Genomic DNA, 112,674 nt, shown 5'->3' with positions numbered 1-112,674 from the left:
GCTTTCTGCCCATTAACTCATTTAATTTTCCCTGTAGTTCTATGAAGTAGGGACTATTATTATCTCTATTTATACATGAAGACCCCGAGGCAGTGACAGCAGAAATAATTTGCCCTGGCTTCCTTCGCAGCTAGGAAATGGTAAAGCTCGGATTTGACCCCAGATAGCCTTGACAATGCAATACTGTTTCTCTAAAACTCTAACTTGAGAGTTGTCTTCTTATAAATGAATTTTGAATTCCTCCCCCCATGGTGATCAGTTTCAGCCTTTAGAAGACATCTCTCTTCCCACACTCTTTCCATACCCTCATTCTTCGTCTGTAGCAGGTGAGGTCATGAGCTTAGTGAGAGCAGCACACCACACTCAGCAGGTTCGCTCTGAGTCAGTGGACAGGATTCAAAGCCTAACTCCCAGCTGTGTATAATTGGGTGTGTCCCATAACCTCTCTCTTAGTTCTCCTGTCTATAAAATGGGGATGTTCAACCCTATCTCAAGTAATTGTTAGGAGGATTAAAAATGTATGTGTGTATGCACCCCAGTGTTCATAGCAGCACTATTTATAATAGCCAAGACATGGAAGCAACCTAAGTATCCATCAACAGAGGAATGGATAAAGAAGATATTGTACATATATACAATGGAATACTACTCAGCCATAAAAAAAGAATGAAATGATGCCATTTGCAGCAACACGGATGGACCTAGAGATTATCATACTGAGTGAAGTATGTCAGACAAAGACAAAAACCTGTGATATCACTTACATGTGGGATCTAAAAAGTAATACAGGGGCTTCCTAGGTGGCACAGTGGTTAAGAATCCACCTGACAACGCAGAGGTCACGGGTTCGATCCCAGCTCCAGGAAGATCCCACATGCCACGGAGCAACTAAGCCCGTGTGCCAAATAAATAAATAAAAAGTAATACAAATGAATTTATTTACAAAACAGAAACAGTCTCACAGACATAGAAAACAACCTTATGGTTACCAAAGGGGAAAGGGCAGGGCGGAGGGATAAATTAGGAGTATGGGATTAACAGAAACACACTACATACAAAATAGATAAGCAAAAAGGATTTACTGTATAGCACAGAGAACTATATTCAATATCTTTTAATAACCTATAATGGAAAATAATCTGAAAAATATATATATAATTAAATCAATTTGCTGTATATCTGAAACTAACACAACATTGTAAATCAACTATACTTCAATTAAAAAAAAAGAAAAGAAAAAATGTGTGTGTATAAATATTCTCAGCCCAGTGGCTGGCACCATGCAATAAATGGTAGCTATCATTATTATTAATCATAACTGTTGTGATTATATTACTGTGTTACTATTATTCCAGGAACAAAAATGATGATGAGATTGCTTGCCATTTTCAGTTACATATGTGTGTGCTGTTTCCAAAGGAAGGTACCCACATTTCCAATCCTGGGAAAGATGACATATTGTTCTTTCTTCAAAAACATTTGAAGCAAGGTAGTAAGAATTTGGAACAATAATGTGCTTTATGGAAAACACCATGTACCAAAGAATGACAGTTATTTCTCACAAGGGCAAAGTCAGAAACTTGAACCTAACTTTTTGCATTAAGCCACAGGGCAGGGATGACAGAGAGGCGGTAGTTATTAAGGAGTATCTCCTCCAACCCATTAGCAACAGTGACTCAGCACAGAGATCCTACCCACGCACGTCCACTGTTACGAAGCTTTCACTGTTACAAGCCTTTGGCATAGAACCCTGTATGACAGACACTGTGGATCCAAATGCCTTTCTTCCTTTCTCCATCACTGCTAGAATGCCAAACTCGTTCAAGCTTCTGGCAGCAAAATGCTCAGGGAAGGTCGATTCTGCCTTTCACTTCCCTTTATTTCATTGGCTTAAGGATAAAAGTGTGATACAATGGGGGTCGATTAACTATAAGGGAAAATCAGCTGAGGGTTATTTTAAAAATTCCCTGACAAAAGAGAGTCATATGAGAAGAAAATCCTTTCCTTTTGCTGGTGTTGCCTGATGAGAGTATAATGTTTAAAATGGTAGCAATTATCTTGTGACCGTAAGGAGAAAAACAAGAAAATTGCAGTCTAGCTGGCCAAGAGCTCAAGCATCATTAAACATTCTGGAACTTCCCACGTCTAGACGTCTTTTTATATAAGATAACTGACTCCCATTGTTTAGCCGCGTTCAGTCAGATATTCTGTTACTTGCAACCAAAAGCTTCCTAAGTAATTCAAACCATAATCCATTCATTTCTAAACCAAAATTGATGTGTGAAATTAGGGGAGTTCCTAAAGCTTTCTGTAAAAGGGATATATTATGGGGAAATAAGCAGTTCAGAATTCAACTTGGCTTATAGTAAATATTCCAAACATCCCTCATACATTAGGATGAAAAAAGAATGAAGAGAAAAGTTTTAGGATGAGACAGGTATGGACTTGAATCTTGGCTGTGCCACTTACCAGCAGTGTGATCTTTTTTTTTTAATGTGATCCTACTCTATTTAATTAATTAATTAATTTATTTATTTATTTATTTATTGGCTGTGTTGGGTCTTCATTGCTGCACACAGGCTTTCTCTAGTTGTGGCGAGTGGGGGTTACTCTTCGTTGTAGTGCTAGGGTTCCTCATTGCAGTCGCTTCTCTTGTTGCAGAGCACGGGCTCTAGGTGAATGGGCTTCAGTAGTTGCGGTACATGGGCCCAATAGTTGTGGCGCACGGGCTTAGTTGCTCCGTGTCCCCTGCATTAGCAGGCGGATTCTTAACCACTGTGCCACCAGGGAAGCCCCTAGCAGTGTGATCTTAACCAAATCATGGAACATCTCTGAGCCTCACTTTTGAGATTTGTCAAATGGGAAGAGCAAAGCTTACCTGACAGCATTTGGGGTAAGGCTCATATAGAAACACACAGAAAGCTTCGTCTTAGTCTCTCTTTTGACTCTGCAGATCCTGGCACATAGGAGGCCCTTAATTTGGTGATTGGATAATGTGTTCTTTAAACCGGGACAGATGCAGGCAACCAAGACATGTGGTTATCCCAGGCTTCATAAATGCACTCCCTTCCCTGCACCCAACCCTCCCTTCTCTCTCTCCCTCTCTCTCTCTCTCCCCCCACCCCCACTCTCCCTCCCTCCCTCCCTCACCAATTTAGGGATATCTTATTTAAATGCTTCATTTTAAATCTTGTCCATCCCCAACATCCAAGTCCTCAGCAGGACTTAGCTTCTCTCCCAGATGTGGCAGACAGACGCTCTAGGATTCCCCTCATGAATCCCACTTCCAGCATTCATGCCCTTGTATAATTCCCTCCTGTTGAGTGTGGACAAGACCTGTGGCATGCTTCTAATCAATAAAATGAGGCCAAGGTGATGGGATGTCACGTCTGTCATCATGTTACATTAGTAAGACCCTCGCTTGCTAGCACACTCCCTCTAGAGACTCTCCTTGCTGATTTGATGAAGTAAGCAGTCATATCAGGAGACCCACCAGGCAAGGAACTGTGGGCAGCTTCTATCAACTGCATGGTCTCTAGGAGTTGAGGACAGCCTCTAGTTGTAGCAAGAAGCTGGGACCCTCAGGCCTACCACTGCAAGGAAATGCATTCTTTTAACAATCCAAGTGAGCTTGGAAGTACTTCTTCCCCAGCCAGTCCTCCAGATGAGACCCCATCTTGTTTGTGGTTGGGTGAGACCCCAATCAAAGGACCCAGCTAAGCTGTGTCCAAACTCCTAACCCACAGAAATTGTGAGATAATAAATGTGTGTTATTTTAAGTGGCTAAGTTTGCAGTGATTTGCTACATAGCAACAGACAATACACCAATTATCTAGCCTGATGTTCTTCCAAGAGAAGATCATTCTCTCTTAAAGAGGAATTCTGCTTAAAACCTGTATAATACTAAAATTATAACAATTTCCCTACATTATGATTTGCAAATTGGGAAACAGGCTCAGAAAGATTTAGTGACTATATTAAGGAGAATTCAATAAAGGGTCTGTTTATAATAAGCCTGTGGCCAGAGCCAGAATCAGTGGAAAAGGTTGACCATCATGTCTGAAGGAGAGAGAAAGGGGAGCCGTTACTAAAATCAAGGGCTCCGTGTGGGAAGGGATCTGGGTAGCTGGGGGCTAGAGGAATAAATACCCTGACCTCACTGGCCTCCCTCCTATCTCCAGCCCGTGCACTGCTTCTGCTGAATTCAACCAAAGCCAGAAGGAAAAAGGTCCCGCTGATGCAGTTCCCCCAGGCTAGCCTCCCAGGGCAAGGAGAAAAGTGGAAGAGAGTAGAAAGTAAATCTGTAGATGACATTCAAAGAAATCCGGCTTACCCAAGATCTCACAGGGAGGTGGTGACAGAGATGGGACCAGGACCTATGTCTCTGACCTTCAGCCCCATCTTCTAAGGACCCAAATTAGGTTAGAGACAATGGGGATGATGGGGTGTCCAGAGGAAGAAAAACTTACTATTTGTAGGTGGTTCTCCTTTTCCTAAGCAGTGTCTGGTATACAGTCCAACCTCAATACAATTTTACCAAATGAAGAATGTAGGTAATTAATGAAAGAATTCTGACCAACTCACCTTCTACAAGAATTCAGCCAGGCACGCTCATAGACCCCTCTGCCCTCCACAGGCATGAGCTTCCCTAACACCGTTCTACCCACCCTGAGCAGGCCAAGCACCTTTGGGTGCAGCCAGGTCAGTAAGTCCCAGGTCAAGTTCTCTCTCTCCACCTGGCAGTGCTTGACAGATGACCCCAACATCTACCAGCCCCTGTTTGTCCTCATGTCCATCATGTATCATGGCCCTAAAACAATCTTCTGGTCACCAAAAGTGCAGAAGAACATTAACGGCTGCAGCCAGATCCTCTTCTATATAAATTCTATATAAGTTGTGTGTCCAGACACTGGTGAGCAGGAAGAACACTAAACTAGAAGTAGGCTGAGCTGGGTCCCAGTGCCTTCTCTGTCCCTAGTTTATACATTCATTTATTCATTCAACAAACCTCTACTGAGAACCTCTCCTGTATCAGGCACTGTGCCATGTGCTGAGATTACAATGATTTTTAAGACCCTGTATCTACCTTCCAGGAGCTTATACTAACCAGCTGGTCAATTCTGGACAACTCACTCTACTCTAGATTTCTCATCTGAAAAATATGTGTAATAACACCCACTATAATTCACTTCCTTTTATTTTTTTAAGTTTTTTTTTAATGTATATTTACTTATTTATTTATTGGCTGCCTTAGGTCTTCATTGCTGCACACGGGCTTTCTCTAGTTGTGGCAAGTGGGGGCTTCTCTTCATTGTGGTGCGTTGGCTTCTTGGTGGCTTCTCTTGTTGCAGAGCACAGGCTCTAGGCACATGGGCTTCAGTAGTTGTGGCACATGGGCTCAATAGTTGTGGCTCACAGGCTTACTTGCTCTGAGGCATGTGGGATCTTCCTGGATCAGGGATTGAACCCGTGTCCCCTGCATTAGCAGGCAGATTCTAAACCACTGTGCCACCTAGGAAGTCCCTTCACTTCCTTTTTAATAGCATCAGTTTAGATGGATTTCACATGATTGTTAAGGAGCAAAATAAAATGACTTATAGGAAAGTGTTCTGAAGAGAAGATAAAATTCTATGCAAACACACTCGTCCATGCAGAGAATTAGAAGACAGTCCTTTCCTTTGAGCACCTGCCTAAATGAGAAACATTCTTTGACTTGAGATAAAAGGCAAGAAATGTATACCTATATTACCATTATCTTTCCTATCCCCAGATGGCTATTATCATCCCCAAATACCAGCAGCTTAGAGCTGAATTATTTTTTGTTTGTTTTAAACATATGACCACTCCTGAGTACATCCAGAAAAAATAAAAACACTAATTTGAAAAGATACATGCACCCCCAAGGTTCATAGCAGCACTGCTTACAATAGCCAGGACATGGAAGCAACCCAAGTGTCCATCAACAGAAAAATGGATAAAGAAAATGTGGTGCATATATATACAATGGAATACTACTCAACCATAAAAAAAAGAATGAAATTCTGCCATTTGCAGCAACCTAGATGGACCTAGAGAATATTATGCTTAGTGAAATAAGTCAAAGAGTGTATGATATCACTTATACGTGCAATCTAGAAAATAAAAAAATGAATGTATATGTAGAACAGAAACAGACTCACAGATATAGAAAACAAACTTATGGTACCAAAGGGAAGCGGTAAGAGGGGAGGGACAAATTAGAAGTCTGGGATTAACGATATAAACTACTACATATAAAATAGGACTTCCTGGGTTACGCAGTGGTTAAGAACCCACCTGCCAATGCAGGGGACACAGGTTCAATCCCTGCTCCAGGAAGATCCCACATGCCTCAGAGCAACTGAACCCACGAGTCACAACTACTGAGCCTGCACTCTAGAGTCTGCAAGCCACAACTATTGAGCCCATGTGCCTAGAGCCTGTGCTCCACAACAACAGAAGCCACCAAAATTAGCCCGTGCACCACAATGAAGAGTAGCCCCCACTCACTGCAACTAGAGAAACCCTGTGTGCAGCAACAAAGACCCAACACAGCCAATAAATAAACAACTATATTAAATTTTTTAAAAAATAGATAAGTAACAAAGATATATAGTATAGCACAGGGAATATTACATATTTGCGTTATATATTCTCTATATAAGGAGGGTGTCTAGTGGTTCACTATATCACGTCCCCTTTAATATAAGTATTTCAACCCTTTCTGTAGTCTGTTTTAGAAAAAATATATAAAAATTTAAAATTGTAACTGGTGTATTGAATAATCCAGACTCCACAGGGGGCAAGTAGAAAACAACATAGTTTTTTCTCCCCACTATTCTTGCAAATCCTCTCTGATTATTCTTTTCTGTCCCTTGGATGAAATCTTTGGCAGACCTCATAGCTTTTCTTGCCATTCTCAGTTATAAAGCAATGTTCTCCTTGTTTTCAGGTCTTTAAATAATCCAGTTCAGTGAAATATCAAAACTCTAAACTCTCATCCAATTGAAAACGTCTCTCCTCCCTCCTTTCTGCTTGGATGAAATCAAGACCTGCGAGGGTGATGCCTCAGTCTCTTCTCTCTGTCTCATGTTATCCTTCCCTCCACCTGCTGGATGCAGTTTAGAACTCCTTACAGGTTTGGAGCAGGGGTGAAGGAGAAGCATAAGGAGCAGGAACTGTCCTTGACAGTTTTAATCTGGGTGTGCTACTTTCCAAATGCATCCTCTTTCCTTCTGGGGCACCATTTTGGGTTCTCTGATGAAACCCCACCCTTACACCCTCTGCACTCGCCCACCTCTGGGATCAGCTGTCTCCACTTCCTTTGATGTAGGTGATGCCCTCTCAGGCGACTGACCCTGCTTCCACATCTGAAGGTTCATCTATAGCTTCTTCCCACTGTGGTCCCCTCACCCTTATCAGGAGGCCCTCTTGGCCACGGCCAATTTCAAGACAACAACTTATGCCCAGGTTTAATCTACAGGATCCACTCTAGCCCAGGGGAAATATGCTTGTGTTCTTGATCTGCTGAAGCACTTTCTATCCTGTCAAATTCAGGTGAAATACCTCAACTTCAGAATTTTCAGGTGTGAGTCCAATGTAAATCTTTGTGTCCCCCTAACTCCAGGGATGTATGCCAAGTTTTCCAAGTGACTCCATTGAAACCTATGCACCTGGCTTCAGATGAAGGGTCAGTCTCTCCCTTCTGCATCCCTCCTTCTCAGAGGCAAGAAGAAGAAATGCACAGCACCCTGCCCTCCTTCCAAGACTTTCAAACTTGAATGCCCCTTATCTTCTGAGATAGTCTGGAAGTGGGTCATGGGTGATGGCAGCAGGATGGGGCCATACTGAGGTAGCCTCGCCTTCTCTTTAGGGTGTGAGAGCTATTAGCCCTTTTGTATTATTTTTGGCCTTTGAAACTGAAGGGATTCAGAACAAGCCTCCCCAGAATGTGCCAGTTTGGCCAATGGATTAGTTAACAGAGGCTTGAAAGACTTAGGAAGAGCTTTTTTCCTCCCCCTCAACCGCCTAAAAGAACTTATCAATAAATGAAGGGCCTGGTCTAGGAAGAAAGCTATCACCAGAGAAAACTACAAAGAACATGGGCTAAGTGTGATGAGCTGGGGGGAACTGGGCAGGGCCGTTGTTCAAAGTCCTCCGTGTCCCCACTGTCTCTGCATAGCGATGCAAATATTTGTTTACCAAACATTTGCTCTTGCCATCTTCCTGCGAATTGTTCCTTCCCTTAGAAGCCCCAGGACCCTACCCCCTTCTTCTTAGCTCAGAAAGGCATCTAAGCCTCAGTTGTCTAACTGTCAGGAGCCTCTCATTGACTTTGTGGGGCTCCCATATGTACATAATTAAGAGATTAACTTTATCTCCTGCTAAGCTCTTACATTAATGTGACTAATAGACCAGCCAAAAGGACCTCGAAATGTAGAGGAAAACTTTTCCTCCCTTGCAAACCTTCTGCTGAGACTTTGAGATAACAGGAAAAGTTCATCTAATACCCAGTTTCCAAGGTGTGTTAAAATATTAAATAAACTTTAAAAAATGAATATCTTGGGACTTCCCTGGCAGTCCAGCAGTTGAGACTTCACCTTCCAAGGCAGACGGTGCGGGTTCCATCCCTGGTCAGGGAGCTAAAATCCCACATGCCTCTCGGCCAAAAAACCAAAACATAAAACAGAATGAATGTTGTAACAAATTCAATAAAGACTTTGAAAAATGGTCCACATAGGGACTTCCCTGGTTTCACAGTGGTTAAAAGTCTGCCTGCCAATGCAGGGGACATGGGTTTGAGCCCTGGTCCAGGAAGATCCCACATGCTGCGGAGCAACTAAGCCCATGCGCCACAACTGCTAAGCCTGTGCTCTAGAGCCCTCGAGCCACAACTATTGAGCCCACGTGCTACAACTACTGAAGTCCACGCACCTAGAGCCGGTGCTCTGCAACAAGAGAAGCCACCACAATGAGAAGACCTCTCACCACAATAAAGAGTAGCCTCTGCTCACCACAACTAGAGAAAGCCTGTGTATACCAACGAAGACCCAACACAGCCAATAAATAAATAAATTAATTAATATTTTCTCTCTGAGATTCTTAAATACCCCCTCCAGGGGTAGTGCCCAACCCCCATGTAGTTGGGAAAGATCACTGTTTTATAGGTAAAAAATATTTAATCTTCTTGAGATTTTTCTTGGGGCCCCAGGCATCTTTGAATCCACCTAAATTTGGTACCTGAGATCAAGGATCAGAAGGGATCTCTGCCCAGATATAATATCTAACTTTGGTGAGCTGTAACTGGTGGTTGAATTTGACAAGGTTTACAGCAAAAACTGAAAATGTGGAGACTCTTCGGCCATGCTACAGTTAGGGTCCCCTAGGTTGTTAGAACTGGAAAGGCTCTGTCTGTTTAAGGGATCAGTAAGACCTGAGATTTGAGACATCATTTCAGCCACTTGTTTGCTTTCCTTATGATCAGGAGCAGCTTGGGGTTGGGATGCATATATAAGGCCATCAAATAGAGTCAAAATGACTGCACCCTGGAGATCTGAAGACACAACTTTAGCTTCACTGGCCTGTGCTCATGGCAACTGAGCTCATGTTGCAGAGAGCAGTGAGTAATGCAGTAGCAGTCCCTAGGATGCTGTTTCTCCATTTGCCCAGAATGGTTCTAAAATATTTGCAGCTCTTCTCTTGACGAGATTATCAATCTAAGAGTCTGGCTTTTCCCATAAAGTCTATATCAATATGATTCTGAATTTTAAAAGGATTTTAAAGGCCCAAGGACATATATGAAGGAGAAAATTTTCTACCAAGAAGGCTGTAACTCTCAGAATATCACTCCACAGGACACAATGCTAACACAATGATAACAAAGTGTTTTGTTATCAAGGTATCTCTGCTAACCCCAGGTGCCAGCTTGGTAATAGAATAGACACAGTAGATGTGGTATTTCCTCATTGGAGGAATCAGTTCATTTCCCAGATCTTAGCAAGTCCTGAGGGAGTTGGGAATTGGTTTGAAATCTCCTCTAGGAGGTTCTGCAAAACTGTCCTCTGGACAGGAGTGTGTATGAAGTGGTTCCCATTTCTGAAAAGCCCTGAAGGGCAGGAGCAGCATTAACTCTATGAGTTATGACTCCTCTTAGAACAGTGCTTCTAGGGACTTCCCTGCTGGCGCAGCGGTTAAGAATCCACCTGCCAATGCAGGGGACATGGGTTCATGGGTTCGGTCCCTGGTCTCGGAAGATCCCAATGCCATGCCACGGAGCAACTAAGTCTGTGCGCCACACCTACTTAGCCCACGTGCCACAACTATTGAAGCCTGTGTGCCTAGAGCCTGTGCTCCACAACAAGAGAGGCCACCGCAATGAGAAGCACTGCAATGAAGATTAGCCCCTGCTTGCTGCACCTAGAGAAAGCCCATGCGCAGCAACAAAGGCCCAATATAACCAATAAATAAATAAATAATTTTATTAGGGAAAAAAAAAAAGAACAGGGCTTCTAATCTTCCCAGCTAGATGTCAACTAGGAGAAGGGGTAGTATCTCCTTCTGAGATGCTAAGCGCCACAGTGTAGCGACTCATTGTCCTAAAGATGTATATCCCACAGTCTGGCCACACAGGGGGGCACAGGAATCATGACAATGCAAATGAGACTTCTTTTGATCAGAGGTTAAGGGTGGGTGATAAATGAGAATGATTCCTATTGCCTAGCCTGTAATGAACAAGTAATTTGGAGATGACTCATCTATTTTTCTTTCCTATTCTTAGATGTCTCATCACTCCTGGCTGCCCCACCCCCCAAGTCCCCAACACACACACACACACACACACACATAAAGTTAATGGCTATTTACAAGCGAATGTCAACCTTCAGGAAGTGTATGTCCTAAATTGTGCCCTACCATGTTGCCTAAGACGATAATAGACCTAAGAGTGGAAACAAATCTGACTTTCTGAACTATTATTCAACTTGAGCCCTGACAAATATAAAGTGTCAGTGTAACAGCAGGTGAACTTTGAAAAATTCACATGTTTTTCTCTTTTGCTTTTCCTAGTCATGACCTTCTCTTTAAAGAGCTAAAAGCACCCATCTTTGGGGAAGGGTGGTAATTAGGAATGAAAGAAAGAACAGGCAGCTTCTGACGTGTAAACTAGGATTTTACAATGAGAAACAGTCAAGGTGAAGGAGAGTTATTTTCTACATCTCTTTGACTCCCACGTAACATGTTAGGAGCTAGACTTGGCAAACCAAATCATAGAGCTTTTCCTCTTCTGCTTAAACACTATGCCAAGAAACCTACAACTCTGTTGGTGGGTAGAAAGAAGATGTGATAGAGAAGTAAAAGAAAACCTTCCTCAGACTTTCCTGGTAGCGCAGTAGTTAAGAATCCACCTGCCAGTGCAGGGCACACGGGTTTGAGCCCTGGTCTGGGAAGATCCCACATGCCGCGGAGCAGCTAAGCCCATGCACCACAACTATTGAGCCTGTGCTCTAGAGCCCACAAGCTACAACTGTTGAGCCCACATGCCACCACTACTGAAGCCCACGAGCCTAGAGCCCATGCTCTGCAACAAGAAGCCAAGGCAATGAGAAGCCCCTGCGCTGCAAGGAATAGTAGCCCCCGCTCGCCACAGCTAGAGAAAGCCTGCGCACAGCAATGAAGACCCAGTGCAAAGCGGGGAGGGCTGGGGGGGAATGAATTGGGAGATTGGGATACCAAATAGTGCACTCTAAATATATGCAGTTTATTGTATGTTAACTGTATCTCAATAAAAGTTCTTTAAAAAAAACAACAGAAGTCCCAATGCAGCCAATAAATAAAGTAAAAAAAAAAAAAAAAAAAAGCAAACGTTCCTCTTGTGGTCTGGGGGATGGTGAGAAGGAAAAGAAGGGTCACAGGAAGGGAAAGTGGACAGTGAGAAACTCATGCTCCTAGGTGGGCATCTTGTCCATGTGGAATTCTAGGTGAGTTACTTCACCTCAATGTGTGATGCCCCAGTATGATTAGAAGACTGTGTGCTGAGGTCCCTCAGAGAGAGAGAGAAAACTTAATTTGCACTCCAAAGCCTACCTTGGTACGCATGTAATGTGGACACAGAGGTGGCAGCCAGAAGCTTGCCATGGGACCTGTTGAAGCAATGGGAGAGATGATCCCCCAGTGTTTTCAGGATGGACAGCCTGGCAGCGGGGCTGGATGGGGAAGAGACCTGGAGGGTCTTCAGCCAGAGAGGTCTGAAGGAGGGCCAAACAAACAAGGAAGGATGACCAAGCCCAACAAAACCAGGAAAAAATAAACAACTTTAGGAGTCACTGAAGTCTGTAGCCAAAACTTGGATGAACTGACCAGTACACAGTCAAGAACCAGGACAAGGCCACACAGACCCATCTCCCCGCCCCACACCATAAGAATACCATAAACTGTACCCTTCCCCCATGTACTTTCAGATAGGAGAGCAGTGAGAAATGAAGATGTGGGAAATCTGAAAACCTGAGAGTTATCTAATGAGGTTGTTTCAATTACTGGATCGGAATGCACTGAAACCAGATCAAATCAAGTTAGTTTTGTTTTGTTTTTACTTTCCTACTACCTACCAGGTCACAAGACTAGATCAGCTGTAGACAAAATAAAGAAACTAAATTTTTTCTAAATTTCTGTATCATGAGTAATTTTGCAATCCTGCCATGAAAACACTGAGATCAAATAATAAGCTCACATGATCCTGCGTTTGACCCCACAAGAATGGTTTTTTATTCCTCAGAGCTTTGTTATTGATAAAGTTTTTTTTAATTTTTTAAAAAATATTTACTTATTTAGGCTGTGCCAGGTCTTAGTTGCAGCACATGGAATCTTTAGTTGCAGCAGGCATGTGGGACCTAGTTGCCTTACCAGGGGTCAAACCCTGGCACCCTGCACTGGGAGCACAGAGTCTTAGCCACCGGGCCACGAGGGAAGTCCCAATAAAGGTTTTTCTTTGTGAGAGGCTTTTGTGCATGAAGAATGATCACTGCTATTTGTGCTTTGATTAATATCCAATATTTTAATCTCATAGATGTATTAAGCGTGGTAGACTACATTATTTCTCACGATTCTTCCTTCCCTCTCCTCTTTTGCCATAGTTCACTACAGGAAGAGCATTCTTCCTTACATCTTTGATGTTGGCCTTGGACATGTGACTTGATGTAGACAATGGGATGTAGGTAGAAAAGAGAGCCTGTCAGTTTTGAGCCAAGGAATTAAGGTAGTTAGCTGTTTCTACTCTCTTCTCTTCCACTTCTGCCATCTGCCTTGAAAAGGTCCTTGAGTAGCCACTGGTCCCGTAATAGAAACACAGGGAACATACCTAAACTCAATGCACAGTCTGAAGAAGAGCCTCACTCGCCCCCACCTACAGGCCGTGAACATGAAATAAGTGATTTGGGGGTTGTATTTTATATGTCAATATTGCAGCAGAAACCTGACTGATGCGTGAAGCAATTAGCATTTCTTTAAATACTAAACAATCAACATTATTCTAAATAGTCACACAACATTCATACTCCTGATAAATCAAATTACAGATTTAACATCAAAATTTCTCAGATATTCAAACATTGATTATAAACTTATTTAATTATAGTCTCTAAATAATGACATAAAATCATAAATTAACATATGAGGTTCTTATAAATGTTTTAAACAACTTATAATAAAGACAAAACACACATACAGTACTATACTGATTACTAGCTCTGAAGGGGTTGGGTAGACAAGTGATTGGTTCTCAACTGGATTTGGAATCCAATCACACACTTCTACCCCAACCACTTATTCTACCCCAAATCATTGGTTACTAAATTCAACCTCTATTATAGTCAATACTCACTTTTACCTTCAACTAATTGTCTTTTCTATAGATTTTAATTTTTCGATACATGGTTTCTCTCTACAGAATGATACGTTCTTTCATGTTTTCTATGTCTGGCAGTATATAACCAAATAGCTTACCACTCTGATTTAATGTCTAATCTGAAGGTTTAATTGGAGACTTCCATTTCTTGAGTATCTCTTTATAGTCACCAGAATATCTCAATCAGGGTTTTGCCAACTTTAAGGTACATGCAAATCACCTGTGCATCTTGTTAAACTACAGACTTGGGGCTTCCCTGGTGGCGCAGTGGTTAAGAATTCACCTGCCAATGTAGGGGACATGGGTTCCAACCCTGGTCCGGGAAGATCCCACATGCAGCGGAGCAACTAAGCCTGTGCGCCACAATTACTGAAGCCTGAATGCCTAGAGCCCATGCTCTACAACAAGAGAAGCCACTGCAACAAGAAGCCCGTGCACCACAACAAAGAGTAGCTCCCGCTCTCCACAGCTACAGAAAGCCCACATGCAGCAATGAAGACCCAATGCAGCCAATAAATAAAAAATAAAATAGGTAACTTTTTTTTAAAAACTACAGACTTTTGTTCAGTAGGTTTGGAATAGGACCTGAGACGCTGCATTTCTAACAAGCTCCAAAGTGATGCTGATGCTACCGGTCCTTGAACCATACTTTGCATTGCAAAGATATAGAGATATCTTCTCCTGGGTGGTGAGGGATTGAGTCAATGTGGCCAATTCTCTTCTCTGGGATAACTGACTCTTTTATTTTCTAGGAATATATCATCTTCTAGTGTACACTGAATAATTGTCAAGCCCCCATTCTATTGGTTACTTCATGTGGCTGCGGGTGTTGACCAGTTGTCTCCTTCTTGGAACAATATCTACTTCTTTGGTTGTTCCCCATGTCTATTCTTTCCTGTATACAAACATAAAAATAAGGATATTTATATCCTTTATAAACAGACTGAGGAACAATTGTTAAAGACTTTGAAGTTGGAAAAAAAATTAACTGTCCTGTCTAGCACAATTTTCAGGGTCCATTGATGGGGTTCAGGAAATGCTACTCTAAAATACAGTACCTTGGCATATTGAATACATTAAGCTGAAGCAGGAAGGACTTTACCTTACCCTGAGGCAGTTTATAAAACCCTCATGCGAGAGGTGCCCTCCCAATACTTCAAGGAAAGGAACATCTTTATCTCCAAGACTCCAAGAGGAATCTGAACAGACCTTGCTGTTTAGCCCAGGTTTCTATACTTAGCTCATGTTCTTTTTTTGTCCTATCACATTTTCCCACCACTCTCCACTCTTCATTAAACCTAGCATTAAAACACTCAGGTATAACAGCTTCCAATCTTCACTTTCTTATGAAGCATCCCGCATTACACAGAACTTATATTAAACAAATCTGTATGCTTTTCTCCTGTAAATCTGTCTTTTGTTACAGAGGTCCCAGCCAAAAACTTAGAAAGGTAGAATAAAACCATATTTTTCCTCCACTATAAACTATTTTACAACTCTGTAAGTTGTACTAATAATAGTACAAAGGATTCTCGTCCATAGAAGTGCAAATTAACAGTTGAATGCAATTTACTATTGCCTGTGGATATACCCATTTTCATCTATTTGTAAATTTATTTTGGCATTCCTTATTGCCTGTACATACACCTGGTTCTTTGGATTCTCTTTTGACCAAGTGGTAACATAGGGCTGGTTCGCTCGTTAATTAATGTCACATGAATTTATTTTATATCTACATAAGAATGTCATATTGAAATAATGCCCCCTTTTAAAAATTATCCTTTAGCAAGACATAGAAATGGAAAAGAAAAAAAACTACCTACTGTCTTATTTACCATTTCATATCATTAATAATTAAAAATTTAACAAATTTATTCATCTTCAGCATTCTTTTGTCTTATATCCACATTTTTTGCTTATATTTTATTATTTTAACTTTTTTCTTTTGAATATCATGAACTTAAGAAAAATCATTTGATTCTTAATTTTTCAAAATTTAGACAATGGGAACACCTTTAATTGCACTTATGCTCTTTCAGCACTTACACTAATGTATTTTTTTAAATATGTATTTTTTTAAATACATATATTTTTAAAAGATGTATTTTTAAAAATGTATTTTTTAAAAATCTAATGTGTTTTTATTTATTTTTTAAAGCTCTTTATTGGAATATAATTGCTTTACACTGTTGTGCCAGTTTTGCTGTAAAGCAAAGTGAATCAGCTGTATTTTATACATATATCCCCATATCCCCTCCCTCCCGTGACTCCTTCCCACCCTCCCTATCCCAGCCCTCTAAATCATTACCCATCATTGAGTTGATCTCCCTGTGTTATGCAACAACTTCCCACTAGCTATCTATTTTACATTTGATAGTGTATATATGTCAAATCTAATGTATATTTTAAAAATCTTTGTCTGGGAAGGGGGAAAAGGGGAAACTAGGATGAAGTGAGAGAGTAGCACTGATATATATACACTACCAAATGTAAAACAGATAGCTAGTGGGAAGCTGCTGCATAACACAGGGAGATCAACTGGATGATGGGTGATGCCTTAGAGGGCCAGGACAGGGAGGGAGGGAGGGAGTCGCAGGAGGGAGGGGATATGGGGATATATGTATAAATACAGCTGATTCACTTCGTTGCACAGCAAAAACTGGCACAACTGGAAAGCAATTATATTCCAATAAAGAGCTTGAAAAATAAATAAATAAAATAAAAAATCTTTTTCTTCTGTTAATAGAAGGATATTTTCTGACCCATTTCAATTTTTTTCCTGTCTCTAATCTTGGAAACTACTACAGTCCAAGTAGTCCAGGCTCCTTTTGGTGGAGAAAAGTATCAAAGACCCAAACATGGGCATTGTAAGTGCACAAGAGAATTGGTGGTGAGTGAATGCTCCTGCTGCTGGGGCACTGGGGAAGTCACAGAGTCAGAAAATATGTGTCTTTTTGAAGTTTTGGGTTCATACTCCTTTTCTCAAGTATATTAAGGTGCTGTGTCCTACTTTTCTTACAGGCTGGGGTTTTACTGACCTCTGAGAATTTTTACCATGCTTCTGCTAAAGAAAACATACTAAACCCATAGAAAAACACGGAGACATAGGTTTCTAAATGCAAAGAAGGCTTGGGGGAGAGCTGCAAAACAAAGGTCTGTATCTTAATTCTAACATATTTCTTTGCCCTAATCTTGTATGGATAGTTGTTTACCTATGATCAGAGAAGGGAAGAGGGTTGAAAACAACAAAGATTTGGGTAAATCACTTAGGGACAGAATGAGGACAAGATATGAACCATGAACAAGAAGTCAAATATTCTGTCTTAAACAATCTCCATTCCTCTGGGTTCGAACTAGGTTCCCAAATTGGATGAAGTAAAATACTCACTTTAACCTCCCCCTTGGTAGTGACAGAGAGTCAGTGTTCTCCAAGGACACTGTAAGTGTGGCTTATCATCCCATGGGGCTTCCTCTTAAGCAGGAAATACATCTTTTTTTCCACTGTGAGGTTTTTAAATTTGGCTATGGAAACCAAGTACCACTTGATTCTAAAGAGTTTTCCTCTTACCAGCTAATTCCCCACTGAGTTTCCGCCCCTTAGTTGCATTTTTCCATCAGAACAGATTGCATCCTGCCCCACCCAGAGAACTGCAACCATGACTAATGTCAGATTCTTGGATCTAAGCATTAAATACAGTCGCTTCTAAGTTACAGAGCTCAGGCATTCTCTCTGTTCCAGTGTGAGGCAGCCAGAGGGCGGAGAGAGAGTGCAGCTCCTGTCCCACAGACTGGCTGTGCCGTAGCACGGAGGTCATGTGACCTGGCACCAACCCCCCCCCCGCCCCACCCCTTAAAGTCTAAATTGTTTCTCAAAGACAAGCAAATCAACATTTAAGTGCCTCCCCCCCCCCCCCACACACACACTCAAATAGTTAAAAGCTGTTGTGTTACAATAAGATTCTTCCAAAAACTATATCACAGATTACCAGGTAAAGAATAGACTTGAATAATTTTTCTACAGTTTGTGGGAACACTGTCAACTAATATTATTATATTTTGATCTTGAAAATGACATCCTCTCTGCTCATCTGAAGCAAGTAGCAGTTAATGCCAAGTGAGTACAAAGCAACAAAGTGGTCTGATCATTTCTGAAGCTAATATTATCCCCAAAGAAGAGAAGTTATCTTTTAAGAGTCACAAATCAACCAAATTTGGGGACACACTGAAGTTACTATCTCTTTGAATCATTTGTAAGAGACAAAATTTGGGGTTCTTAGCCTTGCAAATTGAGGAGGATGAAGAAATGTATAAAAGATTTTCCATAATCAAAGACACCAGGGTGAGGTTAACAGGATACCTGATTGCCTCACTTTCTGAAAAGATACTGAAATTTGAACAGGCAATTCACAAACTCCATTTATCCAATTTTACCACATTCCACTACTAGGTAAAGTTTACGGACAAGAAGTGTTTACAGTCTAGTTAAATTTACTGAATGTCTACTATGTGCCAGGCCCTGTGTTAGGACTAAGGATACAAAGGTAAGGAGGGAAAACAAGTCCCTGACACCAGAAGTTCTTTCGGTCCTGATTTTACAAGCAGTTCTTTGACTCTTGCATTTAAAAGAAGCAGCGTTGGTCATGAAGGCAGCTAGAAAGAAACGGTCATTTTGCCTAAATATTGAACTCAGTGGGGAATTAGCTGGTGGGTAATAGACTTTTCTGAGCAGCCGAAATCAATTTCACACATTTGAAATACTGAAAGTCATAGGTTGAATCCCTAGGCATGCCTCCTGGAGCGTGTATTCCTATTTTATACACAATTCTAGCCATGGTGGTACAGGAAAATACTGGCTCCCTTACAAAGACACATTTTGAGAACTTTCAAAATTAATATTGGATGGAGTCTCCTCAGTGGAGAGGCAGAGTGAAACCATGTAGTCCTGGTTTACCATCATCTGATTCTAGTAGCTTTGTTTTCAAAGTATATTTGACCAACAACCCACAACTGATAAACGGGCAAATAGTGCCAGAGCCCTATAAAGTTGGAGGTTACCTTGAAAGATTTGATAAGATGTTACAGTCTTACAGCCTTTAGAGATATTAATCCAGAAGATGTTATGGTTCTGTTGTCCCGTAGAATGTTACCCAGTTTTGTATCTCAAATAGCAACATTTTCTTTTGCTAACTGTATACACATCTATGTGTGTGAAAGCATTCAAGGAAACCAGCTCTTTTGTCTAATTACCCAATTCCCGATTCCCTCACTAATAAGAATTAGATATATTCTAACAAATATCTTCGTTCAAGAATTTGCTTTTAAAGCTCTGTATTGTTCCACACATTATCTGAGATACTTACCTGCCTTCAAAGACTGACAGAAATTCACAGGCATCTCATCTGTGCCGCTTTCTTCTTAGCTACTACCCTGACTACCGAAGGAGGCAGTCATCTAAACATGCATCCTGGAGTGTGTTTTATTGATAGTTTTGATGGCTTTGTGGTTGGGACCAAGCTCACAGCAGCTCCCCAGACCTTTCCTTCCCAGCCTCTCATCAGCTGACTGCCACCATGTAGGACCTGACCTGGACCTTTTAGATACATCAGTGTAACCATCTGACTATAATAGACCACAGACCAAAGCTCTGTGCCAAGAGAAACATACCCAGGGGCCTTTTCTTAAAGAATTTTGCAGTATTTGTATCCCCCATATATTTGCTGTTTCTGTTACTCCTTATCTGTTTCCCTAAAATAAATGGTAAAACTTAAAATAAGAAGAGTCTATGTTGAGGGATTATGAGAATAAATTTTTCCTTTTTTATTTCTGTTCAAATCTCTATCATCCCCTATATATAAGCACTGTTAGCAATTTGGTTTATAATTTGGTTTCCAGAGAGTTTTTCTATGTATTTTCAATATGTTCTATCTTTCCATATCAAAGCCTGTCTTTTTGAACCATTTCCTCACAATTTGGAAAGGTTTTCCCAAAAGACTTTAAACATTGGTACAGCAATGGAATACTTGGAAATTGTGTTCAACCTATTTGGGGATTTAGAAAATAATTGTAATTTTTCTGTTTAGTCTATTGTTGGAAAGACTTGTGGAGTACGGGAAAAGGCAGGTGGAAATGTGGAGAAGATGATAGAAAAGAAGCTTAGAGAAGCTGGAAAGAATTATCTAGAAAGTATGGTCTCCCAGTGAGAAGGGAATGTGGGAGCAGAAGTCCCACTGACTTTACGGGGTCACTGTCATCTGTGTGTTTGTAAGACAGAGGAGAGGGCAGTGAAGAAGAATGAAGATAAATATTAGTGCAGGAGAACACAATTGTCCTTAAAAACGTGAGGGTGGGGAGGTGGCAGCTGGGGAACTGAGAGAAAGGGGTAGCAGATGGATATTCAAGATAAACTGCACAAAGATGTTTGTTACAAAACTCAGCTTTGGCTGCTCACTGCTCTAAAGTCAATAGTGGAGAGGAAAGTGTTGGTTGGAAAAGGAAAGTTTGCTTTATTCAGGAGGCCAGCAACCTGGGGAGAAGGTAGATTTGTATGCCGGAACCAACTCCAAAGATTCTGCTTGACCATGAAAGTTTTTTTGCTCAAAAGATCTGAACTTTCCAATGGCTTTCAGGGAAGTACCTGTGTGAATTACAAGCATTTAAAGGCTGTCAGGTTGAGGCACATTTGGTGCCAATCTTGTTACCATTTGTAGCAGAGAAAGAGTTTATTCGTGAAGCAACCACGTGAGGAGATGGGAGAACAAATCTCAGATCTGCCTTCCAGAAGGCAAGGGGCTTCAGATATTTATGGGATAAAAAAGCAGAGTGGTGTTAGGCTTGGGGAAAGGTGATTGGAGGTAGGGAAAAGGTGAGGTGATGGGTGTTCTGCAGGCGTATCCGGGTAACATGCTCAAAAATGGTGCAGTTTTTAGCCTTCTGATGTCTAAAGGTCATTCACGGGACACCTGGGCAGCCCCAGTTTGGGGGTCGGCAGTTCCAACCACTCTTGGCCAGTTTGAACTGGGCAAGAGTCCACTCCAGTTCCCCGGAAAACCACTTAAGCCCACCGGTTGCTATAGTGACCCACACATCAGAGGCCTCATCTAGAGGGTGGTTAAGGAGCCCTGTAATATATTATCTAGGCGACATGAAGCTTGGAGGGTAGGCAATTAAAGGAAACCAACAACTAAAGCAGGTTAATTAGGAAAGGCAGGTTACAAACAGGGTATTCACAAGCTGTTCCCTTATCTGCTGTTCTGTAAGACGCACTCAAGGATCTCTAAGACGCCAGCTTCTGTTGACCCTATGGTTTCAATCCCACATGACAACAAATTGTGCATTTCTTCTTCGTACAAGGAGGAACAACCCTAGCCTGAGCTGGGACCTGTGGCACAATTAGAGCCACAGCTGTTGGGGTTGGCCTGGGTCCGCAGACAGCAATCCTAAAGCTCCGTGTCAGCAACAGCAGTGACAGTGCGGATGGCCACCGGGCAACAGCAGCATGGGCTGGTGAGGGCATGCCTCCAGCCTGCTTGGGTTTCAGAAGGCAGCGTACCAGGCATCTTAGCCGACATTGCAACAGCGGCACATTCTGGAGTTACAGCATCAGGGCTGCTCTGTGGAATCCTCTGGCCTCAAGGGGGCACACCAAGTTTCGGGTTTGCAAAGAAAAAATAATAGCTAGAGGGACAAACATTTGGACATGAATCAGCACCCCTGGGTCTTCTTGGATATACAGTACTTGGGGAGGAAAACTCAAAAAAGACTGGCGTTCCTGCAGTCATGCTTGCCACACTAAATTGTATAATAAAAGGAAGCATGGCCGGTAAGGATCATAGGAGGATGCTTTTCCAGAGCACTCTGAATACTTCTTTTTCGTCTCCACTGGATCCTTTTCCTCCTTGAGCTCTAAATCAGTATTCTACGTTCCCTCATTTGTGTTCTTTTCTTGGTGGCCTCATCCTGTGTCATCAATGACTTACCGGATGTTTTACACATATACTATCTCACAATTTGCCTAAAACCCACCTTAACGAAGAATGCTCGTAGCTGAAATTCAGCCACTGTACCCTGGTATCAAATTGAATCTCAGAGACAGAGTGTTGGGTGAAGTAGAAAAGAATAGCATTATTGCTTTGCCAGGCAAAGGGGGCCACAGTGGACTAATACCATCAAAACTGAAACCGTGCACCTCAGATCAGGACTCGAACCCACGTGGCAAGGACTCGAACCCAGCCAAAACCCAAGATCTTCCAACTGAGATCGTACACCTGGTTTCAGGACTTCATGAAGCTCAGGTTCTTGATGTCTCATCACAGAAAGAATTCAGTGAGAGACAAAGCGATAGGTAAGAAGTTTATTTAGAGATTACACACTCCTGGGCCATCTCAGAAGGTGAGAAAGGCACCAGGGTCTGGGGGTTGTCAGTTTTTGTAAGAGTAGGTAATTTCATAGGCTAATGAGTGGGAGGAGCATTCCAGAATTGGGCCACCACCCACTTTTTGATCCTCGTGGTCAGCCTTGGAACTGTCATGGCGCCTGCAAGTTGACTTGTCCACCATCTTGGACCCATTCAGTTTATGTTCTGTCCTCGGGCTATGTCCTTCTTTCAAAGGTTGGGCCCTGCCCCCTTCCCTCCTGTTCCAAAACTATGTGTCCCCACTTGGAGGAGGTAACGATGAGTTTTATAGTAATGGTTCAAAGAGGAGGGCGTAACGGACATTCTTCTCCCTGGTTGGTGGTGAGGTAATTGGGAGTCAGCATCACCAACCTTCTGGCTCCAACTGGGTCTGCGTGTTTGTGGGTAGCACACCGTTAACATCTTCTACCTGGTAGGGGTGTCAGTATCTGCAAAACAGCTCAAAGATATTGTTATGTGTATTCCTTGAGGGGGAACCAGGACCCTGCCCCCAGGCTGCACTCTTGTCTCTTGCCTGCTGCTCTCTTGTCTCTGCATCCCCTCCCTTCCCTGATTAGCAACTGTTTCAACCTGCCCTTTGGGACTCAGGGAAGGTCATGGAGGCTAAATGAAACCTATTTCCTACAAACTGAGAAATGGGGGGACACTGAAAGACTTTTGTACCCAGAAGTCCCATAGGGTCCTGCTTGGTTTCATGCTTACAAATCAATAAGAAAAAAGTATCCAAAAGAAAAATGGACAAAGGACATAGACAATATAGAAAATGCATGAAAGAAAAAATGTAAATGGCCAATAAATATGAAAAATTGTTCGATGTCATTAGGAATTTTTTAAATAACACAAAAAATCATTTTTTGCCTGTCATATTGATAAAGGTTTCCAAAACCTAGGGTTCCACTGTCATAATTCAGATCCAAAGCCCAGATTAAAATGGTGATCCCAAGGTCTCCAAGCTTGCAGCCAGTTTCCTTATCTACTTGGGACTCTTCCCTCCAGGTGAATGACCCCTCCATTCATTAGTTATCCTTACAAAAGGATTAAAGGAGGTCTTCTGACATTTAGAGGAGCTAAAAAACCTCAAAAGGTAGTCTGCTACAGCAAAGTATACCTAATCAAGGTTCAAGCAATAGGTACAAGTCTTCTCCAAATGCTTAACCTGCAAATATATTTGAGATTTTCTCCAAGAATGACATGTTACCTTTTTCCCCAAAGTTGTGTTCCCAGGGATCCTATTTCAGGAGAGGGGAGAGGAGAGGGGGGTTGTTCATAGCACTAGCATTCTGAGGAACACATTTTGGGAAATGCTGGATTAAATAATTATAGTTAATATTATCAACTCAATAAAGTACTATAGTTTGTCTTGCTCTGGCACCAATCTAAGCATTTTTGGAAACCTTACAACTGTTCCATGGTAGGTTCTATCTTTACAGATAAGGAGACCGAGACAAGAGAAGTTAAGCAACTTGCCCAAAGTTGAACAACTAGAGGATGGTGTGCTTGACTTTGTATCCAGGCAAAGCCTGGTGCCTGACCTCTGTGCTATATAACCTTCATAGTCTCTGTAAGCTCTGAATCCTAAGGCGCTTCCATGACCTTTGATGTTCTATATCCTGCAGCGCGTTAAAGGACTGTTCCAGCATCTAGCAGAAAGGATGCTGTTCCTTGTTTCCTTTGCTGTGTTACAGAACAGCACTCCTTCTCATCACCTACATTTCTGCCTTTGAATCATGGAGCCTCCGTGTCTCCCAAGGCCGTAGAGTAAGACAGGTTTCCACTTCCTTTCAATTAAAAAATGTTTAAATACACTCAATCTTCAGTAGCCTAGGTCATTTAATAAAGTAAATGAAATTTTTGTAATTTCTAATTCTATTAGGTTCTAATAGGTTCCTATTGCCAGGGTCTACTCTAAAGCCTCAAATTACAGTTGACTCTTGAACAGCAGGCGTCTGAACCGCATAAGTCCACTTACACATGGCCTTTTTTCAATAAATACATGCAGTACTGATTGCGGAGAGGCAGCAGTGAGCGGTGGCATGAAGCGATATCTTAATTCCCAGCCCAGGAATTGAACCTGGGTAGCCTGGATGAAACCAGGAGGCCTAGCCACCAGACCAGCAAGGACTAGAGGCTAGAAGATATTTTTCCCTGGCTCTTGCTCCCGCTGAAAAATGCATTTCTCACAGAGGCTAAAACTGTAAAGGCAGGTACAAAGTTTATTATTAGAGACACAGCACAACAAGCAGGAGAGCACACAGAGAAGCAGGTTGTTTAGTTAAGATAGAAGCAAGGCAGAGATGCACACCCAGAGAGAAAGGGTGTGGGCATCCTCCCTAAGGAGAAGGAATGCAGTAAAGAGGCAGTTAAGTCATCTATATAGGGCAGTTCTTCTGGGTTTTTGCTTACCTTTGACCAATTATCTGGTTTCTTTCTCCACACCTGGCCTGCCCTAGGACCCTCTCCACCATATGTGCACAGCTTTTTTCCAAGATGGATTTCAGTCCAGAGGCCTATGGGAGGCCTTAGCCTCACATATTAGGGGGTGGTGCCCCCTCCTTTTTGACCCCCAAGGAGCCTTTCTGCGCATGTGCAATGTCTTCTTTGCTCCAAGGATGGGGAGTGTATGACCTCTTGATCTCTTTAACAGGGTTTAGCCCCACTCTGTCCCTGCCATAAAAGTGTCCAGCGTCCAGTTCTACCCTATTCCTGTTGCTGTTTCTTATATCCAAGTGCGGATATAGAAACAGACAGGAGTCCAGTCACATAAATGTGGAGTCCTGGAGCCTGTCTGTCTCTTGCCTCAGGATATGTAAACATGGAGCTGGTAATGAATGTCCGGCCTGGGGCTCATCTTCTCAACCCAGGAGGTGTGAACAGGAGGCCAGTTGTAAATAACCAGCCTGGAGCCCGTCTATCTCCTACCTCAGTACTACATGACCCATGGTTGTCTGAATCATTGGATACAGAACCATGGATGGGGGGGCGGGGGGGGGGGTGTCCCTGTGGGACTTTGAGCATTTACTGATTTTGGTATCCCTGACAGGTGCTGGAACCAAGGCCCTGCAAATACCCAGGGATGACTGTATCGACTAGTTAAAATAGAAGATCTGGGAACCTTTAGATTAAAGAAAAAAGATAAAGCACACAAAAATATAAATGTCTTAGTCTTCTGTAAAAACGGAGGCTTATATGCCACTTGCTCTTTCATCTGTTATACGATCTTATTTTGTCCTTATCAAGAGAAAGCATAATGCTTTGACAGTGTCAATTATTTTACTTAAAACACGTTTCTAAATATTCCCATACAGACCTAGGTAGAAAATTAAAGGGATATGTATGTTTTCAAAATGTAAAACAATGTACAATTTCCAATAATCTTGTATATTATCCTCTACTAGAAAGAATACATTATTATAGTTACAAAAAGCATGCTCCTGACTGCTATGACTAAGTTCCGCGTTCCTGTGGGACACCTGGGGGAGCCTAATTGAAAATTTATGGAGCTGACACCTGATCCTAGTCTCAAACATTGAGGAGTAAACCAGCCTAAACAAGTAAGGCATTCCACATCAAGCAGACACCAACGCGGGCTCTGTGCTCTTGCTTTATGAATCCCAAGCGAAGAAATCTTGTACTCCATGCAATAAGCCTTTAACTTTCAGTACTTGAGCGTCTTTCCTCATTTAATAAACATTCACTGAGCGCCTACAATAAGCCAGCCTCTGATACAGCAGGGAAGCAAACAGCAACCCTGCTCCTACAGAGCTCACACGAATGGGAGGCTCTGCCATGTGTTCTACCACTCACTTATCCAAAAAAAAGATAATCTCGCCACGTAATCCAAATCTGTGAAAATCTGCTTTGGGCAAAGGGAAGACCACGCGCAACCTCAACCCAGCCTGGAGTTCAAAACTCAACCTGCACGGGAAGGACCTAGAGTGCCAAACGCAAGAGGGCGCCCTTGCCTCGCCCCGCTCAGCGGGACGCTCCGCTGTGACGCGTCGGCCCCGCCCCCCGGCTCCCCCCCTTCCTCATAGCGCCCCGCCCCCTTGAGCGAAGTGCGCAGGCTCGGCGGCGGGGCACTGGTTCTGTGGGAGCCGCAGCAAGCCGGCGACGTTACCTCCCTGCGAGCCTCTGAGGGGGCCGCCGGGCCTTGTCCTACCGCAGTGGCCACGCCGCCGCCGTCCCGGCCCCGGTGTTTGGGACACCGAAGCCTCCCCGTGCCGGCAGCGCGCAGCCCCCTCGCCCGGCCCGGCGAGTCCCGGGCGTGAACCGCGCTGACGGAGGATGGCAGCCTCCGGGGTGGAGAAGAGCAGCAAGAAGAAGACCGAGAAGAAACTTGCCGCCCGCGAGGAAGCTAAACTGCTGGCAGGCTTCATGGGCGTCATGAATACCATGCGGAAACAGGTACCGCGTTTGCGGGAGCGCCCGCCGGCGGGGGTGGGGGCAGGGGTGGGGGTCCGGGACCCAGGCTCCTGCGCCCTGCGGATCGCGACCCCCTCCTCCTCCGTGCTCGCCCTGCCCGGCCTCTCCGCGCTCCCGCGAGGCCGCCCTGGGTGCAGGGTCGCGTCCGACGCATCTCGAGCAGAGGCGCCTCGTTGGCCGCCGATGCTGCGGTTCCCAAGTCCGACTCCTCGGGGACCCCTCGGGCTGGCGATCGGCGTCGGGCACCGGTTGTGTAACAGCTGTGCCCCAGTTATCTCTTTGTGAGGCGGGGATCCCTCCCCTGGCCGGCCGTTGTAAGGTGTCGTGAGATCTCGTGCCAAAGAATCCCATCGGCACGGCCCAAACCGAAGCCCCCCAAGGAAGGGAGCGGCGTGGCTGGCCTGCCATCAGCTCCTCTTAAATAAGGATCCCCGTTCCCCGCCCCCCCTCTTCTGTGTTACCAGGTGGAGCTAGTGGAAGACAGATCCTCCTGTACGTGTTAATTTAGAGCAGAAACAGTCGTGGATAAATACCGTGCCATCTATTAGGGGCACCGTGCGCCTCTTGTTCTTAAGACGAGTTCTTTGTTCTGTCTTTGATGTGTGGCGTGTTAGTGAAAGTCTTCAGCACGACGGCAAAAGGTGGGTTTTGAAAAGAACGGGTTTTAACGGTAGAGAATGCAGACTGGAGAATCTTTGTTTTTAAATTCCGCAGCATCTTATACCAGTAAGCTCAGAAAAGTCATTGGTTGTTTTCTCATCCTGGAAGCTTTATTACTAGAAATATGCATCCAGGGAGATTTGTGGGAATATTTCAGTTTTGTGACCGTGGTCCTGTTCTTTCATGACAAAAGCAGGACGTGAGTATAAGTCGCTGCAAAAACCTAGTTTTCTCCTCTGGTGGTGCTGAAACCGCACAACCCAGATTGGGACTTGAACCTACGGGCTGCGACGCGAACCCAGCCAGAATTCAGATTGGGACTTGAACCTAGGGTCTTTCGAGTTCACACACCTGGTCTCAGGACTTTAATGATTTTGGCTGTGCCATGTGGCTTGTGAGATGTTAGTTCCCCTGCCAGGGATTGAACCTGTGCCTTCGGCCGTGATATCAAGGAGTCCTAACCACTGAACCGCCAGGGAATTCCCAAAGCTCAGGTTCTTATGTCTCATGGCAGGAAGAATTCAGTGAGAGACAAGGTGATACGTAAGAAGTGGATTTATTTATAGAGATACATATTGCATAGACAGAATGCAGTCTGTCTCAAAAGACAAGAACGGCCTTGGGAGTAAACACACTCCATAGGCAGAGTATGGGCCATCTCAGAAGGCCAGAGGCCCCGAAATATGGGGTGGTTAGTTTTTACTGGCTGGGTAATTTCATAGGCTAATGAGTGGGAGGATTATTCCAACTACTTCAGGAAAGGGGCGGAGATTTCCAGGAATTGGCCACCACCCACTTTTTGGCCTTTTATGGTTAGCCTCGGAACAGTCGGGGTACGGTGGGTGTGTCATTTAGCATATGCTAATACATTACAGTCAGCGTGGAATGAGAGTCAGGTTGGCTCTTCCACCATCTTGGACCTAGTTGGTTCTGACCAGTTTCTGTCATGTCCCATGGCTCTGTCATTCTTTTAAAGGGTGTGCCCTGCCCCCTTCCCTCCTGTTACAGTTCTGATGGGAATATGGACAACAGTAGAGGGATTTAAGATTTTTATGAAGATATTAACTTCTGGGTTTTTTTAAGCAAACTTTACTGGGATCTTGTCTTTGTTCATCAGCTCCTGACATTGTGCGTGAATGCAATATTTGTAGGAGTGCTTTTAAATCTTCCCTGGTCTTTGGGCTGAAGTAGCTGTGAATGCCTGAATTCAATATTTGATGTAACTTACTTTTCATGTATCTATTTCCATGTATACATTCATGTTTCTTTCACGTGAACCTTTCTTACATTTATGACACCACTGGCTTTACATTACTGATGCACTTAACTAGTGTCTGTCTCTAAAAGGTAATTGAACCACAGTTCACCAGTGCCCAAATTTGTTTCCAACAACCCTCCCACTCCCCCAAATACGTGTTTTCATACGCAGCCTGTAGCATTGTAAAGCATTGCCTTATTCCTTACAATAGGGTGCAGTTGGGTTGTAGCATCAAATGTTGACTTGAGAAGGAGGGGATTGTCTGAAACTGTTTAGCTTTTGGGGTTTAAAAGTTGGTTCATATCCATTTCTTAGGCTTAGCTTAAAACAATATTGGCATCTGTTTATTTACAGTTAAAATAGAAACACAGTTACTGAAATACCAGGATTCTGTTACTGAGTAGGAAGGGGAAAATGGATGCTGGGTGAGCCATCAGGAATTTTTCTCCAGTAGCACTGGATAAACTTCATGGAATCCTGTCTTTTGCAAGATGTGCAGTTTCACTTTGCAGTTGATTTACATTATACGTGTATTGTTCTGTTTAACATGACACAGAAAAGACTCACCAAGGATGACTGACAAGAGCACTTGATGGAAAGTGGCAGAAATAGAAGCTGGTCTGAGCCAGAGGAGGAATGTTTGAGTGAGGACTAGTTTTAAGTGCTCTTGCTCCAGGGTGAATACTTTTGTGTTATTACTATTTTGCTTTCCCTTATGCCCTCATTAATTTGGGGATCAGGATAATGAGGACCTGGATGACAAGGGCCCCTCTATACACACCCGGAAACATCCCTACACAAATTTAAGAACACTGTGAAATTAGAATTACTGAATCCCTACCCCTGCTCTATCATTAATTAGTTTTGTGACCTTAGAAAATGACGTAGGTCATTTCATCTCTCTGTAGCATTGCAGCCAATCTGTACCTAGTGGCAGAAGGGGTTTCTGCTGAGCCAGCAGCCTCAGGGTTCCTGTGGAGCCTTTTCCTCCATCATCCTTTCAGTCATTTCTAGCCTTTTGTTTTTAAGTAAATTTTACAACCAAGTATAGGATTCACGAAAAGGTTCCAAATCATAAATGCGCAGCTCAGAGAATTATTGCAAAATGAACATACCCCCTCCAAGAAAAAGAACATGACTAGTACACCAGACGTCTCCACCTTATGTCCTTCTCAGTTGCTTCCTGCTCAAAGGTAACCACTCTTCTAATTTCTACTACCATAGGTTTGTTTTTCCTGTTTTTGAACTTGTATACGTGGAATCATACAGTGTATACTCGTGTATCTTGGTTTCTTGAAGCTAGCGTTTTGTTGGTGAGATTTATCTATATTGCGTGTCGCTCCAGTCAATCTTCATTGTACGTAGTATCCCATTATGTGAATACACCACAATTTGTCCATTCTATCATGCTGGGTATTTGGGACTGTTAAAAGTAGTACTATTTTGAATATTTTTGTGCGTTTTGTACGTCTTTTGGTGTGTACATGTATGCATTTCTGTTGGGAAATACCCCAAAGTGGAGTTGTTGAGTCAGATTAGGCTACAGTCAGCTTTAATAGGTACTGTGGTACAGTTTCCAAAGTTGTGCCAGTTCATACTTCGATCAGCTCTGTATGAGAGAGGCTTTTGTTCTACATCTTTGTCAACACTTGATATTGTCAGTCTTTATGACGTTAGCCATCCTAGTGGATGCATAGTGGCATCTTACTTAATTTGGTTGAGCAGCTTTTCATTCATTTAGTTTAGATTGATGTTATCTATTACCCTAGAAAGGGGCTCTACAAAGCAGGGCAGGGTCAGTCACTATCTCACTTAACCAGTGCTGTTGCTGTTGTGTTAAATGAAGTCCAGAAGACCCTTAACAGTTGAGAGATAGGTTTGGAGAACTTTCTGAGTACCACCATAGTTCACAGTTTCCTCAGGTTAAATGGATTAAAGCATAATTAGAATTTAAAAGCTTATGTTAAAGCCCCATTGAGTTAAGTGAGAGAACCACAAAGCTGATTTGAGGATTGGATGCTGGGCAGTCACCTGGGCTAAAATGACTCGGCTTCTGTACACCTCACCTCTCCAAGACTGCCAATTACTACATCATTAATCTTTAGGGTCTCTTGCGAATAATCTAAACTTTCTGTGTTAAATCCTCAGTAATAGAAATGCTTCTCAAGCACTTATTCTCTACCAGCCATTCTGCAAAGTGTTTTACATGCTTGTCTCATTTAATTTTCATAACAATTCCAAGTGACAACTCCCATTATCCAGACCTCCCTATTTTTTAAAAAATTTTATTTATTTATGTTATTTATTGGCTGTGCTGGGTCTTCATTGCTGCATGGGGGCTACCCTTCATTGCAGTGCACAGGCTTCTAATGGCGGTGGCCTCTCGTTGCAGAGCCCAGGCTCCAGGTGCGTGGGTTTAGTAGTTGTGGCACATGGGCTCAGTAGTTGTGGCTTGCGGGCTCTAGCACGCAGGCTCAGTAGTTGTGGCACACAGGCTTAGTTGCTCCGCAGCATGTGGGATCTTCCTGGACCAGGGCTCGAACCCATGCCCCCTGCATTGGCAGGCAGATTCTTAACCACTGCTCCGCCAGGGAGGCCCCAGACCTCCCTATTCTTAACTCTCTTCTGTTTTCTCTTTTTGTCTGTCCAGTTTAGGAGATATGTCTCTCTCTTTGCTCTCTTTTCAATGTCCCAAGCTTTCTTGGCCCTCTGTCCTTTTTTCACATCCTTTGGGCAAAAAGCATTGATGACCATTCACCTTCTTTGTGCAAGGCTTCTAAGCACAGCTGAAGAATATGCCGTTACTGGGCAGTCCTCTTCCAGGTGAGTCCTGACTTCAACTGAGCTGGCAGTACTACTGGTGAGCAATCCTGCTTGCTATTTATTTTACTATTTTCCTCTAACCTGAGCCCTTACTCTGTATCCTCACTGTCAGTAGATCATCCCTCTTTTGACATCACGAGTAAATAGAAGTCATTAGCCTGGAGCTATCTAACTTTTAACTTTCTACCACCAAATCTATAAACCTGTTTTGGCACTTCTTTGTTGTTGTTCTGCTACAGTGAATAAAGCCATTTAAAGCCAAAACTTTCACCTGGACTTTGACTTACACCGTTGGTTATTCTATCTTTGTTAGGCATCTTTTTATAAATATTTATTTATTTATTTATTTATTTATTTATTTATTTATTTATTTATGGGCTGCCTTGGGTCTTCGTTGCTGCACACGGGCTTTCTCTAGTTGCGGTGATCGGGGGCTACTCTTCATTGTGGTGCGCAGGCTCCTCATTGATGTGGCTTCCCTTTTGTTGCAGAGCAACGGGCTCTAGGCACATGGGCGCTCCGAGGCATGTGGGATCTTCCTGAAGCAGGTATCAAACCCGTGTCCCCTGCATTGGCAGGTGGATTCTTAACCACTGCGCCGCTTAGGAAGTCCCTGTTAGGCATCTTTAACTTCTCCTTTGCTGGATTGTAGCCATCAGCATTTAGGCATGTTTTAACCTCTCTAACATTTAAACCAACCAGCAAACCAATCCACTTATTCTTAGTCTCAATAGTTCCCTGCAAATAATACCTCTCTCCCCCTTGTTAAAACCAAAAGGTGGGAAGAGTCACCGCCTCTTTTGGCTCACTGTTTATCTCTTCCCTTATTTCAGTTTGGCTTTCTGACTCATCCGTTCAGATGAATACTTGTTGAGAACTCACTGTGTGAGACCTACTTCCCATAAAATGACAGGTACAAGAGACTGATAAAAGGCCAGTGTGACTGGAGCACAGAACATAGGGGGCGGATGGTGCAAGATGAAATTGGAGAAGTAGCTAGAGACCTGCCCATGTATAGCCTCATAAGTCTAGTTGGGGGTGGGGGTGGTTGCCTTTATTCAAAAACCCTTTCAAATGTACGTGTGTATATGTGAGAGAAGGAATAGGTATTTTCAGTTTTTCTTTTGAAAAAGCTGATGGACTGCTCTGTGGTGAATGAATTAGCTCTCAGAGTAGCTGCTGGCAGACCAAACAGGATGTTGTTACAGTAGGTCAGTGAGATGGTCCTTTGCACTAAGGTGATAGCAGCAACAGCAATATCAATAAAGGAAATATGATATATTCAAGAGATTTAGGAGGTAAGATCAACAGGACTCAGAGATGATAAGGATATGTGGTTGTGATGACTAAATTAGAAGACCAAATAAAGATTCCTATAAAACAGGACTGATAAGTTCTCAATAAGTGTTGGCTGTTTTTGTAGCTGTTGTGATGGTGGTGGTTTATTGGATGCTGAGGGGTTCTGTACAAGATGTCATTTACGACCTCCAGGGTTCTAAATGCATAACTAGGTGAATGCGGATGACACTCTTCACAGAGAGGAGATACTGGAAACAGATCAAGGATTTGAGGAAAGGGTTATAATTTGTGTTTTAGATAGTTTAGTTCACAGTGCCCCTGAGACATTGAGGTATCTGATGAGTTGACAAGCCTGGAGAGTTGTGGATTAAAAGTATAAATTTGTGAATTATCTGCAGGTAGAAGAAAAACTTCATTGAAGCTGTAGAGAGTTAAGAGTCTAGAAGAATAAAGGCTGGGTAGGGAATAAGCCTATAAAGAAGACAAAAAAGAAATGGCCAGAAGTATAGGAGGAAAATGAGAGTTTTGAGAATCAGAGAAGAAATTGTTTCAGAAGGAAGATGGCAAATTTTGAAGCCTATGAGAAGTTAGCATAAGATTAGAACTATTAATAAAAATGCTCATAGGATGTAGAAACAAAGAGGAGTTTATTGACTGTGATGAGAGTTGTTTTGATGGGGAGACAGATTGAAGTCAGATTAGTGTGTGTAGGGTATGAGAAAATTGAGGCAGTTCATTTGAAACATTTGGCCCTGAGGGGAGTGAAGGAATCAAATAAAGGCTTTAGGTTTTATTTGTTTAAATGGGAGATGTATGTGTATGTGTTAAAAAACTAGTAGGAAGAGGTTTAATATATGTGAGACAGAATGGGTAATTGATAGATGATTCCTGAGATGAAGTCCAAAGTAAAGGCGAGTAATCTCATATGGGAAGGAGGATGGTTCTTCTTGCACAGGAGCAGGAAGAAGAGCGTTGGTAGGTACCTAGGTGGGTGTGTTTGAAATCTAGAGAATGAAGGAGTTTCTATCTAGAGGCTTTTGTTTTCTCTGAAAAGTAGGAGATGAGATCATGTGCTAAAATGAAGGAGGAAGAAGATGAAGCTGGAGGATGGGGAAAGTTGTTTTTGTGAAGAATAGAAATGGTATGATGGCTGGCATTGTTGTTTTGTTACTGTTTTGGCTGTGCCACATGACATGCAGGATCTTAGTTCCCCCAGCAGGGATCAAACCCATGCCCCATGCCCACTGCAGGAATCCTAACCACTGGACTGCCAGGGAATTCCCAATATCTAAGTTGACTTGTGGGATCTTCATTCCCCGGCCAGGGATTGATGTCAGTGTTTTTTGAGGTTAAGTATCATGAACTTATAATGAATATTTATCCTTAACCTGGTCTTCAAAGCCCCATCTGATGTGATCCCAACCTTCTCCTCTAGTCAGATCTCGAACCATTTTTAGCCGTTTTTAGCTTGTCTTCCTTTCAGGGGATAAAAGGTTGTACCTGGTTCCATGACTCACTTTCCTTCCTACTCATGCTTCAGTTCTTACTGTAAACGCCGCTTCTTCCCTGAATGCCCTAGATTTTGTCAGGGCCCTCTGTTACATAAACTCTTACAGCACTCTATTCCTTTCATGCATTTATCAGCTCTATAAAGGCAACAAACACTAGTTTAATGCACATCTTTGCTACTAGGCTCTAAGCTCCATGAGGGCAGGGACTGTGTTTGGCTTGTTCAACTGTATTGCCAACATCTACCACATAGGTGCTCAAATATCTGTTAATAGTTGATACCATATGTGTGGTTGATAACACCTAGAGGGTGAGTGGGCAGAGGATGAAACTCTGGGTGGCATCAGTGTTTTAAAGAATAGGAAGAAAAGTGCATTGGCGATTAAGTGAGAGGAAGAAAGACAGCAGGGAATAACGTCACTGAAACCAAGATTAAGATCCAAAGAAGGAGAGATGGTTGGACATATGCAATGCTATAGGAAGGTCAAAAAAGATAACGTGTCCAGTGGATTTGAAAATTTGTGGTTTTAGCAAGTAAAGTTTTAATGGAATGGTGGGGGGGGGGAGCAAATTTTAGAGGACAAAGCAGGGACAGAGTGGTGAGTACACAGAGAGAAAACTGCCCCCTGTGTGGCCCAAGCTTTCCCAGATGGGATCACTGTTCTGCTGAACGCTGTGGTATCTAGTGCATACTGCCATCATGACACCACGTGTGTGCTGAAAGAATGAGTACAGAGCACATCTTAAGGGAGACACGGTCATATTAAAATTCCCTTCTGAGGAGGAGGAGGACAGTCAAGATTTGGGAAATGCAAGAACCAGGGTAGCCCCACAGGCCTCTAGCCTTTTTCTAGGAAACTGCTTTCATCACACCTCAGCTCTGACTACTTGCAGTCTGTTTCTCTTTCAGAATTTCAACTCCTGGAGAGAGAATCTGATGGACGTAGTTTGGGTTAAATGTTAATCCTGTGAATAAATTATCTGTGCTAAGCAGAATAGGGCCATGTAGCACAAACATGATCTTGAAAGGCCCACTGAGGCCTTTTCCTAAGAAGGAAGAATTGTAAGTCAGGTGGCTGCTCCAGTTGGCATCTACTACAAAGGTTCATGTTAGTGAAATTACTGATACATATTTTAGTAAATAATAATACAGCATATAATTTAGTTACATTCTCTTGAGCTGTCAAAAATGTGGTTGATTAACATTTGAGAGAGAGACTCTTAAGACTATGCCGTCTTATTTCAGGTTAGTTAACTGGAAAACGGTGTGCTGGGACTGAGTTCTTAGACCTCTTTGAATTGCAATTAAATTGAATTACAGTTTAATATACTGTGAGCTTTTATTGTGAAAAATTATTTTAAAGTGGTTTTGTGTCTTCTGTAAAACTTCTTTTAGTAATTTTGCCTTTAGTCACTCATTGCTTTAGGAAGCAGCATGCTGTACTGGAAATAACATGGACGTTGGATTCAAACAGATTTCTGGGTTTGATTTCTGAGTTTGAATTCTGCTCTGTCTTCTTGCTAATTGTGACATTGGGCAAGTTGCTTCTTCAGCCTTTTATGTTCTTATCTGCACAACAACAATCATGGTATCATACTAACCTACCTTACTAATGTTGGGACCGGTGAGAGAAGAATGAAAACGCTTGATAAATTATTCAGTGTTATACAAATATTATTGATATTGTTATTATCACAGTGAATCTGCTAGGATTCTGGGTTACCAGCCACAGAAACCTATTCTTTCTTAAGTAAAAGTAATTTATTGCAAGGATATCGGCAGCTTACAGCGTTCACCACAGGCCTAAAGATGAGCAGGCATGGCAGACAAGCTCAGGAATTTTCTGGTAGCTAGGCTGCAGAAACCCTGGAGTCAAGGTTACAATGCAGGAACAGTCCTGACCACTTGCTGGTGCCACCATAAAGACATTCCATTGTCCCACACACACTGCCCCATATTTCTGTCATTCACTCAAGATTCAAAACCCTGGAAGTAGGCATCTGATTGGCTGGCCTTTGATTGTTTGCCAGATTAGGAGTGAATAGAAGAATTATCTGACTTACCGATTCCATCACGAGAGGCGGGTTCTGAGAATTGCAGTCTCCCCGAGATAGTTCATAATGAGGATTTTTTCCCAGAAATGAGAGTTTGGGGTTCTAATAGGCAGGGGAGATTGGATGCTAGTTTGCCAGAATCCACAAATACCCAGTATGACCTATGCCTTAGGTTGTCCAATACAAACATGCATGCTTTTATTCTCCTTCCTGTAATTAAGTATATATATCTCACCAATTAATTTTTTTCACGTATTATATCTAACTCCAGGATCACTTGGTGATATCTATTCCTTCTGTAGGCATTTTAAGATCCTAAGGGTTACATGTAATAATAGATTCTTTATATGATCGTGGAGGGGAAAGGAAACTAGTTAAAACTTACGTGAATATAAAAGCAAAGATGAAAATAAAAGTAGAGGCCAGGACTTCCTAGGTTGCGCAGTGGTTAAGAATCCTCCTGCCAGTGCAGGGGACACAGTTTTGATCCCTGCTCCAGGAAGATCCCACATGCCGCAGAGCAGCTAAGCCTGTGGGCCACAACTGTTTGAGCCCATGTGCCACAACTACTGAAGCCCACGCACCTAGAGCCCATGCTCTGCAACAAGAGAAGCCACCTAAACGAGGAGTCTGTGCACCACAATGAAGAGTAGCCCTTGCTCACCGCAATGAGAGAAAGCCCGTGCGCAGCAACAGACCCAACGCAGCCAATTAAAAAAAAAGTACAGGCCACATTCATTGTTTATTACTACTTATTCATTGTTGTATTTGTGGCTTCTTCCTTCACTAGCTATTCCTATTCTTTGTCTTTAGCCAGCCCCTTAAGGTTCTTTATATGATGGGTGACCTGATCTTTTATTCCTAGGTATCTTGAACCTTTGATCTTCCTATATATAGGGTTACTTTAGTCTTATATTAACATTTACCACTACATTTGGCAGTACGAGTGTTGGGTCCGGGATTTGATTTTATGCTACTTAGAAGCTGATTAGTTAGCCTGTTGCCGTTTAATAGATGCCGGCAGGAAACATGAGACTCCTAGGTCAGAGACAACAGACTTGATTACTCACAGCACAGCCTCACCCACGTCAGCATGTGTGCATCCATTCCCCTCACCCCACAAGTACTATGCAGGTGACGTAGGGGGTCTAGATGGGTGTCGTACACACCGTGGGTTTGTGTTGCAGCTAAGGAACAGCTAAGGAGTGAACACTGAGGGTAAGAAATCTGCCACTTTCATAGCAAATGATAGGCAAGCTTGCTCTTTATCCTGTAAGGGAGACATTATCTCACCCTTAGGGTCGCTTTCTGCCAGCAAAACCCTGAGAAATGGTGGCCTGGGTAAAAAGTGGCAGGGCCTTGCATTCTTGGCATGTCCAGGAAGATATGCAGGAATTCAGAGACCCATAGAGGACTGTCTCTCCCAACAACCAGAAGGTATCCAGGGGGATCCCCCAAGTTCCAGTCATCTTCTGTCCCATAGAGAAGAGCAACATATTTTTTTCTGATGGCCAGAATCAGGCATACACCCAAATGTAATAACTTTTTATCCAGTGGCATAAGGAGGCTGAAATGGCCAGGTCCCAGTCTTAACTTTGAATTCTATGGAATTGTTGTTATATCACTTGATTAAATGATTCTTCTTTTGGGTCCTCAAATCTCTAAACTAGTACAGAACCTAGCTCAAAAAAGACTAATTGCTGAGATCAGAAAGAAAATTTTTGTAAATGAATCGTTAAGCATATTAGTGAGGGGAACCTCTTCCATACCTTGGTTGCCAGGCTGGTTCTGGCTAGAAACCATTCTGTCTATACAAATTAAGTGAAATCAGACCATTTGAAAATGGATTCAGCTGCTTGAAGAAAAAGGTTTGAAAACCACTGATCTGAGGCTTTTCCCTGAAAAGAGAATAAACTGTGTCTATCTGTCTGTCTGTCTGTCTGTCTGTCTGTGTCTAAGTGGTGTTGAAAACAGGGCAAAGGGGCTGAGAGAATTGGATGGGAGAATATTTCTGACTTTCACCTCTCCCAGTGGAAAGGCATGAGGTGTCTTGAGCTCACATCTCTCTTGCTAATTTTGCCCAATGAGAGAGAATTTAATTAAGTTAGAAGTTAAGACATTGCTGTTTTATTAATGATGAGATCGCTCACGTACTTCTGCTTATAAGGTCTCCATCTGCTAAACAGGACAGGTCAGGTGTGTCTTACAGTGGACTCTATGCTGGACTTGGGCCCAGCCATCTTTTTTTTTTTTCTGGCAGGACAAATGAATATGCAGATTTAGATTATTGGGATTTGCAGAGGTGGTCTCCTCAAGCAAAGCCTCACCTTCCAACTTTATTTTACTAGAGAGCACTTGCATGTGGGGGATTACCAGGTAGTTGCCCATCTGTCGGTAGGGTGTTCTATCATGTCTCATTTGGCTATTGATCTTTATATAAACTCCCTAGTTGAGAATCTCAGAGAGCTGAATGGTAGAATTCAGGCACCAGATCCCCTCACAGAAGTCAGCTGGACAAAGTCCTGTGAGTTCATGTTCCCAGGTTTGCTTTGTCTTTTAGGTGTTCTGTTTTCTTACTGGCACAGGGAGTGCTTTGTTCTATCTTAAATGCTGACAAGGCATCCTCTATCAACGACTGTTCCTTTGTGTAGCCTCTGAAGAACAGTTTAGAAGATTATTTAATTTTTACTCCAGAAAACTTTGGAATGGGTAGATATCTATTAAGTTAACTCTAGACTGGAAGATCACTTCCATTTCTCATCTCAGATTTTTCTCAATCAAGGTGTCATTCATAGCTCTCCGGATTGTCTGCAGTGAACGAAATGACAGCACTCCATCTGATTCCATACTAGCAACAGAAAAATCCCCAAACTTTTCCGTTATGAACCCTCTTATTATTAAATTCCCACATCTATAATCTCACTGTCAATTAAAATTAAAGCAGTTGAAATGCAAAAGTCTGCTCTCCCTGCTTTCTTACGCTGCTCAGTCTCAGCCAGAAGGCATTCACTTAAGTGTTTGGGTCAAATCAGGGTAACTTCTGTAGCAGCTTCAGTGTAGACTGTCTTCCATTGGAATAGATTAAGTTAGCACCTCTAAAGCTGAACATCTCCAATTTCATGGTAGTTTGTGTCACATGGTTTCAGTATGTCAAAGGGTCTCTAGGACTTTTAAGATTAGCACAGTGTCACCCCCATCCCCACAAACCTGAAAAGATATAAGCACACCTCCTATCTCTACATAAATAGTACAGATGTGGACACATTGTACAGTCCTAACCCACCTTACTGTTCCCAGCCAAAAACAGAACAGAAACTTTGTTTCTGAAGGAACAGGGTTTTCAGAGTAAACATAAGAAAATCTTGGCTTTTGGTTTTGACAGATTGCCAGTCTGTGTCAGCTGTCTGAAATTGATAGACCCTAAGACTAAACTCAGCTGGGAGGAATCACTTATCAAGAGGCTAATAGGGACACTGTTTACTGGAAAGGGAAGGAATTTCACCTATGCATAATAATGCTTTGTTGGCATAGGACACATTTTTTTCATGGGCAAAATGTTAGACATTTGCCAGGGGGATTTCTCAGCTGCTGAGTCCCTTAGCGTTTCTCTTTTCCCCTTGTTGCCCATACTGCACGTTTATTTTCATTTCTTTTTTGAACCCTGTGGTCCTGGCTGCTCCGTGCATAAATGATTGAATTTTGTCTAGTGACAATGTCTTCCCTCCCTTTTGGGAGGGGAGTAATCCTAACAGGCGGTTGTGCAGAACACTGTGGCCTTGAGATCTCTACGTTCTCATCCTCCTAGTTGTTCTGCACCTTTGTGTCCTCATTACAAGTCTCACCTCCTGTAAAATTCCTCATATATATACGTGTGTATATAATACGAAGTAGAGTTAATTTACAATGTTGTGATAGTTTCAGGTGTAGAGCAGTGATTCAGATTCCTTATGTATATTAATCCTATCTCTCAGAAGGGCCTTTTCTTTTCCCTGCCTCCATTTGTCTTAGCTGGAGTGTGACCTTTAACAGATTCCTCTAAGGCCTGTGGTCCTTTTACAGTGTGCTCTTCAAAACCTTGCCTTCATTTTTTGTTTTCCAGGCCTTGGAAACTTAGTAGCAGACATGTTCCTTTCTGTTAACTATTTGTGTCAAAATGGGCTGTGTCGTTGTGTCAGTTTTTTCCTTCCAGACAGCCCCAGCTGAGCTGTTAACCTGTTTAAGTTGAATACTTTGCTATCCTGTAGAGCTAACATTATTTAGGTCAAATGCCTCTTTTCCTTTTCATTTTGGGCACAGATGTTTTGCTAACCTACTTCTTCTACTAGTGCCTTTCAAAGTCTATAGACTTTGCTATGGTGGAAAATAAGAGGTCTGTGTGTTCAGAATTACTGCCAACCCTCACCACCCTCAGTCAGGTAATTTTAATTATGGGGAAGCCCAGCATCTAACTTAGGTCTAGACTGCATCTGAATTATTTGGCTTCCCTTAATGTGACCTGGTATTCTCCCTTTGTCTTACCTCCACCGACTTCCAGATACCTTCCGCTAGAGCATGCACCATTCCTATCTTTCCGGCAGATCACCTTGCAGATTACTTAATAATGCATGAAACACTCTGTTGCTGAGCTTCCTTTTCCCTTTTCAAATCAATCTGAACTTACAGTAATCACCTATTATAACTGCCCCAGTCTTTTGAGGACAGTCCTTTAATTATGTGTTTGATTTCTTACCTTTAGCTTCAAAAGAAATCTTATAAAAAATTCCTCGATCAAGCTTCTTTCTGAGAGAAATGATTTAGTCTGTTTCTGAATTCTTTCTCCCTTTATATCTCTTTGGTCCATATTGCCTTCATTTAATAAGTAACAACAAAAATAACTTGTTTTTTTTCCTAATCTCATCTTTTAAAGAACAAGTATATCAAAGTTTGTCTCCTTTCCCTTTCAAAACTGTTTGGCCCAGCTTGTCATATGTTTCCCTTAAGGAAGGAAATCCCCTTTTCCTTTATTAATCTAGGTGTGTTCCTTTGTTTTTCTTTTACTTTCCTACTTGCCTTATTGTGGTTATACATGTGTTTAAGCCCAGTGCTGTTTTACTTGCTTTTCTGAACAAACAGGATTTCTAAAAAGGCCTTTTAAATTTTTTCTCTTAACCTTTGGGTTTATTATGGCTTTGTTGAGGCTTTTCTAGTATCTCAATCCAAGATGATGATTTACCCCTATATAATAAGGGTTCCATTTTCGTTTATCCTTTCAGTGATTTAAATCCACCACCCAACTATAGTTGAATCTACAGTCCACCCAGGGATTTGTACCCAGGGTCAACTTGAAATCACGCTGAGAGGGACTGATTGCAAAACCTTGTTGACAAGCTACATAAATCCAAAGGTTAGTCATTCCTCAGTCCTCTCCTTGGGATACAATAAAGATTAGAACTTGGGACAGCTGCTTGCATGCCTCCTGCTAACGCCAGCACATATTGTTGAAAACTAGAACCTCATGCAATGCTGTGGAGCTTATAGGAACCTAAAGTGCCTTTTGCAGGCCTGTCTGGCAAACACATAAAGAGAACAAAAGTCATTCCACTAACACATACCTAAAATGCTTGCCTGTTTTGAGGTGAGTCTTTCTATACAAAGGACTCTTCCCACAAAAGCGCCTAATACTTGCAAACACTAAAGCAGCACCAAAGTTTCAGTTTGCCTCTGTTTGAGTGTCTATGCGTATGGATTTGAGCGGCCCTCTTCTGCTTTTGGTTCTAAATATTTGAGAAGTAGACATAGGAGACAGATAAATTAATGGTGATGACAGACTAGTGAACATGGCCTTGACTTGAGCATAAAATGGGCTTCCTCTTCTTTTTCCCCTTAACCCACCCAATCTGAGGCGGAGCAGCTGAGGAATGGGAACAGTCTTCTCCTGCCATAGATAGCAGCAAGCCTGTCCCACTGAACTGTGTGCCACTTTGGGGGCAGATTCGTGGAAGAAGAGAGAGCCAGGAGGCCCAGCCCTGTGTGGTCAGTGACCCTGACCATGCTCTTGCTCATCCTGTAGTCACTCTCCCACAAATGGTGGATGGAGAAGAGGACGGAAACTTCCTTCCCAGTACTTACCCTCCACAAGCGGAAGAAAGAGTACGTTATAAGAGTGAAATCTGTTGTTTCTCATAAATTGGTAATAGTTATCCCAATACCATTTTTTCAATTATCAAATCTCTCACCACATTTTTTAAATTAAACTTTTTTTTAAAGAGCGGTTTTAGGTTTAATAGAAGAGTTGAACAGAAAGTGCAGTTTCCACCCCCACCCCTTCCCCTATTGTTAAGTGTGAGGCATTTGTTACAGTGGTGGAGGCATGGTTACATTATTAACCATGCTGTGCCTTAGAGTTCACTCTTTGTGTTGTGCGTTCTGTGGGTTTTGACAGATGTAAAATGACATGTATCCACTGTTAGAGTATCATACAAAATAATTTCACTGCCTTCAACATTACCTGTGCTCCACCTTCTCACCACATTTTTGAAATGGTATCTTTATCATATGCCAAATTCTCATTAATGTACATCCCTGACTAGGGATCGAACCTGTGCCCCCTGCAGTAAAAGCACAGAGTCCTAACCACTGGACCGCCAAGGAATTCCCTGAGGTTTTTCTACATGAAAATTTTCTCTTTTAACCTGTCAGTATGATGAATTATATTAATAGAATTATTGTTCTTAAACCCTTCTTGCATTCCTAGAACAGTACCTGGTGGATTCAGTTTGCAAATACTTGGCAGATCTATAAATAAGACACCTAAAGGAGAAAAAAGTGCAAAGAAAATGTGATCAAAATAGCAACTACAGTTTAAAAAAAATGAAGACAGCCAGGAAACATAATAAATAGCATTTAAAAAGATGGCATATGTAAGATGAAGCATAAGTTATCAGTAATAAATAGGAGGGATTCAGCTAAGTCCTACTAAAATAATCTTAGATGGTGAGAACTTCAGACTGAGTTACACAAAAATCTATGCTGCTGTTTATAAGAGACTAAGGATTCAAAAGCTGAAAATAATAAATAAAAAGATATAACAAATATGGGAGAACATAAACGGAGAAATTGCAAGGTTTTTTAGTTTGAGTGAAGATGTATTGTTCAAAAGGTAGTTTTGTTTAACTTTCTGTTCACTTCATCTAGGACTTGTTATCTCTCATTCTCCAGCTCACCTGAGTCTCTGTTTCTTCCCGTTTCCTGTCTGTGCATACACCTCTTCTCCAGAGGATTGATAGCAGGGACCTCTCTCTTTAGGTCAGTCCCATTTCTTGTTGAATAGGACCTATTGATCTCTTGTAGTCCAGGCAAATAAGTGTACCATTTGGATATAAACGATTGCTCCCATCTCACTTCCTCCCACTTGCCACACACAACATTAATATCCAGCTAGGGATTAATCTTAGACTAAGACTAAATTGTTGTACAAAGATCCCTCTGACTTCTCTAACTTCGGTGCCTATAAATTCACGGCACTGACATTCCACATTCCCGAGCATGCCTTGGAAAGGTGTTTTGCTACATTCCAGCTTAGCTTTGTGTCTCGGAGAACTTCCCATCAGCAGCCGTGGGTCCCTCCCCCATCTAATTTGCTTGCTATCCTGTCAGTATTCTTTCTTCCCCTCCCTCCTTTTTTCCTTTCTTCCCTCCCTCCCTTCTCCCTTTTTTTTCTTTATTTCTCTTAAGCAGCTCCATTAGCTTGTTTTGGTAGTAACCAAATAATTGGCTTGGTTTTGCTACCTGGTACTTTTTGGTGTGGCAGAATCACCTGAGAGCTATGCCTATTCTGTACCCCCTCCCCAAATAAAAGGAAATAAAAATTTAAGACCCTATTAGAATAACAGTAGCTTTAACTATAATCTTCATGCAATTTCTCAGCGATAGTCTATAGGCCTTATAAAAAATCTTCAAGTAAGCTGTAAGTGAAATGTTCATCCCTTAGCCCGCTAATTAGGACCCATTTCTTTTCTCATTCTAAGCATTACCATCTTATTTGGGTTTTTATTCATGGAGTAATAAAGTAGGAAATAGCAGTGATTTATCTATCAGAAGCTATATCAGTAGTTTCAGTAAAATACTTAAAATTTGCAAAATGCCATATCCTCTGAGCTACTGAGCCATTATTTAGATTTGTGAGTGATATATTACTCTGAAAATATTCTTTGCCTTATATTCCCAGTGCCTAAGAGAGTGCTTTACATAACTTTTTCTGAGTCAAATCTATACATTATCTTTAACTTCGTTAAGAAATTGAAATTTTACTTGATAAAAAGAACATTTTTCCTTGAAATTCATCTTTAAGGGTTCCAGTAAATCTTAAACTTTTTCTTTAACGTTCCCCACTTTCCCAACATTTTAAGTATGTAATCTAGATCTGCCTTCTTTCAGTAACCTAGAGTGACATATTTTGGCCTTGGTCAGAAATCACAATTTAAAAATTTATCCAGGTCCTATCAGAAGCGCATTTTAGAGAACTGTTATTTAAGGAAAGAGTGCTGAACGGACATTTGGTTCGTCTACTCTGTATATTCTGAGTTGTTCTGTTTCAGGGTAGATCCATGAAGACAACTTTCTTGGAAAATGCAGTGTGCACTCTGCATTTTATCAAGGACAGTTGTTAAAAAGCAGATTGTTATGTTTGAAAAACCATCAAGGACATTGCCATTATGTCATTTAATGTCCCCGTAAAATCTCACCATGAGAAATATCTTAGATTTGTGTCAGAAAAAAAAAAAATTGGGCTTCCCGCAAAGATTAGTAGACCACCTTTTTTCTGATTATAAAGATCTTTTTTTTTTCCTGACTGTTGGGAAGCTTAGTGCCAAATTTTGAGACAGCAGACTCTGTAAGTCCTTCCCAAATAGGATTTACATTATAAACAAAATCTGTGCTGGAAAAGGACTGGATTTAAATAGAAAATAGAGATAAAGCATTTGGCAAGCACCTGTTTTATATCTTTGCTAAGCCATGCTCGTTGAACCCCTTTTAATTTTATTTATTTCTCTCTTGATTAGAAAACATTGTGCGATGTGATCCTTATGGTCCAGGAAAGAAAGATACCTGCTCATCGTGTTGTCCTTGCTGCAGCCAGTCATTTTTTTAACTTAATGTTCACAAGTAAGTGTCTTAAGATAAAACATATTTTTTCTATGAGAATTAGGTGGGGTCTAATTGAAAATATGCCTTTTCCCCCCATTTTAAAAGCACTTAAGTTAAGGGCATAGAACAGTGAAGAGATTGAAGAGTGGTCTTGGTGATGATTGATCAAAGCAAAACTGTCCTTTCGTTAGCCCTAAAGGCCCAAAGTCTTTGTTGATGGAGATATAGCTTCTACTTGAATACTGGATTTTTTCTTAACCTCAGGTGAAACAGCAAAGGAGCAGGTAAGACTTATGGCATTTTATCTAGGAAGTTCATTAAATAAAAATGAAAAGTGAAATATAGTAGAAAGAACCCTCATTCAGAGTTGAGAATTGGGTCCAAGTCCTGGTTCTTCTACTTAGTACTGCTTATGTGCTTGATCAGGTTATGTACTATATCTGTCTCAAGTTTTCTCTTTAGTTTTCTGGCTGTCTACCAGGGTTTTGGGGAAGAATGAGAGTTTTGCCAGTGAAAGCTGACTATATGTATACATAATTCTCATTGTTCTTGTAGGTTTGTTCCAGCTCTAGCGGAGGTATTTTGCCCATAGCAATTTAAGAGACTACTACCAAATTAATTTAGGAGTTGGGGAAATACTAAAGATTTAGTATTATTTAGTTTTATGTCTCTGTTCACTTGGGCTTTTTTTTTTTTTTCTTAAGTACACTAACTCAGAAATTTCTTAAATTATTTTAAGGCACATCTCAAGTATGGATAATTGATTTGCATTTATCATAGGAACATGTTGGGCTCTCTGGGGTGTTTTCTTTCAGAGAGGTCTCTGTCCTGTTATTTCCTCCAGCAGTTAGCATAGCCGAGAGTGATCTGGTTCTTCAGTTGAACTCGTGGCACTCATGCCGTTTATGTCTCTCCTCTTTGTGTTAGCTAACATGCTTGAATCAAAGTCCTTTGAAGTGGAGCTCAAAGACGCTGAGCCTGACATCATCGAACAGCTTGTGGAATTCGCTTACACCGCTAGGTGAGTGAAGGATCGTTCCTGCTGTGGAGGAGTAAGGTCGGGACCTGCCCTGGCAAAGCGTTGTTGTGACAAGTTGGTGTGCTCCAGATTCTTCAGAGTGAAAAGCCACGAGGCTGGGAGAGTGGGGTTTGAGGGTCCTGTGATATACTAACTCAAGGGTTGAAAAGCTTAATTTTTGGTTTAATTTCAGGACCTGGTAGGATACATTCAACAGTAGCATTATTTAAATAATAAATTGTAGGAAACTAATATTTACTTTAACTTATTTACAGAATTTCTGTGAATAGCAACAATGTTCAGTCTTTGTTAGATGCAGCAAACCAGTACCAGATTGAACCTGTGAAGAAAATGTGTGTTGATTTTTTGAAAGAACAAGTTGATGCTTCAAATTGTCTTGGTAAGAAATGAGATTCCTATTTTTTAAAAAACCAAGAAACACCTTTGATGTGTATTTTAATAAAGAAAAAAACATGGTTATAAGTATCATCATGTAATCTTTTTTTCCCTCATTTAATCTTAAAAATGTTGTCCACTACAAAATTTTACAGTAATATATTTTAAGAGGAGGTTAGGGAGATACGTATTAACCTGGACAGAAACAAGCCGTAAAATACTGTATCAACCTTTTCCAAAATAAAAAACAGCCTCAGTAATGAGTTTTTGTGTGTTTAGGAAAACGAGTAAGGATTTACTTCAGAAATGATAGAATGATTCAATGTTAAAAAAACAAGCATAATTTACTATACTAACATGCTATAGGAAAAAAATTCTTTAAATCATAGCAACAGATACTGAAGGCACTTTTGTATTTTTAGTACCCATTCCTAATGTTTAAAAAAAAACTTTTAAACTAGAAATAAAATACCTAGTTAACCTGTATGTGTCTGAAACCTAAAGCAAATATTCTTTGCATGGAAACATGCTACTGTTCAACTTTGTGCTGAAGATTTCCATTAACGCAGTCAATCAAGAAAATGAAAAAGGTAACAAAAAAAGTTCCTTAAGACAGATTGACAACTGAACACTAAAGTAACATGTTTACAGCAGATATAATCTTGTTTAACCACTCACTACTGTATGTGCCACAGATCACATACAGTAATCCGTGGTTTTATTTAGGAGGGGTTGGCAGACTTTTCCTGTGAGGGCCAAATAGCAAATATTTTAGGCTTTGTGGGCCACGTGTCACATGCAGTCCTTGTTGATGCTCTTCCTCCTTCTCCTCTCCTTCCTCTCCCCCTTTTCTCACAACCCTTTAAAAATATGAGAAATGTTCTTAGCTGCTGACCCTACAGCTAGATGTGGGATGAACTTAGCTTGTGGACAGTACTCTGCAGACTCCTGATACAGAACCTCCGTAATCAACTAAGGGGACCTTCCCTCCTAGAGAGAAAGTAAAACAGCTGAATGGCAAATGTATAGGGTTTCTATGAGGAAAACTGTTACTTACGTTGAAGGCCATTTAAAAAAATCTTAAGTGGAGATCTGTGTCATGTTCCTAAGTGGAGCTCCTCCATGTTGTAGAAACAGTCAACTGTCCCTAACAAAATCCAAAAATTCAGCAGTCCTAATTGAAGTCATATCAGGATTTTTAAAAAGTAAAACATTATAAGCTTATATTAAAATTTATTTGCAAGAGAAAATGTTTTACCAGTAGCCAAGAAAAGTTTGAAAAAAACACTGAAGGGGGCCTGTTCTACAAAGTACCACATTCAGCCACACGTAAGATGGTGTAGTATTGGCATAAAAATAGACAAATCAATGGAAAAGAAAAGGAATTATGAAATTTATTGTCTCATGTTCCTAGAGTCATACTTTATCTTCAATGTATATTTTTAAGGTATTTTTTATTCATTTATTTTCTTACTGTGTTCAGGTATAAGTGTGCTGGCAGAGTGTCTAGACTGTCCTGAATTGAAAGCAACTGCAGATGACTTCATTCATCAGCATTTTACTGAAGTTTATAAAACTGATGAATTTCTACAACTTGATGTCAAGCGAGTTACACATCTCCTCAACCAGGACACTCTGACTGTAAGGGCAGAGGATCAGGTAACTAAACAGGCTCTTCACATTTTAGTAAAAATGTCCCTACGGATTTCTTATGCGTCATTTTTGGATACATGACAAAAGAATCATATTAGGAGAGAACATGTTCTTTACATAAAATAGAGTATTCCAAATTCTGTTTCATAGGAAACGCAAGTTTTGGGTGCGAGTAGGGGCTAGCTATTTCAGAGATAGGCCACTTGCAGAGATGCTATTGGGTGTACAAAACAATGCCTCCCCCAGAGCTGTCCACATCCTAATCCCTGGAATCTGTGAATATGTTACCTTACATAGCAGTTGCAACTTTGTAGGTGTGGTTAAGGCTCTTAAGAGGAGGAGATTATTGGGTGGGTTGAATGTAATTGTAGTCACAGGGGTCCTTAAATATGGAAGAGGGACGCAGAAGAGTCCATGTCAGAGGGATGCGGCATGAGATAGACTTGGTTGGCCACTGCTGGCTTTAAAGATGGAGGAAGGACCACAAGCCAAGGAATGCAGGTGGCTGCTAGATGTTAGAAAAGACAAGGAAATGGTTTCTCCTCTAGGCCTTCAGGCAGCCCTGCTGACACCTTGATTTTTGCCCAGCGTGTGACTCATTTTGGACCCTGACCTCCAGAACTGTCAGATAAACTGTCAGAGGTGTCAGCTGGGTATAGGCATTGGGAGCTGGGTGGGGTAACACTTTAGTATGCAGACATTCACTTAAACCCTGTTTTCAGTTCCCCATCCTTCTCTGTATGTTAAGTCAATAAGTTTGTGATAATGTGTTACAGCAGCAATAGGAAACTAATAGAGGTACAGGAAGATCGTATGCTTTGAGTTACTCTTGTTCTAGAGATAAGAGGTTTGCACTGTCTTTCTTTCATGGCCCAGAGTATTAGTTTGCAGGTTGACAGGTTGGACCCAGAGACCCTGACTAGGCATAAAGAAAAAACTCATATGATCAAAATTGACTGACTTATATATAGAACAGAAAGAGAAGAATAAAGTAATTTTAGACTGAAGAAACCTGGCAAACTTGATGAACACTACCTACGGGTTAATATCATCAGTGATACCATGTTGATAGCACGTACCCTTGTGTACTGAGGATGGCATGTCACCTCTGTGTCTGCCTCCCAAAGAAACTATAACCCCTTCCTTATCAGGAGAAAAACAACAGACAAACCCAGACTGAGAGACAGTCTATAACATACCTGATCAGAACTCAAAACTGTCAAAAGTCATCAGAAACAAGGAGGGTTTGAAAAACTGTCATAGTCTACAAGAGCCTAAAGTGACATAATGACTAAATATAATGTTTCTTTTATGGGATTGTGAAAAAGAAAACATTAGACAAAAACTAAAGGATTTTTTTAAAAAAGTATGCCCCTTACTTAATAATAATGTATCAATATTGGTTCATTGGTTGTGACCAGAGTTTCATACTAATGTACCATTTTAACAGCTGAGTGCAGGGTGCATGGCAACTCTCTGCACCATCTTTGCAACTTTTCTGTAAATCAAAAACTATTCCAATAAGAAGTTTATTTTAAAAAACAGACCAATTGCCATAAAAAATTAACTTATAGGGAGATCAGCCTTACCAACACCAACCCAAAATAACTAATGTAACTAACTCAGACGTGTGTGGCAGATGTATGTGTATGTGAAATAATAGGTTTGTTTTCAGTGTGTTTAAACTAGTAATTTGTAAATCAAATTATGTTGATAAACTTGGACTTGTTTGGTACAGTTAAATGAATGCTATAATATTATTTTGGAAAGCAATTCTTATGTAAATATCCTGTAATTTATTTTTTACATATAGAATTTTTATATCAAAGTTTCTGGAAAGCAAATACACCTATCAATTCACAATTCAGGAATATTAGATTGAAATAAAATCACGATATGACCTTCATATCTCTTAGGATAGAAGGCTTGTGAGGAAGTTAACCTGTTTTCCTGGTACCATACGAACGTATATTGAAACTATCATTGACCAACAGATTGTTTTTCAGTGGGAATGTACATCATATCTCCTTCCAAAAAGGAAGCTATATTTTGCTGAAGAACAATTACAGATTCAACATCTTCCCTCTCATTACATTATCTAGTAGTAATTAGTTCTAAAAAACATATTACCTAGAAGAATCGCTAGAGCATTGTATAAACTATTCTGAAGTACAGGTGGGCGTTTGGGGATGAAAGCAAATACCTGCATAAAATATTGGGAGTAAGCGGTTGTGTCTTCATGAGATTCTTCCCCATTAATGTGAGAGTGAACATAGATAATGGGAGGTGCTGCTGTCATCTGAGAACTTTCCTATGCTGTTTTTCTCTCCTTAGGTTTATGACGCTGCCGTCAGGTGGTTGAAATACGATGAACCTAACCGCCAGCCATTTATGGTTGACATCCTTGCTAAAGTCAGGTTTCCTCTTATATCAAAGAATTTCTTAAGTAAAACAGTACAAGCAGAACCACTTATTCAAGACAATCCTGAATGCCTTAAGATGGTGATAAGTAAGTTGCCTTAATATCTGTTTATAACCTGATCGTGTAGCCAGTTTCTCATGGGCGTAACACCCTTTACAATGGATCAGACTTGGTAGCCAAGGAGAAACACTCGAGACTTTAATCTTCCGGGTAGTTAATCTATTGGGGTTCTCAACTGTCTATCTGGAGGGAACTTAGCCTCAGCCGTTATTTTATAGAAACGTGTGATAGAAGTTAAAAAATTACTTACACTTTGTCTCCTTTTGTGTACAATAATTTTCATGCACTTTGTGTTTCCTTTTTAAAATAATTTAGTCCAGTGTACTGTGATCACATTTTTTTTCTTAAAGAAAAAGTTTTGTTTGTTGTGCCTGCAGCACATTTTTTGCACATTTTCTTTTTCATTTACTTAATTTTTCTTGACTTGCAGGCTAAGTTCCAAACCCTGTGTAAAATGCCACTTAATAAAATTGTCTGTTCAATTAAACAATCTGTTGCTTTTATTTTTTGGAAACACCCTTCATAGAGCCTTCCTTCTGCCTATTCCAGTACAGAGGGTTTGCCCTTTAGGCTTAAGGCACAGTTCTGGTCCTGGGACTTCCCTTCCCTGCCCGTCTGAGATGTTCTTTCACTCCTTTCCTAAGTTAGACTATCTTCCTCAGCCCTTAATTCTATTTGATTGAACATATCCTGAAAAGGTTCCTGAGAAAAAGTATATGATCAGTAAATATTTGGATATTTGACAAAACTCATATCTTTATTTTATCATAAAATGTTGAAGGATAAACTGAGTATGAATTATGTTGAAAATCATTTTCAGTTAGAATTTTGGAGGCATTCTTCATTATTTACTAGCTTTCATTGTTACTTTTGAGAAATCTGATGCTAGTTTATTTATTATTCCTCCTTGTAAGCATTTAAAATATATATATATATATTTTTTTTTAATCCCTGGTGTTTTGAAAGTTTACCATAATGTACCCTGGTGTGCATCTTTTTTTTTTAAGTTATTATATTGGGTATTCTCTATTTTTTCAGCCACAGATTTCTCAGTTCTTTATTATTGATATTCTGATTCTTTAGGGATTGAGTCTGTAATATTTTCTTAAGTCTCTCTTGTATCCGTCTTTGCCTCTTTATCTTTTTGGAGATATCCTTAATTTTTCCTTCAGCACTTTTTTTTTCTTTTCTTTTTTTTTTTTTTTTTTTGGCCTCACCACTTGGCTTGTGGGATCTTCGTTCCCCGACAAGGGATTGAACCCGTGTCCCTTGTAGTGGAAGCATGGAGTCTTAACCACTGAACCACCAAGGAGGTCCCATTAAGTTAAATATAGTTATTTTATGTTCTGAATTTGATAATACCAATATCTGAAGTCTTTGAAGACCAAATGCTGCTATTTTTTCATTGACTTATTCCTGTTGGCTTGATTCTTTGTGTTTTATAATTTTGGATTGTGAACTTATATATATATGTATGTGTTTTGGGGGTTTTTTTTTTTAGTACTTATTTATTTGGCTGCTTCGGGTCTTTGTTGTGGCATGTGGGATTAGTTCCCTGACCAGGGTTCGAACCCAGGCCCCCTGCATTGGGAGTGCAGAGTCTTAGTCACTGGACCACTGGGAAAGTCCCGTGGGCTTATATTTGATTGACCTTAATCTCCAGGAATATTGGGAGGTGTGGGTTGCATTCCTCCTGGTTTTCCCTGTTTTCCTTAAGAGGAGAATAGTGTTTGCTTTTACCTTGTGCCCTGGGGCACAACAATCCAGGATTGCTTGGAATTTTCCTCAGCTTATAGGTTTCTAGACTTGTAGGTAGGTACATTCAACCTCAAACCTGCATGAGCTGTCGCTATAAATTGTCAGGAGACTTTCCCTCTACCTGGAGGTGAAATTGAAATAGGCAGATTACTATATTTCCCTGCTGCCATTAGGCCGTTTTCTTAGCCTCTCTTCATTAAAAAGTATAACCAACCCAAGTGATCCAGCTTTAGATGGAGCTCTCAGTTCCAGGACTTGTCTTGTGGAAATCCAAGACCTCATTTTATTTCCCTCACACAGCCAATAATACCAATTTCTAGGTTTCCAGTGTTATTGAAAGCCCTCAGAGTAGCTGCAGGGTCTCTTAATGCTCACCATTCTGGTGTTTAGTTCCCTCTCTATTTTTGGCCCTCTGGTATTAGCTATGCACTTAAAAGAATGTTTGTTTTATTCTTTCCAGCATTATAGTAATTTTGTAGCAGGAAGTTATCTCTGAAAGTCTCAACTGTCCTTCTGCTATAAGTAGAAGATTAGCATATTCTTTAAACAGGCATGAAATGTGTAGGGTAATGACTGTGGTATGCTAAGATAAGTACACTCCTGCTGACTCTCCCAGGCTCTTCTTGAGTTCCCATTCATCTTAATCAAACCAAAAACCACATGGACAGTATCCACACATGGGGTAGCAGTGTAGGTTTCAATTAATATGTGATGAGCAAAAAAGCCTCTCCTAGAAGGTGTTTAGAAACCTACTTTGAAACTTTAAGTTGTTTTTGGTACTTCATCTGCACTTTTCATTTAAGGTATAGCTGGTTTCAGGCACAAAATTAGGGAAAGAAATAAAAGAGAAATGAGAACTTTCATTCCTAAGATATCCTTCTCAAGAGTGGCAGTAAGTTTGTGTCCTGATTATTAAATAGTATCACTTGCCCTTTAATTTGGAAGTAAAATTTCTGTTAGAGTTATCACATAGCTACTACTTAATAATATTGTTGTGGTTTTAGGTAAGTTGACCCAATACTGTCCTCTAGTTTGGAAGAGTATTACAATATATCCATACAATGGAATGCTCTATATTTACTAAAAGTATTTTAGATGAGTATCTAATAATATAAAATTTTTTCATGAGTGGCAAAAGCATAAAACAGTGCATGGTGTAATACCTTTTGGTTCCAGTTAAGTTATCAAGAAAAAAAAAAGAGGGTATGAATCAAGGACATATCCTTGTGAATATCTACATTTAAGTAGTGGTAGGAAAAGAACCAGGAAAGGAGAGTTCACCAAGCTACTTGAACCACAGGTTGGTATCTTGAAAACCAAGGTTTGGGGAGTTTTAGGAAGTAGAGCATAGGTTGCCACTGGTTTCTTTAAGTACAGGGAGGTGAAAGAAAATCAGGACCAAGGTGACTTTAGATTAAGACTTTCATCTTTTGGATTTCATACTTGCTAATATCAGATTTTTTGCCTCTGTTTGCAAACTGTGTGTTACATTTCTCATTTTATTAGGTAGAGAGCTGCACCTGTTTCTTCATACATTGTGTAAGCTGTTGAAGATAAATTAGCCAGTCTCAATGAAGTATTTAGTTCTTATGTAGATTTTGAATTGATTTAGAAACAGGATACCAGGATTATTCCAGAAATCCAACCAAGTGTGGGGATTAGGCTCTTGAGCAGGAATCTTTATTTTTTTGTTACGTTTTTTCTTTTCTTTTTTTGTTTTATCTTGTTCTAAAAAAAGAACAGTGAGTTCTGAAATTCCTTGACAGGCTCTAGCAGCTGAGACTCTTCCAGGCTTTGGAGCCTGGGTAGAGCTTAGTGGAGGAAAGACGGCCTCCGGTCTTCAGATCATCAGTTACCTTCCTGCCATCTGACTTAGGGGCTGCCTTTTCAGAGTATAAGAAAAACAAAAAAGATGATAGGAATATAGAATGAAACTAAACTGAAAGAATTTACAACGAAAAAATGAGTCATAAAATCAAAATGAAGAACACAGTCAAAGCCACCACAAAGGTTCAGACCAAGTTCTTAAAACTTGCAAATAACAGTCCCTGACTCTCAAAGGGATAACTCCCAAAGGAATAAGCGTAAGGAGCAAGGTGCTTCTCGGGGAAAGGTGCCAGAGAGCTTGGCCCCACTGTCCTGGGGGAGAAACAGCCCATCAGCGAAGGAACCACAGTTTGTGCTTCTGACAGGGATCGACACAGCTGGCCCCAGTCAGCTACTTTTACCCAGTGGCCTGTTCCCTGGAGCAGTTCCTGTTTCTCTCCTTCCCTGTTCTCTGCTCTTGTTGGGAGTACTGTGTTCATAGATTCCACAGTATACCTCTGCCCTGTGTGGAGCCCTCCTAGAGCAGCGGCTCTCAAACCCCACATCTGTTGTGGTGTAGTGTTCAATAATTTGGATTTCTAACAAGTTTCCAAATGATGCTGCTGGTCAGGGAACTACGCTTTAAGAACTACAGTCTTAGACCTAGAGTGGGAGAGCAGGGGATGAGGAAAAGTGGTTTTTACAATTGTAAAGGATTGTAAAAAAAAAAAACAAAGAATATATGACAGAAACCATATGTGGCCTACAGAGCCTAAAATGTTTGCTCTCTGGCCCATGACAGAGAAAGTTTGCTCACTCCTGACCTAGAGCAGGCATCTGAGCCTTGGCTGCTGAGTGTTCCCACTGTTGTAATGCACAGTGCTTCTGCTCATGCTATGAAACGGAACGAAATGCTAGAAATGTTGATACTGATTTTCATTCCTTCACAACCTGTTCTCCGAACCTGTCTTCCTCTCTCTATCCCTCTCATAAAGGCCCAGCACAGCCTCACGAACAGAAGTGTTTTCTGCCTGTATTGAGAATTGCTTACTTTATTTTTGGATCAGTAATACTGCACATCATATACAATTCAAAAAGGTATAAAAGGGTATATAGTGAAAAGTAAGTCTCACTGTAGGTAACCATTATTATCTTGTATATCCTTCCAGAGGTAGTCTTGAGTCTCCACGTACACAGTAATTTACTGACATATACTGTATAAATTATGTATAAAAATATATATGAAGATATAAATTTTTATTTAAAAATTTTTGAGTAGCTATTTATTTTTAAATTTTATTTATTCAGGGAGCTGTATTGGGTGTTCGTTGCACATAGGCTTTCTCTAGTGGCAAGTGGGATTTACTCTTTGTTGCGGTATGCAGGCTTCTCATTGCAGTGGCTTCTCTTGTTGTGGAGCACGGGCTCTAGGCGTGTGGGCATCAGTAGTTGTGGCTCACAGGCTCAGTAGTTGTGGTGCACAGGCTTAGTTGCCCCACAGCATGTGGGATCTTCCCAGAGCAGGGATCAAACCCGTGTCGCCTGCATTGGCAAGCAGATTCTTAACCACTGCACCACCAGGGAAGTCCCAATATATATTTTTAAAACAAATGTTATCACACTCTGTGTACTCTTCTACATCTTGCTTTTATTCTTTCTTTTTTTCCTTTCTTTCTTTTTTCTTTTTTTTTGGGGGAGACTGCACCGCATGGCTTGTGGGATCTTAGTTCCCCAATCAGGGATGGAATCGTGGCCCTTGGCATTGAAATTGCAGAGTCCTAACCATTGGACAACCAGGGAATTTCCCATCTTGCTTTTTTTCATCCCACATTATTGGAAATCGTCCCATATGTACATATTACCTTTCCTCGTTCTTCTCAACAGCCACGTGCAGTATTCCATTGTGTGGGTATACCATAATTTTTAACCACTTCGCTGACAGTGAACTTCAGGTTGATAAAATCCTAACGGGGGAATTACTGTCTAAAAGGTGTATGCATTTGTGATTCTCACAGATCATGCTATGTTGCCCTCCAGATAATTTGTGCCCATCCACATCCCCACCGGCAGTGTGAGAGGGTGCTCTTCCAGATAGTTTGATCTTGCACAATCCGATGAGTGAGAAAGTATGATTTTAATTTGTTTCTCTAACTAGAGCACTTGAGCATTTTTTCATGTGTTTAAGAGTTATTTGTAATTAGTTCTTTTTCTGTGAACTTTGTTCAGATACTTAATCTAATTTTCTCTTAGTTGATGGTCTTAATATTAATAGAATATTTTTTATGTCTTTTATATGATTTATAAATACTTTCCTCACTTGTCATTGTCTTTTGATTTTGTTTTTTCTTTTTGCCATGCAATAGTTTAACTTAAAATTTTATGTAGTTTTGAATATTTTTTTTCATAGCTCCTGTGTTGTTTGTCTTAGGCTTCCTCATTCTGGGCCTTTTTTTTTTTTTTTTTTTTTAAACCATCCTGTTTTTCTTTTAGTTCACTTATGAGGTTTGTTATATTTTAAAATATTCTATTGATTTGGAATTTGCTTTAGAGTAAAATATGAGGTAGGGGTGCAAATATTTTCTCCATATCATTGTCTAACATCATTTATTGAACAATCTACCTTTCCCACACTGTTTTGAAATGATATCTTAAAACTTTTTAATTGTTGTGTGCCCCTTGACTTGACAAAATTAAGGAATTGCTGAAGGGTCATATTAGATCACAGTAGTTCTGAATCCTCATTGCATTTTAGAATCGTCTAAGCAGTAAGTACTTCTCAAAGTTTTATGTGCATCTGAGTTACCTTAGGATTTTGTTAAATATGCAGATTCAGTAGGTCTGGGATTCAGTATTTCTAACAAGTTTCCAAGTACTGAAGCTGTTGATCTTTTAACCACATTTAAGTGGCAATACCAGTGCCTCAGCTCTACCAGCAGAGACTTTGATTTAACTGGTCTGTGGTAGGATGTAGGTGTAGGTAGTTTCTGAGATTTTCTAGGTGATTCTCACGTACAGTGGAGACTGAGAACCGCTGGGTTAGGAGATCTGAGTTTCAGTAAGTAGTGTTATGGCAGCTGTCTCTTGGAAAGCCAGATAATTCACTGGTATTTAGTAAATGGGTGGAACAGTCTTAGCATTAATGGTGATTGCTGAGAATAATGAATTGATCAGGATTCAGATTATTATACATTTTTCCTGTCTCTTTCCACTCACTCTTTCCTTAAATGCTATAGAGGGGTGATAGGAAAACAGTTACGGAAGTAAAAACAGTTTTGTTTGGATATTTCCTTTTCAAAGTAATAAAGTGCCTGAAGTTCTTGAAGAGTTGCCATGTCTTTTTCTGCAGGTGGAATGAGGTATCATCTCCTATCTCCAGAGGATCGAGAAGAGCTGGTAGAGGGCACAAGGCCCAGAAGAAAGAAACATGACTACCGCATCGCCCTATTTGGAGGCTCCCAACCACAGTCTTGTAGATATTTTAACCCAAAGGTAACTAATTTTTATTCTTGTTTTTGTTTTTAAAAGCACTGAGCATGTAGACACACACCTACCACCAGTAGTAATAACTCATATTAGAGATGTTATAGTTTATGGTGTTCTTTCGTAGATCTTACAAGATACATAGTTATCACCTTCATTTTACAAATAAGGAAACTGAGGCTTAGATTTCAGATGTTCCCATGATTGCCCTGGAGTGCTGCATAGTAATCATCATCAAAGAAAACGGAGAACAGTTCTGTCTCACTTTGCTAGGAACTCCTTGCATTTGTTACAACTCCTTGCTTTCCTTACATGCCATTTTCAATGAAAATCTGCTTCTGCAGCTATATGGGTTTGTTTGTTTGTTTCCCCTTTAGTAGATATGTTTGAATATAAAATAACAGTCATTCCAGAAAATGTGGGAAATCTAGACCATCACGAACAAGAGAGATAAAATTACCTTTAATCCAACCATCTGGAGATTATTACCAATTTTAGTGTTTTCCATTTTATGTCATGCCAGTTGGGCAACAGAGCCTGAGTCATAGGTCTAGGAACACAATTTTTAAAAATAAATAATTAGGGACTTCCCTGGTGGCGCAGTGGTTAAGAAACCGCCTGCCAATGCAGAGAACATGGTTCGATCCCTGGACACGGAAGATCCCACGTGCTGCAGAGTAACTAAGCCCCGTGCTCTGCAACAAGAGAAGCCACTGCAATGAGAAGCCCACGCATCACAAAGAAGAGTAGCTCCCGCTCCCCACAACTAGAGAAAGCCCACACACAGCAATGAAGACCCAACGCAGCCAAAAATAAATTTTAAAAAGATTTTAAAAATAAAGATAAATAATTAGATTATGAGAACGTCTATTGATATTTCTACCCCTTGTTTCTTAGACCTGTGTTTTTTGGCTGTGGGAGAGATAATACCGTATTGTGTTGTTACATCATGTATTGCCCAAGCAAAGCACTTGCCGTAATCCTAAAAGCGCCCTGATCTTGCAAGGTGGTACTCATAATGAATGTTGAATCTCAGCACTTAATGGTCTCTTGCATCATCTTGTAGGCCCATTTTTTGTTGATGATCGATACCTGATGTGTCCAGAGCATCCTTTTTACATCAGAATACTTCTGGTACTTCTTTCTCTGAGAAGTGGGTCCTTGGAGGCTTTCTGTGTAATACCGTAGTGGTGATATACAGGCATTTATAAAAACATATGGTGGTGCTGCCAAGAGTGCAAAAGACAGCAAAGACCAATCCAAATCAGAATCGGTATCAATTCCAATGAGGACAGAGTTCTGTCCGTTCAACAATGGAAGGGTTCCAGTATAGTTAGCCTGGTATTAGGAGACTAACTGGTTCCCTCAAGGTGTGATAAATCAAGTGCTTAGAACCAGTCAATGTTGCCAGCAGAGTGGGCGCTGGCCAGTGGAGCGCCACATGGGCCTCAGGGAGGGAAAGTCCCTCAGCCTCTATAGCCACTGCCTTATGCGGTTACTGCACGCTCATCTGTCACTGCCACTGGAGTCACTCATAAGCCCATTGAGCAAGCAGCGGATGGGGGAGGAAAGAGAGAGATGCAAGCCTGTGCACATGATTATTAAGAGACTTTGCTGCAGCTGTGGGCACTCCACAATTCATGTGGGGCCCAAATTTGCTTCCTTTCTGGAGGCCCTTCTGCATTATCCTTCCTCAGATCTCTTTGACAGCAGTCTTTCATTCTCGCTAATTTCAGGTCTGTATCCATCTGGGTAAACCAGTAGTCAGCGTCCAGTAATTGATAAAAACTGACCTGAGGCTTTCTCTACTAAAAGGTGTAAAGGACACTAAAAGGAACTGCTTGAAAATCTGTTGTATCAGGATATGTCTCTTCTGTATTGTCCTTCAGTACCATTCCTGAAGGGACTAGAATGCTTAAGCAGTCCATCTTTGGCTAGTACTATCACAAATGAACCAAGCTTAGGTCTCTCAAATTTGTCAGCTCATCTGTGGGGACCACCTCCATGAAGGCATAACCCTGGGGGAGGGAGAAGGCCTCCTGAGTAAGGATTGTGATTATCCCATTGGGTATTCTGTGCCTTTGGAACCTCCATAAGCCCAGTTTTATGTTTAAATACTAGATCCTGGGTTGAAAGCATACTGTTTGAGATTTGGTAGGTCAGGTAAAACTGTTCAAAATAGGTTAATGATATGGTCACCTGGATTCCCTTGGTGTCAGACATTTGCTATCCATCAGACCCTAGTGGCCAGCCCGGAGCCATTTACTGAAAAAAATGATACCTGCTTAAAGTAGGCTGGCCTTGCTCCAGAATCCCAGGTGTGGGCTCGGTGGTCATACTGGGACATGTGTCGTTACATGCAGCATCCCAATGCCCTAGGATCACAGGAGAGCCTGAGCAGCTGAGCATTACTATTGTAGCCTGTCCCACTTAGAAAGCTGTTCCGTTGATAGGTTTTACTCGCAACTGGCCACTTCTTGGTTTACCCAGTAAAAGAATAAATGTAGGACACTCAAACACAGGGTATGTGTCATCTCTAAAATGTTAGAAGATGCTTGGGGCAGCAAGCCATCCTTCATTTCCAAGGGGTTATACCAACATGCTGTAGATCAGGCCTTGGCAAACTTTTTCTATAAAAGACCAAATAATAAATATTTTCAGCTTTACAGGCTACACATTCTCTGCCATAACTGCTCAACTCTGATGCTGTAACAGGAAAGCAGCATCATAAATGATACGTAAACAAATGGGCATGGCTGTATTCCAATCAGACTTTATTTACAGAAGCAGTCAGTGGGTGGGGTTAAGCCTGCAGGCCATAGGCATCAATACAGGAGACCTTTGGCAAGATGAGAGAGACCAGAGCTCCTCCAGGTGAGCTTTTAGCATAGAGTTAAGAGTCTAGAGATCTTGAGGTCAGACTATAAAATTATTTTATTTTCCCTGCCAGTTGAAAAGAAATTCCATCTAATGATCTGGGTAGACAGTAACAGAAATACACATTAGCCAGAGTGTTAGTGGTTGCTTCCATCTGGTCCAGTGAGGAGACCACACCTGGCCCTGCTGCAACAGTTCGAGTCACCAGTGTGAGTCCTATAACGCACAGAGTGTGCATGCTGTCAGGTATCAAAAATACCTCCCAGGAAGGAGCGTCAGATTAGATTGGTTAAGTATCATCACATTCAGACTGTCCCTGTGCGCTGCTCTAGGGTCATGTATCTATCTCTGGTCCATTCCTCCATCTCCAGATATAGGCTGATTTTTTTTTTTTTTTTTTTTTTTACTAAAGACATCTAGCTTCCTTTCTCAGTAGAAGACTGAATGACTGGCAGGTACCATGAGGCTTCATGGCCTGTGCAGTACAATCCAATAAGCACAATGTCAGTGTGCTTAACAGGTTGATACACCTACACATCTATTTCACACCAGGTAAGGTTAAGACTATTGACATTTCAGTGGCTATTTAATTTCATTGTTCTTTTAATTTTTCAGGATCCTTTTGAGTCAAGAGCAGGAAATTTATAAATTCTGTTTTCAAGGAAAATCTGAAGTCATAGGAGCTTAAATTGTAATTCTGTGAACAATGGCTTTCAGGTGTTGATATTAGTTACACCCGTCTTGTTTCCCAAAACCTCACTTTGGTGTTGATTTTGACAGTTCGAAAGCAATTAAAGTATGTTTTGGTAAGAAGATACTTTATCTTAAAGTAGCTGTCTGTTTTGATGTACAGAGGGACAAGGGAGATCCTAATTTATTTGGTTTTGGAGACAACATTGTTTTTAGAATGAGGCAAATGTGGAATGACTACTAGCACTTTGTTTTCGGTCTGTAGTTGTAATGCTTTCCTTGATTTTTTTTTTTAATTGGACAGTTGAAAAAAAGAGATGGATACCCTGCAGGAGCCTGGAAGTGAGACTGACTTCAGGATTCTCACTCATTTGGTGTCTGCCCTTTGTTGTTGTGAATGGCGCATACTGAGCGCTCCTTTGTGTCCTCAGTCACAGGTTTTTAGACTTCCGGTGGAAAATGTTAAATAACTGAGGGTATAACTACCAAGCAAAACATCCTCATTCCATCAATTGTTACTTATTCCCTACCACAATAGCATTAGAATTCCATTACAGTATTTATTAAATATTTCTATTAGAAGTACCAGCCTCTCCTTTCTTTCTGCTAAAAACTTCCTCTGGGAAATTCTCACCAGTTACCATTTTTTAAATATGATATTTTAACATAAGTTGGATGTCTTTATTGTTTCTAATGTTAAAACAATTGGGGAGGCTGATTTCATTATAAGTTATTATTATTTACCTTGAATCTCCCAAGGCGAACATTATTTCATTTTTCAGTCCAAGTAGACTGCTTAATAATAAGTACTGTATAGGAATTGTTTTAAAATTCTTGAACTTAATATTTTCAGAGATGTTAAATTGGTTTTAATTGCCATTAAATTGGAATCCATTGGTGAATTATTTTTACTGTATTGATCTCCTTCAAAGAGAGAGTTTAAGCAGGACTACTTAATTGAATTATTTAGAATTAAGCCAATATCCCTGTAAACTATGATCTTTAGATATTCCTTGGATATCACTTGTGAGAGGTGGCAAATATTTGTATTAATTGCTGACTGAAAAATAAGAAAGAAAATCTTAACATTTTTTTCTAGTGGATAAGTAGATAAAGTAGTATAGAAATCTTGGGTTGCTATACTGAATTGAAATGATATTGTTCTTGTCATGGTCCTCTCATGAAGCCTACTGAGTTTCCCCTTCCCCACCTGTACCTGTTTTTAAAGTTTTCAAGTGCTTATTGAGTACTAAAAGAGTTATTCGTCTGACTCCAGCGCTCTGTTCTTTTAGAATTGGTGTTCTCGAATTGTAGCATGGGAATGTTTTATGATATTGATGCCAAAATAAAAGTTGACTTAATTGACCAGATTATTCGAACTATTCCTGTCAGTGAAATGATGAGCTTTGAGGGCTTAAAACTTTGTAGGGGTCTTGGCTCACCGCTTTCATATGATTGAGAAATAGGAGACTGTGCCCTAGAGAAACAGGGATTCTGCATATTTCCTGCCAAAACCAAACAAGGAGTAAGACCAGCAGAGTGAGGCCCAGACCCTGTACATTGCAAAGGCAGGAAACCACACGCTGCCGCATTTCGCTGAACTCAGGCTCTCGGCAGTGAGAGCACAGGGTCCCAACCACTGGACCACCAGGGAATTCCCTCTGAGTACCTTTTCCTACCTAAAACTTCGAAGCAGACTCATCACTGAGCTTAGTGTCTGGCCCAACGTGGGTACTCAGGTTTGTGAGGATGAATGAATCAGTATAACTTCATATAATATTTCACAGGCTCTTTTGTCAGTTGGTTTTATAGAACTGGATTTAAATATAGGTGAGCCCTAAATCAAAAGAAATGAAGTTACTTTCAACACAAAACATACTTTTCTCTTGGAAATATTGCTTACTAAAGGTATCAAAGTGCCTTTTCTCACAATATCATAGCTACCTTCCCTCTTAAACAGGCATTCACTAAGGAGACAGTCCTACACTAATATCAGGGGGGAAATTGGCAGTTATACAATGCATATGATTTTAAAAGACATGTGTGTAAAAGAAGTATAAACTTTATAGGAAAATGTTGCATTACAAAATTAATGTTTTTGTAAGAGTGCATCAGTAGTGTTTGTCACTAGGAAAAGAATGTTGTAGAAGCAGTGAACTGAAGTCAGAGTGAGTGCTGCTAAAATGATCAGGAGCATCTGTAAGGACAAAATATCCAAAATGGACAGCAATCCTAGGTGGATTGGACCTATAGCTGTGTCCACCAGGAACTGATATTGCTGGAATGCAGGTGTGGTCAACATGGGTATCCCTTAAGCTTCCTTAGTTTTCAGTATAATAGGTGCCAGTGGTAAAAATCGGTGTTCTTTGCAGCTTATACACAGTAAGTATTTCTCATGCCTGATTGTTTGCAGGCAGTTTGGTTAGACAGGTGGTCCTCAAGTTCAGGTAGAAGAGAGTGGAGCACATGCTGAGGTAAATTCTCAATAGAGTGCCTTCCTAGAATGTCTTCCAATATAGGGATACTGAGAGCCTCTGGTGTGCGTTTGTTTGTTTGTTTTTTGTTCTTCTTTCCAAGCATCTCCATAACACTTTTGTAGTTTTGTTCTAAAGTCAACCTCATAGAAAAGGGAACGCTCTTGCACTGCTGGTGGGAATGTAAATTGATACAGCCACTATGGAGAACAGTTTGGAGGTTCCTTGCAAAACTAAAAACAGATCTACCATATGACCCAGCAATCCTACTGCTGGGCATATACCCTGAGAAAATCATAATTTCAAAAAGCCACATGGACTCCAATGTTCATTGCAGCACTATTTACAATAGCCAGGACATGGAAGCAACCTAAATGTCCATCAACAGATGAATGGATAAAGAAGATGTGGTACATATATACAATGGAATATGACTCAGCTGTAAAAAGCAATGAAACTGGGACATTTGTAGAGACATGGATGGACCTAGAGACTGTCATACAGAGTGAAGTGAGTCAGAAAGAGAAAAACAAATATCGTATATTAACACATATATGTGGAATGTAGAAAAATGGTACAAATTAACTGGTTTGCAAGGCAGAAATAGAGACCCAGATGTAGAGAACAAACATATGGACACCAAGTGGGGAAAGCATGGAGGGTTGAGGGGGGAATGAATTGGGAGACTGGGATACCAAATTGTACACTCTAAATATATGCAGTTTATTGTAAAAAATAAAAAATGGAAAAAAAAATAAAAATAGAAAAGTCATCCTCATAGTCTTCAGCAGCACCTGAAGTTCCTGCCTTCAGGGATCACTTTCCTTCCGTGTTTAGTGACTGTGTCTGCAAGAAACCCCAGTGAAAATACTAAGTAAATAAATAAATAAAATAAGTAATAAAAATAAGAATGGAATCTTTCCATTTGCAACAATAACAAAAATACAACTCCCCATGAGAGGGATGACTTCAGACTCCCTCTCTGTAAGCCACAGCCAGCCATAATTATTATAAATTAACAGATCAGTCCACTTAAAAGACAGAGGGCAGAAACAAAGCTGTAGGCATCTGACTGAGGGCTGTAAGTGGGAAGGAATAAGGCAACTAGGAGTGGTAAATCTGTGTTTTGAAGGACTCTAGTCATCCTGACATTAGCTGGAGGGTAGTGGGTACCTAAGTGCAGAGCTAGGAGGTAAGAGTCAGGCTGGGGGAAACCAACAGGGAGTGAAATAAATTATCACTATTTTTACTGTACCACGTCACTCAAAAACTACTGTCTTGATTGTTCATATGATGACCCAGAGGCACAGTAAGATCTGTTATCCTAGAAGCATTAAATCATGTTCAGATAGGTTTCTTGTGATGCTTTTCTTTGAAAATTATTAATCAGTATGAGATAACTAACCTCAGCTGTTATAAACATCAGCACATTGTACAACAGCATATTGTACAGTCAGCTGGTTATAAAGTGCAGTTTAAACAAGTAATACTTTGTCATATATTACCAGTATCACAGTTCATCTAGAATTCAAAAGTTTGGGGTTGGGCAGCAGCAGGGATTATATGATGTATGAAAGACGTATATCACAGACCCGTCCCTCAGACAGACTCAAAGTGTATGAGGTGTACGTACACAAGCTTGAAGCAGTTAGAGAACACAGAAGCTGAGGTTGGTGAAGCGGCCACTGAATATATCTTTTCCCGTGATACAGGATAGATAATGACAGCTTTGGTGGTCTGAAAAGAAGAGATTCCCCTGGGTTGGATTTGTCCATGGACGCCTCATGGAAGTTTTCTTGAGGGAAACTTATTGGTAGAGTTTAGATAGGAAGAAAGAGAAAGAAAAGAATATATTGAATCCTAAGTACGACTATATCTTTTTGGTTTGATAAGTATGGTTATTAAAATTTTTTATAAAAAGCATGCAAAGTGTTTAACTGAAGGGAATCTAACTTTTTGCTTTACAAAAAGAATTTAGATACAGGTAGAAGAATTGAAGGACTAGGCCATTGGTCTTTTTTTCTTTTGTGAGACCTTTTCTTCGTCCTTTGTCTTGTCTCCCTCCCTCCCTTCCTTCCTTTCTAAAGGAAAGCAGCTGTTTTGTAGAAAGAGCATTTCAAGTCTAGGTATAGGAGCTTAGGCAAGTCAGGCTTTCTAAACGTCAGTTTTCTGGTCTATTAACAAAAGGTTTAAATCTTAGGATTTGTGTGAGTATCAGTTATGTTCATTTGACTCTTTGATCTTCATTCACTCAGTCACTTTCTCCCTGCCATCCTTAAGTTTTTCTAATTTTCCCATGTTTAAATGTTAAAAAGTCTTACCATCTTCTCCGCTTTGTTTTTTTCTTCTCCCTTCCTTACTCTTCCAAACCTCTTGGCTGGCTGCATTATCTATACTCTACCCACCTGAGACAGAGTAGATATTTGTCCCACTGGTGAGAACATTTTATTAAATGAGTATGTTACTGCATTTTGAGATTTGAGATAATCATTTCAAGTATCATATGCCTTCCTGTGCCAAGATTAAAACTTACACATGTGCAGAGTTCATCTAAAGGCAAATCTTGTCTTTGAGATATGTGGCAGGGTGCTACCGCAGGGATACTTCTCTGCTATTTCTTTTCTACTTGAAAGGAAAAGAGCTGTTATTGAGCATAATATTCATATCAGGTTTCACTTTTGAACTGAGTTTCATCTCACTTAAATTTCTGAGTAGGTTTGAGTTGTGTGTTTTGGTGGTATGGTTTTAGTTTGAGAGTGAGGGGAAGAACATTTTGTGACTTTATAAAACAGCAGTGATTCTTAATTAGTGATTCCCTTTGAGCTGATCTCTGCCCTCACTTCAAACTGCTCGCTAATTTTAACTAATCAACAGCTGAGAACTGCCCATTTATATGTTCACTGTTCCTAAGTTTATCTAGCAGCTTACAGTAGTACAGTCATGCCCTGTCCACCCACCCCCCCAACTGTGGAAGCCTTTTTTCCTAGCTGTGATGCTATATTTTATGAAGAACTTAAGTTACAAGAGTATTTTCTCCTAATGGTTGATTATTAAATACCATTGTGGACTTTGGGAGATTAATATGTTTACAGAAATATCTGTGTGACCCTGTTGAAAATAAGTGCATTTCAAAATGGGTACAGCCTGTGAAATTACCTGGCACGATCAAGTGTTCACTTCTGAGAAACTAGAGTGCCCTAATAGTATGCTACTGGGAAGGAAGGCAGAGACTGTTTCTGATCCGTCCTGTAGTTGAACTCAGCCCCATAGTATAATAGCTATTTAAGTGTTTAAATTCTTAAAGCCTTAAATTAGTTTTAATTTCACATTTCCGTTAAAACATTTAGCACTATTATAAGCATCTGGTGTGAGAAGTTGTTTTCTTTGTACCATACTTTTCGTATCACTTGCTTGGTTGTTGTATTTACTTTTTTCTGTTTCAGAAAAATAATATATGCACATTGTAGAAAATTCAAACACAGCAAGATAAAAAGGAGAAAGCCAAAGTGCTCCCAGCAGAAAAGACAGTCATCAATAGCTAATGAACGTTATTCGAGTCCTCTCATTTTTTTTTAATTTAGAATTATTTACTTTTTAAATTTTAATTTCTTTTTTTTTCTTCGCCGCACCTGGCAGCAGGTGGAGCTTCCCCGACTAGGGATCAAACCTGCGCCCTCTACAGTGGAAACATGGAGTCTTAACCACTGGACCGCCAGGGAAGTCCTTAGTCCCCTCATTTTATGTATGTGAGGTCATGCCATACATGTTATTTTACAAAAAGTTTGTTTTACTTTCTCAGCATTTATACTATGAATGGCTGAGGAGTATTCCATCGTAAGGTTATATAATACTATCATTTAATGCTAAGGATATACCATAATTTGCTTAACGCCTGTCTTCTTCATGCACATTTGGTCTATTTCCTGTTTTTCCCTTTTACAGAACCCCTGCAGTGAAACAACCTTGTATATGCCAAGTTTGTACACTGTCCAATTTTTTCTTTAGGGTAAATTCCTAGGAGAAGAATTGTTCTAGCAAAAGATAAAAATGGAAGCTATTTAGGTAGAGCAAAAAGGTAGACAAAAGCCTCATCCCTAACCCCAGATGCTGTTTGTTGGTTGGTCACAGGTCTCCGTGTTCCCCTGTGGTGAAGCTGCCACAGGACCAGGAGCCTAGTGACCAGGTGCACACTGTAATTTAAGGACAGCACTGCAGTGAGGAGCTGGTCCAAACTAGGAGCCACGTGCAGCATCTACAGTCTTTGAGTTTTAAAAGGTCAGAAATGAAGGGGGCTCAGCTGGATGAGATATACTTTTCTATAAATGTGTCTCCCTTCAAATATACTAAGCCCTGGGCCCTAATACCACACAAAGATACGGGGGGAAACCCCTGTTTTCAGAGAAGCTGTGGTTTTAGTGGTTGAGCATCGTGGTTATAAGTGGTTAGACATAGAGGCTTAGCAGAGACCTCACTGGCCATCCTGCCAACACCCTGATTTTATAGCTGAGGCTATTGAGGTCCTCCAGTATCAAGTCAAGTGCTCCGAGTCACTTAGCTAGAAGCACAATAGGAACAAGAACCCAGATTACTTCACTTCCAATCCATTGTTCTTTCTAGAAGGCCACATAAGATTTTTTAAAAAGTGGGGCAGTGTAGAGTTTAAAAGCACAGTCTGATAGATTTAGACTTAAATCTTGGATTCACAAGACACTTAACATCTCTAAGATTTAGTTTTCTCACCTGTTAGAGGATGATATTACCTGATAGGGTTATTGAGGAAATTAAAGAAAATGTTTTAAGATGTTTCAGCATCCTGTAGAGGGAAGTGCTCGATAATGAATAAACAAATAGTAGTTCTTTGTTTAGTAGTATATTCTAAGTCATTTGGACTCTAAGATCATCGGATTTTAGGTCTGAAAGGGAGGGGCCCTAAGATCATCTACTTGTCTTTTTGATTTACGGATAAGGAATGTAATATCCTTGGGAAGTTCAGTGACTTACGTGAGACTCACAGCTCCTCCATACAGATAGCTCAGTGCTCTAGTTTCTCAGCTACTTAGAGCTATATTTTTTGTGACTTTGTGAAATGAATGAAGCCCCAAGTGGTGGTGGTGGTGGTGGTGGTGGTTTTTCTTAATTTTTATCGCAGTATAGTTGGTTTACAATGTTGTGTTAGTTTCAGGTGTGCAGCAAAGTGAAACAGTTATACATATATCCACTCTTTTTTTAGATTTCTTTCCCATATAGGCCATTAGAGTATTGAGTAGAGTTCCCTGTGCTCTGCAGTAGGTTCTTTTTAGTTATGTATTTTATATATAGTAGTGTGTATATGTTAATCACAGTCTCCCAGTTTATCCCTCCCCCAACCCCACCAGTAACCGTAAGTTTGTTTTCTATATCTGTGCCTCTGTTTCTGTTTTGTAGGTTCATTTGTACCATTTTTATGGATTCCACATATAAGCAATATGTAATATTTGTCTTTCTCTGTCTCACTTCACTCAGTATGAGAGTCTCTAGGTCCATCTATGTTGCTGCAAGTGGCATTATTTCATTCTTTTTTATAAGCCACAAGTGTTTTGGTGTACTTTTCATGAAACTTCTTATAGGAATGTTATGGCATCTGGCATAAACCTCCTCTCTCCTCTAGTTTTGCTTGATATTCTTCCAAATGGTGCAAAATAAAGTTCTCAAGTCTTAAAAATAAAAAGTTTTTCATTTTGCCTTTTGGTTGTCTTGATTATTATTCAAATATCTGTAGTGTTTCTCTTCATGTGTTTTCAGAATACAGAATATATAAAATCAGTCCTTACTCTCAAGGAAAGTAGCAGGCTGATGTTTTTGCCTAAGGCATTTAGAGAAAAATATTATAGCCCTTCAACTCAAGAAACCTTTCACTTCCTGTAGCAGTGTCCTACTGCCGAAAAATCACACAAGACAGATGTAATGGAGAACAGTTTCCAAAGTTGAAAGAAAGAAAGGAAGGAAGGGAGGAAGGAAGGGAAAAATAGATGATAGATACACAGATAGAGAGTGCTCAGTCATTAACTCCAGACTTCAGTGTGGTGGGGATTCAGAAAAAGGAAATTGGGGAAGCTTGCAAAAAGAAAAGGAGTCTTGAGTGTGAAAAAACTCTAGAATGTGATGTATCACAGCAGAGGCAAGAAGGCCGACTGGGGTCAGGAAAGATAGAACTCTATACGTGGGTATGTGTGGATGTATACATAGGTGATGTGTCAAAACATAGGACATCCTTCTACCCGTGTTTTACTTGGCGTTCCAGATTTCTCATTTTCATATCTTCTCAAGCATAGAACCTTGCCTGGAATAGATATTCAATAAAACTGAATTAAATTATATTTTTAGGATAACAATTTCCTGCCCACACACATACGCTGTGACTCTCGTGCTATTCATCCGTCTGTTGCCTACATGAAAGCTCCATGCCTGTCGAGCTTGCGCAGTAGCCTGTGAGTGCAGGGAGCCGTAAGTGATTCTTCACCTACAGGCCTCACGTTGGCAGTGGTCCCATCACTAGAATAAGACCTGCAGCTCATATACACTGAGCTGACAAGCCTGACTTCCCATCTAGTTTTTCCCCTCTCTGCTTGCTTCTTCAACTATGCACATCTCCTAGGCAGTATAACAAGTTATTAAAGGCAAACGTTAAATCACATTCTCAGTACTCTATTTTGGATGAGGGGTAGATTGAGGGAATTGGGTAGATTTCCAAGGGAGGTTGGCTCATATACACACAGAAAAAGAAAAGAAGAAGAAAAAAAAAAAAAAAGACCATAAGCTCCCCTGCATACAGCCAAAGCGAGATATGCTCAAACACAGGTGCATTTAACACCTGACAGGTATATTTAATGAGCCCAAATGTAAAATATTACATTTTATCTGAAATGAAGTCTATTTTGCATTCTAGGTAGAAATTCTTGCGAAGAAAGATCATTTATCTGCCTAGAAGATGAACTATCTGGCAGAATATTATATATAGCCAGTATTTATCAAGCATAGTGTTTAACATGTACAGTGACCAATGACAGTACTGGGAGAGTTGGAAAAGGTTTGAAAACTTGTGGACTTCTAGAGAAATCAGAGCCCACACTGCAAGTAGATAGAAGCATGTGCCTAGTCCTGTGTCGTGTGCACGTGCGTGTACACACACACAGCACATACACACAAGCTAATCAATTTTCCATTGGGCTTAGAAGTTCTAAGAAAGCAATTTATTTTAATTCTTAATTATGAAGCATAACCAAGCTCTATATGACTTATGATCACCCATTCCCTACTCAGACCCTCAAGTGATTTTGGAAAGTTAAAATTGTTCTGTTACCAAGCTCTTTGAAATTATTTCCATCTTTGGAACCTTATATCCTAGTGTCTAAATGTTTAAGCTCATCTAGCTAAAAGAAGTAGTATTGTGTTTTGTTTTTTGTCTTTTAGTTCCAGCTTCTACATGGGCAGTTCTTTTTAATTTGAAGAGTATCAGGTCTTGGAGACCATTTCAAAGACTAGCTAACAAACTTTCTCATCCTGACATTAAGGAAGAGCTTGGATAGATCATGTTCTTAAGGATATCTTTAGAAATTATGGAAAAGTTTGCATATATTACTTTCTAATAATATCAAATAAATTGGTTGTAAGAGTGGCGAGACTTGAGATTCACTAAGTTAATGTATCTCAGTGAGATTGTATTTCTCTGCTAATAAACCTGGTCAGGTAGGAATTATGAGTAGAGTTACATTATATGTAAGCGATTGTTTACTTTTGAGGTACTGCTCCCTGTAGAATATTTTATCAGTCACTTTTTTTCGTTCTGTGGTATGCAGTTTCCCTAAAAATACAAATTTTTAAAAGATTCTTCCTCAGTTTTTCAAATCCACTGAGTAAAACTGAAGCTTCAGGAAGATGTTATGTTTACCCTACAGTTTTGTGTGCATACCAATAAACATACCACTGAGTAACCCAGGGGGACTCATAGATTATACTTTGAGAATAAAAAAGGGATTAAGGCTCTGTTTCTCTGGTCACCTAAAAAGCAGAATGTTTATCATCACTAGGAGTCAAGATATTTTCTACACAGTGGCTCTTCTTTTTCCTAAGAGACCATTTCTTATGTTCTGTGATGCTTTGATCTAATTCAGTGAATGCCTGAAATATGGGACATTAGCATGATAGATATCAAATTTTTCCCAGAGGGAACTCACCATTAATAAATCACATACACAGTGCTTTGCTTGATGAGATTGGGAATTGTTTGGATTCTGTCTGACCCTAATTATTTTCAGCCATTTTCAGAAAGCAGGAACATTGTAGCTTCCTTGCTTTAAAGGGGGGAGGATCCAACAAGCTGTAACTTTGTGAACAAGCTGTAACTTTGGGAGCATTCCCCCACATATTTACATAGAAGGGCACAGGTGACTTTGGATGTCATCAAACATAGGAAACAGTGGTGCTGTGAACAGCCTTTATTGTGAAGTACTGATAGGTACTCATGTCTTCTCATTGAGAAGAAAAATGTTGAGTTTCCAGACTATTCAGATTGTTCAAGCATTCCATAATAAGGATCACAGCTTTAAGAGCCTGGCTGACTATACTGGCTCAACTGAATATTTTCAGAAACTTAACATCTCTCAGAAGTCTACAGAATGCCTTCTGGCTTTAGACATTAGCAGGTTAATGGCAGTTAAAGCTTCAAATTGTCCATTGATTTTTTTTTTTTAATTTTATTTATTTATTTATTTATTGGCTACCTTGGGTCTTCATTGCTGTGTGCCGGCTTCTCGTTGCTGTGGCTTCTCTTGTTGCGGAGCACGGGCTCTAGTCTCACGGCTTCAGTAGTTGCAGCACGCAGGCTCAGTAATTGTGGCTCATGGGCTCTAGAGGGCAGGCTCAGTAGTTGTGGCACACCAGCTTAGTTGCTCCATGGCATGTGGGATCTTCCCGGACTAGGGCTTGAACCCGTGTCTCCTATACTGGCAGGCAGATTCTTTTTTCTTTGTTTTTTTCTTTTTTTAAAATTTTTTATTTTTTATTTCTTACAATAAACTGCCTATATTTAAAGTGTACAATTTGGTATCCCAGTCTCCCAATTCATTCCCTCCCCAACCCTCCCCACTTTCCCCACTTGGTGTCCATATGTTTGTTCTCTACATCTGGGTCTCTGTTTCTGCCTTGCAAATCACTTGATTTGTACCATTTTTCTACATTCCACATATATGTGTTAATATACGATATTTGTTTTTCTCTTTCTGACTCACTTCACTCTGTATGACAGTCTCTAGGTCTATCCATGTCTCTACAAATGTCCCAGTTTCATTGCTTTCTACAGCTGAGTCATATTCCATTGTATATATGTACCACATCTTCTTGATCCATTCATCTGTTGATGGGTATTTAGGTTGCTTCCATGTCCTGGCTATTGTAAATAGTGCTGCAGTGAACATTGGAGTGCATGTGGCTTTTTGAATTATGGTGTTCTCAGGGTATATGCCCAGCAGTGGGATTGCTGGGTCATATGGTAGTTCTATTTTTAGTTTTGAAAGGGACCTCCATACTGTTCTCCATAGTGGCTATATCAATTTACATTCCCACCAGCAGTGCAAGAGCGTTCCCTTTTCTTCACACCCTCTCCAGCATTTACTGTTTGTAGATTTTCTGATGATGCCCATTCTAACTGGTGTGAGGTGATACCTCATTTTAGTTTTGATTTGCATTTCTCTAATAATGAGTGATGTTGAGCAGCTTTTCATGTGCCTCTTGGCCATCCATAGGTCTTCTTTGGAGAAATGCGTATTTAGGTCTTCTGCCCATTTTTTGATTGGGTTGTTTGTTTTTTTGTTATTGAGCTGGATAAACTGTTTATATATTTTGGAGATGAATCCTTTGTCTGTTGATTCCTTTGCAAATATTTTCTCCCATTCTGAGGGTTGTCTTTTTGTCTTGCTTATAGTTTCCTTTGCTGTGCAGAAGCTTTGAAGTTTCATTAGATCCCACTTATTTATTTTTGTTTCTATTTCCATTATTCTAGGAGGTGGATCAAAAAAGATCTTGCTGTTATTTACGTCAAAAAGTGTTCTTCCTATGTTTTCCTCTAGGAGTTTTATAGTGTCTGGCCTTACATTTAGGTCTTTAATCCATGTTGAGTTGATTTTTGTGTATGGTGTTAGGAAGTGTTCTAATCTCATTCTTTTACATGTAGCTGTCCAATTTTCCCAGCACCACTTATTGAAGAGGCTGCCTTTTCTCCATTGTATGTCCTTGCCTCCTTTGTCATAGATTAGCTGACCATAGTTTATCTCTGGGCTTTCTATGCTGTTCCTTTGATCTATATTTCTGGTTTTGTGCCAGTACCATACTGTCTCCATCAATGTAGGCTTGTAGTATAGCCTGAAGTCAGGAAGCCTGATTCCACCAACTCCATCTTTCCTTCTCAAGATTGCTTTGGCTATTCGGGGTCTTTTGCATTTCCATACAAATCATAAGATTTCTTGTTCAAGTTCTGTGCAAAATGCCATTGGTAATTTGATGGGGATTGCATTGAATCTGTAAATTGCTTTGGGTAGTATAGTCATTTTCACAATGTTGATTCTTTCAATCCAAGAACATGGTATGTCACTCCATCTGTTTGTGTCTTCTTTGATTTCTTTCATTAGTGTCTTATAGTTTTCTGAGTACAGGTCTTTTACCTCCTTGGTTAGGTTTATTCCTAGGTATTTGATTCTTTTTGTTGCAGTGGTGAATGGGATTGTTTCCTTAATTTCTCTTTCTGATCTTTCATTGTTGGTGTATAGAAATGCAAGAGATTTCTGTGTGTTAATTTTGTATCCTGCAACTTTACTAAATTCATTGATTAGCTCGAGTAGTTTTCTGGTGGCATCTTAGAATTTTCTATGTATAGTATCATGTCATCTGCAAACAGTGACAGTTTTACTTCTTTTCCAATTTGGATTCCTTTTATTTCTTTTTCTTCTCTGATTGCTGTGGCAAGGACTTCCAAAACTATGTTGAATAGTAGTGGTGAGAGTGGACATCCTTGTCTTGTTCCTGATCTTAGAGGGAATGCTTGCAGTTTTTCATCATTGAGAATGATGTTTGCTGTGGGTTTGTCATATATGGCCTTTATTATGTTGAGGAAGGTTCCCTCTGTGCCCACCTCCTAGAGAGTTTTTATCATAAATGGGTGTTGAATTTTGTCAAAAGCTTTTTCTGCATCTATTGAGATGATCATGTGGTTTTTATCCTTCAGTCTGTTAATATGCTGTTTCACATTGATTGATTTGCATATGTTGAAGAATCCTTGCATTCCAGGGATAAACCGCACTTGATCATGGTGGATGATCCTTTTAATGTGTTGTTGGATTCTGTTGGCTAGTATTTTGTTGAGGATTTTTGCATCTACATTCATCAGTGATATTGGTCTGTAGTTTTCTTTTTTTGTAGTATCTTTGCCTGGTTTTGGTATCAGGGTGATAGTGGCTTCATAAAATGAATTTGGGAGTGTGTTTTCCTCTGCAATGTTTTGGAAGAGTTTGAGAAGGATGGGTGTTAACTCTTCTCGAAATGTTTGATAAAATTCACCTGTGAATCCATCTCGTCCTGGACTTTTGTTTGTTGGGAGATTTTTAATCACACGTTCAATTTCATTACTTGTGATTAGTCTGTTCGTATATTCTATGTCTTCCTCATTCAGTCTTGGAAGGTTATACCTTTCTAAGAATCTGTCCATTTCATCCAGGTTGTCCATTTTATTGGCCTATAGTTGCTTGTAGTAATCTCTTATGGTGCTTTTTATTTCTGCGGTGTCCGTTGTAACTTCTCCTGTTTCCTTTCTAATTTTATTGATTTGAGTCCTCTCCCTCTTTTTCTTGATGAGTCTTGCTAGAGGTTCATTGATTTTATTTATCTTCTCAAAGAACCAGCTTTTACTTTTATTGATTTTTGCTATTGTTTTCTTTGTTTCTATGTCATTTAGTTCTGCTCTGATCTTTATGATTTCTCTCTGTCTACTCACTTTGGGTTTTGTTTGCTCTTATTTCTCTAGTTTCTTTAGGTGTAAAGTGAGATTGTTTATTTGGGATGTTTCTTGTTTCTTGAGGTAGGATTGTATCGCTATAAACTTCCCTCTTAGAACTGCTTTTGCTGCATCCCATAGGTTTTGGATCATTCTGTTTTCATTGTAATTTGTCTCTAGGTATTTTTTGATATCTTCTTTGATTTCTTCAGTGATCTCTTGGTTATTTAGTAGCGTATTATTTAGCCTCCATGTGTTTGTGTTTTTTACAGTTTTTTTCCAGTAATTGATTTCTAATCTCATAGCGTTGTGGTCAGAAAAGATACTTGATATGATTTCAATTTTCTTGAATTTACCAAGGCTTGATTTATGATCCAAAATGTGATCTATCCTGGAGAATGTCCCATGTGCACTTGAGAAGAATGTGTAATCTACTGTTTTTGGATGTAATGTCCTATAGATATCTATGAAATCCAGCTGATTTATTGTGTCATTTAAAGCTTGTGTTTCCTTATGAATTTTCTGTGTGGATGATCTGTCCATTGGTGTAAGTGGGGTGTTAAAGTCCCCCACTATGATTGTGTTACTGTCAATTTCCTCTTTCATAGTTGTTAGCATTTGCTTTATGTATTGAGGTGCTCCTATGTTGGGTACATATATATTTATAATTGATATCTCTTCTTGGATGGATCCCTTGATCTTTATATAGTGTCCTTTTTGTCTCTTGTAATATTTTTTATTTTAAAGTCTATTTTATCTGACATGAGTATCACTACTCCAGCTTTCTTTTGATTTTCATTTGCATGGAATATCTTTTTACATCCCCTCACTTTCAGTCTGTATGTGTCCCTAGGTCTGAAGTGGGTCTCTTGTAGACAGCATATATATGGGTCTTGTTTTTGTATCCATTCAGCCAGTCTGTGTCTTTTGGTTGGTGCATTTAGTCCATTTCCATTCAAGGTAATTATCGATATGTATGTTCCTATTACCATTTTCTTAATTGTTTTGTTTTTGTTTCTGTAGGTCTTTTTCTTCTCTTGTTTCCTGCTTAGAGAAGTTCCTTTAGCATTTGTTGTAGGGCTGGTTTGGTGGTGCTGAATTCTGTTATCTGTGGCTTGTCTGTAAAGCTTTTGATTTCTCCATCGAATCTGAATGAGATCCTTGCTGGGTAGAGTATTCTTGGTTGTAGGTTCTTCCCTTTCATCAAATATATCATGCCACTCCCTTCTGGCTTGCAGAGTTTCTGCTGAGAAATCAGCTGTTAACCTGATGGGAGTTCCCTTGTATGTTATTTGTTGTTTTTCCCTTGTTGCTTTATTTTTTTGGGGGGGGGGGCGGGGGGGTACACCAAGTTCAATCAACTGTTTTTATACACATATCCCCGTATTCCCTCCCTTCCTTGACTCCTCCCCCCTCGAGTCCCCCCCACCCTCCCCGCCCCAGTCCTCTAAGGCATCTTCCATCCTCGAGTTGGACTCCCTTTGTTATACAACAACTTCCCACTGACTATCTATTTTACAGTTGGTAGTATATATATGTCTGTGCTACTCTCTCGCTTAACTTTTCTCTGTCTTTAATTTTTGTCAATTTGATTACTATATGTCTTGGTGTGTTTCTCCTTGGGTTTATCCTGTCTGGGACTCTCTGTGCTTCCTGCACTTGGGTAGCTATTTCCTTTCCCATGTTAGGGAAGTTTTCAACTAGAATCTCGTCCAATATTTTCTCGGGTCCTCTCTCTCTTCTCCTTCTGGGACCCCTATAATGCGAATGTTGGTGCATTTAACATTGTCCCAGAGGTCTCTTAGACTGTCTTCAGTTCTTTTCATTATTTTTTTCTTTATTCTTTTCCACATCAGTGATTATCACCATTCTGTCTTCCAGCTCACTTATTTGCCCTTCTGCCTCAGTTAATCTGCTATTGGTTCCTTTTAGTGTATTTTTCATTTCAGTATTTGTGTTGCATATCTCTGTTTGTTTGTTCTTTAATTCCTCTATGTCTTTGGTAAACTTTTCTTGCAACTTTTCGATCTGTGCATCCAATCTTTTTTCAGAGTCCTGGATCATCTTCACCATCATTATTCTGAATTCTTTTTCCGGAATAGTGCCTATCTCCTCTTCATTTAGTTGTTTTTCTGGTGTTTTATCTTGTCCCTTCATCTTGTACAAAGTCTTTTGCCTTTTCATTTTCTCTGTCTTTCTGTGGCTGTGATTTTCAGTTCCACAAGATGAAATACTGCTGATACTGCTTGATACTGCTGTCTGCCCTTTTGTGGAGGAAGCTGTCTAGGAGGCTCATGGGTGCTTCCTGAAGGGAGCAACTGATGGTGGGTTGGGCTGGGTGGGCGGAGCTCAGTAAAACTTTAATCCGATTTGGTGGGTGGAGCTCAGTGACACTTTAATCTGCTTGTCTGCCAATGGATGGGGCTGTGTTCCCACCCTGGTGGTCGTTTGGCCTGAGGCGACTCAACGCTGGAGCTTACAGGCTCTTTGGTGGGGCTAATGGTGAACTCTGGGAGGGCTCACACCAATGAGCACTTCTCAGAACCCCGGCAGGCAGGTTCTTAACCACTGCACCACCAGGGAAGCCCCGTCCACTGATTCTTTATATCACTATACATCTGGCAAAGAAGGGATGCGCATATTTACATTTGAAAAAAAATCTGTAAATATCAAAACTACTTATTTTAGAATTTTCTTGTACTGTTATCCTCAGTAACAGAAGGAATAGAAGACTGAGTGGTGGTGATACATACAAATGTGTTAAAGTTTATTTTTGAGCCAGAAAAGACCCAAAGCTGTCACTGTCTTCTTCGTGCCTTCTGCCACAACTAACCAACATTCTGAAGAAATCACACAAGGTTACATAATAGTCTCAAGCCAGACATTCTTATATGTACTCTGATAAATTAACCTATTCTTTAGTTTTGTATGTTCTCAACTATATCTTTGCTTTATCCTTTTCAGTTATATTTTTCCTTTACTGAAAACGCCCTGTCCTTTCCTGTTACAGGATTATAGCTGGACAGACATCCGCTGCCCCTTTGAAAAACGAAGAGATGCTGCATGCGTGTTCTGGGACAACGTAGTTTACATTTTGGGTGGCTCTCAGCTTTTCCCCATAAAACGAATGGACTGCTATAATGTCGTTAAAGATAGCTGGTATTCCAAACTGGGCCCTCCAACACCTCGGGACAGCCTTGCTGCCTGTGCTGCAGAAGGCAAAATTTATACATCTGGAGGTTCCGAAGTTGGTAAGGACTTACTCAGTATTTGTGTTTGTGCTTTAAAGTTGAGAATCTTGGCTTTCATATTTAAATAAAGAGTTGGTGTTAATTTGTCCAGATACTTTTTGACATATTTTAAATATGTATCTGTCAGATTTTAGAGCACATTTCCCTGAAGGTTTACCTTACTCTTCATAAATCATTAATGTACCAGAACTTCAACTTCCTAGATTATGTTAATTGTCCATTTTTTTGTCATGACAAAGCTTCCATTGATGTCACCTGGATTTTAGCTTCGTTGTTGCCATCTGGATTAGTTATTTTATATACGTAATATGATTTGCTTTAAAGATTTCAGAGTATGGCTTACTCATAGACCCTTTAAGATGCTTTACATTCAAGCTTTTAAAATCTGTGTTATCTTTGCTTTCTTTGTATCAGAAAAAAAGTAAGAATAATCTTTTTCATTTGCTTTATTCTTTAACCTTTTAATGTAATAACTGGTAGTGGTATCTTACGCCTGTTGATCAGATGGGGTGTGGGTATGGGTATAAAAACCTTTCTCACTGATAGATAATTTGTTAGTATCCACTAGTGTTCCTTTTCTAAGTGAATAATTTTTCTAAATGAATATTCCAGGTGCAGACTAGATACATAATAGCTTTTATTTGCTTTCATCTTTTTGAGTAATTTCTTTCTAAATAATGGGCTTATAAAGAAAACTAGGAAGACCAAGTACACCTAAGGTATGGAATTTAAATGTTGTCTTTTTATTTTCTTTGATGATTTTTATATTAGCCCAAAGTTCCACCCTCCCCACCCCAGGTGTAAAATGAATACAAGAAAGATTATGATTTTCTAAATGTGATTTAACATTTATGATAAAAACTCTCCAGAAAATGGGCATAGAAGGAAATTACCTTAACATAATAAAAGCCATATATGAGAAACCAAAAGCCAACATCGTTCTAAATGGTGAAAAACTGAAAGCATTCCCTCTAAGAACAGGAACAAGACAAGAGTGCCCACTCTCACCATTATTATTCAACATAGTTTTGGAAGTGTTAGCCACAGCAATCAGAGAAGAAAATGAAATAAAAGGAAACCAAATTGGAAAAGAAGTAAAATTGTCACTCTTTGCAGATGACATGATATTATACATAGAAAACCCTAAAGACTCTACCAGAAAACTGCTAGCACTAATCAATGAATTTAGTAAAGTAGCAGGATACAAAATTAACACACAGAAATCTCTTGCATTCCTATATACTAACAACAAAAGAGCAGAAAGAGAAATTAAGGAAACTCTCCCATTCACCATTGCAACAAAAAGAATAAAATACCTAGGAATAAAGCTGCCTAAGGAGGCAAAAGACTGGTATGCAGAAAACTATAAGATGCTGATGAAAGAAATCAAAGATGATACAAACAGATGGAGAGACATACCATGTTCTTGGATTGGAAGAATCAACATTGTGAAAATGACTATCCTACCCAAAGCAATTTACAAATTCAGCACAATCCCTATCAAATTACCAATGGCATTTTTCACAGAACTAGAACAAGAAATCTTATGATTTGTTTGGAAAGGCAAAAGACCCCAAATAGCCAAAGCAATCTTGAGAAGGAAAGATGGAGTTGGTGGAATTAGGCTTCCTGGCTTCAAACTATACTACAAGGCCACAGTGATCAAGACAGTATGGTAGTGGCACAAAAACAGAAAGGAAGATCAGTGGAACAGAATAGAGAACCCAGAGGTAAACCCAAGCACATATGCGCACCTTATCTTTGACAAAGGAGGCAAGAATATACAATGGAAAAAAGACAGCCTCTTCAATAAGTGGTGCTGGGAAAACTGGACAGCTACATGTAAAAGAATGACATTAGAACACTTCCTAACACCATACACAAAAATAAACTCAGAATGGATTAAAGACCTACATGTAAGGCCAGACACTCTAAAACTCCTAGAGGAAAACATAGGCAGAACACTCTATGACATCCATCAAAGCAACATCCTTTTTGACCCACCTCCTAGAATAAGGGAAATAAAATCAAGAAGAAACAAATGGGACCTCATGAAACTTAAAAGCTTTTGCACACTGAAAGAAACCATAAACAAGACAAGAAGACAACCCTCAGAATGGGAGAAAATACTTGCCAACGAAGCAACTGACAAAGGATTAATCTCCAAAATATATAAGCAGCTCATACAGCTTAATACCAAAAAAGCAAATAACCCAATCCACAAATGGGTGGAAGACCTAAATAGACATTTCTCCAAAGAAGACATGCAGATGGCTAACAAACACATGAAAAGATGCTCAGCATCACTAATCATTAAAGGAATGCAAGTCAAAGCCACAATGAGGTATCACCTCACATCTGTCAGAATGGCCATCATCAAAAACTCTAGAAACAATAAATATTGGAGAGGGTGTGGAGAAAAGGGAACTCTCCTGCACTGTTGGTGGGAATGTAAGTTGGGACAGCCACTATGGAAAACAGTTTGGAGGTTCCTAAAAAAACTAAAAATAGAACTACCATATGATCCAGTAATCCCACTCCTGGGCATATACCCAGAGAAAACCATAGTCCAAAAAGGAACATGTACCATGATGTTCATTGCAGCACTATTTACAATAGCCAGGACATGGAAGCAACCTAAATACCCAACAGATGAATGGATAAAGAAGATGTGGCACATATATACAGTGGAATATTACTCAGCCATAAAAAGAAATGAAATTGAGTTATTTGTAATGAGGTGGATAGACCTAGAGACTGTCATACAGAGTGAAGTAAGCCAGAAAGAGGAAGACAAATACCATATGCTAACTCATATATATGGAATCTTAAAAAATGGTACTGATGAACCCAGTGACAGGGCAGGAATAAAGATGCAGATGCAGAGAATGGAGTGGAGGACGGGGGGTTGGGGGGGGCGAAGGGGAAGCTGGGACGAAGTGAAAGAGTAGCATTGACATATATACACTACCAACTATAAAATAGATAGCTAGTGGGAAGTTGCTGTATAACAAAGGGAGATCAACTCGATAATGGGTGATGCCTTAGAGGGCCAGGACAGGGAGGGTGGGAGGGAGTCGCGGGAGGGAGGGGATATAGGAATATATATATATAAATACAGCTGATTGACTTTGGTGTACCTCAAAAAGTGGTACAAGAGTGTAAAGCAATTATATTCCTATAAAGAGCTTAAAAAATAAAAATAAAATAAAAAGTTTTTTAAAAATGTGATTTAAGAGGTGACCTTTCCCCCCTCTTTAAAAGCATTCTTCATACAATGTCTAACACAGCATATTTCAGATACAGTAAATCCTAAATATAGTAGGAAGCATTTTATAAACTTTTTGTAGAAAGTGTAGTAGATAAGTTCATTTCTTTAGCATTTACTCTACTAAGTCAGTTTTTCTCACTTAAATAGTAACTTTTTTTTTACCTGCTATATACTGTATAGTTCCCTCAGTCAACCGACTGAGTCTGCCAAATTGGAAATGTTTAAAAAGTTAAAAAGAAGTTATTGTTAGTCATGATTATTACTACTTCCGTTTGTTACTCTTTGATCTTTGCTCTTCATAGGCTTTGGATGTGATAGAGAATTATAAGGGCGTTGTTGTTTTTAAACATTAGAAAAGTCCAGAAAAGTGAGAGATGTGCAATAATTTGATAAAGTTCAAACTTCTTTTTTTGGGGCGGGAAAGAAAAAACACATAATCCTTAATAGTATCATATCTAGAACTCTTTATTCAGCTCCTATAATTTGCAGAAGTTGCAAAACAGGATGAGTATGTTTTGCCCTTAAAATATATAATCAAAGTACATCAGAAACATACAGTGAGGCTTTGAGTGTATTCTCAAGGATGGACCGGCATGACTTCAGGGCTTACCCACACAACCACTGAGAGCAAACAGGGAGAATAGTTTTGTTAATGATGCAGTGGCGATTGTAGAACATTAAATGACAAGCCTTATGATGCTCTCAGATAGTTTTCATATTTTAAGGTATGGGTTTACCATCTGTAAATAGCTGTGTTTTTCCCCTCTATATGAACATTTGAGGTTCAGTTAATTCTCGTCATACGTAACGGGGCTGGAAGACATACATGATGTTTCTTAATGTGAAAATCTTTTGAAATCAAACCACTTTCTTTTTTTAAAGTTTAATTACCAATAAATACATCTCTCCAACAGACCCTTTTTTGAATATTTTCCAAGGTCTGTACAAACAGGGATAACTTTTTCTTAAATTATTTCTGTGTTTTGCTGTTGTTGTTGATTAAGTGTAGAAAAGACTCTACAACCCTAAATTCTTTCCTCTAGTAATTAATGATTCAGTTCTACAGGCAGCTCACGCCAAGTCCATACACACATTTAAGCATGATGGGGTCCTTTTCTCTTACAGGAAACTCAGCTCTGTATTTATTTGAGTGCTATGATACGAGAACTGAAAGCTGGCACACAAAGCCCAGCATGCTGACTCAGCGCTGCAGCCATGGGATGGTGGAAGCCAATGGCCTGATCTATGTTTGTGGTGGAAGTTTAGGGAACAATGTTTCTGGGCGCGTACTGAATTCCTGTGAAGTCTATGATCCTGCCACAGAAACGTATGTATGCATTTAAAACTCTTACTTCACAATTAGTTGTATTCTCTAGGCTCAATGGAACAAAATGTCAAAAGGCAGAAGGAACCCGATAGAAGGATTCCATTCTTATATTAAGAATGTACAGGGACTTCCCTGGTGGTGCAGTGGTTAAGAATCTGCCTGCCAATGCAGGGGCCATGGGTTCAAGCCCTGGTCCAGGAAGATCCCACAAGCCACGGAGCAACTAAGCCCATGCTCCACAACTACTGAGCCTGTGCTCTAGACCCTGCGAACCACAGCTACTGAAGCCCTCACGCCTAGAGCCCGTGCTCCGCAGCAAGAGAAGCCACTGCAATGAGAAGCCCACACACCGAAACGAAGAGTAGCCCCCACTCGCCACAACTAGAGAAAGCCCACGCACAGCAACAAAGACCCATCGCGGCCAATTAATTAATTAATTTTAAAAAAAGAATGTACATACACTTTTGAATGTGCTAGGGTCAGGGGCATGTTTACAGCCTGGATCCTTCCTCTACAACTTAAGAAATGGTTTGACCTTTTACCATGTGGGAGCCCCTTTCTTTCTGTTCCTGCTTGTGCAATAAATAAGTTCCTGTGAATGAGCACATATGACTGATCAAACTCAAAATATTTTTGTTTGAGAGATCAGGAAGTGTAGAGAAGGGGAGACTACTTATGATCAGTAGTAAATTTGCCTTTTATTAGAAATGTTATGTATTGGTTCATGGCATTAATGAATGATACCCCGAGGTATAATGTCTTTTTCTGAGTTTGTGCTTACTAAAGTATGTTTGGATTCGTATTTATTAAATAAAATTATTCTTAAATCAACTGAGAAGTAAAGAACTGTTTTTAAAAAGGCAAAATACAAAGAAATAAATGGCTAGGCAGTTTCTCTGATTTTGTAATTAATGATGAAACCCATTCAGTACAGCCAAAGGAAATGTGCTAGTTATTGAATAATGGGGGTGGTGGTAAGTATAGTGTAATTAATTGTTGAGAAAATGAACACAGGTGATATTCCAGTCAGACCTTTTGCTGATAATCAGAAACATCCAAAGACCTTCAACAAGAAAATTCACTTGCTCATTTGAAAGGATTGTTCTTCCTTTACTAGAACAAGTTATTGGGTAAATATGTTCAACTTAAATGTTATACCAAAGAGCTGCACCAAAACTCTTGTGCTCAAATTTTGTATTTAGGAAATATTGCCAGACTGTGAAGTCTTCTACTCCAGCTATGGTGTTTTGTTTTTTGTTTTTTAAGATTTTTTTTTTAATGTGGACAATTTTTTAAAGTCTTCATTGAATTTGTTACAGTATTGCTTCTGTTTTATGTTTTGTTTTTTTTGGCCGCAAGACATGAGGGATCTTAGCTTGCCAGCCAGACCCACACCCCCTGCATTGGAAGGCAAAGTCTTAACCACTGGACCACTAGGGAAGTCCCCCAGCTATTGCTTTTTTTTTTTTTTTATAAATTTATTTATTTATTTTATTGGCTGTGTTGGGTCTTCGTTGCTGCACACGGGCTTTCTCTAGTTGTGGCCTGTAGGGGCTACTCTTCCTTGTGGTTCGTGGGCTTCTCATTGAGGTGGCCTCTCCTGTTGCAGAGCACGGGCTCCAGGCGCGTGGGCTTCAGTAGTTGCGGCACATGGGCTCAATAGTTGTGGCTCACGGGCTCTAGAGAGCAGGCTCAATAGTTGTTGTGCACGGGCTTAGTTGCTCTGCGGCATGTGGTATCTTCCTGGGGCAGGGATCGAACCCGTGTCCCCTGCATTGGCAAGCGGATTCTTACCCACTGCGCCACCTAGGAAGTCCACCGGCTATTGCTTTTTTTAAAGAGTAAAGATTTAGTTATAAAATATGATTGTAATTTGCAGTTATTTATTTATGCTTCCCATCTATTTTTGAAGGATTTAAAGAAGCATAATCAATAACTCCTTTCCCAAACAAACAAAAAAAATTTCTCATTTTTTCCTCAGCTAGTCACCCATGTTAGGAATAGAATTGAAAGAAGCTTATCTTGAAACTTTCCTAAAGTGTTGAGACTAGGAAATCTCTTGAGATCATCAAACTTAATGCTTTTTAAAAATATTTTTTAATTTTTTTTTTAAATGTACCTTTGTACTTGCCAGGGCACACTGGGAATGCCCCTTATCCTCATCCCATCATCCAGCCATCTATCCACCACCTTTTGTCCTAAACCATAGGAGCAGGGTGTATGCCAACTGTCCTCCCTCCCATATCAGTCTCTACTTTACCTCCCGTAAATCCTGTACTCAGAAAGCATTACAGGGACTTCCCTGACAGTCCAGTGATTAAGACCTCTTCCAATGCAGGGGGCGCAAGTTTGATCCCTGGTTGGGGAGCTAAGATCCCACAGGCTTCGCAGCCAAAAACCAAAACATAAAACAGAAGCAATATTGTAACGAATTCAATAAAGACTTTAAAAATGATCCACATCAAAAAAATCTTTCAAAAAGAAAAAAAAAGCATTACAGCATACTAGTTGGAAAACTGTAATCTCATTCATTCTGTTGCCTACTTATTGTTTCATTTCTTAAAAATGTCTTAAAGTAGAACCCATACCATATAAACTCCAGGCTTCTAAATTTTGACATCTTTATTCAGGCAGTGCCAGTGTAAATCAATAAATATAGTCTTGTCCATAGTAGCAGAGGAAAAGTGTAAAGGAATTCTACAACCTCAGTAGTTTTTAAAAGTAGGTGAATATAATCAGTTTGAGGGGGAATGTTTTAAAACTTACACAACTTAGCATTTGTCTTGTTTTATATGTATTGAGCTTATGAATTAAATTTGAATTCTCTGTATTCTCTAAATTTTCCTAAGTGAAAAACTAGTGTGAATATAATTAACCAATCCGAAAATATGTTTTTTTGTTTTTGTTTGTTTTTTATTTATTTATCTATCTATTTTATTGGTTGTGTTGGGTCTTTTTTTGATGTGCATGGGCTTTCTTCAGTTGCGGTGAGCGGGGGCTACTCATCGTTGTGGTGCGCGGGCTCCTCATTGCCGTGGCTTCTCTTGTTGCAGAGCACAGGCTCTAGGCACGTGGGCTTCAGTAGTTACAGCACATGGGCTCAATTGTTGTGGTTCACGGGCTCTAAAGCACAGGCTCAGTAGTTGTGGTGCATGGGCTTAGTTGCTCCGCGGCATATGGGATCTTCCTGGAACAGGGATCAAACCCGTGTCCTCTGCATTGGCAGGTGGATTCTTAACCACTGCGTCACCTAGGAAGCCCCTGAAAATGATATCTTATATCCTAATATGATTTTCTTTCTAATATGTCATCTCCATCCAACATATTTTTTGTAAGACTGTTTCTTCCCAATTTTGTCAGGTTTTTAAAGTGTTTTTTAACTAGAATATGTTTGATTGGAAGCTAAGAAATGAAACCTATGGAAATAACACAACACAGTTTCCATAGTCAGAATTTTAAGAAAAGCTACTGAACACTAAATTCAGGTTGGAGAGAGCAAAACCCTAGTGCATACTCTGCATGTGAATTACAGGAGGAAGGAAGTATGCTTTGTGGAAGTTCCTTAATTCTAAACCTGAAGGAGACTTAGATATACATAAAAACATTCTCTTATATCATAGACATATTTAGAGAAGAAAGGGTATGTATATTGAATTTTTCCAAGTCGGATACTTTGTTTAATGCACGTTGACAGCTCACTGAAGAGAGGCTGGGGAGGTCTGGCTCGCCTGCTTCCGAGCTGTATGCTGGTCTTTTCACCAGGAGGAGCATGTGTGTTTATCCTGAGGTACAAGAGGACTTACTTTAACCAAATGCTCGGAAAATGAGAGTGGTAACTGTGAAACCATTTTTAAAACAAACCAAAAGTATGTGAATATAAAGCAACAAGAGTTGTTGGTATTTCAGAGTTCATCATTATGCTCTAATTATGTTTTGAAAAGTTAAACTTATTAAATTATTTAAAAGTTATAAATAACCATATTAGAGAGTTACTAATGCCAAATTTCCCTTTTTGTTGTTGTTGTCTGGAGTCTTTTGATTTATATCAGCTGTTAAGAGCACAGGCCTGTGTGCCAGTACCACCTTCACAATCACAAATGTCAGTTATGTGTATGGGAGTATATGCAAAAGAAGAGATTGAATCTCACAGAAAAAAGTAACAAAACTATCTGTGTGTTTAATGCTCCTGCCTGTGCCTTAGTATCCTTCAACCCTTGTGTCCACGTTTATATTCTCAATCTCATTCTTTATAGTAGTGCCTGTGAACACAGCAGCGTGCTGAGCGTAGTACTTTAGTTGCTAGAGCTGCCTAAAGTTCCAAGTGTATATTTAAAGATGGATGTGTGAACAGTAACAGATATGCTAATTTGCTGATTGCTAGAGACCCATAATAAATGTTTGACTTACCTTATGTAAATATTAATTAAAACCACATGTGATAGGACGTCCCTGGTGGTGCAGTGGTTAAGAATCTGCCTTCCAATGCAGGGGACCCAGGTTCGAGCCCTGCTCTGGGAAGATCCCACATGCGGCAGAGCATCGAAGTCTGTGCACCACAACTATTGAGCCTGCGCTCTAGAGCCCGTGAGCCACAACTATTGAGCCCATGTGCCGCGACTGTTGAAGCCCACATGCCTAGGGCCCGTGCTTCACAACAAGAGAAGCCACTACAATGACGAGCCCCCGCACCATAATAAAGAGTAGCCCCCACTCACAGCAGCTAGAGAAAGCCCGTGTGCAGCAATGAAGACCCAACGCAGCCAATAAATTAAATAAATAAATAAATAAATAAATAAATAAATAAATAAATAAATAAAACAAAAACCACATGTGATAGTAATAGTGCCTTATATTTTCTTACATATCTTCCCCTTCTCGTTTGTTACCTTACAAGTTATTGTGAACTATAGGAAGTGGATTTCTTCCAACAACATTTAATAGTCTCCAGACAGCCTCTATTTCTCATATCTTATTAGAGTTGAAAAGAATAGAATACCTGTTTACCCCACCTATAAATTACTCAGAACCACTGTTACACTTTTGTTCTCTAGCTTTCCAGATGTGCACGTGCATGTCTGTGTGTGTGCACACGTGAGTGGTAAATGAGTGCTGACTTAGGATAACAGACCTTTCTTTTAAAGCCATATGAATTCTTTTACTTCTTGTGAACAAGTATACTAAAAACTTTATTTTTTTCAGATGGACTGAGCTGTGTCCAATGATTGAGGCCAGGAAGAATCATGGATTGGTGTTTGTGAAAGACAAGATATTTGCTGTGGGTGGTCAGAATGGCTTAGGTATGTGATGTTAATTCACTGTTCAACATTCCCAATGAATTTGCTCATATTTCCTTATCTTAAATTATAAAAATGTTTCTTGAGATCTAGATACAAGCATTAATCACATGAATCATTAGACTTATAGTTTCTGGGAACTAACAATTTAAGAAACATTGTACTATGTTTAACTTTCTTGTCCATGAATGTGGGTGATGGCCACCAGTCATTGCAACAGTCTCAGACAGCTTTCGCACATTTCCAAGCACCCTCTGGGGAATGGTATCACACTAGCTTAGGAACTATTGAGTGACAGAAACATTTGAACTTTAATACAACTTTGAAAACTTTTTGATTTAACTCTTAGGACTTGTATCCAGGCTCTGTATGGCAATGTTTCCTAAACATTTTTAAACGTTGCATGAAAATGTCAGTATTACTTTTTGGAATGAGTAAATTTGATCTTTTTATTTTCTCAAATAATGTTGTACTAAAGAATCTTAAATCATTGCTTTTAATAATGCAGAATTCAGGCTGAATCTATAGATAAAGATTCCACAAAGCTCATTTTAGTCAATACTTCTAATCATTACTTAAGTATAGCAAAGAAATAACTTCTTTTCCTTCTTCTGTCTCTGTCCATTGCAATTTTTCATAAACTGCTGACAGATAAATGGTAGAAGGAAAAAGGACATTAATCAAACTTAATCAGAAGGAAACTTCACTGATTGGCCTACTTTTTAATTTTTCCAGAGCAGATAGAACATTTTTAATTTTATAGAATAAATATAAATTTTTTAGAATAAATGAAATAAATATTTTAATTTTATAGAATAAATTTTATGATTCTAAAGTGACAAATAAAAATTAAGTTAAATTTCTATTGTGTTAAAGTAAAAATAAGAATTTAGATGGTAGATATGTGGGGATTCATTGTAAAATTCTTACAACTTTTCTGCATGTTTGAAGTTTTTCATAATAAAATGTTTGGAAAAATAGAATTGTTACTTTAAGAGATCTTAGAATTGTTCTTGTAGCTGTTCATGTTGTTTTATTCTTTTGAAGGTGGTCTGGACAATGTGGAATATTATGACATTAAATTAAATGAATGGAAGATGGTCTCACCAATGCCATGGAAGGGTGTAACGGTGAAGTGTGCAGCAGTTGGCTCTATAGTTTACGTCTTGGCTGGTTTTCAAGGTGTGGGTCGATTAGGACACATCCTTGAATATAACACTGAGACAGACAAATGGGTCGCCAACTCCAAAGTCCGAGCTTTTCCAGTAACAAGTTGTTTAATTTGTGTTGTTGATACTTGTGGAGCAAATGAAGAAACCCTAGAAACATGATAAATGAGTGAACTTTAAGACTCACTGGAGACTCAAAAATATGGCCACCAGTGCTTTGTTCCAAGAGTTTGGTTACGAAGTTTTAGTTTGGTGTTTTGTTTTTTTCAAGGAAGTTTCAAGTAACGTAAGATCCCTATAAAATAGATTTTCTTTTATATGGATTTCCTTACTTAATTCAAAGACCGTATTTCAGCTGGCCACATAACCAAGAACATATCTAGCAAAAAAAAACCTTGCAGAATTATAAGCACTTGGTGAAAATATTAATTCTTAAATGAATTTCACATTTGTAACTGATTATGGCAGAATGGGGGACTGACTCACCATTGAAGCAATCTCATCGTAGCTCTAGATTCTATTTTCATACGTCATAGAAGTGCTATGTAGTTAGGTCTGCTTGTTTCTGTTCAGTCAATAACTAAGAAATAGTATGAATTGTAAGTCAAAGATTGGCAGTTCTGGTGGAGCAGCTTAGTCTCACACAGTTCTGGTTGTCTTCATTTGTTCCATTTAGTGCCAAATGTATTCCATTTTAAAAGCAAGCCATGGTGAGTCAAGGCAGACACATATCTCACAAAACTTCATAAATACATTTTGGGAGTTAAAAATGTACCCAACTCCTCATGAAATATATTCAGTCCAATTAAATAATTCCATCTTTTTAACACAAAATGTCAAGCTTAGCACCCATCACTAATTTACATCACTTTTTTTAACCAGGAGTTAAAAAAGGATCATTCCTTTTCAGTGCTCACTCTGTTAAATAAAATCCAATCATTATAAGAATTATTACCTAGCAAAAAGAAAGCTACTTGTAGCAAGTTTCTAGGTCACTAGAATAGCACTGATAGTTATACACTTTGAACTTCTTATAGATTAAAAAGGTACGTGATTTCTTTTCCTTAGCACGTCAGCAATATTTGACCCAGTTGTCTCTAAAAGTTTTGTAATTGAGTTAAATATTTGTCATCTTGTATTAATTGCTTATGTTTGGTCAGTAAATCTTTTACAAACCCAACTGTTCATTTCTTTCCTATTAATGTTTTGCCCTTTTACATTATGAAGTGTATGAAATGAGCTGCGTAAAGCTGTCACCATCAATGTTTTTACCTGATAATATTAAATATTTTTAAACTTAAAGTAGACTGCTAAGTTCATTCTTCATTTTAAATGCATTAGGTAATGGTTTTTGAACTCATGAAGCAGTGTTTCTTTTTAAATTTTCATTGTTTTCTTTGTATGGGGGTTATAATCTTAAAAAACCTAAAAATGTTTAAATGAAAAAGGAATTATAAAAGGATTATGGTAGATATATTTCTGTTTATGTAAGCTTTTATGTACATAACAGCTTTTTCAAGATGTAATTTACATCATACAGTTCACTCGTTTAAAGTGTACCCTTCAGTGGTCTTTCATATATTCGCAGAGTTATGCAACCATCGCCGTAATTTTGGAACACTTCTTCACCACAAAAAGAAACCCCGTACTTATTAATACATTTTCCCTGTAGTACTTTCTTATGGCTCCTGTAACAAATTACCATAAACTTCATTGCTTAAAACAACAGAAATTTTTTCTTTCACGATTCAGGAGACCAGAAATCCTGAATCAAGATGTTGGTAGGCTTGATTCTTTCCGGAGGCTAAGACGAAAATTTCCCATACCTCTTCTGTGGCTTCTGGTGGCTGCTGGCAAACATTGGTTTCTTGGCTTATAACTACATCACTTCAGTCACTGCCTCTGTCTTCATATAGCCTTCTTCCCTGTGTATCTCTCTGCGTCTTCATGTGATATTGTAAGGCCAACAGTCATTGGATTTAGTTGATAATGCACTGTGACCTTATCTTAACCAGTGACATCTGAAAAGACCCCATCTCCAAATAAGGTCATATTTTGGAGTTTTGGGGGGACCTTATTCAACCCAGGTACATCTCCCAAACACTCCATCACTAGGTAATCATTAATCTTTCTGTCAATAGATTTGCATATTCTGAACATATTTATGTTGGGTTTTGAATTTTGCTCTCCATTGGAAAAAATGTGTCTGATGTTTTCGAGGGTAGAATATCCATTTGTCATATTACAATTTTGTTATATTATTTAATTTCCCGTGTGGAATGTGCAACTGTTTAAGGTATTCTAATAGACTAACCTTTTCTTTAGGCTGTATCTGCTGACTAGAATACACTGATACGTATGTAGACAGCTTTGATGTAGGTTATAATGCATTGTGTGTTTTTTTTCCTTACTAATCTTGGTAATTCTAATTAAGTGTCTGTTTTCTGTCCTGGAAATAGTCTATGATATTGTCAATATCAGTATAATGAGTAAAAGTACGGTATGTTGGTGAGTGCATTTTCTATTACCTACCCAAAATTCCTATCCTGTAAAGTGCTCTAATTTCTTTTTAGTAGACATGTGATTGTTAATGTTATATTTTTTTGCAGTGACACTACTTTGATGACATAGCAATTTAGTTTATATTTTTGAAAATCACAATGTGAACATGAAATTTTAATGTCTTGAAAAAAATTGTTGCTATCAAAAACAGTCATTAATTACAATTGTGACCTAGAAAACCTGACAGATAGTGTCATGGAAAATTTAGTCATGAAAAGGAGCCATTTTAAAAAACCAGAAGTCTATATTCCTTTTGTCTTATATACTGTTCACAGCAAATATTTTGGATTTGCGGCATAGGCCAGGGTAAAGGAGATATTTGAAGGAAATTTTGCTTTTTAAGGGTGGTAGTATTAACACAAATCAACAACTCCAAAAATTCATCCCACTCAAACATGGCACCAAAACAGCTCTCACTAAGTCCCAATAATTTGTTAATATGAAAGGATATTTTACAGATTGCATCTTTCAGCAATTGATAAATCATTCCTTTAAATAACTCCCTTTCTCTTTACAGTTGCCTCTTTTGAGACTTTTAAAAGCTTGAATCTACATTCATCTTCCTAACTCTCCTCCTTCCCAAGGTGATTCAGATTACTTTGGGAGAAATAAAAATAAAAATCTGTGCTGGGAAATTGTCTGAAATGTCATCCTTACTAACTAGAAAGCTTTTTTTATTTTTATTTTTTATTTTTATTTTTTTTTTAACTTTCCAGAGCTTTAAACCTCTTCCAATAACAAAGCTGTAAAATGGGGGGTTCAAGGTCTGTTTTATTCAATGCTTTTAGGGGATCTCCCTGACTTTACCTTCCAACCATTCATTGAATTTGTTTCCACTATCCATGTTTAATTTCCAAGAGCATTTTCTTTTTATGATTGTCCTTTTATATAGAATGCTATTCTTCTTTCATGTTGTCCTGTCTGAGGATATTTTAGTTTCCCTAACATTATTTACACTCTTTTTGTGTTTCTCTTTACTCTGACTTCTTTTTCGATTGCTTTGCTCTTTCCTGTTGGAGTATTTCCTCAAATATCTGGTCCCTGGCTGTGCATTTATATGTAAAATGAGACATTAAAAAGTTGTGAACTTTTGTTTACAAACATGGGCTGAATTGTCAAGGGAACCTCATCATATGATAAGGAAATGGCTGCCTGTTTTTGTTGGAGATCCATAAAGTAAGAGATCCACAGATCTTTTTCTGGGGTGTTTGATTCTCTAGGAAATAAACTTCCAAACTCCTGCCCCTTGGGTGGGGGAGGGCAAGCTGGGAAGAGACTGACTGTAAGCCTGGCTGTGGGATTTCAGGAGCTCAGGCAAAGCACCATTTCAACAAGCATAGTTTGGTTCCTCTTTTGTCAGTACCATAACTTGCCCCTCTACATTTATGTCCTGGACTCCGAAGCCTCTCTTCTTCCCCTTTTTTCAAGGAAAAAACCTATCTCCCATCAGCTAGGGATATTCACCTCACTGGGTGGATTTATGGACCTAGGTTCTAACTGAACCTCATACAGATTTTCAAACAGTCCACTGTTCTGTGATACCCGGTGGTTCCTAATTCTTGAGGCTTTTCAGCCTTCTGTGGGAACATCAGTTGTCCACCTTACAGGAATATGACTCTCTTCCTCTTAGTAATTTACTATGTATTCTGTGTGCATTCAGTCTTCGTAAATTGTGGTTTGAAGTTATGGATATTGCCTCGTATAATCAAAGACAATGTTTTGGCTTGTTTTTCCTCTTATTTTGAGATATCTTCAAGAGGAAAGGGAGGCAGAGGTATTTTTACTCTGCCACCTTGAAACGAGACGTTTCCTTCCTGTGACCCCATTCCTGATTTCCACCTACCCCTCTCCTATCACTTCTGACTTCTACATGCCTCAGACCTAGGCTCTCACCATCTCACATAAGCACTTTTCCTCGATGATCTCAATCAGGATTCTGGCCTTGCCCACCTCTCCACCTTCACCGAGCACTGTACACGCCCTCATTTAAGCTTCAGCCTAACTAGTATTTTAGGTCTTTGATGCCAGCAAAGTCCTTACCCATGCTGGCATTTGCATGGATGAAAAGTCAGTGGCCACAATGAGAGACTGGTTACTACAAGCAGACTGCTCAAAATGATATGTTAAGAATAATGGGAGCCAAGTTTCTCACTATGAAAGGAAAAAAGAAATACAGAAAGGAAGTAAAATGAATTCTGTGATCTTGCCTTGAAATTGGAGGTTATCAATGTGAAGTCATAGTTTTTAATATACGTATAGATACAGAAATATGTATTGATGTAAATGTGTCTGTCTATAGTATGTATTCTCTAGCAATGCCCATGAAAGGATTTGGGAACAAAGATATCACAGTAGCAATGAGCAAACTTAGAGCTCAGACCTTGGCTTCTAAGTGCCACCAGAAAAGACCCAGGGCCCAGAGAACAGGCTGATTCCAGGACTAGAGCAGGGAAAGTGTCAGATGACCCTGGAGCATCTTTTAGGCCAGGAACCGAAGTGCTCAAAGAACCATGGGATGTATCCACTGGGAATGATTTGAGCATTAAGATAAATGATAGCAACAAATTATAACCCAATGAATAAAATTGGAAACCATAAGTCATACTGATAGGAATAAATAAATGAGTGAACTAAAAGTTTGGTGAGGAATGAGGTTTTTATGTACTTTCAAAGTCTCTCCCTACAAAATCCTTATTACTAACAAAGAGGAAAAGAGTAATTTTACATTGGAGCAGCTTACCAGATAACATCTTGAGTGATCAAAGTGAACATCACAATAAATGGGACAAACAGAAATTGTGCACAGCCTGACAGGAGCATTGTGAAGACCATGGATGCCAAAGGTGCATAATCTAAATCTAATTACTAGAAAGTGGGTAAGTCTGCATTGAGGGGATTCTACAAAATAACTAGCTGTAATCTTTAATAGTGTCAAGGTCATGAAAGTTAAGGAGAGACTAAGAAAATGTTCCAGAATGAAGAAGCCTGAAGAAGTATAAGTAAGGCCACGATGATTCCAAACTGCATCCTTGTCCTTTAAAGAATATTATTGGGACATTAGGCAAAATATGAATAGATTCTAAGGATTAGATAGTAGTATGCAGCAATATTAATATCTTGATTTTGGTGATTATATTGTGGTTAGGTAGAATGTCCTTGTTTGTAGGAAATACAATAATTAATTGGGTGGTGGGGTATCAGGTCTGCAATATAGTCTCATGGTTCAGGAAAAAGTTCTTTGTACTATATATACATGTAACTCTTCTATGATTTTTTTCAAAATAAATGCATTAAACTCATTAAAAAAAATAAAAAACTAGGTTGCACCAGTTATTCCCAGCGCTCCTGTAGACTCTGCTGTTGTCAGAATCCAAAGTGTATAAGCAAGAGCAATGGCTAGTCCTCTTAAGCCACCAGGGACAAACGTGTAATCAAAGTCAGATTTATTGACTCATTGCAACCCAGGAGACTGTACACTAGAGGAAGTGTAGGGTGTCTCACCACACGATGGAAAAGGTAGTTGTAGGATTTGTGGGAAAGGTGGTGTTAAGGTAAAATCTAAATGAAACAGTTTTGATAGTCTCAAAGCAAAGCAGAGCGGTGTAAAAAAAGCATCAACATCACATCTGGAGTGAGAACTGGATGTAGAGTCATGTTTGCTTGGAAATCGCAGAGTTAAGATAATGTGTAATGTTCTTTTCACGAACCCCTTATCTGCAGCTCTACACCTGGCTAGAAATAGAAGCTGCTCCTCTGTGTCAAAGTGTCTCAGATACTCCTGGCAAGAGTGGAATGTTTCATTCTTACTGATACAATTTCAAATAGCAACGTTTACAAGGACTTTAAAGAACAAGTAAGAATGTAGTCCTCATCCACAGACGCGGGTTGTTATGATACTTGTTAGTTGCAGTTTGTCCTTAAAAGAAACTGTTTCCTGTAAACGTTACAACTGGCTTTATCTTACACTGTTATCCATCCTGATGAATGGCTGGGCGGATTTTAACTTTCTCGGCAGTTACAAATGAAAAATACGACTCGGTCTCTCAAACCACAGCTAATCCTCCTCTCAGGGCCTTGCTGACGTTCTGGGTTTGCCTGACCAACTTTCTTTCCTCTCATTTTGGACCTCAAGCCTCCCCTGAAAAACGAGACCCCGCACCAGGGTCTTAAGCGCCTTTTCTGCGCATAACCCTTTAAGCATCCCGCCTTCCCAGGCGACGCTCAGTGCGTGGTGGGAGGGGAGGGAGGGGAGGCGGTGCCCTTTTTTAAAACCCTATTGGGTAAAATCCACGCCTCTCATCGCACTGGGAGGGCAGTGCGATGAGAGGCGTGGGCGGGACAAGAGAAAGGGCCTTTCCCAGGCGCGGGAAGATGACGTCATAGTAGCGGAGCCGCAACCTCCGGCGGCTTTGGGCTCTGCTAGCCGAGGGTGCCGAATGAAGACCGCTCTGTGCGCGACACCGTCGCCATGACCGTCTGTCAGTTCTTCCTTCAAGGCCGGTGCCGCTTCGGAGATCGGTGCTGGAACGAACATCCCGGCGCCGGGGGTGCGGGCGGCGGACGGCAGCAGCAGCAGCAGCAGCCCTCAGGTGACGTTCTCCTTAATCCTTCGCCGCCAGCCGAGTCGGGGAAGGCCTGATGCGCGGCCGGGCGGGCGAGGAATGGGCGACCCTCGGGGGGCCCGCCGCTGGGCAGGGGCCGTGGCGCCGGGATCAGGTGAGGCGGATGCGCCCTCGTCGTCCCCTCGCCCGCCCCGCCCACCGGCCTCTCATCCGCTTGGTAGGAACTCGGTGGGCTTTTGTTCAGCGGGTGGAGACGTGGGCTTGGTCCTGGGTACTAGTGGGAAAAAAATTAATTTTTAAGTCGGAATACGTGTCAAAACTACCTTGTCTTTGGGCGGCAGTCGTTCGCAGAATTGGCATAGGTCGACCCAGACACCTTTTTTTTTTTTTTTTAACTACTTTTCTACCCTTCTGGGTACTTGTGTTTTCCCCTTGATGCCTTGAATATAATTTTTTCTAAACTTTTGTCCTAGGGAGAGGCTAGCAGCTGGGGTCAGAGTCAGGATTCTTCACTTTGGGAAACTGATTTGAAAATCTAATAAAAGTTACAGAGCCGTAAACCTCAGATAAAGGCACAGTCTCATAAAATTTGGGGTAAAATGGAGATTGGGATGCTCAGTTGAGAACTGTGGGCCGTGAGGGAAGGGGGTGTAGGACTACGTTCATCTGCTTTCTGGGCCTAAGTCACTGACTGTCGAAGCTTTTGGAATATTTCACTAAAGCAGCTGTGAATGATGCAAAAGGATTGACTGTCTTGAGGAGAGGAGGGGTCTGAAATGAAACCATAGTACAATGCAAGGTTCTAGAGGTCAGATAAATAGGTTTTCTTAGGACTGGAACTTTGTCCTTAAAGGTACCACAAGGTGCTGACCACCTCTCCCTTCCCTTTCCTGCTTTAGGGCTATTCATCTGACCTTTACACTTTGTGTTACGTTGTGGTTTCACGTCTGATTCCTCTTCTTGAAGACAGTCTTTTTGCATCACCCACAATTGGTCTAGTGAAATATTCCAGACCAAAAGTTAAGACTCGGGATCTGATAAATGTGAGTGTATTTCCAGGAATAACAAAATGGAATATTTGACATTCTGTGGAGACTCACTCTAAATGCAGTAATTAGAGAATAAATGTTGAATGGATGGATTAATGGATTTAAAAAGTGTAAATAGCTCTTACCTCTTGCATTCCAAGATGTCCCACACTCTGTCTGTTGAGTGAGTTTCTCCCAGGCTCTCTCTCACTCTGTGAGATGGCCCACATTCTTGTCTGTGGAGATTGTTTTTCTCTAAATAAATCTGATTCTTACCTGTCACTTCGTCTCCGAATGCTTTCACAACGAATAAAGAACCTTAAATTCACCAGCAATGTATTGGCAAAGCCAGCCAGGAGAATTCGACATTGGAAACGCTTAGGTTTCCAGCAGCTTTATCAGGTAAATTAGGAAGGCTGCCTCACCAACAGATGCCCCATGACCTGCAACCAGGGGGTTATGCATACTGGAAAAGACATAATTTAAAGGACCATCTCCAACCTAGATGGAAGGACACTTATCCGAGGAGAAACTACACTTAACACTAGGACGAGGAGAAGCCAACATCAGAAGTAGACAGCTAGCCCAAGATCCTGGATCTGACTCTTATGGTCATTCATAATGTTTTCTTGACTTCTTGGACCTCTGCGTATAAATCAAATGTTTTTCTATCATGGGCACAATCCTATGGTAATTTTAATGATCAATCCAATTGTTGGGTTTGCAGCCAACTACTTTTGGGTTACCTTGGTGGATTTCTCCCCTCCAAGGCTCTAATTGGATGGCCCTTAGGAAATGTATTCTAGAGGAAAAAAATTATAGTCCTGTTCAGGGGATCCCCTCACCAAGGCAATTAATAATACCTGCTCTGACGCTGGCCATAAAAAATGAATTTTCCTCTAAAGCTACTCAAGCTCAGTCAGAGCAACAAGCAATATTTTAACCAAGGAGTAAAAACTTCCACAATTATGGGATGGATTTATAGGGTTAACAATAGGCTATGGTCATTTAAGTTTTAACGCCCCTCCCCCCCTTTATCTTGGAAACAATTAAATTATGCTATGGATAACCAGCCTAGTGACACTGGTTGGGCTGGGAGCCTTATGGACAGTGTCAATATATAATTGCCCTAAAAGATAAAGATTGGTACAGAATAGACTAAGTCAGACAACCTGAGGATATACTGGGCTGCACCTGATGGAAGTTCTTGGCTTAAATATGTACTTATGACTCTTTTAATGTTATTGACTATAATTATTTGTATTTTGCCAGTTTTACAAGGTTATTGCTTTTTGTATTACCAAATGTGTGATTGAGCCGCTAAGAAAAAATAATGATGACTAGGTGACTTGAAGCAGTTGATCAAATATATAGTTCTGTATTCAATCAATGATTGTAACAGTGTAACTCTAGATATGGAAAGATGCAGCAAGAGGGAATTTTGCCTAGACCAAAATAGACTAGGAATACAGGTGGTCCAGAGACCTTTGACTTTTATTGAAAAGACCTAGCCCAGTGGGCTTCCCTGATGGCACAGTGGTTAAGAATCAATTCCTGGTCTGGGAAGATTCCCACATGCCGTGGAACAACTAAGCCTGTGTGCCACAGCTACTGAGCCCGCGCTCTAGAGCCCGAGAGCTCCAGCTGCTGAGCCCACGTATGGCAACTGCTGAAGCCTGTGTGCCTAGAGCCTGTGCTCGGCAATAAGAGGAGCCACCGCCATGAGAACCCCACGCACCGCAACGAAGAGTAGCCCCCACTTGCCACAACTAGAGAAAAACCTGCATGCAGCGATGAAGACTCAACACAGCCATAAATAAATAAATAAATAAACAAACAAACAAACCACTTTTTTAAAAAAAGACTCTTAATTAGTTTAAAAAAAAAGAAAAAGACCTAGCCCAGTAATAGCACATTGAGTGGCCTATCAGTGAAATCAAATGAGCTTAAATATCATTAACCCCTACTTGAGGGATCTGGTCTAGCAATCTGCCCCCTTTCCTCTTAGGTTTTCTTAAGTAGTTTTAGATTTGAGAGATGAATTTCCATAAAGGAGTGTATCTCCCATCACTCCAGTTTTTAATATAGGTATTTAATGGCATATCTCCTAATTCAGTCAGAAACAGGGTGAATTATCTTTGCCCCAACTAAAAAGTGATGAGTAAATGAGATAGTTGAAGTGATAAGATTTTGTAAAATATAGAAGCAGGGAGGAGAAAGTCCTGTTGGCTCATTTTGATAGTCATAGAATACTGGAAATCTGCTCACAATAGAGGAACTCAGGGCACTTTATTCACATGTAAATTACCTCTATAATCTCCTTATGGAAGATAGGCAGGTAGGTGTTGTTTTCTCAGAGAGAATACTGAGTCAAATAGATTTACCCATCTATTTAAAGACAGAAGGTAGAATCTAATATTTTATATTCAATAAACTTTTTAACACGTCCGTTTTTCAGATTTTACTACTGTATAGGGCCCAGTTGAGGAGCAAAGATGATACAGACACAGCTTTCTATCATGAAGGAGCTTATGATTTAGGATACATGCCTTCTATTCACTCTATTATCAAACAATTGTCTATCTAATAAACTTATGTCAGCTGAAGTTAGTAACATTATTTTTCTGTGGACTTACAGTCTTCTCAATCTTGTTAACTTAGACCATTATGTGATTTGTTGATATTACACTTCACTATATATATTGAAAATGAAGAGTTTTGTAATTTAAAGTGAGCAGAAATGTAGTGCTTGTTGAATCTTTACCTAATGTCTGCCCATAATAAGACAAACTACAATGAAATTTTAAGAGATTTAAAAAATGAATTGCTAGTAAAATTGTTTATGTTGTTGTTTATTTCAGGTAGTAACAGACGAGGATGGAATACTACCAGCCAGAGATATTCCAGTGTCATCCAGCCATCCAGTTTCTCCAGATCCACACCATGGGGGGGCAGCAGAGATCAAGAAAAGCCATCTTTTGCTGCTTTTGATGCTGGAGCGTCAGCTAGCAGTAACAGGGGGTTTGGATCGTCCCAGAACCCATTTGCTTCCCCTAGCTCTGATGAGCAAAAAGAGGAAAAGAAACTCCTGTAAGTGAAAGCCTGCAGAAAAATTCCTGCCCATTTGCTTGTTTTTTTCAAAAGTACCTACAGTGTTTTCCTTAAAAAAGAAGTGATGTTATTATTACTTTATTAAATTATTAAAAAATCAGAATAAGCAAAAAGCAGAAAAAGCATCCATGATCAGATATAACTACTATTTTGCAGGTATCATACTAGACTTTATTTCACTTAAAAATGTCTTTCTTCTATATCAGTGCAGTGCCTTCTTGGGGATAATTATGCTTCTTCCACTTTTCTATTGATAGCACTGTACTGTGAATATCTTCTAATGTAGTCCTGCTTATGTTAAATTATGAGTTCCTTACAAGGTATGAGGTGATTTAAAGCAACTTGTGATCTTGAAGTTCACTTATAGCATCTTATATTTTTCTTTCTAAAACTTTTACTTCAGTAACCCCATGCAAATATTTCATTTTATTTCCTTCATTATTGTGGAGTAGATTTCATTTATGGAGAACATTCATGGTAGAATTTATGACTGGTGCCAAAACAGTGCCTGGCTGTACGTAACTGTTCCCTCAGCTCCTAGCAACTGGGACAGGACTTAAATATACTCAGTCTTATACATCCCATAACTAAATTAAACTAGTTGTAAACATTTTGAGCCGTGTACCATATATAATTGATTAAAATAAATAACCAAATGAAACCCTCCTTCTTATATTTGATGTTGCTGTAAAAATCCTAAATTTTATTATTTTATTATCAGTTATCATTCTTATTTTATTAATTCTGCCATTCTGGATTGGGGAAGATGTTTAATTTAGAGCCAAATATATCCATGACTTTGCCAACAAGTTAATCAGGGACATGGGTCAGTTCCCTTTTTGCAAAATGTGAGAAGTGGACAAAATGATCTCTGAAGTCCTACACACTTAAATATGTTATGGTTCTTTATTACTTACTAGTTTTTCTTTCCCAGTTAAATGATCATTGATGTTAATGAACAAAGAAAGATTAAAGTTAGTATTGTGTATTTTATTGTATTTCATTTCTTTAAGATATGTATGGTACGATAGTTCTCAGTACATGTATTGGTTAATGGTTCAGTGTACTGGAAAACCAAAATTATGAACTTATTTGATATCATAATATTTATAATCATGAAATATAGCTCATTTCTATAAGCTTCTGCTTTAAAGAGCACTCCTTAGAAAATATAATGGAAAAATCTAAAATTATGTATTTACTACAATTTAAAATTTCAGTCATTGAAAATTATAAATGATAAATTTTAACAAGCAGAAGAAAAAGATCTTTTGCCCTTTTTTTTTTTTTCAGGGAAGGAATTGTAAAAGACATGGAGGTTTGGGAATCATCAGGGCAGTGGAAGTTTTCTGTTTACTCACCGGTGAAGAAGAAACCTAATATTTCAGGTAACTAGAAATTATGTGTTTTTAAAATGTGTTTTCAACTATTATTTTCTAAAACCAAGACCGTTTCAAATAAACAAATTAACCACAAACTTAGCTACAGTTAGGAGAGTTTGGACATTGTTTAAAGTATCGGAGTATTCCAGCAGAACTTCATAATTCACAGGTTGAGGTTGGAAGATATAGTTCAAGATATATAGATCCCTTGGGAAAAGTAGTAAAATCAGGACCCACCACATTTCCAATTCTGTAAACCCAAGAAGAGGCTCTGCTTCCTTGGTTTCCTGTAGATACAACTTCAGAACCCTTTAGCTGCCTGCAGTGAATAGAAGAATCGCCTTATACCTGCCATTGAGACTTTGGCTCCCTGATTCTGTTCTCTTTCTTCTCTTTTTTCTAAGAATAGTTGTTTTTCATAAAGCATGTTGAGATCTATTCTGGAGGTAATGTTTGAAGGTAAGGAGCCTTAGCTAGGCTACAGAGATAGCATTTCTTTAGAATACTCCTTTTCTTCACATTTTCTTTTGCCTATAGCCCTTTTGGGCTGAAAGCTAGACCACCACAGTTTTCTAAGCCTACTCTGGGTGGTCTTGGGCCCTCTTAAGTTGAACAGCAAATACCTAGAAGATGACAGCCCTTTTAGTCTCTCAGAACTCTGGGATTTCTGTCTGTCTGTGCTCTACCTGCTCATTCTCTGTGAGCATTTGTGTCACATCACTCCTTAGTCGTTTGTTTACTTAATCATTCAACAAATATTTATTGAATTTCTTTCGTGCCAGGCCTTATTCTAGGTGCTAGGGATATAGCAATGAGTAAGATAGCTAAGATCCATCCCTTATTAGGTTTATATTCTTGATGGATGGAGGGAGTAAGTCATACAAATAAATAAGAAAATTTTAGGTAGTGATTTTTCTGTAAAGAAAATAAGTGTTAAGCCTTTTTTTTAAAGTTCAGAATTGAACATAATGCGTAATGCCCTAAAGCAGTGGTTCTCAGTGTGCAATGTAGATTCATAAGCACAGCTGTCAGATATAATTTGGGACATCCAGTTAAATTTAAATTTCAGATAAACAATAATATTTTTAGTATATGAATGTCCCATGTAGTATTTGGAACATACTTATACTTTTTTTGTGTGTCTTTGGCCATTCCAAGCAGCTTGTGGGATCTTAGTTCCCCAGCCAGGAATTGAACCCGGGCCCACAGCAGTGAGAGCACCAAGTCCTAACTACTGGACTGCCAGGAAATTCCCAGGACATACTTTTAAAGTATTTGTTGTTTGCCAAAAATTCAAATTTAACTGGGCATCCTTTCTTTTTTTTTTTTTGCTAAATCTGGCAACCCTATTCCTGAGATGCTTTTAGGGGTTGTACAAGTTTAGAAATATTTTCATAATAATACTAAGACATTAATTGTCATTTTCACTGTGTTGACATTTGCACTGTTGGTACAAAAGCATTGATAAGGCACAGGCAACAGACCATATTAGTAGATTATAGTAGTCAATAAAAAAAATTTTTAATGCCATTTTCACTTAAGAATGTCCTTGGTGAAGAGGCGAAAATTGTTAATTTTATTAAATATTGACCTTTAAGTGTACACCTTTTAAATATTCTATGTGACAAAATAGGAAGCACACTTAATGTAACATTAGTTTTGGTTTATTAATATGATTTCCATAATGTGGTTTGAGTCCACATTATAGCTAACCTTTAAGAAACTACTGTCTGTCAAGTTTTGGTATAGTATCAAAGAAGAGTATCCACAATTATCTGAAAAGGCCCTTAAAGTCATCTTTTTCTAGCTACACATCTGTGTGAGAACAGTTTTTCTTCATATACTTGAACCAGGCAATATGTTGAAACAGATTGAAGCAGATTGAACAGCAGAAGCAGATATAATAATCCAACAGTCTTCTATGAAGCCATACATTAAAGAGATTTACAAACATAAAACAATGCCACTTATATCACTAAATTTTTATTTTTTGCTTTGGAAAATAGTTTTTTCATTTATGTTGATATATTGGTTTCTTATTTTTAAGTGAATTAATATTTTCTACATTTTTCAGTTTTCATTTCAAATATGGTAAACATTGATTTATGTAACCCATGTAAGCAAAAGGTCTAGCATCCTTAATTATTTTTAAGAATGTAAATGGGTCCTAAAACCAGAAAGTTGGAGTATCACTGTCTGTAGGCATCCATTAAAATGAATTAACTTTTCCTGTACAGCTAAAATGATACTACGTTTGTACCACCCATGAAAAAATTGAGGAAATAGTCACTCAAATCATTCTCTGTCTTCATGGTTCAGATGAGTGGTAGATGGGAGGAGGAGAAAGTTACCAGAGGGATAGTGTTTCTTTACAGAGAGTGGTTATCTATTCTTAGGAAGCAGTATTGGAGTTGTGTCCTGAATGAACAGAAGATGTCCATTATGGGAAGATTTGGGGGAAAGTGTTCCTGACAATACAATAGCTAATGCAGAGGCCCATGTGGAAACAAGGTTGGGGGACTTCCCTGGTGGCTCAGTGGTTAAGAATCCACGTGCCAATGCAGGGGACACAGGTTCTATCCGTGGTCCAGAAGATCCCACATGCCACAGAGCATCTAAGCCCGTCTGCCACAACTACTGAGCCTGCGCTCTAGAGCCCGCAAGCCACAACTATTGAGCCCATATACCACAACTACTGAAGCCCGGGAGCCCGTGCTCGGCAAAAAGAGAAGCCACCGCACTGAGAAGCCCATGCACAGCAACAAAGAGTAGCCCCTGCTCATCACAACTGGAGAAAGACCCAAAGCAGACAATAGAGAGGGAGGGAGGGAGGGAGGGAGGTTGGCATGTTTGTAGTCTAGTAAGACCTGAATTGCTAGAGGAGAGTAAAGGAGAGAAAGAGTAATATGACATAAGGCCAGGAGAGCCAGCCAGGGAGGGGCCAGGTTATGTTGGGCCTAACTGCACTAGGAAGCCACAAAGAGCTTTGAGCAGGAGGAGAGATATGATCCGATTAGAAAAAGCTCACCTAGACTACTGTGTGAAAAGAAATGGTCTGTTGGGGGCAGGGGTTGGGGGACAAAATAGAGGCAGGGAGATGAGCTAGGAGACAACTACTGATGGTGGAGAGTTACTAGCAGTGGAGACAGAATGGGTCAAATTCAGGTTGTTTGGAGCTAGAACTGATAGGAGGCTTATTAATTAGATATGGGGAAAAAGAGAAATGAAAGGTGATTCTGGGTCTTGTGGCCTGAGCAGTTAATAAAGATGATAAAGACAAGTTGTTAGAGAACATCCAGGATTCTGATTTGAATGTTTAGTCTTTTCTTTATTCTGAGGTGTAGGGGTCTTTGGAGTTAATGGTATCTGGTTATAAGTAATTCTCTGTAGAAAAATATCCTATTTTTTTCCCTTTCTTAAAAAGTTTTCCTAATTATGAAAGTTATAGCTGTTGCCATGGAAAACTTGGAAAATACAGAATTATGTAAATAAAGAACTGATCTCAGAGGTGACAACTGTAACATTTTAGTGTATTTCTTTCAAAACATGCACACACATATTTCTTACTTATATGTATAACTAGGAATCACAACCTAGTGTTGTATTCTGCTGTTGTTTTCAGTGTCTCTAGTACTAAAGATACTAGAATGAACATCTTTTTATGTAACACCCTTTGTGTACACGTTTTATTATTTCCTGAGGTTAAATCCTAGAAATTCTGTTAAGATCAAAAGATAGGAGCATTTTTAAGGCATTTGACATTTACTGACAATGTTCCTCCCAGAAAAGTTTTACCTTTTTGATTTCCATAATGGCAACTTAGGAAAATGTCCATTTCACCACATCCTTAATAATAATCATTCATTTTTAATTTTGCCAGTCTGATAAATAAAGCATTGTATCTCTATTTTAAGTTCTATTTTTAAAGTGAACTTTTAAATTTCATTTATTTACTGGCTATTTGAATTGTCTCGTGAATTGCCTGTTCATTATCTTTGCCCATATTAACTTATTTTTCTTACTGATTTATAATAGCTATTTATACATTGACATTAGCTCTTCTCCTGTCATATATGTTGCAATTATGGTTTTCCCAGTTTACTGTTTGCCTTTCAATTTTGCCTATTGTAGTTTCTGACTTACAGAATATTTTTTTTAGAAGTTTGAATGTATGTGTAGTCAACTCTCTTTTCTTTATTATTCCTTCCACTCCATTTATCTTTAGAAAATTTTCCCCCTTCAAAGATCAAATAACCAACTATATTTTATTCTAATTTTATACTTTATTAAAATAGAATGTAGGCTTTGAATTTTTCCCTTATGATTATGAAATTTTTCTAATGATCAAGACTAGCCTATTTTCCTGTCTAGCACTTCTCATTTTACTATGCTATCAAAAGTATTGGTATTTAAAGATTCCAATTGATTCCTCACTTCAGGTTTTACAGACATTTCACCAGAGGAGTTGAGACTTGAATACCATAACTTCTTAACCAGCAATAACTTACAGAGTTATGTAAGTTTGTTTCCTATTCATCTACCTAACAGCTTAGCTGTTAATTATTTTCTCTGTAGTGGCTTGCTTGTGTGTTGGCAAAGTGGATGAGGTCTATAATTTTCTTCTCAGAACAAGGCTATTTTTATATTCTAAATTACTTTCTTTAAAATTGGTTGATTATCTACAATGGTGATAATATACTTTGACTGTAATAACTAGGAATGCCATTACTTTTATTACCAGTTATCCAGCAGTCAGTCCCAGAAATCATACCTTTTCATCATTTGACAGATATTTATGGAGCATCTCTTAAGTGCAGAAACCATGATGAATGCTAGGAGAACAAACAAATAAAATGCAGTGTTATATGTAGATTAACATTCTCATATATCAAATATCCAAAAATTGAAAAGCTGAGCTTGAATATGTTCAGTGCCTAAAGGAAATGACACAAACTCTGTATTTTCCTATTGTCTACAGTCAATAGCATGTATTTCAACTAGTACACATGTTCATTTCCCATCCAAATATAACTAACTCTATGCTACCAGGTACTTGTGATCTTAACTAGGTGATACAAGGAGTTGGAGAACAGGAAAAGGGGTCTACAGCTAGAGTATCTTTGGCAAGTAGGGATAGGTCAGTACAAATTTTACAAGTTATGGGCCATAAAAATGTTTTATAAATTTATTGTGACTTTTGGAAATGAAGACATGAAATTGGAGAGATTGCCTTAAATACTCAATACTGACTCATTATTTTTGTCTTCTCTCTTTAGCTAAATTCCATCCAACAGTTGATAAATCAGTGGAGGAACAGGGTAAATGAACTGAAAAGTCTAAATACATCAACTACAATCGCTTTGGTGAGTATTGGAGAATTTTCTACGGGGAAGTGTCTTATCTATTGCTTTTTTGCAGAATTTCACTTTGGATTTGGAAAGCAAAGCTAAAATTCTCTGTCAAGAATTATGATATGCACATTCTCAAGAACTGTATTATCATTTAGAGTCAAGGTCCTGGAATTACTTTCTCTCTGTTCCTTAGTCAGAAAAGCACAGATAATTATGCTTTTCTGAAACTACTTTTGGGATAAGGTTATTAACTTTGGTAGTACTAGTTTTGAAAACTGGAAAATATTACATAAATTCAAGTATTCTAGGTTATCAGCATTTAAAAAGAAATGGATTTGAAAAATGTATGAATGCCCATTTAGACTAATGTATACTTTTTTGACTGAAGGACACATACCATATGTTCCTTGTCTTATACAGAATTGCCTTTAGGAGATATAAACCCACTTGTCCCCACAGATGCATGATCCCACTGCAGCATAATCATTATTTCTGTCAATAAAGTTTATTTTTCTACCCTCATAAAAAGTTCTTAAGAATATTATTTTTAAATAAGATATTTACATTTAGAATTTAGTATTTCCAGTTTCCTAGGTGGTTTTTCTTTATTCTTTCTGAAAAGGGCTATGAGAATAGTGGCTGCCTAAACATAGTGAATAACAGAAAGTCCCGACACCCTGCTCCTTTCTTAAATACGTGCTTCTAAGTGACTAGACTTTTTTTTTTTTTGCATTGCATTTTTTTAATTAATTTTTATTGGAGTATAGTTGCTTTACAATGTTGTGTTTACTGTACAGCAAAATGAATCAGCAATTCATATACATATATCCCCTCTTTTTTGGATTTCCTTCCCATTTAGGTCACCACAGTGCATTAAGTAGAGTTCCCTGTGCTATACAGTATGTTCTCATTAGTTGTCTGTTTTATACATAGTATCAATAGTGTATATGAGTCAATCCCAATCCCCCAATTCCTCGCACACCACCAAATGACTAGACTCTTGTGCAAACTAATTTCTTCTACCTCTCAGCTGTCCTAATGCCATTTGAATTCAGTAAGACTTCTTGGAAGTATTTTTTCTCTAGATGAGAAGTGGCCCACCATCACCATTGCTGATATAGGAGGGATAGCTAAGAACTACAGAGCTTCCTTCAAGGTTGGAAGTTCCATGTTCTTTGCCACCTTCCTAGGGGCCCTTCTGTAGGTGAGAGTCTTAGACAGCCTACTTGCAACTGGCTTACCATGTATCAATTCTTTATGCCAAATTCTTTATGGTATATTCTTTATTCTTTTAATCCGTTATATGGATATAATATAATTTGTTTATCCACATACCTGTGAATGAATTCTAAGCTGAGGGAGAGAAGCTAGATCAAAAAAAGAAGTACATACTATATGATTCCATTTATATGAAACTCTAGGAAAGACAAACCTCATCTCTAGTAATAGAAAGTAGGTGAGTGGTTCCCTGGGGCCAAAGGTTGGGAGATTGTTGACTGGAAAGGGACACAGGAAACTTTTATGGGAGATCTTGATTATAGTGGTGGTTATAAGTTTGTTAAAACTCATTGAAATATAGATAGATTTTTTTAATGGATGCATTTTATTGTATGTAAACTATACCTCAATAAAGTTGCTTTTTAAAAAAATGCCAGTAGGTTTTCAAATGAGAGAAATCTTATATGCTTGGGTTGATGGGGAAAGGCTTCTTAGAGGTAAAGATTAAGGAAAAGTTCCTTGAAAGGGAGATTAGGATTTCAGTAAACAGAGATGAAAGACATTTCTAGAGCAGAAAATAGCAAGAGCATAAAATATTTTCAGGGAATAGGAAATGTTTAATAGATTTTAGTGGTAAGCTTTTAATAATGGAATTGTGAATTAACTTCAAGTTCAAGCATTTGAGTAAGTAGACCTCTAAAGGTCCCTTACCTAAAATCTGTAGGTTTCCTGATAAATGCAGATCAACCTGTAGACACTGAAATTGAGAATTAAAAAGTATTTTTCTGATTTTAATATGTGTTCTTTGAAGAAATTTAGAAAATGTTTTAAAAGCATAAATAAAATTTAAATCATTCGTAATTCATCAGCCAATCACTCAACTCATTGAGGTTGGCCCATTTTTTTCTATGTATATTCACTTGTGGGCATTTTTCTATGTTAAACAAAATGAAGACATTTAAGTACACATTTTAAAGACTGCATTTGGCTACAAAGTGTATAGAAAAGGTACTTGAGAATTATTCACTTGCCTACCTTCTTTTCATAGCTCTCCAATATAATGGGTGGAGCAAATCAAGCAGCGCCTGCATTTGGATTTGGCAATAGGCAGGCAGTAACATTTGGGTCACCAGGTAAGTGACAAAGTAATGAAGGACTTCACTGATTCAGAAAAATAGGATTTTATAGGTTTCAAATATAAAGCCTGAAGGTTTGTTGAATGCCAGTTTAAGTCACCCTTGCAAATTCTACCGCCTTCCACCATAGAGCTGCAAAGAATCTGGCTCATCAGGCATTTGCAAAATGGGGTTCAGAATGGGCATGTTCTTCGAAAGGCCCTATGGCTCAGGCTTTGGAAGTGTATTTTAGGAATGGTTTTTCAAGACTTTCATGGAAATACATAGCTAGGGTAGCAGCACCTTTGAGGACTTTCTTGTCCCTGTATATAGCAGCATAGTATCGCTCCAGTGAGATGAGGAGACAAGGTGAAGTGAAGGTTCCCTCCCTAACCCCTGAGCTTTCTCAAAAGCTGCCTCCTTGAGTGTAAATAACTGTGCAGATGAGATCAGTGTAGCATAAGGACAAGACAACAGGGTTTAGTGGGTTTGTCCTAGCTTCTTATTTTCGCTTTTCTCTTCTTCCTTCCAATAAGTTTCTCATCATCTAAACATGGCAGAAAAAAGAAAAAATTGGAGAGGGTGGGGGTTAGTAATATAGCTACATTATCTGACTAGTAGATTCTCTTTTTTTCTTTTTCTGGTTATTGTAGGTTTTCCAGTGAATAACAACAGCAGTAACAGTGCTCAGAATTTTAGTTTTAAAACAAGCTCTGGATTTGCTCCTGCCCCTTCTGGAAGCCCTTCTGTGTTTGGGAATACGTCAGCATTTGGAGCTGGACCCTCTGCCAGTTCTACCATCACTGCTTCTACTCCAACTTTTGGACTCAGGAAACCCGAAATCACATCTGCTGCTTTGTTTTCATTTAAAAGCCCTGCGGCTTCTGGTTTTGGATCGTCCGGATTTTCAGGATTTCCAGCTTCTGTGGCAGCAGACCCTGTTGGATCTCCAGTGGCCCCAGCCTTTGGAAGCTGCAATTCTACGGCTGGTTTTGGTGGTCCAAGCTCACAGTCTCATGCTGCTTTTTCGAAGTCATCCAGTGACACCTTTGGAAACAGCAGCATATCCACCTCTTTCTCATTCTCAGTTGGCAGCACCACAACAGATAATGTATTATTCACACCCAAGGATCAACTAACAGCAGCAGAACTGGAGCAATTTCAATCCAAGAAATTTACTCTGGGAAAAATTCCATTAAAGCCACCACCTGTGGAACTTCTAAATATTTAAAAGGGCAATTTTAAATACAGAAAAGAACAGCTTTTAAAATTGTTTTGAGTGGTTCATATGAAAGAGCAGATATATAGATGTAGATATATACATATATATTTATAAGAAGTATAAACTTTCAATAATATTAGGAATTTTTAAATTTAACATTTTTTTCTTAAGTGTAACTAAGTAAAACAATAAAAAATGCTTAGCAACGGATTTTTTTTTCTTTTGCTGTAATTATGAATGGAACTGAAAAAACTGTCAGGGTGCACTGAATAAAGTACTTTTCTTATTCTACACCACTTTACTGCCTTACCATTTAAAATTTTACCTTTAAACATTTTTTTTTTTAAGGAAGGAGATAATTTCTAGAACCAGTAGGGAAAAAATGCTTAAATGTTTAGCCTACTTACCAAATAAACATCAGTAGCATGACTTTCCTTCATGTTAAACAAGATTCTCTTTTTTTTTTCCCTGATATGTTCTCATTTTATTTTTTTTAGAACTTTTATTGAGATATAATTGACGTACAGTAAACTGCATGTAAAGGAGATTCTCTTAAAGAGAGAAATAACAATTTTTAAAAGGTGAAAACTTATTTTTAGAACGTAAGAAGCATTTTCCCCTCATAATTTTGCCTCCTCACTTTTAGCTCTCTCATGGACCATTTGGGCTTTCTTCAAC

At 39.5% G+C, this 112,674-nt stretch overlaps 2 protein-coding genes across 10 annotated transcripts; both read left to right on the top strand.

Annotated features, from left to right (window-relative positions):
* Positions 1-26,394: 26,394 nt before the first annotated feature.
* KLHL7 (kelch like family member 7) lies at positions 26,395-91,740 on the top strand. Of its 9 annotated transcripts, none has more exons than XM_057732458.1 (14): positions 26,395-26,732; positions 27,215-27,391; positions 41,607-41,737; positions 45,396-45,498; positions 45,586-45,764; positions 46,408-46,501; positions 46,774-46,898; positions 48,378-48,553; positions 50,882-51,056; positions 57,940-58,082; positions 79,144-79,384; positions 83,781-83,982; positions 89,182-89,279; positions 90,324-91,740. In XM_057732458.1, exons 6-14 carry the CDS (start codon positions 46,413-46,415, stop codon positions 90,605-90,607), a joined length of 1,533 nt encoding a protein of 510 aa, XP_057588441.1. In that variant the 5' UTR covers positions 26,395-26,732; positions 27,215-27,391; positions 41,607-41,737; positions 45,396-45,498; positions 45,586-45,764; positions 46,408-46,412; the 3' UTR covers positions 90,608-91,740. The 9 variants fall into 9 exon arrangements, with proteins under 9 accessions (XP_057588441.1, XP_057588435.1, XP_057588438.1 ...); XM_057732452.1 differs by lacking the exon at positions 45,586-45,764 and adding an exon at positions 42,404-42,483; XM_057732455.1 differs by lacking the exon at positions 45,586-45,764 and adding an exon at positions 42,325-42,483.
* A 5,657-nt stretch (positions 91,741-97,397) lies between these two features.
* Positions 97,398-112,044, top strand: NUP42 (nucleoporin 42). Its single transcript, XM_057733386.1, has 7 exons — positions 97,398-97,596; positions 101,459-101,687; positions 103,002-103,096; positions 107,530-107,606; positions 108,367-108,453; positions 110,708-110,792; positions 111,428-112,044. The coding sequence occupies exons 1-7, from the start codon at positions 97,476-97,478 to the stop codon at positions 112,003-112,005; spliced, it is 1,272 nt and encodes a 423-aa protein (XP_057589369.1). The 5' UTR covers positions 97,398-97,475; the 3' UTR covers positions 112,006-112,044.
* Positions 112,045-112,674: the final 630 nt, after the last annotated feature.

Source organism: Hippopotamus amphibius, chromosome 4 (genome assembly GCF_030028045.1).
Source record: "Hippopotamus amphibius kiboko isolate mHipAmp2 chromosome 4, mHipAmp2.hap2, whole genome shotgun sequence".
Taxonomy (NCBI): Eukaryota; Metazoa; Chordata; class Mammalia; order Artiodactyla; family Hippopotamidae; genus Hippopotamus; species Hippopotamus amphibius.
The sequence above is the reverse complement of the archived record's forward strand: the minus strand, read 5'-3'. Positions and strand labels throughout refer to the sequence as shown.

Bases quoted from the DNA above. Each gene is read 5' to 3' on its own strand.
- KLHL7 (XM_057732449.1), top strand. From the start codon at position 26,613: ATGGCAGCCTCCGGGGTGGAGAAGAGCAGCAAGAAGAAGACCGAGAAG. The intron at 51,057-57,939 runs GTAAGTTGCCTT...CTTTTTCTGCAG, and splicing joins ATGCCTTAAGATGGTGATAA to GTGGAATGAGGTATCATCTC. The intron at 79,385-83,780 runs GTAAGGACTTAC...TTTCTCTTACAG, and splicing joins ATCTGGAGGTTCCGAAGTTG to GAAACTCAGCTCTGTATTTA.
- NUP42 (XM_057733386.1), top strand. From the start codon at position 97,476: ATGACCGTCTGTCAGTTCTTCCTTCAAGGCCGGTGCCGCTTCGGAGAT. The intron at 103,097-107,529 runs GTAACTAGAAAT...TCCTCACTTCAG, and splicing joins GAAGAAACCTAATATTTCAG to GTTTTACAGACATTTCACCA. The intron at 108,454-110,707 runs GTGAGTATTGGA...TTCTTTTCATAG, and splicing joins CATCAACTACAATCGCTTTG to CTCTCCAATATAATGGGTGG.